The sequence below is a fragment of the Equus asinus genome, chromosome 4 (assembly GCF_041296235.1).
Source record: "Equus asinus isolate D_3611 breed Donkey chromosome 4, EquAss-T2T_v2, whole genome shotgun sequence".
NCBI classification, from domain to species: domain Eukaryota; kingdom Metazoa; phylum Chordata; class Mammalia; order Perissodactyla; family Equidae; genus Equus; species Equus asinus.
Window position 1 is genome coordinate 55,203,662 of NC_091793.1, and position 144,179 is coordinate 55,347,840.

General features: G+C 37.9%; 1 long non-coding RNA gene across 1 annotated transcript; it reads left to right on the forward strand.

Moving 5' to 3' along the window:
• The first annotated feature begins 1,719 nt into the window (after nt 1-1,719).
• LOC123283266 (uncharacterized) lies at nt 1,720-70,281 on the forward strand. Its single transcript, XR_006523877.2, has 3 exons — nt 1,720-1,857; nt 20,850-21,019; nt 70,026-70,281. It is a non-coding gene; the product is annotated as an uncharacterized lncRNA (long non-coding RNA).
• The last annotated feature ends 73,898 nt before the right edge of the window (nt 70,282-144,179 follow it).

The window sequence follows — 144,179 nt, forward strand, 5'->3', positions numbered from 1 at the left end:
TTTATAGCAAGGCTTATGATTCATCATTACAATTCCTTTCAGACTTTGTAAGAAAAATCATCTCTATGAGTACAAGTGTCTTATTCTGGCAGCTGTTCTTCACTAGCAGATATTTTCTGCAAGCTCTAAACTTAACATTAGCAGCTTTCAGCTTATTTTCCGTTGTTTACATTGGGAATATGTTCACCACATAAAAGCAGTCTCACCGAAGGAATGCAAGGAAGATATAAATGCATTTGTAACAGGGTCTGTTAGCAAACTCTAGTCTTCTTTGATCCCAGTGAGCGTAGTAGAGGAATCATTCCTTCCCCGCAGTGAGAATCTATAAAAAGAAACTGAACCAAATTATTATTTTTTAAAGGCTTATTGTGCCCGAAGGGGTTCTCTAGAAACATTTGCTTTGTGAAGATTTAGCTATTTCCCAAAGGTTCTAAAGAATGACATTTATTTTTTATTGTTTTCTCAAGTAATTGTAATCTCTAGTTGCTGGGGAAGGAATGGCTTGACATTATTGCAGTACTATAGTAGTATTTTTAACCAATTTCAATCTCTGTTTATTACTTTCATTCTATCTGTGTTCATTTTGTGACATATCCATCATATATCTATAAGGCAATTCAGGGGCTGGGGAATACCTAGATAATGTCCGACTCTCTGAAACTTTATAGCTGCGTACAAAATCACCTGGGCGACAGCAAAAAGCCCTGGCATAAAAGAAGGAGATGGAAGAGGTGGCTGCTCAACTTGCTCCCTCTTCTTGCAAAATTATTTGGCTAATATGATGTTCACTGTATTCAGGTCATATTAATTCCAACATCACTTTGTTTTAACATTAATTATTTCCATACATACACACATTCAAACTCATTTGTCTCATTTGTATTGAAATTAATTCCTATAAATGCTAAAGAGAACAGTCAGGACTTTCCTTGGGAGATGACTCAAGCAGTGTCAGACACTGTGTACACAGGGCAATATGGAGAACGGCAGAATCAACTCTGAGAAGAGGCATTCTCAACTAAAGATTTAGAGGCCAGAGTTTCAGTCTCAGATAAAAACAATCAAACAAACATGTAAACATGCAAACATGAGACGTGTAACCATCACATTTTGCATGAGTGCATGTCTGTCAGACCATAAACAAAAGATAAAGGTACCTTATCCCTTGAGATAATGCCCTTGGTAGATGGACAACCTAGAGTAGTGGGAATCAAACGTACTTTGGAGTTGGACCAAATTTCCCACTGCAGATACACTACTTCCTAGTGTTGACAAGTCACATTACTCTGAACCTCAGTTTCTTCTTTTGTTAAATAGAGTTAATAAAACCTATATCATAAACTTATGAGAGAATTACAGCCATGCATCACTTAAAGATGGGGACATGTTCTGAGAAATGCATTGTTTGGTGATTTTGTCATTGTGCTAACATTACAGAGTGTACTGAAGGGGAAGAAAATTTGCCACCCCAAAATGTGTCTCTTTAATTTAAGGATTATTTCAGCCTGATTATTTTTAAGAAAAACAGACTCAGAGTTTTCCTTGTTACCTCCCCCTTAACTGCCTAAAAGAATTCACATAAAAATAATCTGTTTCAAGAAGCGAGCTCTCACCTTGGCATAACATGAACTAGGTGGCAGACAGGGAGGAACCTAGAAAAGCCTGTTTGATGGGCTTCCTTCTGTGTTCTTCTGTTTCTGTGGCCAAACAAACACTTGTCTTGCAAACGTTTACTCCTTTTTACCTACCAGTGAATTGCCTTCCTTCTCTTTGAAGTCTCTGACTCTCCCCATGTCCAAGGTCCTCTTTTGTCTTTAACTAAGGATGGTATTTAAGGTGAAGGCTTCTGCCATTTTGGTGAGTTACTCTGTTTTCCTGGGTTTCTCCCATGTATGCATGTTATTAAACTTTTGTTTGTTTTTCTCCTGTTAATCTGTCTTATGTCAATGTAATTGTTAGGTCAGCCAGAAGAACCTAGAAGGCTAGAGGAAAATTTCTTCCTCCTCTACAGTACTTACAGAAACCTACATGGTATAGCCTACTACATACTTATGCTATATGCTACTAATATTATGGCATAACTATCATGTATGCAGTCTGTCATTGACTGAATGTCATCATGTGATGCATGACTGTAATGGAAATGACATGTAGTGGTTGGCATATAGTAATATTCAGTAATATTGGCATTCAATAATATTAGTCCCATCTCCTAATCGTAATTGTTTGATTTCTCATTAGAAAATATAGAACTCTACTGCATTGAGGAATGCTTGAATATAGGATGGTTTCAGTTCTCAATATGGACTATCTTGAACTGATAAGTTTCAGGACCTTACCACCCAATCATTGTACTATAGTCCTACACAAGAAGCATTCTGATCTGTTTCTTGTTGACGTCTTTAGTTTTAATGATCTACCGCCTCCTTAAAACCTGGTTTCATTATTTGCCTTCACCTCCTCGGCCCTGCGTTCAAAGTTCAGGTTTACATTAGGTTCTGAATTTCAATCTGATAATGGTGCTTTCACTTTCTCACTGCTCCTGGTTGATATGCATCTGTTTCTACTTTCCTCTCTGCCAGTCCTTAGGGACCCCTGGATTTCTTGATTTCTACAGCTTAAGACATATTTCCTCAATCAGATATGGCAAATTTGAATACCCTTCATGGTAGGCAGTGAACTCACATTCAATTTGGAGAATATAATTTTCTGTATCATTAAATTCATGATTAGATTAAACATAATTAAAAGTCAAGGAATTGATGGGTATTATGGAGGATATGGAGGAAGTAAAAGACAGATGATGCTTTTGTTACCAGCACATTGGTTTCTTGTTGTCCCCCAGGATGGAAGTCAAGAGAGACAACAAACGGGAGTAGAAAAGTAAAAGTCGATTAGCTTGTGCACAGAAGAGGCACAACACAGGCAGTGTGGAAAGGAAAAGGCAGGTGGCCAGCTTGTTAGGGAGGGGGATTGAGGGGCTTTTATTAGGCAAAGGCCAGGGAGGAGTGCCTTGTCATAGCGTGTAGAGGCAGGGTTTTGCTTATGCATCCGTTGTCACGTAGCATGCTGCTACACCCAATGCATGGATCATTAGCATGCTAGCTCTCCACCCCTGGGTGTGATGTTTACTATGCTAAATGGGCTAGGGTCACCTTTAGTGGACTCCTGGGTGCTAGGGCACATGTATAAGCCCAGACAAGTTCAAAGGCTGTGGAATGTGGATCTTCTTGGCGTCTCTCTGATTCTCCTAGCTTGCCAGTTGGTTAGGGGCCTTATCTTGGTTGGCCGGGGGCCTTGCAGATCACCCTGTCTTCTTAAGCTGCTTTCTGTCTCACTTTCATGGAATTAATGTTCTAGTCAGGTAGAACTTTCAAAGACTTTTGAGATAAAGTGAATGTTCCTAAATATCAAGGCAATTTGTGGCCAAAGTCATTTAGAGAGGCGAGAGCCTGAGTGGGCCCTAGAAAAAAGGCAAGCATCAACAGTCATGAAAGAGACGTACATAGGAATTTGGAGCAATTCTGAGAAGAAAACACATCATGATGCTAAGCATCAAAGTAGGAATTACTATTGCATGTACTGGGGAGACAAGAACTCACCTCTGGGTGGATTTTCTTCTGAGAGCAGTACATACAAGGTCATAATTCTTTAAGATTGTCTTTTTGACATCTACATTTTGCAGGAATATTTGGCAATGGACTAACACTCCAAATTATTAAATTTTCAGCTTAATAATTACCAAATAAATTTTCAAAACATTTCATACCACTCTTTCTGGGGTTAAAAATTAAGATGGTATAAAGATGATTTAAGAGGTAAGCGTCATTGAAGTCTATATAAATTAAAGTAACTTTACTTTTTGAAATGATCAATAATGCAGCATGAAACAGGTTATAGTTAAATAATTTTACATGTGGATGTCTAGTCTTCCAACATCATTTGTTGAAAAAGACTCTCATTTCTCCATTGTGTATTCTTGGCACCATTGTCAAAGATCAGTTGACATCATAGGTTTATTTCTGGATTGTCGATTGTCTATTCTGTTTCATTGGTCTAGGCATCTGTTTTTATGGTAGTACCATACTGTTCTAATTACTGCAGCTTTGTGATATATTTTGAAATCAGGAAATGTGATGCCTCCAGCTTTCTTCATTCTCAAGATTGCTCAGGCTACTCAGAGTCTTTTGTGATTCCACATGAATTTCAGGATATTTTTATTTTCATAAAAAATGTCATTGAGATTTTAATAGGATTATATTGAATCTATAGATGGCTTTGGGTAGTATGGACATTTTCACAATATTAAGTCCTCCAACCTATGAACACAGGATGTCTTTCCATTTATCTGTGTCTTCTTTAATTTCTTTTATCAATGTTTTGTAGTTTTCAGTGTATAGTGTTTGACCTCTTTGGTTAAGTTTATTCCTCAGTATTTTATTTTCTTTTGATACTGTTGTAAATGGGATTGTTTTCTTAATTTTCTTTTTGTATATTTCATTGTTAGTGTATAGAAATGCAACTAATTTTTGCACATTGATTTTGTATCCTTCAAGTTTACTGAATTTGTTTATGAATTCTCAAAGTTTCAGGGGGAGTTTTTAGGGTTTTCTATGTATAAGATCATGTCATCTGCAAATGTAGATAATTTTACTTCTTCCTTTCCAGTTTGGATACCTCTTATTTATTTTTCTTGCCTAATTGCTCTGACTAGGACTCTCAGTACTATGTTGAATGTAAGTCATGAGAGTTGGCATCTTTGCCTTGTTCCTGATCTTAGAGGAAAGATTTCAACTTTTCCCCACTGATTATGATGTTAGCTGTGGGCTTGTCATATATGGCCTTTGTCATGTTGAGATAAATTCCTTCTATTCCTGTTTTGTTGAGAGACTTTATCATCAAAGGGTGTTGTATTTTGTCAAGCTCTTTTTCTGTATATATTGAGATTATCATGTGATTGTATCTTTCATTCCATTAATATGATGTATCACTTTAATTGATTTTTTATCTGTTGCAACATCCTTGCATCCCAGGGATAAATCCCATGTGGTTGTGGTTTATGATCCTCTCCTCAACAAATGGTGTTAGGAAAACTGGATATCCATATGCAAAAGGTTGAAATGGTACCCTTACCTTATGCCATACACAAAAGTCAACTCAAAATTGATTAAATATTTAAATGTAAGATCTAAAAATGTAAAACTCCTAGAAGAAAGCATAGGAGTAAATCTTCATGGCGTTAGTTTTGGCAGTGATTTCTTGGATATGACACCAGAAGCACAAGTAACAAAGGCAAAAATAGACAAGTGGGACTCTATTGAACTAAAAAGCTTATGTACAGCTAAGAAATCAGTTAACAGGGTGAAAAGACAACCTACAGAATGGAAGAAAATACTTGCAAACCCTATATATTATTATTGTTATAATAATCAAAGTCAATCTCTCAACATTTATTTATTATTTATATTATATATATAATTTATATATATAATATATATTTATTATTTATATTATATATTATATATATTATATATTAGTAAATTATTTTTAGCCTTCTCTTTTTCATATCTCTCCCTCCCACCCATTTATCAATAGCACTTCTAACAAGATGAATGGCAAAATATAGAAGAGAAGAAGAAACCTATTGTTTTCTCAAATACGATTTTTGGTTAAAACAATTGTTTATGATGCAGCTCTGTATTTTACATGTCAATTTAATGTATTTATCAGCTCATCTTTATCATTGTCACTGATAACTGAGAGTTGTCAATAAAAAGAAGATTAGGGCTCAGATGTATAAAGTAGTTGGAGGCAGGGGAATGGTTTCATGATCAGAAAGGCAGGGACCCATGGAATACATGGGACAGGAATGGAAAAAAGATGGCACTGGGGATTGAACTTTACTGAAGTGGACAGGAAAAATGAGATGGCAATGACTATTAAAAGAAAATAATCTTTTCTACCACTCAGGGAAACAAAGATTTCCTTGGAAAATTTGAGGCTCAGATAAGAACAGGATAAACAGTCATTAATTCATTTGTCACTTACTTAGTGAGTTCTTGCTATGTACTGGGCAATATGATAAGCACTGAGGATATAATGATGAGCAATATAAGCATGGACCTTCATGGAGCTTAGGAACAGGCAGTGATTATTGTACATCCACCCTAGATCTCTGAAGGCAATTCCCTCATTGTTTGCTTGATGGTGACCTATTTGCACACACTTCAGGTCATAATATAATAGGAATCGTGAAAAAGGACAATATTCTCTGCAATTAATAACATGAGACATTCCTTGGGAAAAAATTGAATTTACCTATGGGTCACATCTGTAACATTTTGAAGGGGTTTTAAGTTTGCCTATAGTCATTTATTCACTTTATAAAAAAGATTTATTAGAAGAGATTTAAAGGAAGATTTAAGAAAAATCTGTAAAATATTACATTTTATCTACATATATGCTATCCAATTGGTGACCATGTGAATTTATATCGAGTCGAACGGATTCCTCAATGCTGATTTAGCACAACAAAAATGATACATGTTGGTGGAGGAGTTAATGTAGATAATTGCCCAGTTTGGCTACTGCTGCTGAATCCCTATGAGGAAATGATTACAGTCAAGAGCATAGTCACTGTGCCCCGGGGACCTCTAAAGTCTTCATCAAAATTGTTTTTAAGTCATTTTTAACAATTACCTTCACTATGTGAAAAGTAGTGACTGTGATCTATTGAGGAGATATTTTATTTTGTTTTAATCTTTCAAGCATATTATGACACTGTCTGTGTGCCAGCTGCTCTTCATCCATTTTTCAGATATGACCTCCTTTGGTTTACACAAAACTGTCTGTGATGGGTGCTGTTTTTTCCCCACTTTGCAGAAGAGGATACTGAGAAACCAGTGTGGTTAAGTAATTTGTCCAAAATAACTCAGAGAAGTTGCAGAGCCAGATTTCCTGTAGGGCACTCTGATTCCTTAGTTTGTGTCCCCAAATGCTGCCTGCCCCAAAGCCAAGTTAAATTGTATTATTTGCCTGTTTGTTTGTACATATTTTTTTGTTATTATGTTGTAATAAAATCATTAATTTTGGTCATTTTGAAGCCCAATTTTTAATAATTGAAAGGGCCATGCCCTTGGCCTGCTTTAGCATTTAGGCAGATGAAATCCCAGCAGCAGTTTTCAAGCTGCTTACTGATAAAGTGTGTTCGTCTATCTTGTGTTCCATCTTCTAACTCTAGGGCTGTAATAACTTGCAGTGGTTCACAGGAAATTTGTCTTTCCTTAGGAATAGAGAGCACAGTTAATGGCTCAGGATTTCGTGAAGGTAAAGATCCCTTTGTTTTCCTGCCAGTTCTTGCAGGGTCTGCTCTTGTTCATGGCCCCAGCAGCTCTGGGACTATTAAGTCACGTAGAGATGGGGAAATAATTGATGCCATGGAATTCTAGAACCATGTGAAAATTGGAGCTAGCAGATATAAAACCTCAAAACATTTCAGAGCAAGCAAATCTGCAGAAAGGAAACAGTTACATTTATGAGGAAAACCCTAGTTTCTGAGGAAGTGAGAGACTCCTCTGTCCACAGAAACAAGTCAAAGACAATCTAGATTTATTTCCAAAATTCTAAGGTTAGACAAATATGTGGTACTGGCTTCATTCCAAGGTGCTAGCATCCACTGATTTGTAAATGACCTGGAAATATATATATACACACACACTCACACAAATGAGCATGCAAGGTGGCCATAAATCTGCAAAGGATGGTGTCACAGGATCCAAGGGAAGAGAATGTTTCAAAGAGGGATAGTCCATAGCATAAAATGTCCCTCAGGATAAAGAAAAGACTTCAAATTGTCCACTGGATTTTATACAATTTTGTTGTGAATTTTTTATTTCTCATACTTTTCTTTCATTAAAAAACTGTTTCAACAACATTAACAGATTTTATAATTAGGGCAAATATGAAAATTCTCTATTTATAGGAAAATTGTCTAAGATTATTATACCTTAATTTGAAAGTTTGCTTATGAGAATAAGCAGGGGTACTAGGACTGCTAATGGCACTCAGTCTCTACAAACACTTTGAGGTTTGCATGGGGAAGTAATTTGAGTATTGCCAATTCCTCTGGGAGCCTCAGTTTGGATAATGTTAGGTTTTGAGCAACAGGTTCTAGAGAGCAGCTCTCTAGAAATATCTCGTAAGGAGCACTGGTGCTCTCCATGAGCCAAGCGAGAGTGAGCAGGAGAGAACTAATAATACCTAGTATTGATTTACTGTAGAACACTTTGCACATATCTGGAAAGAATGTGTTATGTTGCAACACCTTCTAATGGGTTCAGCATGGACACTATTATGAACATGTACAGTAATGAACTGTGCTGTGTCATGCCCTCCTTTAGCTCAATTTCCTCCATGTATTTATTATGTTATGTACCTTAGTAACTATTGTTTAACTGCACTAACCTGAAGTTGGGTTAAGAGTATATCACTGGGAGTACAGAGAAAGATGGCGCCGTGAGTAGTCCTCTTTGTCTCTCGCCCTTCGAGTCTACAATTGTTTGGACACTTATCGCTTGACAAAGGATATCCAGACAGCATCTCAGGACGTCTGAGACACCCACGCGACTATACATCGGAAGGCGGATGGACTTTCCTCCGGGAGGATGTGGAAATAGGTGAAAACTCTCCGACCCCGACGGGCAGCCTAGTACCCGCAAGCGGCTTTCTTCCAACGGACGCCCCCAGAGGATCCACACACATCTAGGGCAGGAGCGAGAACACAACAGAGGAGCGACGGTGGAAACAGGTGACCAGAACCCTACCTAAACCCCCTGCAATTACTCCTAAATGCAGAGGGAAACTTTGGAGTTGCACACCTGAGCCCGCGGGGAGAGTCTCTCCCCGCCATTGGCGGGGAGACCCAGCCTGGTGCTCGGGGCGCCCGGAGGGTCCCAGAGAGAGACACGGAGGACACGGAGATCTCCCAGCTGCCGTTGCCCGCCCCGTGGGACTAGGGATTGCCGGAGATCTCGGAGAGGACAGGGGCTGGGCGAATTTTCAAAGGCCGGTTCTGCGACCCGGAGGGGAAGCGCCGGAGCTCCGCCCGGGCAGCAGACAAAACTCTCTGTCTGCCGTTAGCAGAGGGGCCACGCTGAGCATTCACGGCTCCGGCAGAGGCCCGGAGAGAATCCCAGAGGGCGGGGCGACCCCCAGCTGCCGTTGCCCGCCCCGTGGGGCTAGGGATTGCCGGAGATCTCGGAGAGGACCGGGGCGGGGGGAACTTTCAAAGGCCGGTCCGGCGACCCGGAGGGGAAGCGCCGGACCTCCGCCAGGCAGCAGACAAAACTCTCTGTCTGCCATTAGCAGAGGGGCCACGCCCAGCATTCAGGGCTCCCGGCAGAGGCCCGGAGAGAATCCCAGAGGGCGGGGTGACCCCCAGCTGCCGTTGCCCGCCCCGTGGGGCTAGGGATTGCCGGAGATCTCGGAGAGGACCGGGGCGGGGGGAACTTTCAAAGGCCGGTCCGGCGACCCGGAGGGGAAGCGCCGGACCTCCGCCAGGCAGCAGACAAAACTCTCTGTCTGCCATTAGCAGAGGGGCCACGCCCAGCATTCAGGGCTCCCGGCAGAGGCCCGGAGAGAATCCCAGAGGGCGGGGTGACCCCCAGCTGCCGTTGCCCGCCCCGTGGGGCTAGGGATTGCCAGAGATCTCGGAGAGGACCGGGGCGGGGGGAACTTTCTAAGGCCGGTCCGGCGACCCGGAGGGGAAGCGCCGGACCTCCGCCAGGCAGCAGACAAAACTCTCTGTCTGCCATTAGCAGAGGGGCCACGCCCAGCATTCAGGGCTCCCGGCAGAGGCCCGGAGAGAAACCCTGAGGGCGGGGCGACCCCCAGCTGCCGTTGCCCGCCCCGTGGGACTAGGGATTGCCAGAGATCTCAGAGAGGACCGGGGCGGGGGGAACTTTCAAAGGCCGGTTTTGCGACCCGGAGGGGAAGCGCCGGAGCTCCGCCCGGGCAGCAGACAAAACTCTCTGTCTGCCATTAGCAGAGGGGCCACGCTGAGCATTCACGGCTCCGGGAGAGGCCCGGAGAGAATCCCAGAGGGCGGGGCGACCCCCAGCTTCCGTTGCCCACCCCGTGAGGCTAGGGATTGCTGGAGATCTCAGAGAGGACTGGGGCTGGAGAGAGTTCCAGAGACCCAGCTTAGTAGCCTAGGGGGAAACCCTACAGGCTCACAGCAGCCTTAGGGAAAGCCTCTGCACAGCACCAGTAGAAGGCACCCAGCCGCCAGCCACAAGGCTGGAAGACCCCAGGGCAAAAGCAGCATAGCTAGGTGTACCAACCACAGACTGTAGAAGATGCCAATAGCTCTCCTGCGACTCATAGAGGACAAGTGAGATTTGGTGGGTGCCGACAGCAACGGAGTGACAAATATAAGTGATCCCACCCCTGGCCGCTGGAAAAGCCCGTAACACCGTTGCAGACCCCAAGGAGAGAGCACATCTAGGTGGGCTGCAACAGTAGGCACCTGCAGCCTGAAGCCACCCTGTGACGGCCCCCACGGCAGAGGAGGGAATCCAAAGGGCCACTGTGGCTACGAAGAGGGGCCCAGGCCCAGGTAGCAACTACAGACAGGGTTCCTGGTTGGTGAAATATAAACAGCTGCTCCTCCCACCGCAGCAGCTGAAACAAGTGAAAGGAGCAACTAAACTCTATCTCCATGCGGAGGCACAAATCAACAACATCAAGCAATATGAAAAAATACATTAAATCTCCAGAACAGAAAGAAAGCAACAAATACACAGAAAACAATCCCAAAGAAAATGAGATATATAACCTAAATGACGATGACTTCAAAACAGCCATCATTAAGATTCTCAATGAGTTAAGAGAGAATTCTGACCGACAACTCAACGAGTTCAGGAGCTATGTCACAAAAGAGTTTGATACGATAAAGAAGAACCAAACAGAAATATTGGAAATGAAGAACACAATAGAGGAGATTAAGAAAAATCTAGATGCTCTGAACAGTAGGGCCGATAATATGGAGGAAAGAATTAGCAATTTGGAAGATGGCAATATAGAATTGTTGCAGGCAGAGGAGGAGAGAGAAGCAAGACTTAAAAGAAATGAAGAAACTCTCCGAGAATTATCAGACACAATTAGGAGATGCAACGTAAGGATTATAGGTATACCAGAGGGAGAAGAGAAGGAGAAAGGGGCAGAAAACCTATTCAAAGAAATAATGGCTGACAACTTCCCAAATCTGGTGAGGGAAATGGATCTTCAGGTGACAGAAGCCAATAGATCTCCAAACTTTATCAACGCAAGAAGACCAACTCCACGGCATATAGTAGTGAAGCTAGCAAAAGTCAACGACAAGGAGAAAATATTAAGGACAGCCAGGCAAAAGAAACTAACCTACAAAGGAACCCCCATCAGGCTATCAGCAGATTTCTCAGCAGAAACTTTACAGGCTAGAAGAGAGTGGAATGATATATTCAAAAATTTGAAGGACAAAAATCTACAGCCGAGAATTCTCTACCCAGCGAAAATATCCTTCAAATACGATGGAGAAATAAAAACCTTCCCAGATAAACAAAAATTAAGGGAGTTCATTGCCACAAAACCTCCTCTTCAGGAAATCCTCAGGAAAACCCTCATTCCTGAAAAATCCAAAAAAGGAAAGGGGCTACAAAACCAAGAGCAGAGGAGATAAGTAGAAGGACAACAACAGAGAGTAGCAGCTCTACATCAGACCAGATTAAACCATGGGACGAGAAACAAAGGAAACTGAAGAAAACCGGAAAACAAGACACAAAATGGGAGTGGTAGGCCCCCACGTCTCAATAATCACTCTAAATGTAAATGGATTGAACTCCCCAATCAAAAGACACAGAGTGGCAGGATGGATAAAAGAACAAGATCCAACAATATGCTGCCTCCAGGAAACACACCTCAGCCCCAAAGACAAACACAGACTCAGAGTGAAGGGATGGAGAACAATACTCCAAGCTAATAATGAACAAAAGAAAGCAGGTGTCGCTATACTAATATCAGACAAGGTAGATTTCAAAGCAAAACAGATAAAGAAAGATAAAGAGGGACAGTATATAATGATAAAAGGGACTCTCCACCAAGAAGACATAACACTTATAAATATATACGCACCCAACACAGGAGCACCAAAATTTGTAAAGCAACTCTTAATAGAACTAAAAGAAGACATCAACAACAATACAATAATAGTAGGGGACCTCAACACACCATTAACACCAATGGACAGAACATCCAGACAGAAAATCAACAAGGAAATAATAGAATTAAATGAAAAATTAGACCAGATGGACTTAATAGATATATATAGAACACTTCATCCAAAAACAGCAGGTTACACATTCTTCTCAAGTGCACATGGAACATTCTCAAGGATTGACCATATTTTGGGAACCAAAGCAAACATCAATAAATACAAGAGAGTTGAAATAATATCAAGCATCTTTTCTGATCATAATGCTATGAAACTAGAAATCAACTACAAGAAAAAAGCAGAGAAAGGTGCAAAAATGTGGAGACTAAACAACACGCTTCTCAACAAACAATGGATCATTGAAGAAATTAAAGAAGAAATCAAATATTATCTGGAGACAAATGAAAATGAGAACACGACATACCAAATCATTTGGGATGCAGCAAAAGCAGTCCTAAGAGGGAAATTCATCGCAATACAGGCTCACCTCACTGAACAAGAAAAAGCTCACGTAAGCAACCTTAAACGACACCTAACGGAACTAGAAAAAGAAGAACAAACAAAGCCCAGAGTCAGTAGAAGGAGGGAAATAATAAAAATAAGAGCAGAAATAAACGATATTGAAACAAAAAAGACAATAGAAAGGATCAATGAAACAAAGAGTTGGTTCTTCGAAAGAATTAACAAAATTGACAAACCCCTAGCCAGACTCACCAAGAAAAGAAGAGAGAAAGCGCAAATTAATAAAATCAGGAATGACAGAGGAGAAATCACAACAGATACCAATGAAATACAAGAGATCATAAGAGAATACTATGAAAAACTATATGCCAACAAATTGAACAACTTGGAAGAAATGGACAAATTCCTAGACTCCTACAATCTCCCCAAACTGAATCAGGAAGAAATGGAGAATCTGAATAGACCAATCACAAGTAAGGAAATAGAAACGGTAATCAAAAACCTCCCCAAAAACAAGAGTCCAGGACCAGACGGCTTCTCTGGAGAATTCTACCAAACATTTAAAGAAGACTTAATACCTATTCTCCTCAAACTGTTCCAGAAAATTGAGAAAGATGGAGAACTCCCTAACACATTCTATGAAGCCAACATCACTCTGATCCCCAAACCTGACAAGGACAACACAAAGAAGGAGAACTACAGGCCGATATCACTGATGAACATAGATGCAAAAATCCTCAACAAAATTTTGGCAAACCGATTACAGCAATACATCAAAAAGATTATACACCATGATCAAGTGGGATTTATACCAGGGACACAGGGATGGTTCAACATCCGCAAGTCAATCAACGTGATACACTACATCAACAAAATGAAAAACAAAAACCACATGATCATCTCAATAGATGCAGAGAAAGCATTCGACAAGATCCAACACCCATTTATGATAAAAACCCTCAGTAAAATGGGTATAGAAGGAAAGTACCTCAACATAATAAAGGCCATATATGATAGACCCACAGCCAACATCATACTCAATGGACAAAAGCTTAAAGCCATCCCTCTGAGGACAGGAACAAGACAAGGGTGCCCACTTTCACCACTCCTATTCAACATAGTACTGGAGGTGCTGGCCAGAGCAATTCGGCAGGAAAAAAAAATAAAAGGAATCCAAATAGGTAACGAAGAAGTAAAACTCGCGTTGTTTGCAGACGACATGATCTTACACATAGAAAACCCCAAAGAATCCATAGAAAAACTATTAGAAATAATCAACAACTACAGCAAAGTAGCAGGGTATAAAATTAACGTGCATAAATCAGTAGCATTTCTATACACTAACAATAAACTAACAGAAAAAGAACTCAAGAACTCTATCCCATTCACAATCGCAACGAAAAGAATAAAATACCTTGGGATAAACTTAACCAAGGAAGTGAAGGATCTATACAATGAAAACTACAAGACTTTCTTGAAAGAAATAGGCGATGACATAAAGAGATGGAAAAACATTCCATGCACATGGATTGGAAGAATAAACATAGTTAAAATGTCCATACTACCTAAAGCAATATACAGATTCAATGCTATCCCAATCAGAATCCCAAGAACATTCTTCACAGAAATTGAACAAACAATCCTAAAATTCATATGGGGGAACAGAAGACCACGAATTGCTAAAGCAATCCTGAGCAAGAAAAACAAAGCCGGCGGAATCACAATCCCCGATTTCAAAACATACTACAAAGCTACAGTGATCAAAACAGCATGGTACTGGTACAAAAACAGGTCCACAGATCAATGGAACAGAATTGAAAGCCCAGAGATAAAACCACACATCTATGGACAGCTAATCTTCGACAAAGGAGCAGAGGGCCTACAATGGAGAAAAGAAAGTCTCTTCAACAAATGGTGCTGGGAAAACTGGACAGCCACATGCAAAAGACTGAAAATCGACCATTCTTTTTCACCACACACCAAAATAAACTCAAAATGGATCAAAGACCTAAAGATTAGGCCTGAGACAATAAGTCTTTTGGAAGAGAATATAGGCAGTACACTCTTTGACATCAGTTTCAAAAGAATCTTTTCGGACACTGTAACTCCTCAGTTGAGGGAAACAATAGAAAGAATAAACAAATGGGACTTCATCAGACTAAAGAGCTTCTTCAAGGCAAGGGAAAACAGAATTGAAACAAAAAAACAGCTCACTAATTGGGAAAAAATATTTACAAGCCACTTATCCGACAAAGGGTTAATCTCCATAATATACAAAGAACTCACACGGCTTAACAACAAAAAAACAAACAACCCGATCAAAAAATGGGCAGTGGACATGAACAGACATTTCTCAAAAGAAGATATGAATATAGCCAATAGACACATGAAAAGATGTTCATCATCGCTAATCATCAGGGAAATGCAAATCAAAACTACACTAAGATATCACCTTACCCCCGTTAGATTGGCAAAAACATCCAAAACCAAGAACGACAAATGTTGGAGAGGTTGTGGAGAAAGAGGAACCCTCATACACTGTTGGTGGGAATGCAAACTGGTACAGCCACTATGGAAAACAGTATGGAGATTTCTCAAAAAGTTAAAAATAGAAATACCCTATGACCCAGCCATCCCATTACTGGGTATCTATCCTAAGAACCTGATATCAGATATCTCAAGAGTCCGTTGCACCCCTATGTTCATCGCAGCATTATTTACAATAGCCAAGACGTGGAACCAGCCTACATGCCCAGAAACTGATGATTGGATAAAGAAGATGTGGTATATATACACAATGGAATACTACTCAGCCATAAAAAAAGACGAAATTGGCCCATTCACAACAATGTGGATGGACCTCGAGGGCATTATGTTAAGCGAAATAAGTCAGTCAGAGAAAGACGAACTCTATATGACTCCACTCATAGGTGGAAATTAGTATATTGAGAAGGAGATCTGATCGGTGGTTACCAGGGAAAAGGGGGGGTGGGGGGAGGGCACGGAGGGGGAAGTGGTGTACCCACAACATGACTAACAAAAATGTACAACTGAAATTTCACAAGCTTGTAATCCATCATAACATTAATAAAAAAAATAAAAAAAAATAAAAAAAGAGTATATCACTGTTGCAGGCAGCTACTGAAATAGTTCTCAGTGACTCCCACCTTCTCAGATTCATACCCTTGTGTGGACTGGACCAAGTGACTTGCTCTACAAAATAGAATATGGCAAAATAAATGAGATGCCACTTCTGATACTGGCTTTCAAAGGACTTTGAGTTCTATATTGTGCATACATTCTCTTTTGCCCTCTTGCTTGCAAGCTCTGACGAAGTAAGCTCTGATGCTGTGATCTCCCGTATGGAAGGGGCCACATGGCAAGATGCTGAGGGTAGTCTCTGGTCATCAGCCAGAGAGGAACTGAGACCCTCAGTCTACTGGCTCATGAGGATATGAATCCTGTCAACAACTCACAAACGATCTTGAAGAGTATGCACCCCCATGCAAGTCTTAAGACACCGCAGCACAGGCTGACACCTTGACAACAGCCTTGTGAAAGACCTATAGCCAGAGCTCCCACAGATAATAAATGCTGTTGTTTGCAGCCGCTAAGTTTTGGAGTCTTTGTTAGATAGCAATAGCTAACATGCAATCGTTAAGCCAAAAGTTTAAGATATATCCCACAATTATTTATTTGATTGGATAGGAGATAGCAATCACCTAGATGTGCTATGTGCAAGACCTGGAAAGTGAAACTCCAGAGAAAAGGAGACTTCACAGGCACCCAGATACCATAGTGAACTGCAGGTCTATGTCCCTGTAGAAACAAAATGTGTCTTAGCATTTGCATTTTATGTCCTTGAGAATTGATTATAGGAAGTGCCACAAGAGTGAAGATCAATAACTTCTTCCCAGATAGGATCAAAATTTGAAATGTCTTTCACAATAATATATTAAGTGAGGCATGGAGAGTCTGAGTAGTTCTTCTGAGGTTACATGACGAAAGAGTTACCTATCAAGAAATATAACATACCTCTCAGTGATTCCTAAATTTAGGTCCTTTCCTCTGTACTATGCTGTCCAGCCCCACAACAATTACCGGTCCTCCAAGACAGAAAAAGTAATATATGCTTATAGCCTAAGTTTAACTACAAATGATTCAACTAGAACTCTGTGGAGCTGGCATTAATATCTGAGATTCTACTTATTCTAGACTTGAGTAAGGAAAAGACTGAACAATAAGTCTTGATTGTAGAGATGGAAACAACATGACGTGCAGAGGAAATCGCTCTGTTAGTTTTGATGTAGCTGGATGCAGCCATGAGTTTCAGCTTGATGCCCTTTTGGATTGTATTTCCTCAGTGAATGTAGAGAGAGAAGAAGAACAAAGTTCAAAACAGAACCAGACATCTTAAAGATAGGGAGCACAAAATTGGACATGGAAAGTGATAGTGATGTATCATGGAACACATTCCATGAAAAACATACTGAAAACACAGCAAATATTCATTAGCTTATATTACATTTACTGAAATAGGACATATACTCAAAAATATAAAGGATACAAGGTTAATGTTATGACAAAAAATAACATTGACATAGAACTTACAATATTTATACATCTATACAAGCTTTTTTCATTTTCCCTAGAACCCCTATTATTTCCATTTTACAAACGAGAAAAATAAAGCTTAAAGAGTTCTCATAAATTACAAAATTATCTATACAAAACCCAATTAAATTTTATAATGAAAAGAGGTACAGGATTTTGTAACTAGGGTAATCGATAAAAACTTAGAAGAATTGGAGCTTGGGTTGAAATTTGAAATGCAGGATTTAAAGGAACAAGAAGTGTTTGGCCTGAAGAGAAAGAACACTAGTGATTTCTCAGTGGCAAAAATGTATGTGGCTCATTTAGAGAGCAATGAGGAAGCTGTGTCAAGTGAGAGAATAATGTGCCTAGAACGGCAGATGCAGACATTGATTTTTTCCATTTTTTTAAATTAATAGAAGAGACAAAAATTGAGGGATGAAAGGATTCTGCAAAATAGTGGTTTCCTTATCAAATTCATCCCTTTTTACTTATCACTTATAATGCTTCATAGTTTATTTCACCCTTATCATTTTTTCAAACTTCTTGTCTGGATTTTTTCATCTTTCTTATTTTATCAGTGAACTTTGCATCATTTGATTTTTCCTACTAAAAATATTTTTAATTTTTAATACTATCTCCTTCAGATTCCACTTTCTTGTAAGTCCATAAACCCTAATTCAATATTTAACTGTTTTCTTTGCAGAGAAACTGGTTAAAGACAAATGTAATAAGAAGGAAAAAAGAGAAAATAAATGCTCAACCTTTTTTTTTATTCTTTTTCAAGTTCCTTTCATCTGTTGGTCCCTCATGAATTATAGTTGGTAATGGATGCATTGTAAGGCTAACTAAGCCAAGCCAGTTAATTTATGAGTAACTTCTATTCATTCTTCACTTATACTGCTGTATGTAAGGTCATGTTTTTATGCCAAACTAAATTCAACTGTAAAAAGCAGGAAGACATTTATTAGCAAAACACTCATAAAACTCTTTGACTTATAATGGTCAGAGACTATACAATTCTAGGAGCAGAGCCACAGAATAAACTAAATCCTAAACTATTATACATTTCACAAATCAAGATGATGGAGGAACTAGAAAAAGAGTCAAAGTAATTTTTTTGTTGTTGTTGTTTTTTTTGATGAGGAAGATTGGCCCTGAGCTAACATCTCTTGCCAATCTTCCACTATTTTATGTGGGATGCTGCCACAGTGTGGCTTGGCAAGTGATGCTAGATCCACACCCAGGATCCGAACCTGTGAACTGTGGGACACCAAAGCAGAGCACACGAACGTAACCACTATACCACTGGGCCGGCCCCTTACATAGTGTTTTTAATTGATATTTTTACCTTGTTACACCCAAGTCTGGAGTAAGTAATATATTTGAATTCTGAGTTTATTTTCTATGGCTACTTTTGAATATATATTAAAGGGTAAGGAAAACAAAGACTTTTATAACTAAAAAGTTACATATACACTATTTTTATTTTTATTTCTCCTTCATAAATGTCAATTTAAAGAATATTCTTTAGTAATGAATGTGGTTTTAGCTCTTGACAATAAAATAAAATTTCTCTTTATTTCTTGAAATAATATGCCTGTTTCTATATATTTAGTTTAAATGAACTTCTCATTTGAAAGGGACCAAGTATTAAAAATGTAAAAGTTATATAGATGGTTATTTTTTCAATAATCTCGTAGAAAATGTAAAACTTTTAATGCTTAATTTAAGCACATCTGGTCTAACTAGTCCCCCTCTCTTCAGAATTGTGTAAATCTAATTTTGAGGTACTTCTGATACAAGTTGGAAAGTATGTTATAAGATGACACTTGGTATTTCAGGCAGAAGACGTTTCAGTGGAATATATAATGAAAAGTTTGAATTGTTTCATTTCTTGAAACTAATTGTCACGTGCTGGATTATGGCTAAGTAACAAATCACTTTATGGGAGTATTTTAAAACTTTATCATTGATTTTGCTTGCAAATCTGTGGATTGACTGGACTGCAGGCATTTCTCGCGTGGTTGCTGTCAGACAGTGGTTGGAGCTGGGGTCATTTCAAAAATTTCTTCACTCCCAAGTCCAACATTTAGATTGGATGTCAGAAAAACATCTAAAGCTCCTCAGGCCATTCTCTCTCTCTCTGTCTCTTCCCGTGTATCCACACTTCTAATGTGGAGGGTAAAGGCTCCCAGAGCAAATGTCCCAAGAGAAATTGATTGAAACTGCATGACTTCTTCAGCTCATCCTTGGAAGTCGCAGAGCATCTCTTCAGCCCCATTCTATTTCTTGAGGCAGTCACAAAGGCCAGCCCAAGTTCAAGGGGAAGGGAGATTGACTCCATCTGTTAATGGAGGAGGAACCAAAGAGCATGAAAACATGTTTGAAAATTACCACATCATGTATGCAAACTATTACCTAAGTTTCTTTCTTCTCTTTGTACAGAAAGAGCCCATTTTTATTTAATAATGACTTTAATTTATGGAGTACTGAAAACCAACAACTCACTAAATTTCATCTGTTATTATTACCACAGATGGCTGAAAGCATTTTTCACTCTGTAGGCCAATATTTCTACAAAACAATAGGAAAAAGGTTAAATTCGATTAAATACAACCTTCAGTTAACTGATGTAACCAGGAAGTAGGATGGCTCATTTCCAATGTTTGTTCAACAAATACTTGTCAGCACATACTCTATGCTCACTGATCCCGTGGCTCAGCCATCCTAGACCAACAGGGGGAGAAAGGGCACCTAAAGCAACTGCTTTTTTTCTGGGAAAACAACTAAAAACTCCATGAATTGTTAACCCAAGGTTAAATTTTAGTTGCAATTTATTGTAACTAAACCAAAAAAATCAAGAACTATAGAAGTAAACTAAGTAAATACATTCATTTATTAAATAAATCCACAAGGAAAAGACAAGTACGTTCTTCCAAAAATATGTGAAAAACATGAAAAAGCCTTTTACAAAGGGGAGCTATAAATAATTCCTATAAAATTCACAAGGATTAACCATGGATCATACTCACAGTTGGCAAATGTTTGACAAATGGTAAACGAAGTGATCACTGGGTGGTAGAAGTACGAGGGGACACAGACTTCCTGGAGGGCAACTTAGTAAAATGTATAGCAATTCTTACACATGTGAATATCCAGAAATTTCACTTCCAGGGAATTTTCAAGGATAACATCAAGGAGATATATAATGGAATTTCCATGCAAGGAATAAACATATATAGGATAAAAGTACTAAAATGGTTAATAAAACATGAGCTCAGATAAGAGAAGTGGGAAGATCTAATCAATATTGTTTTCAAATACAGTGGAGTTGATTTTACAATGAAGAGCGGATCAAATGTGAATAGGCTGAAGAGATAAGAAAAGTCAAAATCAGGGTAGTGTTTTTCTAACACCATCTCCATTGTTGCCCTTTGTTGATTCATAATTCCATTCCACATCAATCTTTCTCTATTTTGAATTGTTAGTGCCAAATCCTTGAGCACGTGTTTTCTCATTACTTTTTGTTTCTTTGCTTCCCCAGCTAGATGGTTATCTCTCCATGGACAAAAACAATGTCTTCTTTGATATCCTTCATTGCATAGTACTGAGTTCATGGGACCTGTTTAATATATATTATTTAAGAGATTGTTGATTGAGCAAACACCAAGCGAAGTACAAAAGATGAATTATTCAATTCTGAATAGAGACAAGGTATGTACACAAAGTTTTTAAAAAATTTTCCTCAACGCAAAGTTGCCTACTCTTCTGCTCTTATTTTTTATTTTGCTCTTAATACAGTAATCAATGTATATCATAAAAAAGTGTTTAATGAAAATACATGTTATTTTAATTTTATAGCCTAAAACTGTGTGTATGTTCCAAATTTCAGTATGAAATTGGGAAGACATAGTCTTAATACAATCATGCGTTGCTTAATAATGGGGATACATTCTGAGAAATGTTTCCTTAGGTGATTTTGTCTTTGTGTGAACATCACAGAGTTCACTTACACAGACCTAGATGGTGGAGCTACTACACACCGAGGCTCAATGGTATAGCTTGCTGCTCCTAGGCCACAAAACTGTGCAACATGTTACCATACAATTGTAGGCAATTGTAACACAATGATAAGCATTTCTGCATTTAAATATATCTAAACATAGAAAAGGTATAGTAAAAGTATGGTATAAAAGATAAAAAATGACGCACCTGTATAGGGCACTGACCATGAATGGAGCTTGCAGCCCTGGCAGTTGCCCTGGGTGAGTCAGTGAGTGAGCGGTGAGTGATGGAAGGCCTGGGGCATCACCGTACACTGCTGTAGACTCTACAGACACTGCTCACAGGCTACACTAAATTGATAAAAAAATGTGTCTGTGTTTTAATCTGTGTTATTACAAAAGATTCAAAAAGTTAAATATAAAAGTTTATAAAGTAAAAAAGTTACAGCAAGCTAAGGTTAATTTATTATTGAAGAAAGAAAAATATTTTTTAATAAACAATAGTCTAAGTGAGCAGTGTCTGTAGAGTCTACAGCTGTATATGGTGAGGCCCTAGGCCTTCCATCACTCACCACTCACTCGCTGACTCACCCAGAGAAAAAATTGTACAACAGTATAAAAATGTTTTCTTTCTTTATATTCTTATTCTATAAGCTTTTTTCTATTTTTAAATTTAATTTTTTTTTTTACTTTGTAAGTTTTTTTGTTTGAAATTAAGACACAGAGACATGTATGAGCCTAGGCCTACCACAGGATCAGGATCAACAATATTACAATCTTCTACCTCCACCTCTTGTCCCCCCTGGAAGGTCTTCAGGGACAATAACACATGGAGCTGTCATCTCCTATGCTAGCAATGCCTTCTTCTGGAACCCCTCCTGAGGGACCTGCCTGAGGCTCTTCTTGATGAGGAGTCACTCTTTCAGAAATACGTCTATGGTGGTTTGCATTTTTTTCATCATAGATTTGCTTGTAAGCAGATAATGCACCATGAACATTCCTCTCTATTAATGAAAACCTTTTGGGGTTGGGGGTCCATGTTTTAAACCTTTTAAGGAAACACAATACCCTTTGTGGTTTCAATTCTAACATCGGTAAGGACTTTTTCCTACCACTTTGTATAAGGAAAGATGATTAACTCAATTGAAAGCTGCTATAAAGTTAAAGTTAAAATTGTGTTTCTGAATAGGAAATAGGCATATGATACACATGTTCTTCCTGTTCTTTGTAATGAAATATGAAAACACTAAAATGAGATGTAAGATAAATTAGAAACTTGTTTTGGGGAACAAATCCTGTCACAATTTCACTGTGTTGCCCAATAATTAAACATTCATGATAGTTTGTTGGAAACACGTCAAGTAAAATAATCCAAAATATTAAACTCCATCTCATGAAAAATCTTTTCAACTTGAAGGAATAATCAGGCTTTCTTCTTGTACGCTAACATAAAAATAGTTTTCTCTACTGGACTCATATCTGCGGACTAAATGAGCACAGAGAAAATAATAAAGCTGGAATGCTGGAATCATATGAAAATCAATAACTTTTAAAGCTATTCATTCTAACAGACGTAAGGTGATATCTCTTTGTGGCTTTGATTTGTATTTCCCTAAAGATTAGTAATATTGAGTCTCTTTTCATAAGGCAGTTGGCCATTTGTATGTCTTCTTTGGAGAAATGTCTGTTCAAGTCCTTACCTATTACCTACTGGAAAAGAAGTGTGGGATTTATCAGGGCCACAAAATATTTGTTTAAAAAAATGAATAATTAAAAATAATTATTTTTTTAAATGTCTAAAACATCCTAATATGTTCTATGGGTATAATGATAAGAAAAATATAAACTGATTGTAAAATTACATGCATATTCAAATTATTCTCACAGCTTTCAAATAAAAATAATAGTGAATTAAAAAGTGAATAATTGATTGCTGCAGGAAGTTTTCAAAAAGGTATATTTAATAATATAATATTTTTATTATTGTTTATATTATAATTGAAAGATATATTGAAAATCACAGATATCCAAATAACTATTCAATGATCAAACAAAATTTATGCACAAGCGTAAGTATATGGCATTTATAGGGAGGAATAGGAGAATTGTAATACAGAGGTAGAATATTAGAAAAATCCTTTACTATTTCAATACAGTGATTTGCTCCTAGATCATTCCTTGAAAAATATAGCTCATACATTTAGTGATTTTCAGGCATTTGGGGAAATGTAGCTGGAAACAATAGATTCTACAGCTTTCTGAATGCTAGGGGGCAAAAACAATATAAACAAAAGCAAAACAGAGAAGTATGTTTGACATATACTCTTATAAAAATCTCTTAGGCATATTTGCAATATTTGCTGATGTGATAGTTAAATGTATATGCTAAAATAAACCAATCCTTTATTCTTTCATTCATTCTGATGAACTTATATCTGGTAGTTACTATGTGTCAGCTAATATGGGAGCCACTGATGTTACAGAGATTAAGATAAAAAGGGAGAGTACGATTTAAGCAGATTATGGAAATACAGCACTGAATATTCCAATAGTGTTGATGGACAGAGCAGTGAAAACACAGAAGAGACTTTGATCTTACGTGAGGATGCTGGAAGAGGCTTCACAAAAAAGAGAGCTCCAAGGTGCTTCGTGAAGAAGGAGGAGAAGATTTTCAGCTCTAGGCAGAGGGAAGAATGGGCAAAATAGACATTAGCCTGAGACCATTGTTACTTTGGGCATGAAAAAGTCCAGAAAAACTATGGCATGAGGACCAAGAGGTGATAGGACAGGAAAGGTAGACCTAAGAGTGCTTTATATGTGATGGGATAGAAGTTTGTGTTGAATCTGTAGGTAATTAGGAGTCAGAAAAGTTATTTAAATAAATTATATTTCTGATTTTGAAAGAATTCTGTCAGCTGTGTGTTCTGCAATGAGTGGGTTAACTGGTGGCCAGAGTGGGTTAGAGAGAGTTATAGAGGGTGTGTTTTTTATGCGGGGTTTCAGCAGTTAAAAAGATAGCATTTATAGTGGGAGGGAGAGAGTGAGTCATCCACCAGAAGATTAAAACAGTCCTTGCAAGGGTAAGTGGCCCAGCTCATTTCTCCGTGTGCCGGGAGTATGAATGATGATTGCTTACAGCTTTCCAGTGACAAGAAGAGTTCCTACAGTGGAAGCTTTGCACCCTCAGTGGGGGTAGACTAGGCAGCCCACATCCAATGACTGGTCAATTCAGGGTTATGAAGACCCAGTCATCTCAGCTCAATTCAGATCTAGATCTGACCCAGCTTTAGACCTCCCTGTGGAACTGTCTGAAACCTCTTAAACCTACACTGTAGTTCAATTCCTGCCTCCAGCCTTCTTCTTATGGTTGCTAATCTTAATAGCATCCTTCAATAAACCACCTACATAAAAATAACTGGCTCCTGAAGAAGTAAATCTAAGACACTATGTTAGATGACAGAAATACAGGAATATAGGGTGGAGATAAAATGTATAGGGAGAATAACCCATAGGAACATTATTAAAAGTCAGATTGGCTAATGACAAACAAGGTCTCATGTTTGTCCCTTCCCTTGAAATATAAGAGATTCCCTTGGTCTGTATTCTTTATGTGTGTGTCTCTTGTTCACTCTTGTATTCTTTTGGGAAATATTGATTAAGTTTTCTGTGTACAAGAGACTGTGCTTGGCCCTGATAATATACGTATTGAATAGAATATGGCCTTCTCCCATCAGAAACTGTGATTTATTCAGAATGGCTAAGGATCAGGGAAATGATGAGGCCAAATGGTCGATAGCAGTTCATAAGCAAACTTCGTGTGATTGAAAAAATGATTGGAGCCATGGAAGGATTTGGAATGCTATATAGCGTGGTCAGATTTGTATTTGCAAAAAATTTGCTTTGGGAAAAGTATGGAGAATTTATTGGAGGAAAATGAGATTAGAGGTAGAGAGCCCAAGTAGAAGGCAAATTTAATATTCCAGGTGCTCTATGTAGGGCAGAAGCAAGGTTATGAGTATAGGGATTCAGGTGGGAGGACATATTTAAGTTATAATTAGGAGCACAGAAGATATAGAACTTTGAAGAACTTATGTAAGAAGTGATGGATAGGATTGATTGATTATGAATCTCAGTATCATATCTTGACCTTTAGCTTGCCTCTCATTATCACTTAAAGAAAGATGAAACTAGGGAATACAGTGTGGTGGAGGAGAGGAAAGGCAACTGGTTCAAATTTGGAGAATTGAAGCCATTAGAGTGTATGAGATCCCCAAAGAGGAGAATACATAATGAAAGAAGGAATGACTGATGAGAGAGTAGGGCAGAGAAGGATAAAAAAGATTTGTGAATGAGATTGCAAAGAAGCCAAAGGAAGAACCAGGAGAGGAAGGGAAGATGCTACTATGGATTCCAAAGAATGAGACAGATTTAAAAGAGGATAATAACCAGTATTGAAACCTGCATTCAAGAAGAGGATGTAAAAATGACTTTGGATTTAGCAATCAGAGCATTATAGCAAGACTCAATTAGTGCAGTTTTAGTGTAATGATGAGGCAATAGTAAGAATTCAAGCATTGTGGACTGACAAATGAGAGGAGGTTACATAGAGAATATAAAGAGTTTAGACTATTTTTTTGGTCATCTTAAAGGTGAAAGAAAGAAGAAATAATAGGTAGACAAAAATTCAAAGTTAAAGTTTTAAAAATGTATTTTATTATAATTTTTAGGATTAAAAAGCATGCATATTTATAAGCAGAAGGAAGAAACTAGCAGTAGAGAAGACTGTCAATATACAACAAAAAAATTTATGGTTGGAGAAAATTCCCAACGTGAATAAAGTGGTGGTGAACATGGTATCCAGAGTAGGAGTGTCTGGATGTAGATAGGTTCATTTGTAGGTTGATAATTAGGCTGGATAATTGAAAGCAGCTGGTGATGGACATCATACCTGATGACGTCCACTTCTCATGTGAAATAGAAAAGAAGTTTTTATGCTAAAGGAGAAGGGTTAGAAAGCTAGAGGGGGATATGGAAGAGTTTGAATATTTGCCCTGAGTAATGCTAAAGAAAGTGAATGGCTATAAATGCATGAAATACTAAGAATCACTGAGATGTTGTACGTATTTATGAACCATAATTTTGTAGAGTTACCAAACTGCACAGCTGAATTTTTTTGACTAGTAATTTTGTGCAAAAAATAAATGAGGTATTCAGACAATGAGCAGGATTATTCGAACATCTGAAATGGCCATGGCTGCCTTTGCCTTTTAGGTCAGTATGTTGACCAAACATTGGTTTCCACAGACTCTGACCATTACTTTGGAAGATTCAAAGGAAAAATCCAATGTGTGTGTATGTTTGTGTTTTGGCAACATGTGTACACAAAACACAAATTCCGAATGGCAAACAGTAGCCATGATCATAGAAGTAAGAAAAAAGTCACTGAGAAGAAATTTTGCAATCTGATTGTAACTAATAATTCTCAAACATGATACCAAAATTTCTGAACATAAAATGTTGTGAATATACAGTGAACATAATCTGAATGAAACTCTGTCTTTAAGATTTGATTAGAAAGACTGAAACAAGGTATTATTCTTTAGGATGCAACCAATCCGATATTTTGGTAAATGACCTAATGTTACTTTCTCTTAAGTTTTTAAAATCCTTTCCCATGAATCCTTGGAGAGTCATTTTCTTGACTGCCCCCATATGAATACTTCCATGCTTATAATAAAAGGTCTGTCAAGGATTCAATTCAGTTGTTCTTGCTCCTTTAACTGTGTGTCTGTGTGTGTGTGTGTGTATATGTGTGTGTTTTGGGGGAGAATCTCTTATCGTTGGAACAGCTGGGCATTTTTCTCTCCAGAGGATGAAGTAGCCCCATAGAAAAGTATAAATGGGACACCTGAGGTCGACACAGCTCACAGGAAGCCAGGAGACTTAGCTGGTTAGGGAAGAGTGATTAAAAGACGGTGCTTCAGCACACGGAAGTTGTGCAGTCTTGTCGATTCATGAGACTGTCGTTACACAGCAATAGCCAGGATGACCCCTGGTGTGTGTGTGGAATGGCATGTGGAAGACCATCGGTGGCTCAGGAGAAACCCTAATTACTCCAGCGTAGTTGTGTGTGAAGGGGAGTTTCCTCAAAACTTGAATCAGATTTGTTGTTTTCATAGATGAATTGTCAAATCTTGACCTTTTTTTAAAGAACTGGTCTTATATAAAATATAGCTGAATATCCAATTGCTCATGAGTATGCTTTTATTTTCTCCCAATTTGTACTTCAAAAATTACCCCTATGTAAAATTGTCATTGAATTTTCAAATGCAGGAAAGAAACCGCAGGAACAGGCTTATATACCCAATAAAACTTATAAATGCTTCATCAAAGACCAGCAAGCCTCACTGTGCCCTTGTGGGTTAGGACCACAGGAAAAGACTAACTATGCTTGAGGAGCTAAATTGTGGTTGCTGTGGAAACAGAGCTTAACTTTTAGGTTTTACACTGTGGTGCACTGAAAATTTCAAGCCGACTGTGCAGTAATGTCAGCTTTTTCAGTGAATGTACAGCATTGGTTACAGGAAATAGCATGAATGGAGGATAATGAGTTCCTAAGACTGACAACAACATTAAACACACACACACACACACACACACACGCATCTAACTTTTTAGAAGCATAATTAGAAATTATGTTTTTTCAATGGCAAACAAACACATAGCAACGGTGATTGGACTGGTGGTTACCATGGGGTGGGGGGAGGGCAAAAGAGGTGATTAGGCTCACATGTGACGGGATGGACTATAATTAGATTTTGGGTGGCGAACATGATGTAATCTACACAGAATTCGAAATATATTACAATGTACATCCGAAAGCTATATAATGTTATAATCCAATGTTACTGCAATTAAAAAAAAGAAATTATGTTTTTTAAAAAAATACTTCATTTTTCCTTGTCTTAGTCCACTTGGGCTGCCATAACAGAATAACTTAGACTGAGTGGCTTATAAACAGCAAACATTTATTTCTCACAGTTTTCGAGGCTGGGAGGTCCAAGATCAAGGTGTCAGCAGATTCTGCATCTGGTAAGAATCTGCTTCCTGGTTCACAGACCATCATCTTTTTGCTGTGCCCTCACTTGGCAGAAGGGGTGAGGTAGTCTCTGAGGTCTCTTTTATAAGGGCACAAATCCCATGCATGAAGCCTCCACCCTTATGACGTAATCACCTCCGAGGGCCCATCTCCTAATAACATCACACTGGGGGTTAGGATGTCAGCATATAAATTCTGGGAGGACACAAACATTCAGTCCATTGCATTCCCCATCTCTGTTTCTCTAAATCATTTCCAATGGCAAATTCTCACTCTCATGACATTTGTAATATTATTCTAAAGGTTTCCTCTTTTCTTATTCTGACATTAGTAGTAATTTCCCTGTCATTAATGATTCCACTGATGCATTGTAAATAAATCATGGAGGCCTTAATCCATGAGCATTTTAGAATTATTCTGTGTCATGGGCAATACTGAGCATGTATAAATTTGAATATATATAGATCTATAGATATAATTTAGCTAAAGAGAAAGTAATATCTCTTATAGACCAAATCTTAAACAAAGTATAGATACATCTTTATGTTGTTGTCAAGCGTTTTCTGACTCCTGGGCACCCTGTGTACGGCAGAGTGGAACCCTGCCTGGTCTTTTCACTCCACCCTCTCACTTTCTGGCGTTACATCAGACGATGCTTCACAGCTATTCATAGGGTTTTCATGGGCAGCTTTTTTGGAAGTGGGTGGCCAAGTCCTTCCTCCTTGTTTGTCCTGGTCTGGATGCTCTGCTGAAACCTGTCCACTATGGGTGACCCTGCTGGTATTTGAAATGCCAGTGGCACAGCTTTCAGCATCACAGCAGCATGCAGCTGCCACAGTATGTCAATCAACGGACTGGTGGTGTGGTTCCCTGACCTGGGAAATGAACCCAGACCGCAGCTGTGAGAGTGCGGAATCATAACCACCAGACCATCAGGGCTGGCTAACCTCAGAGAGAAGAGTGCTGCTGTAAAGACAGGATATACTTCATGCAAATAATTTACCTGATATCTTTGACATTTCTCTGTAATCATTGTGTCATCCACATTTCCCAATGTGACCCAACTAGGAAAAGGAAAAGCTAGGGAGTATGGCTATAGTAAAAGTTCTCTAAAAGCAGCTTCTGGCTCAGATGCCCCCCACTCCCAGCACTTTCTTATTGGCGTCATACTACTAGTCCAGCTCCATGTTTCTCCTTTCTCTGATTGGAGTCCCCAACTAACTAAAACATTGTCACTACGGCCAGTGATGTTCTCCTCTGATTCCACTGGTGCTGGCCTTCCCTCCTCACTTCCTGTGGTCTTGGCGTCATCCCCGCAGGTTCACTTTTATGCTAACTTCGAGGTGGCAATTGCTTTCTGGTCAATCACCTCACCCACACAGGGCTGAGGCAGTAACTACTGTGGAAGCATTTTTTTACCATGTTGTCTCTCCTATTAACTTCCCAGTCTCTCATTTCTTGAATCACTGCACTGATGTCAGCTAAGGAAAGATCTATCCACATAGTGAACAAGTTTTTAAACACTCAAACAGGGATCAAGATTTTTTTCTATGAGTAATCTACATTTTTTTGTGATTTATTGTTTTTATTTCATACTTAATCATCCCTCTCTATCACTTTTTGAAACTTTTCACAAATTCCACCAGGACATGAATTGAAAGGTAATATAAACAGCAATTCACAGTACAATATTTAAAATTATTTGGCCTTACTATGACCAATGGGCCACTTTTTATGTCCAGTTTCCACTCCAAGCAAGAAGCAGTTCTCATAACTAGGCACTGCTCTGAGCACTTTACTACATTAACATTTGATCTTCACAAAAATATTAATCCCTATTTTACAGAGGAATAAACTGAGGCACAAAGAGCTAACTAAGTAACTTGCCAAATTCTCACAGCAAATAAGGGGTGGAGCTGTGATTTTATACAAGGCAATCTGGCTCCTGAGTCTGTGATCTTTTACTGTTCTACCGCTTTATGTCTGAGATAAGAACAATTGAATTTCCCATTAGGTACAATTTCCTGAAAGTTAAGGACAAGCCCTTGCAAATTATCTAATTCCAAGATCTCAACTGGAAGATTGGCCATCAGATCCAACTGCCCCTTCCAAATTACCTATAAAGGCTTGATGCAAAAGTTTTCCGGATGCCCAGGCTGAGAAGCATGCAGTTCTAAAAGGAGTAGGAAAATGCAATGTCTTTCTCTGGAGACTTCACTACAGTGGAATTTGATTTGAGTACTCTTACAGTTCTGATTAAAATGGCACCATTAAACGCAGTGATACACAGAATCTTTTGTGGTATGAATTTTTTCTGCAAGCTCAAACATCAGCAAATGTTAAATAATTTTGAGGCCATGATTGCCTTTATTTGGCCATTTAAAAGGGTTTCCTCCTTACACTCAATTTTGAACTCAAGTCTTCCTGAAATTTGTATGAAATGATAAGATTAATGTAACCACAGTTAACTGGGGAATTATTATGAAAAAATTATAAACTAAAATAATTATAGATTTTAAGAAGGTATTTGACATTAGAAACTAAAAGCAAATGTCTAAATATTATGTGTGGTCCTTGAGCAAGGTGATAACTGAGATAAAGAAAAGTCATCAAAAAAATATTCTTTTTTTCTTTAATCAATCATCATGACTGAGCTTTTGAAATCTTCACATTATCTTTGAAAATTCTCTTTTGCTATTCTCCAAATTCATCTATTCATTTTAATGTTTCTATTTATAGATATTTCAATTTTCATCTTTATGAAAATACATCCTACGTACGGTATATATCATATATTTTATACATATAATCAAAATAATAGTATTCACAGTTTAAACAGGCATGATGCACCATTAAGAACATCGTTCTTTAGTCCCTTTCTTTCCTGATTCTCTCCTTGGAGGTAATCACTTTCAAGTCTTCTATTTTCAAGTGTTCAAGTTTTCTTTACACATTGACCTACATGTTTATAAACAGCATGATTAGACTGCCTTTTTTTATATTTCAGTTTTAGGCATCCTTTGATATTACAATAAGAGATGAACTTTTGACTTTTCCCTCACCCATATCTGCATCCTTTTCCCTCATCCCTCCATCAGAGTTACACGTATCGATGTCACCAGCTTTGGTTCCTTCAGAAGCCAGGGTTGCATTATTATGGCTGTGCAATGTCGTTCACAAGAAAGCCATGTGGTGTACTATGCTTACTTTTCCTTTCTTTAAAAGTGCTTTTTTCTTATTTGCATTAACTATCTCTTTTTTTCTATGTATTGTTTAATTTCATTTAAAGCTTTCTGACAGAATTGTAAAGTTTTTCTCATGGCCCTCATGTACATTGTGTATTTTATCAGTTAGCTTCATAATCCCTGGTTTGCTTCTGCAACCTTTCTATGATAGCTGTGCGGAGCTCATCATGGGACTGCCCTTCGTCAACTTCTTGGGGATTCTCTTTACCTCTCTCTTGTTGGAAGCCCTATTTCCTCATTCCCATGTTTTCTTTTTTCTTGGTTTTCTCCTTCTTTCATCTAGAATACATCCTCCAATAGTTTCCTGAAAACCAGGATACAGAAAACAAATGTTAAGAGACTCACATATCTGAAAACATCTTTGTTTCACTTTCACAGTCTATTTGATATGGGTTGGGTATAATTACAAATGATTCTCACTTATAATACTGAAAGTTTTCCCCATTCCTTGTTTCCTTTGGAAAACCACTTCTCATCCAGTCCGTTGGTTCTTTGGGACTGAAGTCACAGGAGCACCTGTTTGGCTGTAGGAGGAGCCAGGCTGTGCGGGCTTGTGATTTAGAGTACCGTACATCCCTGGCCATGCAGCTCGATTCAGGAATAGGCATACAACTCCAAAAGCTCAACTGAGAGCTTTAGTTGGTCTTTGGCAAATAGGACCCAGGAGAGAGGAGCTTTATCCTCTTGTGGGATCATGAACTGTGAGGACTACGTAAGCCTAGAGCTGCTGGAGGCACTCTCCCCTGGCCACACGGAGGATTGGATGCATCTTGCATTATATTGCATAAGGATGCAAGCACAGAGGGGAAAGCATACAGGGTTAGGGGAGAGAGATGAGAAAACAGTGTTTTCTCCTCCAGAACCAGTCATACTGAAGCAAATATTTTCTATTTTTATCGAATTATTTTGAACTATAGCTCTATACTTACAAACAAAAGGATATTTAACAAAGCTACCCTTTTTTAACTTGATGAAACTGAAACTGTATAAACCAATTGCCTCTCTCTGATCACACGTGGTGAACGACAGAGGCGGGTTTTCAGTCCAAGCATCTTCTTCCAATGCACTATAGCTTCTCGTGTGTCACATCTCAAAGAAGAAACCCTAAATCGCTGTGGAGTTAGGTGCTTGAGGCTTATTGTCATTTATTATTTGCACTCGTCAAATAAACAAACAAAACCAAAACGCGTAGTTTGCATCGATTACGTATCAGTCTCTGTGTCTGGCACTTTTTCTCTGGTTAGTTGTTAGGTTCAAATACAAAATAATGATGAAGATATATGTATACACATACATATACAAGTATACATATACGTGCATATATACATACACATATATAGATATGTGCACCTAATGACCTCATGATGTGAGCTACTATACATACATCTAATTAGTCCTGATGAGAATACTGTCCAGAGAACATATGACAAACTTCAGCCTCCTGGATTTCTGCATAGTCCCACTTCACTATCACTGTGCAAGTCATTCTGCAAATTTGTAACATGCTTTTAACTTCCCCATGACATCTTTCTTCAGTTCAGATTGAGATAAGTAATTTAAAAGTTATTCTTTCTTTTTCTGTGTGTGTGTGTGTTTTTTTTTCTGGTGAGGAAGATTGGACCTGAGCTAACGTCTGTTGCCAATCTTCCTCTTTTTGCTTGAGGAAGATTGGCCCTGAGCTAATATCTGTGCCAATCTTCCTCTATTTTATATATGGGTCAGCACTACAGCATGGCTTGATGAGCAGTGCAGGTACCCGCCTTGGATCTGAACCTGCGAATCTGAGCCACTGAAGCAGAGTGTGCCCAACTTAACCACTATACCACCAGGCCAACCCCAAGTTTATTCCATTTTTACATAAACATAAACATAAAAATAAATAATAGCGTTTTGCCATTTGAACTACACGTAGTTCCCTAAACTAAAATCCCAGTGGTGGTTTCTTTATAGAATTGTATTGATTTTTTGTAAAATATTTATTTTATAAGATTATTAAATATTTTAATAAATTTTCTTTAATAAAAATGGCAATAGAAAACTTAAAATATTGACTAACAATACTTACTACTTGCCCATATATTTTTATATGCTCTTCAGAGATTTTCTACTTTAAGATCTTGCCAAAAGAGAGAAAATAAGACTGGGCAGAGAAAAATCTGCTAAAGCTTGGCAAAGGGGATAATTTAGTAATAATGGTGTCAAAGAATGTTTATTCTTATTTTCTTTGATGGATATTTCTTCATCATCATTATGATTTCAACCTAAAGTCACATTAAAGCTACATAAAAATACCTTCCTTTGAATTATCCAATGCCTGACCATAGTTTTCCATTCTCAAATTGGAGATATTCTCATTAAATATGTAATAGTTTTTCTTATGAAGTATTTTTAAGCTCTGGACTTGAAAGTCCGTGAAGTATATTTTGTTTTATGGCTTAATATTGTGAATACTTGTAGTATCTGCAAGAACTGGCCTAAATTTTAGGCAGTGCTAATTGGTCCGTTTTAGACATAAGTTTATTTGCAGATGGAACGCTTTCAGGCTATAGTGGATGTACGCATTACTTGACTTGAAATTTGTATAATCTTTCTCCACAATCTGCTTTTCAGTTTCAAAAATAATTATCTGTATAATGTAGTAAAGATAGAGACAGAGCTGGGGTTCCTTCTTTTTTTCTCCGTGTCTGTGGGTGATGTGTAATGTAGTTCATTTACTTTCCCACCACCAGTGCTCTGGAATAATGGGGCGTCAACAGTATATGCACCCCATATGATGAAAAAGAGCTTGGAGAAGGTGTAAATTTGTACTGGTACATCTGCATTCCTCTGGTCTGGGCTACCCTAGTTTAGAACTGCTGTTTTGTTATGAACTGAATGTTTATTCCCCTGCAAATTCATATGTTGAAGCCCAGCCACCAATGTGATGGTCTTAGGAGGTGGGCCCTTTGTTGAGTTATTAGGTTTAAATGAGGTCATGAGTGTGGTGTCCTCATGATGGGATTGGTGCCCTTATACAAAGAGACCAGAGAGCTCATTCACTTTCTCAGTCTCTCTCTCCCAAGTGAGAACACAGTAAGACGACCATCTGACAGCCAGGAAGAGAGTCCTCACCAGACACTGGTTCTGCCAGCACCTTGTTCTTAGCTCTCCCACCCTCCAGAACTGTGAGAAATAAATGAATGTTGTTTCAGCCACACTGTCTATGCTATTCTGTTATAGCAGCCTGAGCCAAGACAGTAATTGGTACCGATCTTGTAGGACCTCGTGACCAATGATGCATTATCTGTGTGGCCTTGGGAAAGTTATCTAACCCAGGACTCAATTTCTTCATCTATAAAATGAATATTATGATAATTGAGTTGTGAGAATTGAATGACTTGATATTTGTAACGTGCTTTAAGCAGTGCTTGACACATAGTAAGTGTCAACTATGTAATTGTTAAAGTTGTAGGAACAGTGTTGTCATTAAAAATACTGAGTCTTATGAGCCCCTTTATGTAAAATTACTGCTTTAAAAATATGAATCTTAGTTTTAAGTTCAGAAAATAGGGGCATTGTTGTAATCAAGACATTTTTGGCCGGAAGTGATGATAATTAACTCAACAGATTCATCAGTTAAATAAGTTATGATCTCACATAACTGAGCACATCTGAATCCAGGGTCTAAAGATTCCTTGGTTCCAGGATATCATCAGTTTCTATCAGTTCTCTCTCTCTGTTTCTCTTGTTCTCAATTTTCCTTCTTTTATATTGACTTTATTCCAAGCAATTATGGTCTATTAACCTCTTCAAGACTGCACTGTCTTTTCAGTTTTATATCTTAATAAAAAGGAGAAAGACAACCCCTTTCTCCCAGCACTCCCCCAAAGCAGTCTTGCGCCTGCCCCAGTACTGTCCCCAGAGAGTAGCAAGTATTCCTTGGTCATAGTCCACCTCTGGAGGTAGGCAAGTGGGTCTGCTTAGTTGCAGCCTTGCCAGAATCCTATGGAACAGGAGAAGAGTATATTCTTAAAAAAGAAAGAAAACATCTTTAAGACAGAAAAATGTACAGATGTGTGCATAGCCACTGTGTCTCTTCACTTCCCATCTCTTCTGTAACACAGTTGGCAGTTACCCAAAAGTCTGGGGCAAATCTCAAAGCCTGTCCAGTTGTTTGGTGTAGTTGATCTTGTGGCTACTGCCACCACCCCTGCTTTACCTCTGGAAATACTGGGAATCCTGCTGCTTCTTCCTCAGAAGTCAGTCAGCTCACCCCCTGAAGCAGGAGCTCTGGATTCAGGAGTTCAAACTCCTCACAGTACCACCTACTCTGTCCCCTGGTCAAATAAATTAGCTTTCACGTCTACATCTAGAAAATGGGGATAATTATATGACTATCTCAAAAATTCGTGAGGCTTAAATAAGATATATGAAATGATTATTTGCTAATTTGGATCAAATTATCATTGCTCCCTGGAGACAAATGTGGATAATTGTACTACATGAGATTCCTTATAACAAAGAAAATGTTGAGAGAGTAGAATTTGGAAGGCGTTAGTGGAAGCAATTAATTGTACTACACCCCTTCAGTTCCATCTTAGGACACAGGGTGATCATTGCCTCTGCTTTCCTTCTTTTTATTTCTTCCTCTCCCTGGCAAATTCTAATATTTGATGTATTCAGAACATGTAATTCTTGTTTGATTCCAGAGACTGTCAAATGAATAAATAATATGTTCGTACTTCAGGCTTCATCTGGTTTTATTCAGCATTGTTATTTTTGCTCACTTGCTGCCCTTCTTCGTGTCCTACTTCCTCCTCTACCTTCTTACAGATAAAATCTTAGATGATTTACTTTAATCTTAAAAAGCTTTTCATAATGATTAAAAAAATATATAACTCTGCAGCTCAGAGGCCAGGTACACTTTTTAGATCTCAATAGTGACAAAAATGCCTCCTCCAAATGCTTTCATTGTGTTGAGGTCCCTTCAGCAGCCACGCTCCTGCTTTGACAAACCTGTGGAGAGGTCATTCCTTTCCTTCCAGTTCTATGGTTCTGTGGATTTCCAACGTGTGCCCGAAAAAGGCTATTCAGCCAATAGCCCTTTACTCTCCCTAGCTCTACTCTCTCGGCATAAAGGCATTTCATCAAAACCTTTCATGGGCTTTTTTACTATTCACCTCCTATCTTTATCAATGCCTTCATTGATTTTGATTTTTCATCTTGTCATGAGGTAAAAAAAGATTTATAATAGTCATTTAAATAACCCATAGTCAAATATTGTAAACTTTTTTGAAACCACTTTCCTCTTCATTTTTATTAATATTTTTTTCTTTGAAATTGTGCTTTTAGAGTAGGAGGGAAGGGTATCCACAGCAGCTGGTCATTTATTATCTGTGTTTGCAACAGCTGAGAGACAAGATCAGTTAATTCTCCTGGAGAGGCAACTGCAGGGGAAATTATCAGGCCAATCTGTCTATTTCAGATGGGCAGCGAATAGTCTTCTCTACTATATGACCTTGAGGTTCACCTTAGAAGCAGATGATAGTTGACCAAGGAAATATGGGCCCAGTGTAAATCTAAATTACAGGTTTTTCAAACTAGAAACACTGGCCTTAAAAAGGAGAGATGGACTCTTTGAGGGTCTATAAAGTTTTCTGTATTCTACATTTTGCAAATGAAGAAAGATAAGAGAGGTCTGTCTCAAGCTACAGGACCTGAAACCCATTCCCAGAATGGCTTAGATAGTCCTCCAACTGAGGATATTGAAGTTTCAAGGAGGTGACTCATTCCTCCATTGATTAAGATGAGTTTTAGCAAGAGATCCTTGTCTGTAGTGTTGTGAAGATGAAAGATAGATTATGTATTTTGAAGATATCTAGTAAATAATGTTGCATATCTATGCATTTTCATTTTTCATGTTGTCTAGACATTTTTCAACTTAATATATATACAAACTATTTGTCAGGCGACATGCTTTCCATGCCATGTCTTTATCTACAGAAAAAAACCCTATAAGGTACCCACTTTATAACTGTAAAACTGGAAGGTTCTAGAGAAGTTTCTAATGTATTTTCATGCAATGATCGTGTTACCATTATCTTTAGGGAAGATTACTGCAGAATTGGAAAAATCACTAGCCTATGGATTTTGATGGTGACTAAATGAGGTCATTTGTCCCATATTCATAATCTAATATTCTAGTACAGTGGTTCTCAAGCTGTGATACTGGTCCAGCAGTATCAGCAGCACTGGGAACTTGTTAGAAATGCAAATTTTTAAAACTTGTGCTAAATCTTTTGAGTCAGAAAATCTGTTGGTGGAGCCTGGCAATGAGTTTAACACACTCTCCTCATACACTCATTTGAGGATCTGTTCTAGTGGACCAGAAGTTCATTAGATTTAGTATCCTTAAGGTACTGTGCAGACTGTTAAAAATGAAGATTTTAGCAACTCTCAAAATAAAATAATTCTGATTCAAGCTACATCATATGGTTCTCAGATAACCACATAGAAACGAGCAGCCCAGTAAACCTGATCCACATGGTTCTTGTTATTATCTGGGTTAGATGGAATTGCTTTATGTTAAAGTTTCTCAGCTTTCTATATATGCAAAATGAAGGCTTATTGTTTATATTGTGCTTAAGCTCCATATTAGCTTTGTGCAAACCAATTTACCTAGTCCCCAAAAGTTTAGTTTTCAAATTATCAAATGAATTTTTGCAGTGTGACTATAGCAATCCATACTGAACATTCAATGTTCCTTATGATGTTCCTTACAATGTATTTGCTCTTGGAATGTTATTTTGCTATATAGAATCAACTTTGCATTTATATTGTATTACATCAGTCTAGCTTTTTTTGCATTTGTTAAAGATTCCTCTTCTTTTAAGGTTTGAAATCATATTTTTTAGTGAAAGACAAAAAATCTTTGATAATTCTGCCTTCAAAATCAGAGGTTAGTTAGTGTAACTAAGTTAAAATTCTCATTCCATAGACTGATGCTGAAACAAAATGAAGAGGACTGCTGCACGATGGTATCACAAGTGTTTCTTTAGGATGGTAGCTGCCAGCAGAAATGCCAGTTTTAATGAAACTTTGCACAAGCTCTTATCTCTTGCTGGGACTGACTCTGTTATAAATAGCTTGGCCATTGACTCATCACTAGACTCATATCAGGAATCAGCCTGAGCTCCTCTAGTTAACTCAGAGAACTGCCTTGCTTTATGGCTCATAATTTTGTATTCATATGTAGTGGATAACACTCAATGGTTTTATTTTTCTAGGCTATTTTATTATACTAAATGGAGGTATGATCATTTTGTAATTTCTAGGTGGCTGAATTTTTGAGATATGCTCTTGCTGTGTGAGCAACTTGTCAAGCATAAACAATGTTATTCTACTCCTTTACCATCAGACAAGAATACCTCAGAGAATGAAAAGCTCTGTGCATGCGTGTTGTGTGCATGTGTGTCTGTGTTTTTAGGAAGGGAGAGAAGAAGAGAGGATAACTTGAATTTATTGGAATTTCCCACTGGGAAAAGGGAAATCCTAAGGTCTTATCACTGTAGATTCTAGAAGGTGACTCTATCTCACCTGCCACTTGCTTTGTATGAGTCTGACACTTTTCCCTGTAGTAAATTAAGGAGTTGTCGTTACTCAATAACCATGAGCAAATAAGCAAGATTTGGGTAAGACATATGGATGTATGAGTCACATATTAGACAGAGTAACACTGCTAGCTGGCATCACAAACTTCCCTAAAATCAGGTTTTTACTACTTTCAAATATATTTTTCCTCATGTCATAGTCTATTGTGAGTAGCAAGGGTCTCCTGGGAGTCTGTTTTCGAAGAGATGACAAGGATCTGGGCTCCGTCTGTACTGTGGCTCCACTCTCCTGAACTCATTTGCTTGTGGCTATAGAAATAGGTTGAGAGAGAAAGAGAGGAAAATCTAGAACTTTAGGGTTTACCTTTGGAAGTGGGAGTGCCTCTTTTCTTTCTGTATTTTATTGGGCAAAACTAATCACAAAGTGATAACCTCACTGTGAAGAACACTGACATATGTTCTAATGTGTGCTCCAAAACAATCAACAGAATTGGAGAGTATCCAGCCATTCCCTTCTGGTCCTTTTCACTATTTTTCCCTTATAGAACATATTCAGCCTTTCCCAAAAGCTGTCAGCCTCCAAATTCCATCCATCATGGCATCTATCTCAAAATCTAGGATCTTTAAATGACATTCATTCCTCCCAATTGTCTTCAAATATTACTTTTTCTGGTCTAGAGACTTGTTGTCAAAAGGATATATTATTTGCATGTCATCCTACCATCACCCACTCAATTATTTAATGGTGAAACAAGGAGAGCATAAACACAAGATATTCTCATTCTGGAAGTAAAAGAAAAACCAAAAGTTACTAGTCTGTTAGTAATTCAAAATCCTGCCAGTCAGACTATGTGAAAGTCACTCTCCTGGGTTGGGGAATTTCCTTGACTGGATACCAAGTCAACTATCTGGTAGGAACTCCCTTGTTAACCTTTCTCCATATTCTCCTTGATCGGATCTCTGGGATGCTTCAGATCAAGTGGATGCCTTGTCCACTATTATTCTTAGCCATATGGGAAATGTACTTTGGGAGCCTTATTTTTTTTTCATAGAAGGTTATGGGCCCAAGAATTACTTTAAGTATTTATCAAAGCTTCTCCCCTACAAACTTTATCTTTTTATTGAGCCGGCATTTATTTATAACATTATATAAATTTCAGGTGTATGTCATTATATTTCTACTTTTCTATAGACTGCATTGTGTTCACCACCAAAAGTCTAGTTGCCATCCATTGCCATACATATATACCCTTTTACCTCTTTTGCCCTCCCCCAACCCTTTTCCCCTCTGGTAACCACCAGTCTAATCTCTGTATCTATGTGCTTGTTTGTTGTTGTTTTTGTTTTTATCTTACACACGTGAGTGAAATCATATGGTATTTGGCTTTCTCATTCTGACTCATTTCATTTAGCATCATACCCTCAAGCTGTATCCATGTTGTCATAAATTAGTTTTTGCTTATCTAGAAAATTCTTTATCTCTTCTTTCATTTTGAATGATAACCTTGCCAGGTAGAGTATTCTTGGTTATAGGTTTTTTTCCTTTCAGTGCTTTAAATATATTGTGTCACTCCCTTCTAGCCTGTAAGGTTTCTACTGAAGAGAGCTGATAGCCTTATGGGGTTTTCTTTGTATGTAACTTGTTGCTTTTCTCTTGCAGCTTTTAGGCTTCTCTCTTTATCTTTAATTTTTGATATTTTAATTGTATTATTTCTTGGTGTGCACCTCTTTGAGTTCATCTTGTTAGATACTCTCTGTGCTTCCTGTACCTGAATGTGTGTTTCCTTCCCAAGGTTAGGGAAGTTTTCAGCTATTATTTCTTCAGATAAGTCTCTGCCCCTTTCTCTCTTTATTCTTCTTCTTAAACACCTATAATGTGAATGTTAGTAAGCTTGATGTTGTCCCAGAGGTCCCTTTGACTGTCCTCATTCTTTTTAATTCTTTTTTCTGTTTAGCCTGTGTGATTTCCTCTAGTCTTTCATCCAGATTGCTGATCCATTCTTCTGTGTCATCTACTCTGCTGTTGATTCCCTCTAGTGAATTTTTCATTTCCATTATTTTATTCTTCAGCTCTGATTGATTCTTTTCTCTATTTTCTAATTTTTCATTGAAGTTCTCACTGTGTTCATCTGTTCTTTTCTCCAGTTCAGAGAGCATCATTATGTCCATTGGTTTGTAATTTTTGTCATATAGATTGTTTCTCTTTGTTTTGTTTAGTTGTTTTTCTGAAGATTTGTCCTGTTCCCTTATTTGGAACATACTCCTTTTTCTCCTCATTTTGCCCAATTCTTTGTCCTTATTTCTATGTATTAGGTAGATTAGGTATGTCTCCCAATCTTGTAAATGTGGCCTTATATAGGAGATGTCTTATGGGGCCAAGCTGCCTGCTCCCCTCTCATCACTTGTGCCAAATGCGATATGGTGTTGCATGTGTGGGCCACATGTGCCCATCTGTTGTGATGGGGGTGCTATTGATGTGGGGATGTGGGTAAGCTGGGCTGGTCCTTGGGCTGGCTGGTTGCAACTCCTTGCCATGTGCAGCTGCTACAGGTGTGCTATTGGGCGGAGCATACCCTGGCATGACTGGCTGTGAAGTCTGGTAGCATACAACTAGTGTAGGTTTGCTGGTGAGTGAGTCAGGCCCCCAGTGTGGCTGGGCCTGGGGGTGCAGAGGCTGGTTATAAAGCCTGGTGGCACTCAGCTGCCTCGGATGTGCTGGTGTGTAAGGTAGGCTTCCCATGAGGCTAGCTGCCTAGCTCATAGCTGTTGCTAGCTCACTCTTGGGTGGGCCAGGCCTTCAGAACATAGACTGGCTATGCTGCCAAGCAATGCCCAGCTTTCTCAGGTGCACTGATGGTTGAGGCATACCCCTGGTGCAGCAGCATGTAACCATTTCAAATTTGTTGGTAGGAGGGCCATATCCCCTGTGTGGCTGTTTTTGAGGCCCAGTAGCACAAGTCTTCTGTGGGCCTGCTGGTGAGTGGCGCCAGTCCCTGGTGCTACCTGCACTGCCCGGCTGCACTAGATTGCGTCAAATGGTCTAGTAGGCAGGGCAGCCCCCTGCACTTAAAGCTAGAGGAAAGATTCCAATGGCTTGGCAGTGTCTTTGTCAGCACAGCTGAACTAGGTCATAATTATGGCTGCTGCCAGTATCTCAATCCTGGAGGGTGGGCCTAACTGCCTCCTGCCTCTCCAGGATGGACTCTAAGTTTAGTAGGTAAGTCTCTTCTACCAATGGACTATGCACTTTTCTATCTAGTGTTGTTGCGCTGGTTTCCAGGTCAAGTGAGTCTGTGCTTGGGCCCTTTAAGAGCAGGTTTTTCTTTCCCTAAAGTTCCATAGTTTTCTTGGGGGTATTCCCCATTGGTTTCAAAGTCAGGAATTTTAGGATCTTGTTTCTCTTGTGCTAGATCTAAGGGCTGGAGTGCCTAATGTGGAGCTCAGATCCCCTGCTCCTCTGGGTAAAGCTCCATACCTTTGAGATGGCTCCTGGCTGTGAAGTGCTGTGCCTGGGGTGTGAGTTTTTCCTCAGCAGGGCTGTATCTCTGCCTCTTCCACGCCTTTCTGTGTTGTCCCTTGCTGTGGAGCCTCTTTTCATCCAGTTCCAGATCTCTCTCAGAAGAAATTGTTCCACAGGTAATTGTAGATTTGCTGTGTTCATGGAAGGAGGCGAGCTCTGGATCCTCCTGTGCTGCCATCTTCCAAACTCTCTCCTCCAAATTCAGCTCTTCCTGAAGTTGGAAAATGAGTTTATCCCTCTCTTTCAGCTGCAGCTTCAACATTGAGCATTCATCTTACATTATACCCTGACAAATCCTCTACTAGCTAAAGAAGGAGCTCCAGCATCAAGATTGCCTGTAGAGGAATCCCCTCACCACTTTTTTTAAAGCCAACTTCTTTCATGCTACATTTCCTTCAAAACCTTCATAGGTTTCTAATCTGTTCTCTTTGAGTAAGTTCCATGCATCAGAAAACATGCCCGACGTTCTCCCCTAGACATTGTTCACCAATCTGTTCCATTTCTTTTCTTTGTGGTCTCCATATCTTTCTGGACCTATTTCTGGTCAAGCTCTGCCACAGAAAAGGTAAAAGTAAATCCAGAATATATGGACAATATCACTAAAAATTGAAGAGAATACTTTTTTCAGCTATAAATAATTGACCAAAATGCTGGCTTTCACTTGCTATTCTCTTCTCATTAGAGAACAAAACAAAACAAAAAGCCCATAAGGACATTGCTCATTAATTTTAATCCAGTATTTTATCCAAGAATTCCGGATGAGACCCTGAGCATTATTCTTATGCCTAGTGACAGTTAGTTTAGCCACCCTTATTTCCGGTAGTCACCACCACTTCCTGTCTCTTGGACATATTACTCAGTCCCTCTAAATAGCATCTCTAACATGAGGATAATAATGACATCCTTTCTCTAATGTCAATTGGAAAATTAAATGAAAAATATTACATTTCTTAGTACAGTGTCTAAGCCCTAGGAATATGATAATTATTGTTGTTGCTTTTATAATAATTGTCATCCATATTTTGGGTTTTACATATATATGGTATCTATTGTGTGTTCCATACAACCAGTGTTTATTGAAATGGATATAAACCAATGATTAAGACATAGCTTCAAAAATCTCTGAGTTTTGTGACTGCTTTATGAATAATCTATATCAATTTGAGGAAATTTAATTCTTATGTTCAGCATTGCTTTCTCTCACCTGATCAACCCACTGATTAAATCAATAATTATCTTTTCAATAAACAGCATTTGGAATAGCAGATGGCCTTGAGTTGTATACATATTACTTCTTTGGGCCTTAGTAATATATTGAGCAATCATTGGCTATGCTATGTAACGATTGCTTCAGGAAGTAGAGCAATTAATTCCAAAAGTACAGGGCAGACACATGGTGCATGGGCACAATGGCATAAACAGACATATGCAGGTTGCAATGACATCAATATAGCCAGTGTAAGTAATAGTAACAGATTTTAAGCACTAATCTGCCTTTAGGCTACAAAAACCACTACCCATATTACCATTCTTGATTGGTTTTAAGAAGATAACCAACTTTTATTGTTAACTTCTCGTTTTAGACTTAGTAGGCTGAATCAAGGTGCTGAATAATGCACTATAGTTAGTCTAGTTCTTCAGGTTCTATTCTACATAATGCTGGGTTCATCAGACAATTCAAATAAGAAAAATCCCTGCTTATTTACTCATTACTATGTATACAAAATATATTTCTTTCCTAGATAAGACAAATCTATTTAAAATATATTTCCTGGAATGTATTTCTGGCTTCCATATAGAAATATAGTGCCCACCACAGTACTTTCAACTGCCAAATTTGCTGAGATTTTGGGGTAGATGTTTTGGTATTGTGAGAATCTGACAGATCATACAACTGTGATGTTACGGGAACTATAGGTGACCACCCCTCTCCCACCCCAAAGCCCTTTTCCCACAGTTGCTATTGTTTGCTAAATAAAGCAGGTCTGTTTCTCCGACTTTCAAGGGATCTGGGATTGTACAATTAAGTCACAAATGCTGACGAGATAAGAATAAGAATAAGGTGTTCTCTTCTTCCATCACTCTTTTGGTTTCTGTGATTCTGGTGAGTCAAGACACAATATTTTTGTGCTCTAGAAAATAAACAAAAGCAACTCCAGCTTGAAAGGCATATCTTGAATAGTCCATGGGACCAGGGCTGGAAATCACAATCTTGCATTCATTTCTGCGCTGCCTCTCCTGTTTAATATTTAATCCTTACAACTTGCCATAACCTGGAGAGAAGAATTGAATGAGACCGGCAGTCGCTTTTTTCAAGTACCCACAAGCTATTTTTTTGATTAAATCTTTCTACCCAGAGGCCAGGATGTGTTTGGGGTCTGCTACAGACCTGTGCAGGGTCAAGATGAACCTGTAAAGTTAGAACACGGACTTGATTAATAATGTGATATTTTCCTAGGTTTGTTATTTGATCTCAAGGAACTCCTAGTATTATGACCTCAGTGTTATCATTTATCAGCATGAAAAATACTATACATTTTATGTTAAAAAATTCTCCTGACCCACTCATTTTCATCTCATAAATCACACTCACATTATGGCAAAACATTCCTGGAAGAAGATCTTATTCTTGGCTTCTCCACTTTCTGCTCTCACCTTATGCTCACCTGGTTTTCACATGCTCCCCCCCACCAGAGATGGCTTCCATGGGGGTCACCATTCACCTCCTTTACTTTAAAAATCCAGTGGACCTTTTCCTATTCTCTTTTCATGCTCTCAGAAACATGTCACAAACAAGCTCTTTCTTCTTCTGAAAGAATCCTCTCCTCTCAGTTTCTGAGAAGACACATCCTCTGGTTTTGTTTCTACCTAATTTTCCTCTCAGGTTTAGCCTCCTTGATATTCCTCTACTATTCATCCTCTAATATTAGAACAATCCCAGGCTCATGCCTGACCTCACTTCTCCTTATCCACTGTCACCGTGATTATATAAACTAATCTCAATAAAATGTAAAATAGTATGTGACCCATTAATGTGTGTGTGTGTGCACGCGCACACACATATATGTGATGTGTTAATTATTGTGATTGTTGTTGTTATTTGGGTGGCACAGTAAAGCTTGGACTTCTGTTTCTATAATTCTACCCCTGAGTTTACCATTGAGATCCAGGGTTGGTGACTACCTGACAACTTGATACTTCCACCTGAATGTGTAATAGCAATATGAAGCTTAAGATGAGTCAATCAAAATTCTTGATTTCTTGGACTGGCCCCGTGGTGTAGTGGTTAAGTCCAGTGCGCTCTGCTTCAGCAGCCCAGGTTTGTGGGTTTGGATCCTGGGCACAGACTTACACCACTCATCAATCCATGCAGTGACAGCGACCCACATACAAAATAGAGGAGAATTGGCACAGATCTTAGCTCAGGGCTAGTCTTCCTCAAGCAAAAAAAAAGAGGAAGATTGGCAAGAGATGTTAGCTGTTAGATGTTAGAGTGAAACTTTCTCACCAAAAAAAAAAAAAATAAATGAATAAAAAATTATTGATTTCTTATCCACTCATAACTTTTTTTCTCTTTCAGTCTTCAGTCTCCTTAAATGACACTAATTTCATCCATTGACATAAGTCAGAAATCTGGGAATCATCCTGAGTCCTCTCTCTTCCTTGTCATTCAACCATGTATTCACTTCTTATTCATCCACTTATTCAGCAAGCAGTTGTTGAGCAGTAACTGTGAACTATTCTTCTGAGTCCTAGAGATACTGTAGTAGACACAACAGTTAAGTTCCCTGCAAGGCTGGAACTTACATTTGAGAAGGGAAAGACCAGTAATAAGCAAATGGATAAAATATTTGCAGTAATAAGTTCTATGAGCAGCATAACAGGGTTATGTGAAAGGGCCAGGGTGACTCCATGAAAGTGTGGAGTCTGAAGAGTTCTCTTTAAGAGAGAACATTTAATCTTGAACTTAAATGACAAAGGAAGAAAGATGAGGAGGAAGGAGAAAGTTAGGATGCAGCTTGACTTATCTGAGGAAAATAAAATGGCTGGTATGGCTTTCTAGAGGATAATGATGGCAGTCATTTGAAATGAGGCCAAACAGGTAGACAGGGGTCAGGTGGGGTGAGCATACATAAACCAGCTTCAGGAGTTCGTAAATCTTTCTAAGTGCAATGATAATCTGTTAAAGGATTCTAAGCAGGATGATGGTATAGAATGATTTACCTTTCAAAAAGATTAGTGCTCCCATATCTGCTCCAAATTCTGTTTCTATTTTGCTTAAAATCCTTTAGTGAAACTCATCATTAATTGAATAAATGAATGCTTTTGATATAGAAAATGCATGATAAATATCAATTGAATGAATGATTAAATAAGCAAAATAAATTTTACATAACTTTATATATTTGTGAAATAAAAAAATCAATATTTTAAAATAAAACTGTAATTTGCAGTTTTCCATTTATCAAAATTAGTACATTTTGGATGAATTTAACGAAATAGTTCAGTAAATATGGATTGCATGTTTTACCTCTTTATAAAATGCTATGACAAAATAAGTAAGGCATAGTCTCTGCCCTCAAGGAAGCCAACTCTAGTAAGGCATGTAGGGGCTAACAGAAGAGTGGATCACAGCACTTTCTCAAGACGAAAGCAAACATGCGCTTTATGGTTTTCTTTCTTCCTTCTTTCCTCAGTGTCTCTCTCTATAGGAAAGCTACATTAGACCAGGCATAGACGCTGGGTGGAAATATGGAAGGAAAGTGTTCAAGGAGAGTGTGAAGGACTTTGATAATTTGCAGGCATCAGGCAACTTCAGTTCTATGGCGTCTGAGACTAACGCATAACTTCATATGGTTTTAAATTACTCTAAGCTTGATTATAGAACTGTTCTTTATTAGTCAGCTTGGGTCACCATAACAAGATACCACAGACTGAGCCAATTAAACAACAAAAATTATTTTCTTATAGTTACAGAGGTTGGAAGTTCCAGATCAAGTGCCAGCAGAACTGGTTTCTGGTGAGACCTCTCTCTCTTTGGCTTGCAGATGGCCATCTTCTTGCTGTGTCCTCACAGGGCCTTTTCTCTGTCACATGCAGAGAAAGAGATAATTTTGGTATTTTTTCCTCTTCCGAAAAGGGCGCCACTCTATCAGATCAGAGCCCCACTCTTGTGATCTCACCCTTAATCACCTCCTTTAAGGCCCTCTCTCCAGAACAGTCACATTGGATGTTAGGGCTTCAATATACAGTTTTTGTTGGTGACACAATCTGGTTCATAACATGTTCTACACACTCACGATTGGCTACTACATTGATTATTTATGAAATGCCCCCTAAATCTAGTGGTTTAAAACAACAAAACCTTTCTTACCTTGAAATTTCCATGGTACAGGAATTGGGAAGAGGCTTAGCCAGGTGATTGTGGCTCAGGGTATCATGCATTTGCAGCCAAAACATCAGTTTGTACTGCAGTGTTCTGAAGGTTAGACTGGGCCTGGAGGACCCACGTAAAAGATGGCTCCCTCACATGGTCATAATTTAAAACCATCACACCCCCTAAAATAATTCTTAGCTTTATAAATCTTTATGTTGTTAAATAATTTTAACATGGAAATGTTTGTTGTGATGTCAACAGATACTCAGAGGCCAGGAAGACCCTAACCTTGCAATAGTGAAGTCAGGATCATAATTGCTCTTAAAACAGTAGTGTGGTTGACCCTGAACTTTCAGAAAGTGTAGCACTGTAAAGTATGGCCTTGTTTCAGAACTGCAAGGAATCTCTGATCTTGCAGCTGAATCCTAGTGGCAAGTACCCAAGCAGAGACAACTAGAGATTTGGGTTCCAGCAGCTCCAGCAGACCTATTAGACCTGTGACCTCCACTTGCTTCACTACAAAATGAGAAGTTCCGGCTCATTGCTTTCTGAGGCCCCCCAAAGTGCTACAGTTCTGTGATTATTATTTTGAAGTAGAAAATATAGAGTATCATTAACTTGATTGCTAGGAAAATACAGATGAAAACAATGAGCTGTAATAGATGCAAGTTTACTTCCTACGTGGCCAAACCAATTTAACATTTAATATTTATAAGAAATTTTTAACGAAATGAAGCCATGCAGGATATAATTTACATCAATATTAAAATTCCATGATAATAGCAAGGATGACTTCTAAACTAAAGACAGCTTTACAGACACTATGATGACCAAAGAAGTAATCTATTAGACATCTACTGAAAAATTTAGGAATTGTATAATACAAACACACTTTCTATAACATCTAGTATTAGCATATTAGATAAGCCCAGGTATATGATCTTGTAATAAATGTTTCCACGTATTGATTTCCGGTGAGGTGATGACAGATAGTATCTTTCTAAACATATTATCACCAAAGGGATTAGTGCAGGGAGGGAACTAAAATTTTTTTAGCAAGTTATGTTTATGTGATAGTGTTGAGATATTTTTATATGTCATCTTATTTAATAAAATTGATTTTTTAAATGACTAATTACTAATGATTGAATGTCATTAGCTTGGGTAAATTTTTGCTGTAGACAGAATGTCAGGATGTTGAGAGTAAGTACTTGATATGTGACCCTAAGCTGATCATCTAACCTGGGTTGACCATAATGCTCTCATCTTTGAAATCAAGGGTTTGGAGTGATGGATCTCCTTGTGTAGTTGACAGCTATAGGATTTAATGTTAAACCTGCGTTTGATTATTGGCTCTTTCACTTACTGATTAGAAAACATTAAGCAACTTAACTAAACATGTTAAGCTTTAATTTCATTAGCTGAAAAATGGGGAAAATATGATGCATCTTTCATTCATCGTTGTTTTAAGGATTAAATGAGACACTGTGCAACTGTCTCACACAGGTCCAGCACATAGTAGGTCTTTATATATGAGACTACATCCTTATGCTCTCTTTGGTCTCAATGTCCTCTTTTTTTTTTTTAACGATTTCATCTAAGTTTTCCATTAATAGGACTACAAGAATGGAATAATCATATATTTTAAGATTAATTTGCTCAAATCAACCTAGATGGAATCAAATGATTCCTTCATCAGTGTACACTGTTAATACTGGTAAAGGAGTTTTATATTTGTATTTTTATAATAGTATTAAAAGTTCATGAATGTACATGTATAAGTAGAACTATTTATATCATGTGACCCCGTAACCCTGAAATCTCAGTACTTGGACAAGATTCAAGATTATAGGCATAGAGTGTCATTTAAGATGCAGAACTGATAGTTTGATTAAGTAAATGCAAAATAATTTTCACTAAAATTGAAAAACTACTAAAATTGAATTCAACTACATTGAAAGAATCTGTTTTGCCAGTGGTACCTCCCCTCCGGAGGGCTACACCCTTCTTGTCTTGGATCTTAGTCTTGCTTCTCGGTGACTGATGTAACGGAACTGGGGACACTGAGGCAAACTCTTAAAACTCCATCAGAGGGATGTTGTGCCTGAATATATGCTATATAAGCTTTTGCCAGAGAGATCAAATACACAGAATGAAATGTTATACTTTTCCTAGTCTGTTGCTCCACTCTGAAATCTCTCTGGTAATGGAGAGCCTAGTACATTTCAGAATAAAAGACATTCAATAAGTGATGAAATGTAAAAAGGTTTATTAATAGCAAACACAAAATGGCATGAAAGTTAAGGCAAATTAAATATAATCCTAGTCGTTCACTTAGGTGATAAGATGCTCCAATTTCTGAAGGATGTTGAAGTTCTTTCAAGGACCTGCAGTTCAGGTCCTTGCTGGTTTGTTTTATGGGCTCTAATTGTCAAGAGGCCCATCTGGCTCCACGGCTCACTTTCTGCTGGCAAAGCTGCCCGGCTGGCCATTCATATCATCTGGAGCCCAGGTGCTACATTCTGGATCAGTGAAGTGCTCACAGTACCACCTGCTATATTCACAGTAGTGGGTATAGCATTTTAATTTTAATATTAAAAAGTAAAACGTGTGAAGGCTTTTGGATAGCTTTACTCTCAATATGTTTCTCCTGTCCATGTAATGCTATTTAGGCACAATTCATCATCTCACGGGAACTCTGACATGTCAGTTTAAGTCATCGGGAGAAATAAAAACGTACTTCCAGGTACTTGACTTGAAAACGCGCTCCTGAAATGGTGAGTTATCTAGTAACCATATGTCCCGGTTGGTCTTGGAGGCACTTAGTTTAGGTCTATTGTCACAGCATAACTATTGAAAACTCCCTCTTTCATCCTCCTAATTTCCTGGTTTGGACAAGAAATTATATGGTTACTCTGTAATCTCCTTAACAATGATGTTAAGCATCCAAGATTCTTCTTAAGATTTTACTCTTTTCTACTGTTAAGCACTGAATTTAGAGCTGGATAAGTAAACTTCTTGGGGCCGGCCCAGTGGCACAGTGGTTAAGTTCATGACTCTTCTTCTGTGGCCCAAAGTTGATCCCAGGTGTGGACCCTGCTCACTGCTTAACAAGCCATGCTGTGGTGGCATCCCACATATAAAATAGAAGAAGATGGGCACAGGTGTTAGCTCAGGGCCAAGATTGGCCTCCAAATGAATAAATAAATAAATAAACTTCTTGACTATGGCTAAAAAATGGGTGATGCTCCTAAAGCAATTTTCCACAATAAGTTAGTATAGGCTGGTACAGGCAGGTACTGAAAGAAATTGGCCACCGGTTATGGCCAATGTGATAAGTGTTAAAGTAAGTGGAGGTAAGGGATTGAAATTACAACATGAGGAGCCCCTAGGATTAGTAGGCTTGTTGCCAAAAAATTCTATTGAGTGATGTAAAACAGAGAGCTTAAACAGCAAGTTAGGTCAGAAGAATGTGGACCCTAACAAATGAGACTGAATGGGTGACAAAGTAATAGGAGAATTTGCGAGATGCTATTCTTTAAGAATTATTTTGGTGAGGAAAATTGTATTAACAGTTCTTGTCAGTAACAGAAGCAATGAATATGAGTTTTAGGAAGAGGCTTTTAGTAAGACCATTAGCTCCTTGTCAAAGGGATCTTCTCACTAAGCAACTTTCCTTGTTTCCCTATGAGTAGAAACACATCATTTATATTTCTCAGTACAAATTAGTAAACTAGCATTCTGGTAAAAATATATGAAACATCAGGCCAATTCAGTTCCTTTTAGATGTAATCAGTGTGAAGGCTTCCCTAATTTCAAGCCACACTGAGGCATGGGAACTACCCAATAAGCAAAGGTCGTCACTGTTTCCTCTTTGTGATCAAACATTTGATGTTATCTGGGGAACGTTTCACTTCATGATTTTCTCTATCATTTTAAAAACAAGAAAGTCTTCGGTTATCCACTATAGTGAAGTCAATAGATGCTAAGTACAGTAAGTATACTTCCAAATTTTTGTATTAAAATTCTAAACCTTGGAAAATACTACATTTGGTGTTCAAAGCCATAGAGTGAATAAGTATAATGTTGAGGAGGGTAGAACATAGGTTTTCCAGATTCTCGTCTGTTGCTCAGTTTGTTAGCATACACAATTTAAAGTTGGGGACTAAATCATGGGGAAAGTGCATGTTTATATCTTTTTAGAAGAGACATAATGTACTTAAGCCTACTAGTCATGATTTCATTCAAAGAAATACTTACCTTGACTCTGTCTTGGCATTTACAAGGCAGGCACAGCCATTAACCTAAGACGACATTATTTCCAGTTGACATTAAACATCTTAGGCCTATTTTAGATAGCATTTAAATCCTAGACTTGGTTTAACAATTGGCCATATCTTTCCATCTGCATTCATCACTGATTGATGCTTTTTCCCATCTTTGAGCTCTCTTAAAGTGTGACCTGCTTTTATTTTTTTTTTGAAAAGGTAATACATTCATACAATAAAAAATTCAAAAAGAGTGAAAGAAAATAGAATTAAAACTGTCTTCTTCTCTTGTTCCCATAGAGCCTGGTTTTCTTCCCCAGAAGCATCGACTGTTAGCGTTTCTTGTATATTCCTCCCTCCAACTTGCTTGTGAAACACACATGGACACACACACTATTTTATTATTTTTACACAGAAATGTTTCTAGGCAATATTTATTACTCTAAGCCTTGTTTTTCTTTTAAAATTCCCTTTATGGCATAGCATTCTTTTTTATGTCGGCTTCAACAGAACTATAGTATTCTTTTCAATGGTGCATAGTGTTCCCCTGAATGTATGAGCATAATTGATTTGAACCAGCTTCAGTTAATAAACATGCATACATACTTCCAATGCTGCCCTGAATTTCCTAACACATCTGTTACTTTGCTCAGATGTGAGGAAGCTAAATAGCGAGGAGAAGAATATCTGGGTAAAAGGATATTTGAATTTAAAATGTTTGAGGATGTTGTCAAATTGCAATAGAGAGTATTTTGGTTTACATTTCCTCCAAGTGGACACAGGAGTACAGGAGAAGGCCTCTTTCCTCCACCTTTGTCCAAAATGTGTGGAATCAAGCCTTCAGTTCTTTGTCTACATGCTAGGAGGAAAATAGGATCTATTTGTAGTTAAAATCTATAACTGTCCTTTTTTTTTTTGAAGATTGGCCCTGAGCTATCTTCCATTCCAATCTACCTCTATGTTGTATGTGGGTCACTGCCATAGCATGCATGGCTTGATGAGCGGTATGTAGGTCTGTGCCCAGGATCCAAACTGGTGAACCCTGGGCTGCCGAAGTGGAGTGCACAAACTTAACCACTCAGCCGTGTGGCTGACCCCTATAACTTTCTTATTATAAATTAATTTTGGCATCTTACTGTGTTTAAGACTCAATTTCTGTGTGAAATGTGTGTATCTCTTTCCCTGGAGGAAGAGAATGCTAATGGCTTCAATATCCATATTTTCCTTTGTGATTTATTAAGGAACCGTTTTTCAACCTTCCCTATAGATAGATGTCTAAATTCTTACTGAATGGACGTGAACAGAAATATGTGTGTGATTTCTAGGTTGTATTATCTCATTGGTTTTTCTCTTTAGTAAAGTAATGACTGACATTTGTATAAGATGAGGAGATAGACCAGACATTTTAGATCAAGGATAGAAGTTACTTTTTAGGGAGGCCAGGCAACAATATAATACCTGAACTATTTACACACAGTATTGTAGGAGACAGAAAAAAAAAAAAGGCAAACTACTTTTAAAGCTATCTTGTTTTAGCTGTTGTTATTTTGGCATCTTTTACAGAAGCTTCATCTGTATCTTGACTAACATGGGTAAATTATGTGAGGTAGTCATATTTTTCTTGTTGATTTGTTGATGCTTTCATAAACAAACAAAAATTCTGAATAATTCATAGAAAATCTCCCTCTCTAATTGGTGTTTGTTCTTTGACTTTCTTTATGATTCTTTTCTAAAGTACAACTTTTTGTTTTTGTTGTCAAATTTAGCATAAAAATTTCCTTTTATGGAATGTAGATTTCCTCCATAGAGTGTTTACTTTTTTAATTGCTTTGTAAGCACATATTTTTTTAAAAAGTCATCTTGGTACCCTGCACTGTACCCAAAGATCAGTGCAAGATTGATTTCAGACATAAAAGTAATAGGTAAAACATAAAGGTTTTAGAAGAAAACATAGAAAAATAACTTTTGACAGTAGTGTGATACTTTTCAATGAGAAATTAAAAGTGCTAACCTAAAGTAAAAAAATCCAAACAGATAAATTAGATATTATTAATATTAAGAACTTCTGTTCATTAGATAAAGTGAGCAAAAAAGGCAAGCACAGATCCAAAGATATTTGCATAGTTTTTGGAAAGATATTTGTATCCAGAATATCTGAAGTATTAAAAGTTAAGGTAAAGATAGACAAGCCAACAGATAAATGGACAGAAGACACGCCACTTCACAAAAGAGGAAAATCAAATGTGCAATGTGTATAAAAACATGCTCACCATCATTACTCATCAAGGAAATACAAATTAAAGCCACAGGGAGATACAACCATAGAACCACCAAAATAACTTTTAAAGCACTGACAATGTGAAAGTCTTGATGAGGATGTGGAGCAACTGAAATCCTCATAAACTTATGGGAATGTGCATTGGAAAACTATTTGGCAGAATCTACTATAGCTGAACATATAATATCCAAGAATACTATTCCCAACAGAATTGTATACATACGTTACCAAAAAAGGTACAAGAATATAGGTAATATCCAAAAATTGGAAAGATTACATTTTTATCAATAGTAGAATGGATAAATAAATGTGGATTGTTCACACAAAGAAATACTATAGAATAGTTAGTATAAATGCCATTACAGGCAACAACTGTATTAAATGATATGGATGAATCTTACAAACGTATTAAGCCATGCACCTTTACCAAAGGTGATATTGCCCCCAACAGGGTGGAAATTGGTTCTTGGAGGTGAAAAAACTGATGTACCATCTTACCACTCAAATGAATCACTGCTGCTTCTAAGGAGTAGAGTAAATGAGGGCTAGCGAGAAAGGAGGAAACTTTCTCCTTAACTTTCCCTAAAGCCAAAGATCCTGTATGATACAGAGAAAGGAAACGAATGGTTGGTTGGCTTTCCATTCTCTTAACTTGAGGCCACGCAGTAATGTAGCTTGTCCTGTCAGACAAGAGACTAAGAGATCACCAGATAAATACTTCTCCCACCTTTGCAGGTTACTTTTTGGATAGTAACTACTGCTCTTTTCTGCATCTTTCTTGGAACCATGTGAGCAGTTAATGTTTTGCTCTCTGCAGCCTCAGAGATAGGCTGGAATAGAATCTAATTATATTAAATTCAATCATAGAATGCACTCTTGGCTGATAATTCTCTGTCTATTCTTCCAAATTCAAATTATACTCAGCAACGTTGTCCAAAATATTTTAGCTCACAAAAGGTTATGCAATAAGCTCTCAGATCACAGTGTAAAAATGGCTAAATAATGTAACCTCAGAAGCATAAAAATGCCCTAAATGTGAGCATCAAGTCTCTGCTTTCTAAAGAAAGGACTAAATGAAATTTACAAGGTTTCTTCAGTTTGGAAAACACTATCTTCAGCAAACAAGCGCATACCCACTACCTCAAGTGAAAAAATATTAACGTTTTGCATATTTATTCTGATCTTTTATACTAAATGGTAAAGTTGGAGTCTCTTTCATATACTCCTACAATTCTATTACTTTATTTCTGTCCCCAGAGAAAACCATTGCCTAGAATTTGGTATGTGCTTTTCCAGTACATATTTAATAATTTAAAAAATATATATTTATCCATAAACATAATATAGCAATATACCTTATGCTTTAATTTATGTAATTTGTATAATGTTGTTGACATCTTTCAGATACTTGTGGTTTTTTTTCCATGTCAGATTAAGTTTTTAAGATGTATGTATATTGAAACATTTTGATCTACTTCATTTATATTATTTATCCATTTCTCAGGCAAAATTGAAGTCCAAAATAAAATCCTTTTCAAAGTACTAAGGGATTCAAGCCCTAAATTCTCCCCAAATCTGTTTCTTATTATTTCAATCTGCAAAACTGTCCATTGCTTTTTATCGCTTTTGTTACTATCATTGGCAGTATCATATATAATTACAAATATCATGCGTTTAGTATTTCCTATTCTCTCTCTCTCTCATTTATCCTTTCACTTTAACCTCTGAAGCAAGACAGCTAACCATCAATCTTGCTATAATCTTTTCTAGGTAGGATAGAGCTGTTACTGGGAAAAGTGGCATGTGGAGCCATGTGACACTTCTGACCAGTGGAGGACAAGTGGAAGTCATATATGTTATTTCCAGAACAATTAAGTAGAAGGGCTTTTTTTTTTGACCCTACCTAACCCCATGTTTCAGCTGAAAGCAGAGAACTCAAGGAGGCTTAGGGGATAAGAAGAGCGTTGGTCCCTGAATTACCAAGCACAGATAAGTTACATACTGTTGAGGAGGGGGACATTTCCCTCCCACCCCTCTTGAGTTCTTTTGACAGTCGAATAATGAAATTGACACAAGAGAAACAGGAGAAAAAGAAATTTTATTCTTACACATGGAGGCCCCAGTAGATTTTGGGACCTGAAGAAATGACCAAAGCAAGCAGCTTTTATACTTATTAGACAAAGAAACAATAAATTTGTGAGGAATTGACAGGACAAAAGAGAATTAGGCTTGGGGGCTTAATTAGCAGGGAATCTAAGCAGAGTTTGGGCTTGAGGTGGTCAATTAGTTTAAAAATCAGGAAGTTTGTTTACACAGGATTCTCAGCCCTGAATTCCCCAGCTCTGGAGATAGAATGTCTCAGTCATCAGCTGTGTGGAAAGCCTTTCACAGTGGGGATTTATTTCCTGCTTTGGGGGGGCAGAGAGGGGAGGGTCAGGGTGACATTTTTGCATGGACTGCTTCTCAAGTAATTTAATTCAAAATAATCAATATGCCATTGTGCAATATTTTGGGCCTGCCTGCCATGGGCCCCAACAATTCTGCCACACAGCACCCACAGTTGACTACTATATGAGTGAGAAATAAACTTTTATTGTATTAAAGCACAGAAATGTGAGTATGCGTTTGTTACAAAGGATAGCATTATGTTAACCACAATACTCGTCTATACAAAGCACCCAAGGATAAGTAAATCACTTTACCCTGCTGATTATTTCAACCATCTTAACATAGCCCACACACTCCCACAATATTTCCTACTTGAAACTCCCGGTTATAAGATAAATAAGTTCTGGAGATGAATGTACAGCATGGTGACTGTGGTTAACAATACTGTACTGTAGACCTGAATGTTGCTAAGAGAGTAGATCTGAAAAGTTCTCACTACAAGAAAAAAATTTGTAACTATGTGAGGTGATGGACGTTAACTAAACTTGTGGTAATCACTTTGCAATATATACATATATCAAATCATTATGTTGTACACCTGTGATATTGCAATTTACGAGAAATAAATATTTGGTCATTCTGATGACCAAAATATATTTCTCATATGTATTTGATCTTCATCCATAGTCCTGGCTCACAGCTCCCCAAACCCTCGGAATTTCCAGAGACATAAGAGCAATGCGAGCAGCTTTTGTTATAATATTTGTTGTCTTGTTTTTGCTTCCTGAAAACACTTCAGAGCCATAAAGATGAAATGAGTATCTTCTTATTCGTAACAAGCCCTTTCCACCATGACTGAGTTTACGTTAATGAGGTGACTTTTGGAAAGCACCTAAGGATGGGGGCTAGTCGCCAGGGAACAAAACATGAATAGAGGATTGGAAATTTCAGTCCCACCCTCTGATTTCTGGGGAGAGAAAAGGGGCTGGTGGTTGAATCAATCACCAATGGCCAATGATTTAATCAATTATGCTTACGTAATGAAGCCTTCATAAAAATCCAAAAGGATTGGGTTCAGAGGGTTTCCAGGCTGGGGAAACAGAACGCTTCCACATGCAACTGTGCTGGGCCCCAAGCTCCATGAGAGCAGAAGCTACTTTGTTCAAGATCTCGTCCTATCTCTCTCTTCTTCTGGCTGTTCATTCGTATCCTTTAATATTGTTTGTAATAAATTGGTAATCTAGTGAGTAAACAGGTTTCCTGAGTTCTGTGATCCATTCTAGCAAATTAATTGAACCCAAGGAGGGGGTCACGGGAACCTCTGATTTATAGCCTGTCCATTAGAAGTACAGGTAACAACCTGGACTTGCAGCTGGCATCTGAAGCAGAGGGCAGTCTTGAGGGGCGGAGCCCTTAACATGTGGGATCAGACACTATCTCCAGGTAGCTAGTGTCAGAATTGAGTTAATTATAGGACCCCCAACCAAACAAGCCCAAGAACTGCTTGTTGAAATTGGGTCACATAACCCTTTTAACACCTTAAACTTACACAATGTCAATTATATCTTAACACAACTGGGAAAAAAATCTAGTACTACAGCCTACCCTATTTGACAGTAGTCACCAGATTCTCTTAGACAGATTTAAGTGTTCCTTCTAGATACTTCTCAAAGCATCGTTTTGTTGAAAATGCCCCTACTTTCTCCCATATAGACTTTGAGCTTCATAAGTATTAGCACTGTTTACTGGTATCTTCCCAGGGCCCGGGTTGCTTCATAAGTATCTGCACAAAAATGAATAAATGTGTGGTCCTAAGACAGATAGTAGAACTCTATTTTATTTTTTTACAGAGACAGTTAAATAATGTGTGGAGAGATATTTTTAACAGACTTTATTAAAAAATAAGACAGTATTGCTAGAAAATAAGTGCCTTAGATATTTTTATAGACACTGATTAGGATCAAAATGATACATTTAGCCTAATTAGAATGAATCTCTCTAATTATTTTAAGGGTAAAGCCAAATATACAAGTTTACTAGCCATTTGAGATCCACACAAATTCTTTCAGTGGCAAGGAGAGAAATGTTATTACACTAACTTATGAAAAGTGTCAGACAGTGCAATTCTAAAGGAAACATAGCTGAAAAGACAAAAGCACGTGTCAGTTAATTTATTTTTCATCCTCTATTCTTTATGTTTATTTTTATAGTTTCAAAATATTTCTAACTGAAATTTCTTAAAATTATTAGAAATAATGGATGGTTTGTTTAGAATCAGTTACAAATAGCATCCAGTATTTGGAAACTTTGGCAAGAAATCTAATTTATTCAGATTTTCTCTGCAATAAGCCCTTAAAACCCTATTGTGTAGTAAACATTTGTGATTGTAGTTGTTATTTGAGCTACTCAGTGTCTGCTCTCACTTCTAGAGGCAGCCGCCGGAAAGACAATTTCTTCTTCCTTCTTGCTTGCATCCTTGGCTAGAGTATCATTAACATTCATGATCTGTCCCGAGACAAGATGTAGGCATTCAAACCCAGCGACACCTGCTCCACTCTATCAGGACTTTGGATCGTAAGCTGAGTGACATAGATCTGGGGGGGGAGGGGAGCTGATTGACCAAGGCAGCAGCAGAAGACTGTCGACTTGTTCTTGCTCCCTCAACATTTAGGGCTGCATTTGTTCCTGCCTTGTCTCAGCCAAGGTCTTAGTTCTTCCTTCAATGGGTTCTGCTTTCTCTCAAGTTAGCTGGAATAGGGCTCTGTAAATTGCAATTAAAGCATCATGAAAGCGTGTTACAATGATTTGGTTTCTGCATTACTCCAACACCTTTGGATCATTTTCTTAGTCCAACTTGAATAACATGACTAACATGTCAGACTCTTTTCAAACAGGAAACAAGCAAACCACATGGCAGCTGATTCCAGATCTCGTGTGCATGGATTTTAGAAGTGATTTACTACATATGGCAAATAAAATCATTATAAGAATGCTCAGGGACCGGCCTGTGGCACAGCAGTTGAGTTCACACGTTCCGCTTTGGCGGCCCGGGGTTCGCCAGTTTGGATGCCCCGTGTGGACATGGCACTGCTTGGCAAGCCATGCTGTGGTAGGCATCCCACATATAAAGTGGAGGAAGATGGGCATGGATGTTAGCTCAGGGCCAGTCTTCCTCAGCAAAAAAAAAGAGGAGGATTTGTGGCAGATGTTAGCTCAGGGCTAATCTTCCTCAAAAAAAAAAAAAAGAATGCTGAATGAATGTTTCTAGAAGTTCATACTTTTTAAAGACTTTTCATTTTTATTATCTTATTGAATCCTCATAAGAACTCTCTGAAGTAGATAGGAAAGGAAAGATTACTCCCATCTTTAAGGGAGGAAATTAAGTTTGAAGAAGAAAAAGGGACACCAAAGAGACATTGAGTTAAAGGAAGATGTCATTTAAATAAAATCATTTTGCATATCAAGTCTAAAAGTACATTGAGAAACCACATCTAGGGAAGTCTTTTATTGTAATGTAATTATCTCATGTGTAAGAAGTCATCCTGCTTAAAAAAAGGCTGGTCTTTCAGTTCAATATCTGATCCCTCATTCCTTCATTCTTCAATAAGCCCTATTCTTACTACTCTAGCTACCAATCTTTCCTGTATAAGATCTGATAGTAACTTTCTATTCAATTAACGTATAGGGATGTATGGTATCATTCTGACTCAAAGATATCATTTCACCCTCTTTGGGGTCATGAACTTCTGCACTAAAGAGATCGGGCATGGGAAATAGGAACCCTTATTTTCTGAAGTCCATAATACCTACGTAACCAGAAAAAATTATAGAATACAATCCAAGGATTGAAAAATAATCTTTCAAGATTTATCTACTTTTAAAACTCTTTTACAAATTTCTGTATATCCACACACATCTATATATGTATATATATATGTATATGCATACATTCTTATATCTTAGAAATAGATTCAATCTTTATTACTAAAACGTCTGGAAAATAATATTTCATAACAATTACAGGTTAAAATACTCCCCTTTTTATGGCTTAAGACCATTCTTAAATTATTCCTCAATTTCCTTTTCTCCAGGCTAAATTACCCTTTCTAGTTTAAATTTTTATCTCATAGATCTTGTTTTTAAACCTTTAATCATCTCCTTTGTTCAACTCCTGCCACGCTAACTACACCTATTAGATTTCCATCAATTTCTTCATTTGGGTGCCCAGTGAATGCAAAGAACTCTACAAAGTGTCTTTCATCCATATTCTTGTGACTTCAGCCAAGTACAGAAATTCTGATACAAATTTAAATAGCATTCATATTCTGTATTAGAGGTTAAAAGATGAGTCCAGTGAAGGATTGACTTCATCTGATAAAATCCTGCCCCCACTATGGATTTTTATGTTAATGATTTGATCATTCAGAAAATATCTTCTTGTCAGATTGTGCATGCTCATAGCATCTATGACTTCTAGGTTTACATGACAATACTTTAAACATCTTCCTTTCACAAGCATAAAAATAAGAGAAGAAAAAGTTCTACAATTTACACTGGATCTCTATTTAATTTGTCTGTTTTCACTTCTAAACTAACAACAACAACAAAAAGTTAAACCATCAAACTGTTGTTTTGCTTTCACTGACAACTATTTTTTTAACAGACTCACGCATTTTGACTTAAACATTAGTCTAAGTAGTCAAGTTTGTGTCATTAGACTTATACTTTAATTCCATTTGTTTGAAGCAAGAAATTCAAGGGTCCATGTTTCAGCTTTCGAGATCATCTGTCCTCCCTCCAGTCTATTTCCCTTTCCCATTCTCAATCTGAGATAACCAACTAATGCTACCGGGCAAGTAGTTGCTAGTAAAATCACCTTCCACATATTTCAAAGGAAGGACTGTTCAACACCTTGTCTACTATACCTACCTTGGTGGTACCTCATCCAGAACTATAACTACTCACCCTCTGGAACCTGGGGTGATGAATCTACTCCCCACAGCTGTGTAACGTGTCTAAGTCACATCACCACTTGGATCCTCAGTTTTCTCATCATGTATATTTAGCTTCCAAGTTGGACTAGTGTGCAGATTAAACACAAAATTTTGTACATAACATCATTTGCACACTGCCTAGCATACAGTAAGTACTGCCAAAATGGATGCTATTAAAATATAAGGTATCTATTAATGCTATTAATTCATAAAATCAAGACATACAAGCATAGTTGGGCAACACTAATTACTATATATGATAATCCCCAAGTCAGTGGATTAAATAATAGAAGTTTATTTATCACATTTAAAACTTATTTGAATATTAAGCTAAATGAACTTTTTTATTCTATGAAAGTAAAACCATAGTGGAAAATACAGAAATATCAAAGAGCACATGGATCCCTTCTTATGAAAATAATTTAAAATTTAAAATCTTATTTGGCTATTAGATGTGAAATTGACCATTGCATATTTAAAAGGAACTGCTTCAAAGAAAGGAGCATGAAAATAGAAGTAAAAAATTTCAAAATCCTAAATCTAATAATAAACTTATCTACCCTGAAGCTGACCTAACACTCATGATTATTTAAGTTCTTAATACATTACAATATTAAACTGCATTTTCAGAGTTTGAGGACACACATAGGAAACTAGTAGAAAACATACTGTAATTTGCTTCAGATGTTAGAAGAGTACTGTATGCCTTCTCTAATTGCAATCCTCTCCCTTGTAACAGCATTAACTTAAAAATCATTTCTAAATTGTTCTTATTCTACAAAAATACCCATGAAAAGGATGAAGATGATTAAATCTTGAAATGCCTTTCTCCTACTAAGATAATCTCCTGTTTAAGATAGTTAATTACAGATGTATTTTCAGCTGTAAACTAAGGATTCAGGCAAGTGGTTTTGCCCAGTTCTTTGAAAAGCCAACATTCTTGTTTTCGGTTTTTGGGAAGCAATCATGTATTTTTATTCTTAAAAATTAAGACATGAGATGTACAAAACCCAAAACTATATGTTTATTATTGAAAGAGTCATTCATATATTGGTAGGTCAACTAAGATTTAGTGACTAAATGATAAAAATTTGGGTATAGATGTCACATAACTGATGAAATACAAGATTTTATAACATTTATGAATAATATGCTAAGAACACATCTTATTTTACATCAAGGACTGAACTCTTGCTATAGGGGAGAGTACTATATGTTTGGTTGAACACCAGGAGGTCTGAGTTCTAGCCCAGGTTTTTGTAGACAGCTTCTGGAATCTCAGATAGTGTGATTCTAAGCTTCAGTTTTCTAAGAAAGCTTGAGCATTTAAATGTGGAAAATAATGTAATGTGCAGTAGTTTGGTGACAGGTAAGTGAGAAAACACATATGAAAACATCAAGCACAAAATCAAGCCCATGGTAAACATTCAGCATGTATAAATTGCCCATTGCCTATTTTAATTCCCTTCCTTCTCTCTCTTTCCTTCCCTACTCCAAACCCCTTTTCAAACCTCTAGCAACTCACAACTCTATATAGTCTACGGAGACTATATAGCATCAACAGAGCATATCAGCAGAGCATAACTTTGAACAAGTTTCTGGTCTCCCTTTAAACTGAGCCTGTAGAAGGCCAATGCGTGCAGTTGCCTCCTTATATTCTGGATATTTTTGTACGTTGTCTTGTTTTCTGCTTGTATAACTGCAAAAAGTGACTTCAGTAGGAAGTGGATGTACAAATTGTGTGGAGCATAAATGATTTTCAATACAAGAACAAATGGTAATGGAACACTGGGACCTCGATGTTGGTGAAGCAAGGTGAGACAAGGATCAGTTTGAGGAATTCCTAAATATTTTAGAAATATAAACATTATTTTTCAAAAAAGAATAATTACAATTTTGTTTGACTCCTTGAATAATTAAAAAACAGTTAAAATGCAAATAACTTCAAATATTCCTGGTTTTTTATAAAATATAGGTCTTTAAAATATAAAGTATTTACAATTTGATGAAATGTTTTCACATTTTGCGCCTGCAAACAATGTTTAAAAAGCAATTAATGTTGGCTGAGCCTAAACATTTTATTAGTGCAATAAAACTTTAAATCCCCAAATTAAAAGTAGGTTTTTAAAATAATATTTAATACTAATTTTCAAACTCAAAATCAACAATGTCCTTCTTGTAATAAACATAAAATTAATGAGATAATGGGATAATAACCTAAGAGAACGTTATATTAATTTGAATATTAAAAGTAGTATGCTTAAATTTTGACTTATAATGTAAATTTGACATATAATAGAAGGAATGTTAAGTGTATATACAGTCCCTCCTCTTTATATGTCTCACTCTGCCCTATAACCATTTAGTTTCTTATATTTTACGTCCTTCTTATAAAATACATGCATTTAGTATAATTTCACACAACCACAAATGGTAATTTATTTCAGCTTACTCAACTTCATACACATAATTTCTACATGCTGTTTCTTTCATTTATTCATTATTCATTTATTCATATGTATTGATTGTCTACCATATGATTGACCATGGGCTAGTTGCTAGGAAGTCAGCATGATGATATTTGATTTCAAACCTTAGGAGCTCTTATTCTATTGGGTAAATAACTCAATACACTCTATTATAAATAAATGATAAAGGAAGATGTGAAATTAGAGTAATGAAACCAGTGTGGTGACGTCACAAGACTAGACCAAGTTAAAAGGAGCAAAGACACCAGTCCATATATATGTGAGCACTTAATAAATGTTATAGGATGCATTGCTGTGTAAATAGTGTTACAAAAACTGTATCCTAATATGTAGAGAAATAAAATTAAATACCTACCTAATTACACCGAAATAGTTGAACTTCAGATAAACTAAAGACCTAAAGATGAAAGGAAAAACTGTAAGGTAATTATATTAATATATGAGGGAACAAACCTCACCGTTATCAAAATTAATAGATTGTGAGAATTTTCAACTAAATCTGATACAGGCATATATCTAGATGTATAAAGATAATGTATCATCAACTCTTTCATATCAACAATGAAAAGATAAAAACCCAGGGTCACTACATATTCCAGGAGAATGACATAATCCACACACAAATTCAGGTGTATCATTCATTTTCTTTAAAAATCTTTATTGAGATACAGTTCACATGTCATACAATTCATCTATTTAAGGTGTACAGTTCAGTAGTTTTTAGTAAATTCACAGAGTTGTGCAACTATTTTAGATCTAATACAATCTAATTACAATCTAATTTTAGAAAATTTTTATCACCCCAAGAAGAAACCCATAACCATTAGCAGTCACTCTACATACCTCTCTCTAGCTCTGGGCTACATTTTCTGTCTCCACAGATTTGCCTATTCCATACATTTTGTAAAAATGAAATTGTACAATATGTGGTATTTTGTGACTGATTCCTTTTGACTAGCATAATATTTTCAAGTCTCATCCATGTCGTAGCAGGCATCATTTACTGCTTTCATTCCTTTTGATTGCCAGATAATAGTCCTTTGTATGGGTAAACCACATTTAGTTTACCAGTTGGTAGAACTTTAAGTTGTGTAGTGAGTTGAATAGTGTTCCCCCCAAATTCATATCCACCTGGAAACTCAGAATTTGATTTTATTTGGAAGTAGACTTTGCAAATGTAAGATAAGGTCATACTAGATTAGGGTGGGCCTCAAGAATCCACTGACTGGTGTCATTATAAGAAGAGAGGGCACAAAATATACGCAAAGGGAAGAAGTACACGTGAAGACAGAGGTGGATGGATGTGGTTTTAAGCCAATTAATGCCAAGAAATGCTGGAAACTACCAGAAGTTGGAAGATGCAAAGGATTCTTTCCTAGAACTTTCCGAGGGAGCATGACCCTGAAGACTCTTTGATTTCAGGCTTCCAGCTTCGAGAGCTGTGAGAGAATACATTTCTGCTGTTTTCAGCCACCCAGTTAGCAGGACTTCGTTACAGCAGCTCCAGGAAACTGACACATGTTGTTCACTTATTAGCCCTTATGAATAGAAAAATCGTGTGCAAAGAATAAAGGTGGACAATTCACAGAAAAAGTAAACGAAACTGCTGACAAGTTTATAACACGTTTAGCAATGAAAGAAAGAGAGCTTCACTCCACAGCTAATAGACCTGAAACGTGAAAAATGCTCAATGTTAGTGTGGACGTGTATATAAATGAACCATCAATCACTGTAGACTAGTGTAGTCATTCTGGAAAGAAATATGGCTGTACTTAGTCAAATTAGGCAAAAACAGTCCATGACCCAGAAACTCCACTCCTGAGTATACATCTCACGAAAACGTCCACACACAAAGGGACGTGTGTGAACCCAGACAGTGAGGTGCTGCTTTTAGAGATGAAGAATGGTAAGCAGTTGTTAAGTCTACTACTAGAGAATTGTGAAGTTCCATGGCTTATACAACATGTAATCCAAGGCTTACTTTGTCAGATGGTAAAACTGAGAAGCAGAACTGTAAAGTGATTTTCTCAAAGCTACCTAGCAAATGATCGGTAGAATCTAGACCCTTCTAAATCTAAATGCTCTTCAAGGGATTAGTACAGACGTGCTAAAGCATAGGTAAATCATCTTGTTTCTTTTTAAATATCTTGTTCATCATTTTGCTTATGAATAATTGATTCTGAGCATAAAAATAATATTGCTTTGAAAAATACGTATGTGGAGAAACATAAAAATGCTCTATGTGGTGATTGATTCCAACAGTAACTATTATTTAGTCCAGTTGACTGGAGGTTGAGAAAGCTACAGCTTTTTTAGAGAAAAAATTTGTGTTAGGGCGCAGACTGTCGAGAATAGTTATGTCTCCTAACCAAGGTGTAATACTCTCATAGGATAATTATTTTCTATTACGGGGTAGATTTGGTTGTGAAGGGCTATCATCAGCCTGGTTAACATTTCTGAGAGTTCTTCATATTTCTTCTGACTTCTCACTAGAGGCCGAGAATGATGACAGCGTTAACTTTTGTCATACTATTGTGATGCTTTCAGGTATATGGTGTTCTTGCTCAAAAGGACATTACAGCAATAGTTATAGAGATGAAATACACAGGAACTGCTGATAAAAAGATAAGTGATAGTGCATTGCAAGCACTTTACAATAGCACTAGCAAAATAATGGTTTGATATGAGACTGGAATTGTTGCCAAAGTGCTCCTGAATCGTAGTACACAGGAGAAAGTGTGGAATTTCAATTGGGGAAAACAATCTAAATGGAAAGAAAATTACATATTATGGAACAGTGTTAAACAAAACATCTGTAGGGAGAAAATATGAACAATGATGGGTAATGGTGTGGAAATCGATGAGTTAATGAGAATGAGAGATCAGGTGTTTTAAATAAAGTTTGAAATGGCGACTTCCCTAAACCTCTGAGAAGGACAAACTGGCAAGGTCTCAGGGTGATGAATATAAAAAGTTTAAAAGACCAGTCTAATTTCTGTAGATTTGTTACCAGGAGGAATGGACAACAATGGAGAATTTATAAGGAGGAGTTTGGGGAATGATACTACGCAAATTTCAAGTTTGGTGGAAATGCCATATGCTTGCCAGGCATTGTTCTATGTACATACATTTACACTTGTTATATTTGAAATCTGAACTTTTATCATCCAAAATATTATATCTCTTTTCATGGTATGAGTGCATGACAGTGCTGAAACAGACAACCCCAAAATCTCTTTGCCTTAAAATTAAAAAATTTATTTCTCACTCGGAGGTCAGTCCAATCAAATGTTGGCGGCCAGATTCCCCGTGGTGATTCAGGAATCCACACTCCTTCCGTCAAGTCTTCCCACTGGATTCTCTGTATCTGACTGTGACATGAATGAGGATCAGAGGCTGCCACAGGAGATTTGGCAGGTTCTATCTGGGAGGGGACAGCATTTCATCAGGAGTCCATTGACCATAGTCACATAACCTCATATAGATAGAACGTGGCTGGGAAGTGTAGAAGCACTCGTTGGTCTTTCCATAGCCAGATAAAACAGTGACCAACACAGTAATAAGTCAACTGAAAATGAGAGAAACAAATAAGAACTTGGAAAATTGCCTCAATCTGTGGCTAGGTCTTCTAGTAGAAAGATGAAATGACGCAAGTCCAAATCATTCAGACATCAACTGGGCTATAAAATTGATCACAGTCATTTGAATGGTATCATCCTCAAGAATATAGTCATGGCCATGCATATCCTTAAATTTATTGTCTTTAGTAATGGAATCTTGTTGAAAAAAATAGTTTTTTTTTTTTAAACCAAGTACTGGGGAAACAGTCAAGATTTCTCTTTCTATTTGGGTTTTTTGAGATTGCAATGACATAAATAATCCAAACTTAGCCTGATTTGATTTTTTAGTGATTCTCAAAGGATTAATTAGTGTTTGGCTTCCTTTTGAACTAAATGACCAGTAGCTTTTTATCTTTCTTCCTATTTTGGGGATATCTTACATTAATGATAACAGTCTTTCTCATAATAAGCACTCATTTCAAATTTCAAATTGGAAAATCTGTTCATTTATTATTTAAATTCATTTGCCTCTACATATTCACAAATTCTTTTCATAGTATATACATGCATTCAGTGATACCTGATAGACTATTTGTCATAGCAATAAAATCAGTTTTAAAAACTATGACATTTGACTCCTCTAGGGTTTCTAGGCTCCTGCAAAAATGACTGTTGTGGTCTTGACTCTTCCGTGCTATTGATCTGACCTTGATTCCTACATATTGTGTGCTGATCACTTAAAATGAATGACAAAGGATTATAATTCTTGCTTGGAATATTTCTTTTCATTTTATCTGTGGTATCCTTAATTTGGTTTTACTAAATTAGTTATTTGAATTCACTAAATTAGAGTGTACTTGAATTAGTTCCACTAACATATTTTGAAAAAAGATCTGCATCAACACTATAAAATCATTAAGAAGCCGCATAGCATTAACATTTTAAGTTAAAGTCTGAGAGTTTAAGTTTCTCCTTAATGATATGCCACAACTAGATACCTCAAGATGATTTATTGCCATTTAGGGGTTATGCTTTTTAACTTGCTTTCAAAAAAGTTACACTATCTTCCAGTATTCTAATAAAACATTATTTTAATAGTATTATATGGTATTAATATTGGTATTATTAGTCTTATTTTTATGACCTTTTCCAGGCTGGACCCTAAAGTTCTTTACTTGTGTCTAATTTTGTCATATTATCTGTCCATTCTAGGGTAACAGAGCTATTAAAGTGTGCATTTTAACACCACCGTTAACGTTGTCTCCTCTTTCATGTGATATTGTCTGTTTTTCCAAAGCTCTATTGTTCGAGGTTCAGCGTTGCATCTCTGTCACTCTGAAGTCTTCTCCATCTCCCCATTTGAGTTGACTATACATTCTCTGCTCTCCCAGAGAGATTATGTCTATTTTTATCATTGCACTTATTTAATTCCATCCTGTATTATAATTAGAGTTTACATGAGCATGCATTGTTACTCTCCTCTGTACCCTCTTAAACACCCATTCTATTATAAGTGGGTAGGGGCTGGCACAGTGGTGTAGCGGTTAAGTTTGCACGTTCTGCTTTGATGGCCCGGGGTTGGCCAGTCTGGATCCCGGGTGCGGACATGGCACTGTTTGGCAAGCCATGCTGTGGTAGGCATCCCATGTATAAAGTAGAGGAAGATGGGCATGGATGTTAGCTCAGGGCCAGTCTTCCTCAGCAAAAAGAGGAGGATTGGCAGCAGATGTTAGCTCAGGGCTGATCTATCCCCCGCAAAAAAAATAATAAAAATAAATTTAAAAAATTAAAAAAAAAATTGGGCAGTAAACATTAGAGCTAAAATCCTGAGTGGAACGATGGTGAAGCTCAGCAAAGAATCATTTCTGCTGTTCATAATTCTTAATGTATCTCTTTCTGTCTTTCATAGGACCTAGCATACAATTTCTGTGCATTTGGAAGTTTCTCTAATAAGAAAAACAAATTCTTGGGGCTGGCCCCGTGGCTGAGTGGTTAAGTTCACGTGCTCCGCTGCAGGCGGCCCAGTGTTTCGTTGGTTCAAATCCTGGGCACAGACATGGCACTGCTCATCAAACCATGCTGAGGCAGCGTCCCACATACCACAACTAGAAGGACCCACAATGAAGAATATACAACTATGTAGCGGGGGGCTTTGGGGAGAAAAAGGAAAATAAAATAAAATAAAATCTTAAGAAGTGTGATCTTTAAATGTCTATTTCAAAAAAAAAGAAAAACAAATTCTTATTAAATAAATGCAATAGTGAAAGGTAAAAATAAGCTTGAATATGGTTATTTTAAAGAGAATACTGACAAAAGCATCCAATAAAATCCCACGTCAATGTCTATTATCACATATTTTTGTTTGCATAGCTCCAATTGTGACATATGTGAATTGTGTAAGTCATATACGAAGTTTAAAACAAAATAATAGTGAAAAACAGAAGTAATCTTGGGCATTATTTGAATTCAAACATACCTAGAATTTAAAAGGCATGCCTTACTTTCTTTGACGAGTTTTTCCCTGACAAAGTTTTAATGTAAACTCAGTGAAAGAATGACATCAATTTACTATATACATGTTTACAATTACTGTGACATGGGGCAGAGAAATCCTCGCAGAATCCAGGTGACTCACTGAATTTCCTCAGTAAGACGAGAACAGAGATGGGGAGTCAGAAAAACTGAGACAGATAAATTTTAAGGCTGAATATTTATGAAAAGGGATCCATGCAGAGAAATAACCTCAGAAATCTGCACAGTGGTAGTAGGGTCTTTGACTGAATACCTGTCTGCACAGGTATATGGTGAGACTCTATAAGGCTAGGTACAAAAAGACAAACTGCAGAGGAACTTATAAGGTGAACAATTCCAAGGGCTCACATAGGCCTGGGAAATGTTTGAGTTTCTACCAGCCAGAGTGGGAATATCTTGTTGATACCTGGCATTCAATAGAAAGACCAGAAAGGTAACATCTCAGTAGAAGTTCCAAACTAACTTTAAAGGCTCCTCTAGACCATGGCAAGGAAGCCGAAAAACAGGCTCCTGTTTCAATTTAAAGGATTAAACAGCTTATCCAAATAAATTTAAACACTCTTTAGAAGAAGATAACAAATCCAAACATTCAAAACTGTAATATATAATATGGAGCATCCAATGAAAAGTTATTAAACTTGCAAAGAGGTAGCAACATGTGACATCTAATCAGGTGGAAACTCAGTAATTAGGAGCAGCCTCAGAAATGACAGAGGGGTGTCATTAGCAGATAAGATCTTCAACAAGCTATTATTAAAAATGTGCATCAATTTACAATTAAATATAAACATAATGAGAAAGAAAGTGGATATAGAAAACAACCAAATTGAATTTCTAGAGATAAAGAATATACAATATCTAAAAAATAATGTCACTTGGATAGATTTAAGATTATTGGTAAAAATGGAAAATGGAAAAACCACATGGGAAAGCAGGTCATGAGTTTATTATAAAATTAAACTTTCACCTCCTACAGACATTACAAAGATGTATGAAATCAATAAATTCTTTTACATGCACAAACTTTCAAAGCACTTAAGAAGAAATGAAAAAGCTAAATAGTTGTATATCTATTTAATTAACTGAATTTCCAAAAAGCTTACAGAGAAAATTACAGACACAACTGGCATCACTGGAAAATTCTCTCAAACATATAAAGAAGAAATAATACCAATTTTAAATAAATTCTACCAAAAATTAAGGAATAAAAAATACTACCCAACACATCTTATCATGTTAACATTATCTTGGTACCAGACCAGACAAAGATATTACAAAGAAAAAAAGTAAGGATAAATATCTTTCATGAAGATACATGCAATAATCAATAATGAAACATTAATACTTCGAATCAGCAATCTACTAAAAGATATTATACCATGATCAAGTAAGTTTATCCAAAAAATGCAAGGTTGATCAAACATTGTTTTAGAAATTAAGCACTGTAATTCACCACATCCGCAAGCTAAAGAAGAAAAAAATTACAATCATCTCAATAGATAGAGAAAAAGCATTAGATAAATTTCCACATCTCTCCATGATAAGAACTCCCAGCAAAAAAAAAAGGAATATAAAGGAACTTCCTCAATTTAATAAAGGGCATCTATGAAAATCCTACAGTTAGCATCATATGTAATATTAAAAGGCAGAATGATTTTTCCCTGAGATTGGAAACAAGTAAAGGGTGTCCACTATTGTCACTCCAATTCAACATTATACTGGAGATCCCAGTCAATCAAATAAGACAAGAAAAATACATAAAATGCATGAGTATTGGAAAGGAGGAAATACAGTTTTCTCTATTTGTTCATGACATGATTATCTACATAGAAAACACTAAAGAATCTAAAAAGAGCTACTAAAACTGATAAGTACGTTGGAAACATCACAATATACAAAGTCAATTTTAAAAAATCATTTGTATTTTTAATCACTAGCAAAGAAGAATTGGAAATTAAAATTTTAAAAAGTATCATCTATAATAGCAACAAATAACATGAACTATCTAGGTATAAAGCTAAAAATATGTGTAAGATTTTGCTCAAAACTATAAAACATTAATGACAGAAATAAAAGAAGTGTAAATAAGTCAAAAGACAAACTATGTTCATGAATTGGAAGATCAAATATTGTTAAGCTGTCAATTCTCCCCTAGTTGATATGTAGATTCATTGCAATCTCAATCAAAATCTCAGCAGGGTCTTCTTTTTTTTTTTTTGGTAAAAGTTAATTTTAAAATTAAAAGGAAATTGAAAAGGACTAAGAATACTCTTCCTCTCCAAAAACAAAAACCTTTGAAAAACAAGGACAAATTTCAAAAACATACCCTACCTGACTTTAAGTCTTGTTACAGTAACCAAGACAATGTAGGATTGGTGTAAAGACAGACAAACCAATGGAACAGAACAGAGGATGCAGGAATAGACCAAATATATACAGTCTAATGATTGTCTACTAAGATGTAAGATTCAAAGAGTTGCATATTATATGATTTCGTTTATGTGACATTCTGGAAAAAGCAAAACTAGGAACTTCAAACTCATCAGTGGTTGCCAGAGGTTAGAGGATAATGGAAGGGATCGATTTCAAAGAGAGAACTTTTTGGTGTGACTCAAATATTTCACATTTTGCTTGTTTTATATCTTGATTGAGTTGTGATAATTTAAGAACTGTGAACAATGATTAGATATTTGATGATGTTAACAAACGAATTATTTTTGGTTTGGGGTTGAGAGTGTGATGTGAAATTGTAGTTGTCTATAAAGGGATGCGCTTATCTTTTCTGTGTATACGTGGGTTAATTACACAAGGACTGTTAGTGTTTGGGATTTCCTTCTAAATAATCTTTTATGATTATTGGGAGGAGGAAGTGGGAGAGCTGTAGAGAAAACACATTTTTGAAACTGATGACAGATAAATGAGGGATAATTGCACCAACTATTATTGTATTTTATTGAAAATTTCCTAACTCAAATATAAGGCATAGATAGTCATTTGTTGAAAACTATTGGCCGTTCTTCCTAAATTTAAAAAGAGAATTTATCTGACTTTCATGTTCCAATAAAATTCGTAAAAATACTACCTGAGAATTAAGTTTGGTGTGGAAAAAAGGAACCCACAATATCTTATTTATTTTATAAAGACATTAGGAAGTTTCCATTATTAATGATGTGAATATGTATGTTCCTTCTCTGAAAGTGAGTGACTTTCCATCATAATGTCCTGTGATTTACCATCTGAATAAAATCAATAATGTAAGGAGACAAAAAAAGGTAATATAGAGCAAAGCCACACAGGAGTCATTTTGTCAGTGGAACAAATTGCTATTTCATACTAGGTGCCCTGTGGAAGGTGTTAAAAGGGCCCTGCCGAGCCCTGTCCCAGCAGTTCAATGCGCCTGCAGATGATGGTCCCATTCAAAGGCTATCATTAAAAAGAAAGAAGAAAAAAGGACATCCAGACTTTTAAAGAAAAAGAAATATAAAACAGAGAAGGAAAGGTCAATGATTTCCTGCAATGTTCAGTGTTAATCTTTTCTACTTTGTTATAAACAAATACGTTAATAAGGCAAGCACAGCAACAACACTCTGTTTGTGATTGCGATGGTGTCTGTGCAATGTACTTGTGGTCTCCCAAAAAATTAAGAGCTGAAAAAATTTACCATTAGTTTTATAGTTAAGAGACTCGGAAAACCTTACAGATAAATATTATTATCTATTAAAGAGACTATGACTTTTCTACTTTTAGGAGAAAAAGATTTTACATATTTAATCTAATCAATAGGAAAATGTTCTATTTTTGTAATGCTTTACTCTAAATTACAACAGATCAGATTTACCAACCACAAGGGAGCGCTGTTACAGGTCTTTGCAATGTCTATGTATATGTAGCAATAGAATAGATTAATGTTGCCCACTGTCATTAATAGTTATTTAGCATGGACCCTGAGGAAATGAAAACCTCTAGGATGTTAACAATTATAATTTTGGAGGTATTTTATTTCTTGCAAAAGTATCTTGAAAAGTCAATTGACTATTCACTATTTTTAAAAAGATGAATGTTTAAATGATGGTGCTATTATAGAAAAGTTTATTACTTGTGGTCATACACAGAGGTCCTTATCGATGACTAATACTTTGTGTGCTGCGTGGCAGTGACTTTGTAAGTCCTAGCTTTTCCATACATCTATTTATTTCTATAAATAGCTGAATTACAGACTGACTTGTATAGGTTTAACTGCGTGGTTCTAGTTTGCACAAGATGACTTGCTGGCTTCAGGCTGTCTCCAGCAAAGCAAGAAACCAACCAACAAGCAAACATAGCCAACATCACAGCCGAGTAAGAATGGTAGGTGATGTATACTGAGTGCTTATTATGTACCAGACACAGTTCTAAGCCTCTAACAAACAATATCCTCAATAATCCTGGCAACTATCCTATGAGAAAGGGTCTATGGTTATCTCCACTTTTCAAATGAGGAATATAGGTTCAGAGAGGTTAAGTAGTTTGTCCAGGTAACACAGCTGCCAAGTGAGATCTCAGCCCAAGAAGTTTGACTCTAGGGCCTATGCTTTTAACCAGCTCATTAATTTTCACCAGGATTCCAGAGGTAATGTATGGGAAGTGTCTTAGCAGTGCTTGACACATAATAATGACTCAAAAGTTTTAACAGAAATAATATTTTTCTGAAAAGACCTAAGGTATACGGCATTCATTTTAAGTGCAAATTGTAATAGTGCAGAAGGAGGAGAGGCTAGCCAGAGCGAATAAGGGCTCTACAAATCCCCACGCCTGGGCCTTGCGTTGCTGCCAGGGCAGCTGAAGCCGGAAGATGAAAGTGAAGACTCAAAACCAAGGTTGATGGAGGCTGCTGTCAACAAATCTGAGCAAGTCTTAGCCCGGGGTCTCGACCCACCGCTAGGAATGCACATCAGCTGGAAGGCCAGATACTTCCCTCAGGTTACAGACATTCAAAGTTCTAGGCCAGTTGTGAAAAAAAAGAGCCAAAACAACAAAACAAGCAAATGTCTGTCCCCTTAGGCAAAATGGAGTGTCTCAGTTGATTAACCTTAAGGCTCAAATGTTCTACTGAGGGGTGAAATGCGACTTAAGTACTCAAGAGATATCAATGATAAAAGGCTAAAGATTTCTAAACTTCTTTGTGAAAGAAATGGTTCCACCAGTTTTATCACTTTCCTTATCAAGAAGCTAAGTTCATGCTCTGATCTCATGGTCTTTTCCTTCTGGACTTGAAGCCCACTTACATAAACACAAGTCGTGCTATCACAATTCTGACTGATGAAATGTCTACTCCCAACAGTGCCTACAATCTAGGAAGAGAAATAACATGGATTAAGCAGCCCTGCTTTTAGAATTTGCTAGGCCTACAGCAGGAGTACAAATAGAGCTCACATATCTTATGTCTAAATATATTAACTTAGATATCAAAATTATTTGATTTAGGTGAAACTTTGAAGATATATATTTTTGAAAATTAAATTTTATATGTACTTTTACAAAACTAAAGTGATTCATAATTTTAGTGTTCAATACCCATTAGTTGCACATGTAAATAATCAGTATTGTCCTTTGTGCATGCAATGTCTATACCTACATATATACAAATGTAAGAGAAACACTGAAGTGTAAGATGTTGCTCAGCTGTCAAACAGCTTTGGGAATGCCTTACTTATATATGAGCAGCCCCAGAGCCACAAATTGCAATACAAAGAAAGGGCAAAAATTGGATATTGGACAATACTGGGAAAAAGTACTTTGTTATGCAAGAATACATTCCATTCATGCCACCAAAAAGGAAAGATTGACAAGTCTATTTCTGTCTTTTACTTACAGAAGGACTTCCACTGCTCAGATTCTGACTACAGTTCAGCACAGCGTCTGTCTCTAACCTATAAAACTTCATGGCATCTGGATGCAGTGCTTTTTGTTTTCACGACATAGGGGAAGGATGCATGTAAGCAACTTACATGGTTCTGAATGGTGTTTATCCTGAGAGCAAAAGTTTAGGATTGCAGGTCATCCTTAGCACATTTTCACATCCTTATATTTGAACTTCAAAAAATAGTAAGCCAAGGCAAAATATAAATGACCAACTGGAGAAAAATATTGCAACAGGCAAGACAAAAACCTCGTGGCTTTATCTTTAAAAAAAAAAAAAACTAACAACTTTTAAATCAATAGCGAAAAAATGAACGATCTTTCTCTTACTAAATACATTTTATTTGTTCCAGTAACAAAAGACACAAGTAAAAACATAAAAACAAATATGAAACCAAAATAGTATTAGGTTAAACAGTTATTCAAACAATAAAGATGTGCTGAACAAAAATACTACATTTTTATATAAAACCCCAAGAAAATGAATTATCCATCTGTTGCTATGTCTCTTACTCTGTCTCCGGCTCTCTGTCTCTGTCTCTTTCTTCTGTTTCTGTCTCTCTGTTTCTCTGTCCCCCATGTTTTTATGAGCTATTGCACAAAAATTCTCATATAAGTGTTCATATATATTTACATGTACATATATACATATATAGATATATAGTTATATATTGTATATACATAATCTACATACACACATATAGTATACACATGTGTGAAAAAACATATTCATAGAAATTTCTGAGATATATATATAGAATTAAATGCCATGTGAAGAAGTTGGTTTTGAGTGGGTGATGGAGTTGGTTCTGGAATAGTTAGTGTATTCTTGGTATGATGAGTATATCAGTCAAGGTTCACCAGAGAAACAGAACCAATAGGATATATTATATGCATATATCCTATATATAATACAGGATATTGCCTTGCTTAATTATAGAGGCTGGGAAGTCACAAGATCTTCAGTCGGCAATCTGGAGACACAGGAGAGTCGATGGGGTGGCTGCAGTCTGAGTTCAAAGGCCTGAGAATCAGAACAGCTGATGGTGTGCGTTCTAGTCCTAGTCTGAGTCCTGTAGTGAGGCAGCCGTCCACTTTCCAGCGGGGCCTGCACATCCTGCAGAACTCATCCTGCAGAAGTTTCTGTAAACCAGGCTTGAGTCTTTTCTTCTTCTGTCAATTGAGCATAAGGAGCTCCTCCTGAGGCCATAGGGTGCAGACTGGAAGGGAGGAGGCAGTGTTAGTAGGACTTGGGACCATGGGCATTAGGGCCACTTCTCCGTGTAATTTACTTGTGTCTTCAGAACCTGCTCAAGCTTCATCAAATATTTACATGACTTCCATTTGATAATGGAGTGCTGCTGTACATGTCCAGCTTTATGGTTTGGTGGGTCAAATAACACCTAGCTCATTATGGGAAGCTCAGGTCACATGGTAACTTGGCGGCCCATAGTTAAGCATTCGTTCTCTACAAAGGCCCAGTAGCAGGCCAAGAGCTATTTCTCAAAAAGAGAATAGTTGTCTGTAGAGTGGGCAAGGCCTTGCTCCAAAATCCTAAGGGCAGTCACTATAATTCACTTATGGGGCCTGCCAAAGGTTCCAAAGAGCATTCCTATCTGACACTGGCACTTCCAGCACACCGCATTGCTGGATCGCATGGCCTATGGTGGTACAGCAGTTTGCACAGCAGCCTGGACCTGCTGCAGGGCAGTCTCTTCTGAGTCTCACTCAAAACTCGAATTCAGGTCACTCTGTAAATGGGCTAGAATAACACACTCAAATGAGGACTATGTTACCTCCAAAATCCGAAGAGGCCTGCTAGGCATTGTACCTCTTATTTGGTTGAAAAAGCAGCTGGATGAAACAACTTATCCTTCACTTTAGAAGGGACTTTTTGGGATGCTCCACACCACTAGACCCCTAGAAGTTTCACTGAGGTAGAAGACCCCTGATTTTTTGTCAGATTTATTTCCCACCCTCTGACATGCAATTGTCTTCTCAATAAGTCTAGAGTAGTTGCTACTTCTTGCTCACTAGGTCCAATCAGCAAATCATCAATGCAGTGGGCTAGTGTGATATTTTCTCCAAGGGAAAGGTGATTATGATACCTCAGAACTAAATTATGACACAGGGCTGGAGGGTTGATACACCTCTGAGGTAGGACAGTGAAGGTATATTGCTGGTCTTGCCACCTGAAAGCAAACTGCTTCTGGTAGGTCTTCTTAACAGAGATGGAGAAAAAAGGCATACTAGGTACCAGGGGATGTGTTAATTTGCTCAAACAATAAAACACATCCGGTAGTGCAGCTGCGATTAGAGTCACCACCTGGTTAAGCTTATAATAATCCCCTGTCATTCTCCAAGATTCATCTGCCTTCTGCACAGGCCAAATAGTAAGTTGAATGGGGTGTGGTGAGAATCATCACTCTCAGATCCTTTCAAGTCCTTGATGGTGGCACTAATCTGAAATCCCTCTATGAACGCAGTATTGCTTTTGGTTTACTATTTTCCTAGGTAGAGGCAGTTCTAACAACTTCCTTTTGGCTTTTCCCATCATGATAGCCCTTGCTCCATATGTCAGGGAATTGTAGGGGAGGCGGACATTTCCTCTTCCCAAATGGGGGTTCGTCAGGCTGGAGAAGAATTAAATTCAAATGAGACAGAATAGCAAGAGAAAATTAAACAAAGCTTTATGAGGAACCATGGCCTGGGGCCTTTCTTCCCGAAGGAAGAAAGGGCACCGAAGAAGTGGGGTGCACATAGTGGTTATATACCCTGAAACAGGGTGTTTCACACGTGATTGAAATGTCCCTCCCACGATAGTCACAAGATTGCCCTGTCCGCACAGCTCTTGATGGACACAGCAGGTAGTGGTCTGCTATCTCGGTGGGTGTAGCAGGGAGGCAAGTCGATTGTCTGAAGCTGGGCGGTCACAGGTGAGCGCAGCAATCAGTTCCTAGCCTAAGGAAAGATGCTTAATCCTTAAAGAAATGCCAACGTTGGGAGAGGGAGGGAAGTTAGTTACAGGAGGTTACCAGACAAGCACAATAAAATGCAGATTTAAGTCCTTGCCTTTCGTATTGATTAAGAGTTTCTAGAGAGAAGCTCATCTCCTTTCTTCTTCCTGGTACAGAGAGAGAGGGGCGTTTTACAGATAGAGATTTACCTTACAAATGTAAAGCTGTTCTAACAAAGGGCAAGTTCCATTCCTCAGAGCCTCCTTCCCTGTCCCAGTTTATCAAAAGCAATCAGCCTCAAATAATCTTGATGCCAAGGAGACATATCTTGGGGTGGCCAATTTCAGGTCCCTACAGAATTAATGTGCGAATTCTGCTAGCTGCTGAGTACATCTACTCCAATTATGCATTTGGGAACTGGGGAAATAACTCAGGAGGAGGTCAGGGACTCACCTGGCCCACTGTGAGATGAAACTGAGCCAAAACTTCATGGATCATCTGACCTCCACAAGCCCTATTCTGACTGGCAGACCACAGTGACATTTTGGGTCAGCTGGAATTAGCATCAGTTCAGAGACAGTGTCAAGTAGTCCCTAAAAGATCTGATTATTTCCTTTTCCCAAGTGCATGTATGCTGATAAAAGGCCACAGGCCCTTTTGGGGAAGGCTGGGAGAAAGATTAACAGAAATTTTTGACAGTGTATCAGAGTCCTTCCTCAAGTGAACCCAGACTCCTCTTCATTCAAGGGGTTCTGGGTTTATAAACTGCCTCAGTCAGAATTGATTGAGGGGCCATGACCTGTTTTTATGATTCAGGTTACACTTTGGTTCATTTGACCTAGAACTTTTGTGCTTATACAGATCCAGTAAGAACTGTAGACTTATCCATGTCACTTTAGGAAGACCATGAGCAACTAGCCAACACTGTAGGCCCATGTGAGTCAGCCTGTTTTGATTGTTGCTTTGACTTACTGTCCACTTGGTAATTATGCTCACCTTACCTTTGGCAGTTTGCTGATGCAATTTGGCCCCTGCCACACCTAAACCCAATTAATCTAAATGTATTTAGGTTTCCCAATCAGTGACTGCAGTTCCCACTATAAGGTCTGGCCTACAGAGTGATCACAGAGATTTTCAGAGATGCCAGGCTACCCTCAGGAATTTATTTCCCATAATAGTGGTGAAAGATGTGTCTCCTGGATCCTTCCAGTGTGGGTAAGTAGGTCCTAAATGACAAATCCACCCTAACAGTCCAATCTCCATAAGCTTCTGAATCCCTTCCCCTACATTAAACCAAGGGATATTGGGCATTTCCCTTTCACTCACTGTTGGCCATCTTTTGGTCCATGTTTCAGCCAAGCAACCAAACAAACCATCAGAGCCCTTTCTAATTCCCTGAGCTGCAATGTTAGATGCAGAATCTCTACTTAGTGAGCCCATTTCAACAAATTTGGCCCGATTCAACTTCATTTTCCCCCCGCCATTATCCCACACCCTTAGCACTAGTCCCACACATATTCCCCAGATTTCTGTCTGAATAAATTAGAAAACTCAAGTAGCTCTTTTGGAGTGTAGCATACTTTCTCATGGGTCACACTTTGTACCTCACCTCTAGGGTCCTGCTGGGACTTGAGTCTACTATAGGTCTAGAAGTAGAAGGGAGGCAAGGATGGGTCCTGAGGAGAATCAGCCTTGTCTTGCATGGCAGCTGCCTCTGGAGAGGTCATTACAGTTTCCTCAGGCAATGCAGGATTAATCCTATCAGACAGAATGGAGAGGCACTTGAGGGTGGGGAAAGTGCTACCACTGGAGGTAGGAAGGCCACTTGCATTGGGAGTGGGGAGGTCTCTTTACTAGCAGAGAAGAATTGTCAGAGTTTAGAGGCTCAATGTCTCCAGCTTCATCCCACTCATTCCTATTCCAACTCAGGATCCCATTCTCTCCCAATCAATGCCCTCATATGAACAGTAAACACTCTGCAAGGCTGAGAGTTCAATTTGGCTGTAATTCAGCCAGTGGCAGGTTGATATTCTATGTTTGGTTTCTAGCAATTGCAGTCCTGAGGCGGTAGGAGATAAGGGTCTCCTTCAGGGCACATACAGAGCTGGGAATTTGAATCCCTAGCTCATCCTTGTCTTTTACTACTTTGTCCATGGACATTAGGAGAAGCTAGTCAATCTCAACATATTTGTTAATCTTCCAAAAATATCCAGAAGGATCATATATGTAGTCACCCAGCTCCTTGTTTCTTATGAGTGGTTAGTTAGGAGTATGCAATGGAGAAGTCTTGATAGATAGAAGTCTCTATCACCAGAGCATGCCACGGACTATCAGTGCTCTCTTGCTTCTGAAAATATAGCCATTAGCATCTTCAAATCTCATCATATTAGAGAGTCAATTCCAGAAACTTCAGAAAAAATTCAGAAAACTCATTCTTAAAATTCTGCTCCTCTACAGCCACTCTTGGTAATGACAAGCAATTTTCACATATTGAGGTATATGGGGTAACTATTCGGGTTCAAAACTGATTTGGCTTGAACTAAAAAGCCTGACTCATGGCCTGGAAAACAAACATACATTGTACATCTGCGTAAGCATTAAAGTAAAGAATGCACTCTCTTAAGATAAGAATGCATACTTCCCCTCCTATGCCCTATTGGCAATGCCCTGTTTGTAACGCCCAATTAGTCCCTTTCCTGACATCAGGGTCATGTTGACCCGCTAATTTGCAACTGAATACCTCTGAAATTTTGATGAAAATCTATCCTGGGTGTGTTTAATGTACATTCTTTGTTCTATAAAGACATAAGACTATACTGAAACCCATGCTTCCTCTGAATGCCTTCTAAGGCCTTCCCGGGTTATAATCCTCACTCTGGCTCAGCATAAACTAACCCCAATTTTGATTCATAGGTTGGTTATAGATTATTTGTGCTGACAGTACCAAAATTTATATTAATCTGAGTCCTCCAGAAAGAGATAACTAATAGGATACATCCTATCCTTATATATATATAAAGAGGCCTATTATAAGAAACAGGATATATATATATATATACATATATATATATATATGCTGTAAGAGTAATTGTGAGAAATTGGAGAGATATATATATATATGGTATTTTATAATATTTATTATAAGAAATTGGCTCACATAGTTATGGAGATTGAGAAGTCCCAAGATCTACAGGGGGCAAACTGGAGACCCAGGAGCCAATGGTATAGTTCTAGTCTGAGTCCAGTGGCCTAAGAACCAGGAGACCTAAGAGTGTAAGTTCCAGTCTGAGTCTGAGGCCAACGGCAAGAGAAGACCCAGGTCCCAGCTCCAAGACCACCAGGCAGAGAGAGTTCTCCCTTACTCAGTCTTTTGTTCTACTCAGGCCTTCTGTGGATGGACGTGGTCCACTGATTTTGGGAAAGTTAATCCCATTTACTCAGTCTACTGATTCAAATGTAAATCTCATCCAGCAGCCCCATTGCAGATACACCCAGGACAATGTTTAACTGAACATCTGGGCATTCGATGGCCCAGTCAAGCTGACACAAAAAATTAACCATCACAATGAGTGATGAGTGTTGCAACTTAGTATTCAGAGTTAAGGCTTGTTTTTTCTTACATTTCTAAGAAAGGTGAATAATCATGTTAAACGCACAAAAAATAACTCCTAAGTGCTGTATTGAAATAAAGGCAATATATTATGAATGCTAAGTATGGAATTATTTTATGTCACTCTAAGCCACACACAAAAAAATCACTAAATACAAATGGCCCAAAAACAATAAAAAATAATGCTCAAATCACTCAGTTAAATAAATCTCAATTAAAATAATAAATTCCATTCCTACCTACCAAATTGGCAAGAGTAACAAGTTTGAAAATAATTTTTTTTTGAAATGTGTGTGAAAGAGCATTGCTGTAAAAATTAGGAATCAATACAACATTTGAAGGACATTTTTCAAAACCTAAAATATTATATCCTTTTACCTAGACGTTCTATTTCTAAAAATTTACCTAAAAGAGATACTCACTCAGGAATGCAAAGGCATACACAAGTGTATTCCTTGCAGCACTGCTGGTATACAAGAAATATTTTAAGCATTTATATGTCCATTAATATTACATTTGTTTTTGAATGGTAAATCTCTAGGTATTACCATGAACTTGTATCCTAATATTTTCCTTGTTATGTTTTTGAGGAAATCAAGTTAAGAGCAATAGGTTATACAGGATCATATCTGTGCCAAAAAGGAAAAGGTGCATCCTTATCTTTTGCTCTTTGTGCTTTCATTTTCACACTGGGTTGTGGACATGGTAACTGAAGTGGAACTGATTTGAAACCATAACAATGAAAACAACATGTTATGGATGGCAGAGTGTACAAGCAGAAGGGGCCTCCAGCCCTGACGGCCTTGTGGAGAGACACTCTATTGGTCCTGGATTTCTCTAGTCTCCTTGTAAAGTGAGAAAATCATATCCCTATTGGTCTTCTATGTTACATGCAGCCAAACCTAACGCTAAACCATGCAATATCAGTACTCTAATTTTCACACTACAAACAACTAAGCTGAACCACTTTTTTATATTTGCTTAGATTTGATCAAATTAGCAAAAGTAACCGTGAAACTAATAAAAGTCAACTGTTACCAACAATGATTTCTGTCAGAGAATGTAGAGAGAATATGTGAACTTTGCAAAATAAAGGATATAAAATGCTGTCAGAGAAGTCTTCTTGTTTATTAGAATTAAAACTCACTATTTTTTTCCCCCTGCTTTTTCTCACCCAGTCCCCCCGGTACATAGTTGTATATTTTTAGTTGTGGTTCCTCCTAGTTGTGGCATCTGGGACGCCACTTCAACATGGCCTGATGAGCGGTGCCATGTCCATGCTTAGGATCCAAACTGGTGAAACCCAGGGCCGCCAAAGGTGGAGCGAGTGAACTTAACCACTAGGCCAGGGGGCTGGCCTTTTTTTTTTTTTTTAAACTCGCTACTAAAATCCATTTTGCTTTGTTTATTTTCCTTACTGGTTTTGAAAGATCAGTGATTTTTATAATTTATTTTGGAATTCTAATGCTTTTTTCTGGTTATTTCAACTTGTGGTCAACATACTGAGAGACAAGTGCCTATTAATTTGTCATGGTGCTGAGTATCAATATTACTTATTATATAGATTTTCCATTATATGGTGGCAATTATTCTAAAATGCTGAACGCCTGAAAAGATTTAGTGATTTAAATCACTTTTATGAGCAATTCATTATAAAATTAGTAACAAAATCTAACCCAAGCAACTTATGTCCGGAGTCCACTGTTCTAAGCATCTTCCCAACCATTAAAAAAAATCATTCATTAAACATAGCAAATTACAATAAAAATGCATCTTGTTTGTTAGAATGTGTTGTTTCAATTACATTTTGTACCAAATTTCAATTTCTTAAATGTCTTATCTCCTTTAACCTCAGCTGAAACAATCAAATCTCATTTCTTCTTCCTAGGAGACAAACCAGAAAACATGTTTTTAGTTTAAAATTGTATCAGGGATAGAAAAATCTCATTTAAACCTTCTTGTGGAAAAAGATCGATGCTTTGGCAATGTTTGCTGATACAAACCAAGGTGTGTCTGTGCTACTTTATGTCTTTAAATCCATTACACTGTACACTTCAGGAAAGTAAGAGACATACTCCACATTCCCACTGTCTAGCATGAATGAATGAATAAACAATGACATAAAAATTTTCAGAACTCTCTGCTTTTAAACATTCATCTCTTATTTTTCAGACTAGTGTGGGAATTTTACTTTTAACTCTTTCCTCAAAAATGTAAATGTTTCTCATAGACCTATAAAATAAAGTGAAAATAAAAATGTGAGGAGTATACACATTGGAGACTACAGATAAGAAAGATGCTCTGGGATTAGACTGTCTATGTTTCATCCTAATCTTGACTCTGCGAGGTTTATTTTTAGATGAGTCACTAAATCTCCCAGACTCAGCATTATTTTTGATTCTTTCTGGATATAAAAATAGTACATCATCTTTTGGGGTCATTGTAAGAGCATGGTATGTAGCAATTACGCAATTAATGTTAGATATTATTTTTATTCTCCTCTACCTTAGAATCCAAATACTCCCTGAGCTGGCATCAAACTGCTTTCCCAGCTTCAGCTTCCAGGGGGTTCTCACCATTTTTTAGAAACTCTTAGTTACTTAGTTACTGATCATTTTTCAAATGTCATTCTGCATGTTTTACATCTTTAGGCCTGTTTGTACTAGTTTAAACTCTTTCTCAAGGTACAATTTAAACATACAAATTAAACATCTTCTAGGATGGATTACTGACTTCCAAGTCAACTGGAGCCAAGTACATGGAGTTTCTGTGATATGAACAGTAACTGGAATTTCATAACAACAAGGGAAGAGTAAGCAGGCACATGCAACACTTTTTAAAGCCTCGTTAAAATGCAACTCATAAGATAGATGTTCTTTGGATCTTGCTTCACTTTCCTTTGCTCTTCTTTAGAGAAAAAATTTCACTCAACCTCCAGCAGCCACCTTGAATCATGAGGGAAACTTGAGGATGGGATCCTTGCACTGAGGATGGAAAGATAGAAGGAACCCAGGTTCCTGATGATCTCTGAGCTTCTTTTATTTTTTTTTTTTTGAGGAAGATTAGCCCTGAGCTAACATCTGCTGCCCGTCCTCCTCTTTTTGCTGAGGAAGACTGGCCCTGAGTTAACATCCATACTCATCTTCCTCCATTTTATATGTGGGACACCTACCACAGCATGGCATGCCAAATGGTGCCATGTCTGCACCTGGGATCTGAATTGGAGAACCCCGGGCCTCCGAAGCAGAACATGGACACTTAACCACTGCACCACCAGGCTGGCCCCTCTGAGCTTCTTTTATCTAAATGAAAAATAAATCGGTTTTCTGGTTTAAGTAACCATTGTTTGAGTTTTACCTTACATTTAACTAAGGTATTCTTACCTTGGTTAAGGTGCTAATTAAAATGATAATTCATTTAACAATAGACGATTGAATTGTATAGCAAGAATGCATCCAGGATTGGACATCAACAACATGGTAGAGTGAGCTGTTCCCTTTGTCTCTCCCCTTTTTGAACTGCAACTAAATGGACATTCACTGACCAACAGAGGAAGCCCATATAGCACAACAGGATTCCTGAGAGACACATGCAGCTATACATCTGAAGGTGGATGGACTAGCCTCCCAGGAAGTGAGAGAGATTGGTGAGCATGCCCTGCTCTCCCCCTGTAACCCTGTGCATGCACACAAATGCTTTCCAGCCTAGCACAAGTGCCCTAAAAGTGGGGACATGCAGAAGGACAACCATAGGAGGAGGCAGTGGTAACCCTTGCCTGCACTAGCAATCATTCTTGCCATCCCAGTGAGGAGGGGGAGCCCACTGTGTCCCTTGCCACCAAAGAGCAGCCCTAGCCTGGGTCCTGGTGAAGAACCCCTGCCCACCGAGCTCAGCAGCCCCACAAACTGTAAATAGAGACCACAGCAGATCTATGTGCTGGGGCAAACACCGCCTAGGCCTGAGCAGCACTCGTAGGGCTGCTGAGCCCTAAAAGAGGAACTGTGTCCAGGTGGCTATGGGAAAAGGTGCAGGATCTTTGAGCTCTCTCAGGTTCACCTTCCTGGTGGGGAGGGGGAGTCCGTATGGCCTCTGCAAAGCCAAGGAGTGGTCCTAGCCTGGATCTCAGTGAGGAAGTCCTGCCCTCCAAGCATAGCAGTCCCATGGACCTCAAGCAGAGGCTTCAGTAGATCTATACACTGAGGCAAACACAGCCCAGGCCCTGCACACCTGAGCACTCATAGTGCTGCTGAGTCCCAAAGAGGGAACATGTACTGTTGGCTGTGGGAAGAGGCAATGGCAGCTATTAGCCCACTGGTGATCACTTTCCTGGTGGGGAGGGGGAATTTATAGTGCCCCTAAGTGCCAAAGAGTGGAAGCCCCGCCTACCAAGCACAGTCCATCAAATGCCTGAACACATCCCAGACTGGGTCAGGCACCCATAATACCCCCACAGCTTCCAGAAGACAGGGTGGGGCCAGAAACTCTGCTCCTGCTTCTCCCTAGAGGTAACAGGTGGAATATGTATCTTAAGAATACCACAAATGCCCTGACAAAAGCTTAGGTCATCAAGCACCATGAGAAACTCCAGAAAAAATTCAGGTCAGAAGGAAAGTGGCTATTCTTTAGAAACCAATGCTGAAGACACAGAAATTTACAACCAAAATGGCAGAGAATTCAAAATAGCCTTCATAAGGAAACTCAATGCCTTACAAGAAAATGCAGAAAGATGATTTAAGGAGCTCAGCAATAAAATGGATCTCTTCACCAAAGAGATTGAAACTATAAAAAAAAAATCAACCAGAAATTCTGGATATAAAAAACACAATTAATGAAATAAAAAATAATCTAGAATCATTAAGAAATAGAACACATCTTATGGAGCAAAGAATTAGTCTTCTAAAGGATAAAAATGTAGAAATTCTACAGGTGGAGGAGGAGACAGAACTAAGATTTAAAAAAAATGAAGAAATTCTTCAAGAAATATCAGACTCAATTAGAAAAAGCAACATAAGGATTATAGGTATTACAGATGGACAAGAGAGAGAGAAAGGAGAGAAAGGAGAACTTGTTCAAAGAAATAATTTCTGAGAACTTCCCAAACCTGATGATAGTTCAGGATTTACAAATAAATGAAGCTAATAGAATGCCCAACTTTGTCAATTCTAAAAGACCTTCTCAAAGGCATACAAAAGTAAAAATGGCAAAAGTTAATGATGAAAAATATTAACAGTAGCAAGGCAGAAGAAAATAATCTACAAAGGAAATTCTATCAGGCTTTCAGTGGATGTCTCAGCAGAAACCCTACAGGCTAGGAGAGAATGAAATGATATACTCAAACCACTGAAAGACAAAACTTTCAGCCAAGAAGACTCTATCCAGAAAAACTTTGTTTCAGATACCATGGGGAAATAAAAGCTTTCTAAGATAAACAAAAGCTGAGAGAGTTCATCGCAACTAGACTTCCCCTACACGAAATAATTAAAGATGCCCTCACACTGGCAACAAAAAGGCAAAAGTCTACAAAGCTCTGAGAAAGGAGATAAATACAGACATGATCAGAAACCAGCAGCCCTCTACCAGAATAGGGAGGCAAAGACTCAATTACAACTTAAAAGAGAAAGGGGAAAAAAGCATCAAAAGTAATGATAAACACTTCAACTTAGCCAGAAACTCAGAAATTAAAAACAGAACAATTTGTAGCAGCAATTACTCAGAAGAGGAGAGGAAAGTAAAGAAACCTGCTTAGGTTAATGGAGATAATAAGCTATAAGAAAATGGGCTATCTCATCTCCAATATCTTTCATACAATTGTCATGGAAACCACTAAACAAAAAATCAGAGCAGAGCTACAATTCACAAAAAGAGAAAAAACTGAGAAATCTCCATCAGAAAACCACCAAATGAAATGGCAGTCAGAAATACAAAGCAAGAGAAACAAAGGAAACATAGAACAACGAGGAAACCAGAGATACAATGGAAATATTAAGCCCTTATATATCAATAATCACTCAATGTAAATGGATTGAATTCGCTAATCAAAAGACAGTAGCTGGATGGGCTAAAAAACAAGACCCAACAATATGCTGCCTCCAGGTAAAGCATGTCAGCTCCAAAGACAAATATAGGCTTAGAATGAAAAGATGAAAGGCAATACTCCAAGCTAATGGCCAACAAAAGAAATCAGGTATTGCCACACTTTTATCAGACAAAGCAGACTTCAGGTTAAAAAAGACAATGAGAAACAAAGAGTGGCTGTATATAATGATAAAAGAGACATTCCACCAATAGGACATAACACTTATTAATATATATGCATGTAATACAGGGGCACCAAAGTACATAAAGTAATTATTAACAGACCTAAAGGGAGAAATTAGCAGCAACACAATAATAGTATGGGACCTCGACACCCCACTTACATCAATAGACAGATCATCCAGACAAACAATCAATAAGGAAAGAGTAAATATAAAAGAAACACTCAATCAGAAGGACTTAATAGATATATAGAGAAAATTCCATCTGAAAACTGTAGAATATACATTCTTCTCAAGTGCACATGGATCATTCTCAAAGATAGACCATATGGTGGGAAACAAGGCAAGGCTCAATAAATTTAATAAGATTGAAATCATTCCAATTATCTTTTTTTGACCACAATGCTATGAAGGTAGAAATCAACCGTAAGAAAAAAACTGAGAAAGTCAGAAATATGTGGAGACTAAACAACATGTTATTGAACAACAATTGGATCATTAAAGAAATCAAAGAGGAAATGAAAAGATACCTGGAGACAAACAAAAATGAAAATACAACATACCAACTCTTACGGGATGCAGCAAAAATGGTCATAAGAGGGAAATTCATAGCAATACAGGCCCACCTCAACAAGCAAGAAAAATCTCAAGTAAGTAATTTAAAATGCACCTAAGAGAGCTAGAAAAAGAAGAATAAACAAAGCCCCAAATCAGGAGAAGGAGGGAAATAATAAAAATCAGGGCAGAAATAAATGAAATAGAGACTAAAAAAACAGCAAAAAGGGTTAATGAAACTAAGAGCTGGTTCTTTGAGAAGATAAACAAAATTGAAAAGCCCTTAGCCAGATTCACCAAGAAAAAAGGAGAGAAGGCTCAAATAAATAAAATCAGAAATGGAATAGGAGAAATTACAACAAATACAACAGAAATACAAAGGATTATAAGAGAATACTATGAAAAACCCTATGTGCACAAATTCAATAACCTAGAAGAAATGGATGAATTCCTAGACTCATACAACCTCCCAACACCAAATCAAGAAGAAATAGATAGTCTGAACAGACCAATCACAAGTGCAGATATTAAAACAGTAATCAAAAACCAGCCAAAAAACAAAACTCCAGGACCAGATGGTGTCTCTGAAGAATTCTACCAAACTTTCAAAGATTTAGTACCTATCCTTCTCAAACTATTCCAAAAAATTGAGGAAGATGGAATGCTTCCTAACACATTCTATGAGGCCAACATTACCCTGATATCAAAATCAGGCAACACAAAAAAGGAAAACTACAGGCCAATATCACTGGTAAACTTAGATGCAAAAATCCTCAACAAAATATTGGCAAACTGAATACAACAATACATTAAAGGATCATACACCATGATCAAGTGGGATTTATTCCAGAGATGCATGGCTGGTTCAATATCCACAAATCAATCAATGTGATACACCACATTGACAAAATGAGGAATAAGAATCACATGATCATCTCAATAGACGCAGAGAAAGCACTTGACAAGATCCAACATCCATTTATGATAAAACCTCTCAATAAAATAGACATAGAAGGAAAGTACCTCAACATAATAAAGGCCATGTATGACAAACCTTCAGCCAACATCATACTTAATGGTGAAAAACTGAAAGCCATCCCTCTGAGAACAGAAACAAGACAAATGTTCCTACTCTTAGCATTCTTATTCAACATAGTACTGGAAGTGTTGGCCAGAGCAATTAGGCAAGGAAAAGAAATAAAAGGAATCCAAATTGGAAAGGAAGAAGTGAAACTTTCAGTATTTGCAGATGACATGATTCTGTATATAGAAAACCCTAGAGATCCAGCAGGAAACTGTTAGAAATAATCAACAACTACAGCAAAGTCTCAGGGTACAAAATCTATTTAAAAAATCAATTGCATTCCTATACACTACCAATGAACTAGCAGAAAGAGAAATCAAGAACACAATCCCATTTACAATCACAACAAAAAGAATAAAATACCTGCGAATAAACTTAACCAAAGAGGTTAAAGACCTGTACACTGAAAACTATAAGACATTATTGAAAGAAATTGAATAAGACATAAAGCAATGGAAAGATATTCTATGTTCATAGGTCGGAAGAATAAACATAATTAAAATGTCCATAATATCCAAAGCAATCTACAGATTCAATGCAATCCCAATCAGAATCTCAATGATGTTCTTCACAGAAATAGAACAAAGAATCCAAAAATTTATATGGAAAAACAAAAGACCCCGAATGGCGAAAGTAATCCTGAGAAAAAAGAACAAAGCTGGAGGCATCACAATCCCTGACTTCAAAACATACTACAAAGCTATGGTAATCAAAACAGCATGGTTCTGGCACAAAAGCAGACAAATATATCGATGGATCAGAAGTGAAAGCCCAGAAATAACACCACATATCTATGGACAGTTGATCTTTGACATTGGAGCCAAGAACATACAGTGGAGGAAGGAAACTCTCTTCAATAAGTAGTATTGGGAAAACAGGACAGCCACATGAGAAAGGATGAAAGTAGAACATATTTCTTGCACCATACACAAAAAGTAACTCTAAATCGCTTAAACATTTGAACGTAAGACTTGGAACCATAAAACTCCTAGAAGAAAATATAGGCAGTATACTCTTTGATATTGGTCTTAGCAACATCTTTTTGAATACCCTGTTTACATGGGGAAGAGAAACAAAAGAAAAAGTTAACAAATGAGACTACAATAGACTAAAAAGCTTCTGCAAAGCAAAGGAAACCATGAACAAAATGGAAAGATAACATACCAACTGGGAGAAAATATTTGCAAATCATTTCTCAGACAGGGGGTTGATCTCCAAAATATATAAAGAACTCATACAACTCAACAAAAAACCCCAAAAAACTCGATCAAAAAACGGGCAGAGGACATGAACATACATTTTTCCAAGGAAGACATGCAGACAAATAAAACAATGCTCAACATCACTAATTATTAGGGAAATGCAAATAAAAATTACAATGAGATATAACCTTTCACTGGTCAGAATGGCTATAATTACCAATACAAAAAACAACAAAAGTTAGAGAGGTTGTGCAGAAAAGAGAATGGTAGGAATGCAAACTAGTGCAGCCACTATGGAAAACAGTATGGCGATTTCTCAAAAAATTAGAAATAGAAATACCATATGATCCAGCTATCCCACTACTGGGTATTTATCCAAAGAACTTGAAATCAATGATCCAAAGAGATTTATGCACCCCTATGTTCTTCACAGCATTATTCACAATAGTCAAGATGTGGAAGCAACACAAGTGCTCGTCTATAGATGAATGGATAAAGAAGATACCACATCTTCTTCATCTTCAGTGATTATACTACCTCCCCAAATGCCAAAGATGCTCCCAGAAATAATTGAAAAATAAGTATGTCAATGATTACACCGCTGAACTTTGAGTATTTCTTTAGAGATCTTAATGAAGTTGAAGTACAGGCATTCCAGACCAGAGAAAAGACTGGAGGTATAAGAAGTGTTTGGCTGGAAGCAGTACTTAAGATTTCAGAAGTGGTTCAAATTCAGGTGACTTCAAGGTCCAACGTCCAGGTAGGCTTTCTGGTGCTGAGTGGACATAAATATGGTTAAAGTAAAAGAAGAAAATACATTTTGGATTAAATTATGAGTTCAAGTTAAATCTCTCTCTTGAAAGCTTTTTATGACTATGCAGATCTTGGTAAGTACTTTCTTTTTAAATAATAATGTTGACTTTAAATACCTTTAAGGACAGAAACGATGTCACCTCCTTTGTATCATAAGTTTAAACAACCAGTGCCCCAACTATGGTTGAATTTACACATGATAAAAGTGTCTCTCAGTTTGCCTCTTGTTATGTTAAAAATTTGAAAGGTTGTTTTTGCTCTTAAAAAATTTATTTTATCTAGTCTTCTCTCTCTCAAAATACATCTAAACATACATTGAAATATATTAGTGACAAAGACTTTTTACTCTTTTATTATCTCATGAAAAAAATGATTAAATCATTAAAATGAAAATTTTGAATTCATGTGAAAAAAATATTGGCCTATTTATATGAATCACTGTATTCATCATCAGTTTAGAATAACAGTTTATTAATGGCAGTCTATAAACAAAAATAAAATATACTAATAGGAAATTGATCCAAGAAGAAGACAAGAATGTGATAAGTTAATTTCAAATAAATTCTTTTCAGGTAAGTAATGACTAGTATGTTAGAGCTTCAATTCATGTAATAAACACCAGGCATGTCTAAGAAAGGTTAATTCTCCTTTATAATGGATGTAATTTCCTCTGTTCTTATTGATTGAAAGTATGTTGGTGATAGACAAAACTGACTTAAATTGTTCCTTTCTTCAGTCTGACACTGACAGAATTTGTTTTTTATTTTACTCTGATGAAACTTAGAATATATATTTACTTATGTAATATTACTATGATATTAATTCAACCAATCTATTTTGCATCATTTATGTATTAGAGAATAAATTGTAATTCTGAATATAGTCCTGTTTTGTAAATGAAAGAACTATGTTCTGACCATGTATCTGTCTATTTATAGACAACTTTAGATAACATGAAGAGAATTGTAGATCCTATGTAGGTTAGACAATTTATTAAGAGTTTTGGAGGCAACTGAACAAGTACAAGTATAGGAATATCAAACTATTATGCAAAAATAATAAAAATACTTTGTGTAATATACTTTAAATATTATATAAGCAATTGGATTTAAAATAAATTAAAAGAAGTGAAAATGCAACTTAATAGGCAGATATTTCTTGACTATCTTAAAGATAGAAATATTTTATTGACATACATGTAATTGAATTATCTATTATTTTCACATTTATTTTAATTTATTCATTATAGAGATGCCAATTTTTGAAAAAGACTTTTTCTGATTTTCTACATTTCATTTATAAAATTTTACATTATTCACTGTTGACAACTTTCTGAAGTACACTGTTTAATCAGTTTTACTTTCCTCCTATTGTCATCTCAGCCATTTCTTACTGCTGCCTGTCAGACTTCATAATCCCTACGTCTCTTAATATTTGCTATGCTCTTGATTCAATTATCTTTTGCTTTTGCTAGATCTTTGACTGATATTTAACTCCTCATGCTTGCATGTTTATTTCTCCACTACACTTAATTTTTTTATATCTTCATCTTTTATTGAATTTCAATAACTGTTTAAAATAAAGGTTTAAAGCAATGATTCTCAAACTTAAGTGAGCATCAGAACCATATGGAAAGCTGGTTAAAATACAGAATTCTGGGCCTCACCCTTAAAGTTTCTGATTCAGTAGAGCTGAGGTAGGATCTGAGAATTTGCATTTCTAACAAATTCCCAGGTGATACTGCTAGTCAACGCACTACACTTTAAGAAGTACTGATCTAAAGAATAGCTTTGTTCTGCAAACACACATAAAAGTGGTAACCATAAAATTAACCATGAGTCAACCATAGATGACTATAGAATAAGATAAGCTTACAGATGCATTTGTCTCTCTCTGTTCGCTTCACTGTCAATTTTTATTACTTTTTTTCTGGGTGTTTTAGTAGTTTTTCTCTGTTCCTTTCTTTTTCTCTTGCTCTCTTCCCTTGTGGTTTGATGGCTGTCTAGTAATATGTTCGATTTCTTTTGTCTTACTTTGTTGCTTACTTATTATAGGTTTCTGATTTGTGATTATCATGAGGATCTTATTTAATAATCTATGTATATAATAGTCTATATCGAGTTGATAGAATCTTTAGCTTGATCTCTTTCTAAAATCTCTACTTTTTCACTCTCCTCCTCCCACATTTTATAATTTTGTAATCTTATATAGTCTCGTCTTTAAGTGTGTGTCTATCCATTACCCTCTTATCATTGAAATAGGTGACTTTAGTACATTTGTTTTTTAATCTTCATATTATCTTCACAGGTAGTTGATCTGCTACCTTTACTATAATTTTACCTTTACAAGTGATTTTATTACTGGTTTTTATTTTGAAAATTTTTTAAATCTCTATTTGTGGTCATCTGTTTCCCACTTAAATAAGTCCCTTCAGCATTTCTTGTAGAACTGGTTTCTTGGTGATAAACTCCTTCAATTTTTGCTTGTCTGGGAAGCTCTTTCTCTCTTCTCCATTCTGAATGGCAACCTTGATGGACAGAGTATTCTTGGCTGTAGGTTTTTTTCCTTTTAGCACTTTAAATATGTCATGCCATTCTCTTCGCACCTGGAGGGTCTCGACTGAGAAGTCCACTGATAGCCTGGTGGGCTTCCCTTTATATGTCACTTGTGGCCTTTCTCTCACTGCTTTTAGGATTCTCTATTTATATTTTATTTTGGACACTTTGATTATAATATGTCTTGGAGTGGGCCTCTTTGGACTTATCTTATTTGGAGCTCTCTGTGTTTCATGTACTTGGATGTCTGTTTCCTTCCTCAGGTAAGGAAAATTTTCATCTATTATTTCTTCAAATAAATTTTCTGCCCCTTTGTCTCTCTCTTCTCCTTCTGGGACACCTATAATATGAATGTTAGCACACTTGATGTTGTCCCAGTGTTCCCTTAGACTGTTCTCATTCTGTCTAGTTCTTTTTTCTGTTCAGCTTGGGTGATTCCCACTAGTCCTTCATCTAACTCACTGATCCATTCTTCTGCAGCCTCTACTCTGCTATTGAGTCCCTCTAGTGAATTTTTCATTTCCACTATTGTATTCTTCATTTCTGACTGGTTCTTTGTTATATTTTCCAGTTCGTTGCTGATGAGCTCACTGTGTTCACCCAGTCTTTCCCCAATATCTGTGAGCATCATTATGATATTTTGTTTGTACTGTTTGTTGAGTAGGTCACTTATTTCTGTTTCATTTAGTCCTTTTTCTGGGGTTTTGTCCTGTTCCCTTGATTGGAAATCATTCCTTTGTCTTCTCATTATGCCTCTTTCTCTGTGCTTATTTCTATGTCTTAGGTGAGTTGGCTATGTGTCCTCATCTTGGAGAAGTGGGCTTATATGAGATGCCTTATGAGGCCTAGCAGTGTGCTTCCTTCTTGTCAATAGTCCAAAAGATCCAGGAGTGACCCCTTTGTGGGTTACTTGTGTCTTTCTGCTGTGGAAGGGTTTCTCTTACTGCAGGTACCGAGGGAGTCTGGTCTTTCCTTCCCTGGCCAGCTGTTTGTAAATCTGGTTTGGGGAGCCCCAGCACCATTGGCTACAAGGTCTAATAGCACACTCCTGTTTCAGTTATCCTCTTAATTGGGTTAGTACCCAATGTAGCTAATTGCTAGTCTCAAGGGCTTACAGTTGCTATGGTCCTCAGGCCTACAAGGCTGTTGCCAGTTCTCTTTGGAATGCAGCTGAGTGGGGCTGGCCCTAGGCAGGGAACACTCAATTGTTTCAGGCTTTGGAAGGTGGGGCTGATCCTTTTTATGGCTATTTATGAAGCACAGGTCTTCTGTGTTGATAAGCCTCACCCCTCACAAGACCACACACACCATCAACACGGTCCCGGTCCGTGCACTCTTCCCAACCTACTGGAGCATACCTCAACACCACACTGCAGAGATCCCCATCTCTCCACCAATGCCCTGCACAGTTCACCTGGTCCTCACACAGTCCCTGCCCCACAGAGGCTGACACACTCACCTGCCTGTAGAGGATCAAGGCATCCAGTCAATGCAGGCTGAAAAGTAGCCAAAGGGCTTGCTGTTGGGTGGGGCCAGTCCATGGGTGGGCTGCCTGCCCTGACTGAACTGGATTAAATCTGTGCTCTAGTGGGTGTGGCAGACCCCTGGGCTAACAGGCCAAGGGATGAATCTCAATGGCACCTACTAGGGTCGGTGTCAGCAGGCCTGGACCAGGTCAGAAAAATGGCCCCTACCAACGTCTCAGACTCTGGAGAGGTCCCTCCTCTCATAAAGATGCTCCCAGAGACCATCAGGTCAGTCTCATTTCACCAAAGGACTGTCAGCCTTCTCTCTGGTGATTTTAGGTTGTTGCAATTAGTGAGTTTGTGTGAGGGCCCTTTAAGACCTGGGTCTTTTTTGCTTTCAGCCCATAGCTCTTCAGGGGGTATCTTTACTGCAGTTAATAGCCAGTGAAGCCAGACAGTAAGACCCCCATCTCAGTTGGGTTGAGTCTGAAGGATGCTTATAGCAGTATTAGCCCTGCTCCAGACCTCACTCCTCCAGGGAGGGCTTTGTATCTTAGAGTGGCTCCTTCCTGGCCAGCTGAGAAGCTTGCTGCTCCCAAAGGTGACATTTTTCCTCTACAGCAGGAATTTCTGCGTCTTCTGCCTTAGTCAGGACTGTCCCTTGTTGTGGGGGTTCTTTTTATCCAGTTTTCAGTTTTCTATCCAGGGTAATTGTCCAAAAATAATTTTAACCTGGTTGTATTTATGGAAGGAGATGAGTTCAGAGTCTGCTTTACACTGCCATCTTGAAGAGATCTCTCCACTACACTGACTTTTATACCTTTGTCTACAAATTTATTCATATAACTCATTAAAAAATGCATTATTTATTTAACATTAGATAATTAGATATGGATATATTTTATTCCATTATATACATGGTCATTACCATTACAGAAAGTGTAAAATGTTCCAAATCCTCATCTTATAACATTATGCCATTGATGTCTAATGCGAGATCAACCCCTAGGCATGTCACATTCTGGGCATTTATTCAACATTTGGGTTATATCAGGACAAGTTGCTGGTTTGCCTTGTTTGACCGTTTCTCTCAAGAGTCATTGGTTATTAGTTACCATTGAGTCCTAAAAATGGTCTTGTATGTTACTGTATATGGTCACCTTCTCTGTCTGAATTTTCATCCATTTTCTTCTGAATCCTTGCTTTAACAGGTTATCTATTCTCCTGTATTGACTATCAATTTTATCCAGTCCTACATCCCAAAGTGTTACATCTTTTCTTAATTTTTCTCCTGCTCAAGTTTTATGAAATATTTTACACAGTTAATTTTACTTCTGCAGTGGTCTCAATGTGGTGTCCCCCCCAAATTCATAAGTTGAAGTCCTAAGCTCCAAAGTTGATGGTATGAGAAGGTGGGGTTTTGGGGAGGGGGTTAAGTCACGAGGGAAGTGTTCTTATAAATAGGATTAGTATCTTATACAAAAGAGGCTCAGAGAGCTCCCTTGGCCCTTCCACCATGTGAGGATGCAGCAAGAAGTCAGCAGTCTGCAACCCAGAAGAAGGAGTTCACCAGAATCCTATCATGCTGTCATCCTGACCAAGGACTTCAGCCTCCAAAAACTGTGAAAAATGAATTTATCTTGTTTATAAGCCACACAGTTTGTGGTATTTTGTTATAGCAGCTTGAATGGACTAAGACAACTCTCCTTCTTGAAACTTTTCTTACTTAAATGTTACGACACTGGAATACATTAGTCCTTGTGTTGGGGAGGAAGCTCTCCATATGTGTACTTTCCTAAAGATTTGGGCTTTAACTTTTTCCATGCTCTTATTACTCTCTACTTAGTATTATCATATTCTCATTCGTTACTATCACTTCAACCATGTAGGGGAAAAAAGCTATCAAATTGAGAATCAGGAGACCTAAGAACTAATCTTGCTTTGACACAAACTAGTTTGTGACTTTGGAATTGCCATTCCATTTATTTGTACCTCATAGTGAATAATAATTCTCCACATTAGAGATTCACAGCGTTCATTAGTGAAGTAAGGCTTTGAGAAGTCCTGTGACTTAAAGAAAAGGAAACAGAAAGAAAAACAAAGCTGAGTTATTTAACTTCAAGATTCCAAAAGATTACATACTATTATATAACTCTGAGCTAATAACTCACTCTGCTTCACCCACTTTTCTTCTACAACCAAGAAAAAGTTAGTCCAAACTATCAGAATAGTAGTAATATTTGATTCTACCCACAATGTTACTAGCCCCATAGGATTGTTTAACAGATTCTTTTGTCTGCTTTCTTTTTTTTTTTATTAATGTTATGATAGATTACAACCTTATGAGATTTCAGTTGTACATTTTTGTTAGTCATGTTGTGGGTACACCACTTTCCCCTTTGTGCCCTCCCCCACCCCCGCTTTTCCCTGGTAACCACCGATCAGATCTCCTTGTCAATATACAAACTTCCACCTATGAGTGGAGTCATATAGAGTTCGTCTTTCTCTGACTGGCTTATTTTGCTTAAGATAATACCCTCGAGGTCCATCCACCTTGCTGTGAATGGGCCAATTTTGTCTTTTTTTATGACTGAGTAGTATTCCATTGTGTATATATACCATATCTTCTTTATCCAATCATCTGTTTCTGGGCGTGTAGGTTGGTTCCACGTCTTGGCTATTGTAAATAATGCTGCGATGAACATAGGGATGCAAGGGACTCTTGGGATTTCTGATTTCAGGTTCTTAGGATAGATACCCAGTAATGGGATGGCTGGGTCATAGGGTATTTCTATTTTTAACTTTTTGAGAAATCTCCATACTGTTTTCCATAGTGGCTGTACCAGTTTGCATTCCCACCAACAGTGTATGAGGGTTCCTTTTTCTCCACAACCTCTCCAACATCTGTTGCTCTTGGTTTTGGATGTTTTTGACAACCTAACGGGTGTAAGGTGATATCTTAGTGTAGTTTTGATTTGCATTTCCCTGATGATTAGCGATGATGAACATCTTTTCATGTGTCTATTGGCCATCCTTATATCTTCTTTTGAGAAATGTCTGTTCATGTCCCCTGCCCATTTTTTGATCGGGTTCTTTGTTTTTTTATTGTTAAGCAGTGTGAGTTCTTTGTATATTATGGAGATTAACCCTTTGTTGGATAAGTGGATTGTAAATATTTTTTCCCAAATAGTGAGCTGTTTTTTTGTTTCAATCCTGTTTTCCCTTGCCTTAAAGAAGCTCTTTAGTCTGATGAAGTCCCATTTGTTTATTCTTTCTATTGTTTCCCTCAACTGAGGAGTTACAGTGTCCGAAAAGATTCTTTTGAAACTGATGTCAAAGAGTGTAGTGCCTATATTCTCTTCCAGAAGACTTATTGTTTCAGGCCTAATCTTTAGGTCTTTGATCCATTTTGAGTTTATTTTTGTGTGTGGTGAAAAAGAATGGTCGATTTTCAATCTTTTGCATGTGGCTGTCCAGTTTTCCCAGCACCATTTGTTGAAGAGACTTTCTTTTCTCCATTGTAGGCCCTCTGCTCCTTTGTCGAAGATTAGCTGTCCATAGATGTGTGGTTTTATCTCTGGGCTTTCAATTGTGTTCCATTGATCTGTGGCCCTGTTTTGTTACCAGTACCATGCTGTTTTGATCACTGTAGCTTTGTAGTATGTTTTGAAATCAGGGATTGTGATTCCGCCGGCTTTGTTTTTCTTGCTCAGGATTGCTTTAGCAATTCGTGGTCTTTTGTTGCCCCATATGAATTTTAGGATTCTTTGTTCAATATCTGTGAAGAATGTTCTTGGGATTCTGATTGGGATAGCATTGAATCTGTAGATTGCTTTAGGTAGTATGGACATTTTAACTATGTTTATTCTTCCAATCCATGTGCATGGAATGTCTTTCCAACTCTTTATGTTGTCGTCAATTTCTTTCAAGAAAGTCTTGTAGTTTTCATTGTATAGATCCTTCACTTCCTTGGTTAAGTTTATCCCAAGGTATTTTATTCTTTTCGTTGCGATTGTGAATGGGATTGAGTTCTTGAGTTCTTTTTCTGTTAGTTCATTGTTAGTGTATAGAAATGCTACTGATTTATGCATGTTGATTTTATACCCTGCTACTTTGCTGTAGTTGTTGATTATTTCTAATAGTTTTTCTATGGATTCTTTGGGGTTTTCTATATATAAGATCATGTCATCTGCAAACAGCGAGAGTTTTACTTCTTCATTGCCTATTTGGATTCCTTTTATTTCTTTTTCCTGCCGAATTGCTCTGGCCAACACCTCCAGTACTATGTTGAATAGGAGTGGTGAAAGTGGGCACCCTTGTCTTGTTCCTGTCCTCAGAGGGATGGCTTTCAGTTTTTGTCCATTGAGTATGATGTTGGCTGTGGGTCTGTCATATATGGCCTTTATTATGTTGAGGTAATTTCCTTCTATACCCTTTTTATTGAGGGTTTTTTAAAATCATAAATGGGTGTTGGATCTTGTCGAATGCTTTCTCTGCATCTATTGAGATGATCTTGTGGTTTTTGTCTTTCATTTTGTTGATGTAGTGTATCACGTTGATTGACTTGTGGATGTTGAACCATCCCTGTGTCCCTGGTATAAATCCCACTTGATCATGGTGTATAATCTCTTTGATGTATTGCTGTATTCAGTTTGCCAAAATTATGTTGAGGATTTTTGCATCTATGTTCATCAGTGATATCGGCCTGTAGTTTTCCTTCTTTGTGTTGTCCTTGTCAGGTTTGGGGATCAGAGTGATGTTGGCTTCATAGAATGTGTTGGGAGTACTCCATCTTCCTCAATTTTCTGGAACAGTTTGAGAAGAATAGGTATTAATTCTTCTTTGAATGTTTGGTAGCATTCTCCAGAGAAGCCGTCTGGTCCTGGACTCTTGTTTTTGGGGAGGTTTTTGATTACCGTTTCTATTTCCTTACTTGTGATTGGCCTATTCAGATTCTCCATTTCTTCCTGATTCAGTTTGGGGAGATTGTAGGAGTCTAGGAATTTGTCCATTTCTTCCAGGTTGTTCAATTTGTTGGCATATAGTTTTTCATAGTATTCTCTTATGATCCCTTGTATTTCACTGGTATCTGTTGTGATTTCTCCTCTCTCATTCCGAATTTTATTTATTTGTGATTTCTCTCTTCTTTTCTTGGTGAGTCTGGCTAAAGGTTTGTCGATTTTGTTAATTTTTTTGAAGAACCAACTCTTTGTTTCATTGATCCTTTCTATTGTCTTTTTTGTTTCAATATCGTTTATTTCTGCTCTTATTTTTATTATTTCTCTCCTTCTACTGACTCTGGGCTTTGTTTGTTCTTCTTTTTCTAGTTCTGTTAGGTGTCGTTTGAGGTTGCTTGTGTGAGCTTTTTCTTGTTTAGTGAGGTGAGCCTGTATTGCGATGAATTTCCCTCTTAGGACTGCTTTTGCTGCATCCCAAATGATTTGGTATGTCGTGTTCTCATTTTCATTTGTCTCCAGATAATATTTGATTTCTTCTTTAATTTCTTCAATGATCCATTGTTTGTTGAGAAGCGTGTTGTTTAGTCTCCACATTTTTGCACCTTTCTCTGCTTTTTTCTTGTAGTTGATTTCTAGTTTCATAGCATTATGATCAGAAAAGATGCTTGATATTATTTCAACTCTCTTGTATTTATTGATGTTTGCTTTGGTTCCCAAAATATGGTCAATCCTTGAGAATGTTCCATGTGCACTTGAGAAGAATGTGTAACCTGCTGTTTTTGGATGAAGTGTTCTATATATATCTATTAAGTTCATCTGGTCTAATTTTTCATTTAATTCTATTATTTCCTTGTTGATTTTCTGTCTGGATGTTCTGTCCATTGGTGTTAATGGTGTGTTGAGGTCCCCTACTATTATTGTATCTTTGTTGATGTCTTCTTTTAGTTCTATTAAGAGTTGCTTTACAAATTTTGGTGCTCCTGTGTTGGGTGCGTATATATTTATGTGTTATGTCTTCTTGGTGGAGCATCCCTTTTATCATTATATACTGTCCCTCTTTGTCTTTCTTTATCTGTTTTGCTTTGAAGTCTACCTTGTCTGATATTAGTATAGCGACACCTGCTTTCTTTTGTTCATTATTATCTTGGAGTATTGTCGTCCATCCCTTCACTCTGAGTGTTTGTCTTTGGGGCTGAGGTGTGTTTCCTGGAGGCAGCATATTGTTGGGTCTTGTTCTTTGATCCATCCTGCCACTCTGTGTCTTTTGATTGGGGAGTTCAATCCATTTACATTTAGAGTGATTATTGAGATGTGGGGGCCTACCACCACCATTTTATGTCTTGTTTTCTGGTTTTCTTCAATTTCCTTTGTTTCTCGTCCCATGGTTTAATCTGTTCTGATGAAGAGCTGCTACTCTCTGTTGTTGTCCTTCTACTTATCTCCTCTGCTCTTGGTTTTGTAGCCCCTTTCCTTTTTTGGATTTTTCAGGAATGAGGGTTTTCCTGAGAATTTCCTGAAGAGGAGATTTTGTGGCAATGAACTCCCTTAATTTTGTTTATCTGTGAAAGTTTTTATTTCTCCATCATATTTGAAGGATATTTTCGCTGGGTAGAGAATTCTCAGCTGTAGGCTTTTGTCCTTCAGATTTTTGAATATATCATTCCACTCTCTTCTAGCCTGTAAAGTTTCTGCTGAGAAATCTGCTGATAGCCTGATGGGGGTTCCTTTGTAGGTTAGTTTCTTTTGCCTGGCTGTCCTCAGTATTTTCTCCTTGTCATTGACTTTTGCTAGCTTCACTACTATATGCCGTGGGGTTGGTCTTCTTGCATTGATAAAGTTTGGAGATCTATTGGCTTCTGTCACCTGAAGATCCATCTCCCTCACCAGATTTGGGAAGTTCTGAGCCATTATTTGTTTGAATAGGCTTTCTGCCCCTTTCTCCTTCTCTTCTCCCTCTGGTATACCTATAATCCTTACGTTGCATCTCCTAATTGTGTCTGATAATTCTCAGAGAGTTTCTTCATTTCTTTTTAGTCTTACTTCTCTCTCCTCCTCTGCCTGCAGCATTTCTATATTGCCATCTTCCAAATGCTAATTCTTTCCTCCATATTATCGGCCCTACTGTTCAGTGCATCTAGATTTTTCTTAATCTCCTCTATTGTGTTCTTCATTTCCAGTATTTCTGCTTGGTTCTTCTTTATTGTATCAAACTCTTTTGTGACATAGCTCCTGAACTCGTTGAGTTGTCTAAGTCAATTCTCTCATAACTCATTGAGTATTTTAATTATGGCTGTTTTGAAGTCATCATCATTTAGGTTATATATCTCATTTTCTTTGGGATTGTTTTCTGTGTATTTGTTACTTTCTGTTCTGGAGAGTTAATGTATTTTTTCATATTGCTTGATGTTGTTGATTTGTGCCTCCGCATAGAGATAGAGTTTAGCTGCTCCTTCCACTTGTTTCTGCTGCTGTGGTGGGGGAGCAGCTGTTTATACTGCACCAACCAGGAACCCTATCTGCAGTTGCTAACTGGGCCTGGGCCCCTCCTCATAGTCACAGTGGTCCTTTGGTTTCCCTCTTCTGCCATGGGGGCCGTCACAGGGGGGCTTCAGGCTGCTGGTGCCTACTGTTGCAGCCCACCTAGACGTGCTCCCTCCTTGGGGTCTGCAATGGTGTTATGGGCTTTTCCAGCGGCCAGGGGTAGGATCAGTTATATTTGTCGCTCCGTCACTGTCGGCACCCACAAAATCTCACTTGTCCATTATGGGTTGCAGCAGAGCTATTGGCATCTTCTACAGTCTGTGGTTAGCTCACCTAGCTATGCTACTTTTGTCCCGGGGTCTTCCAGCCTTGTGGCTGCCGGATGGGTGCTCTCTACTAGTGCTGTGCAGAGGCTTTCCCTGAGGCTGCTGTGAGCCTGTAGGGTTTCCTCTTAGGCTACAGAGCTGGGTGGCTAGAACTCCACCCATCCCCAGTCCTGTTCCCCAGGAACTTGGGGAGCCCTGTGCCCTGTCTGGGGGATAGCCGGAGATCCTGATTTCAGGGGTAGCTGCTCAGCTGCTGCCCTGCCTGATATTGTCCTCTCTGGGAACCTCCCGGTGTTGTGGATGCTGGGCGTAGCCCCTCCACTAATAGCAGACAGAGAGTTTTGTCTGCTGCCCGGGCAGAACTCTGGAGCTTCCCCTCCGGGCCGCAGGACCAGCCTCTGGAGCTCTCCCCAGCCCCAGTCCTCTCCGAGATCTCCGGCAATCCCTATCCCCACGGGGCGGGCAACAGCAGCTGGGGGTTGCTTCGCCCTCTGGGATTCTCTCTGGGACTTTCCTGGCATGGCCCCTCCACTAATGGTGAGCAGAGAGTTTTGTCTGCTGCCCGGGTGGAGCTCTGGAGCTTCCCCTCCGGGGCGTGGAGCCAGCCTCTGGAGCTTCACCCAGCCCCAGTCCTCTCTGAGATCTCCGGCAATCCCTTTCCCCACCGTGCAGGCAGTGGCAGCCGGGGGGCCTCCGTACCCTCAGTGATTCTCTCTGGGACCCTCCGGGTGCCGTGAACACTAGGTGGGATCTCCCCGCCAACAGCAGGGAGAGACTCTCCCCGTGGGCTCAGGTGTGTAACTCTAGAGTTTCCCTCTGCATTTAGGAGTAATTGCGGGGGGTTTAGGTAGGGTTCTGGTCACCTGTTTTCACTGTCGCTCCTCTGTTGTGTGCTCACTCCTGCCCTAAGTGTGTGTTGATCTTCTGGGGGCGTCCGTTGGAAGAAAGCCGCTTGCAGGTACTAGGCTGTTAGGTCAGGGTCGGAGAGTTTTCACCTATCTCCACATCCTCCCCGAGGGAAGTCTGTCCGCCTTCCGATGTATAGTCGTGTGGGTCTCTCAGATGTTCTGAGATGCTGTCTGAATATCCTTTGTTAAGCGATGAGTGTCCAAATAATTGTAGACTCAAAGGGGGAGAGACAAAGAGGACTACTCACGGCGCCATCTTGGATCCTCCCATCCTTGGCAATTGATTCTGTCTGCTTTCTTAACTGCACTCTTCTTTTCTTGACTTCTCATTGTCATCACTATTATTCAGGGCTTTTTGTCCTTATAGATTTCAATGGAGGATCCTTAATTGGTTTCCTTATGTCCTTAACGTCTCATAAACCATTAAGGTTAGTGAGGTGCTGTTTTGATAGAAAACTCTTCAGTGGTTCCTTATTGCTTGAAGTGCAAACTCAACAGCCAAATTTAGGGTCTCTTATAGTCTTTCTTTAATAATTTTGCTTGCTTCCTATATGTAGGTGACCCTACATTCAGCTTTCTGAGGGTAGGTGTGATTTACACCTATTTCCTCAGCATAATTACTAATTTCCCCTTTTCATTCTCAAAGTGTGTCATTTTGGACAATAAATTATATTTTCGTCATACCTATATGCCTTCCATTTTCTGGTAAATTGGATCTGTGACTCGCCCCAAATCAAACTTCATTATTTCCTGTTTCCCTTTATCTGCTTTAAATTTATTTCTACCTATGAAAATTCTACTAGTATCCAAAGCCTAGATTAACTAACAGCTACTCTGGAAAGTCTCATATCATATGGTTTCTAATTCATCATTTTTCTTTTTTGAATAAGCTGGATGAGATCTATTTCGTTAATGCACCTCTCAAAATATATTTCCTAAATTTTAATTTGGATTCCCACTGTTGATTGATTAAAACAAATTTATCAGGCACTCAATATTTTCAAAGTGAAAAACTAATCACATTATTTTCATGCTTAACACCTTTCAGGAGATCTCCACCACAAAATACAACCCGAATTCTCAAGATGGAATACAAAGCTCTGACTAGCTTTCTAGTTGAATTTCTCAGCATTTCCCAGCAAAGCCTCTGATTTCTAGTCATTCCAAACTATTTACTGTCTTTGGAATATGCTATGCTCTTTTATACCTGTGGCTTTTTGCATATGTAAACCATCCATTTTTGGAGTCATTTCAGTTCATTTATACTCATTTCAGAGTATAAATCTGAAAAGTTTATATTTCTTCCAGTTATTGACCTGAACTAAAATAGGTCAGATACCACCTTCTCATCTCAACTGGGAAACTTACATAAACATACAGTCACTTTCTGCCTTTAAAATTAGTTCATTCCAATTTAAAGTCGAATCTTTTATTCTATTCTAAATTGGTCCCCAAACTCAATGAAAACTGGACTTGTGCTTGGGGAAGAGGGAGATTCAGCTCTTTGTCTGCCTCCCCATCTTCTCTCTTCTCAATTCTGCATCTTCCATGTTTGCAGACAGGAAGGAAGCATGTGGAGTAGTGGGGGCATTTCTTTTTACTTAATTAGGTTTGAGTTTGCAGTTCTCCCTGTAGCCGTCAAAGTCCTTTTTCTTTCTTTCTTTCTTTTTTTTTAAGATTGGCCCTGAGCTAACATCTGTTGCCAATCTTTTTATTTTCTTCTTCTTCTCCCCGAAGTCCCCCAGTATATAGTTGTATATTCTAGTCGTAGGTCCTTCTGGCTCTGCTGTGTGGGCTTCACTAGTGGTGCTAAGTCTGCACCCAGGATCCCAGTTGGCAAAACTCTGAAGTGGAGCACACAAACTTAATCACTTGGCTAGGCTGGCCCCCTAACTCCTTTTTCTATCTGGAGCATGTTGGTGGGTTCTTTCTACAGCATTTACTCTATCCCTGGAGAATTTCTCACATCCTTGCCTCTCCAAGAGGGAAAATGCAAGCTGCCTCATTGCCACCCATCTAAAAATCGGGTGACTTTCACTACCACAGCCACCTCCAACACAGTCCTCTCCAAATTTAATTGGACATGCTCAAAGGGAAGCAGATTCTAGCAGGTCTCTTATTCTGGCTATCAGTGAGCCCTGGTAATGGAGAAGGAGAGCACTGTTCATTAATTCTGGAGGATCAGGAAAAGTCCCATTCAATACCCCATCACTCATTTGCTCTTCCCTTTCTTGGCATGCCCCTCTTCCTTCTGTTGCCAATGAATTCCTACTCATTCTTTAAGATTCAACTGGCATATTATGTTCCTTGTGACTTTTTCTTCTCATTCTTCTAGATAGATTTAAGGGATTCCATGTCAAAGCTCCCCTTCATGCCCTTCCTACAATTCCACTACAACATGCATCATATCTGTCTATGTTGTCTGTACTTTCCTGGATCCTAAATGGAAACCTAGTATCATCAAAAAGCCCAATACTGAACCACATTAAAAACACAACAAAAATCCAGTTATGGATACCCAGATTCCATTTCCAACATGATCGTATGCCGTATTCAAATTCCCTGATCTTAATACCGAACCTGAAGTGAGTTTGCTCACCCGTTGTGCAGCAAGCCAATCTCTGACACTGGGTGTGGTGGAAGAAAGTAGGAATTTTATTTTTGTACAGCGCTGAGCAAGGAGAGAGGGTAGCTAATGTTGAAATCCAAAACTTCCTGAAAAGCTAAAAGGAAGGGTTTTAGGTAGGGGAGGGGGAGCATATGGCCTTGCTGGTTGGAGCTTTCCCACCAGCCTGTCTTTGGCCTTGAGACAACTTGCAGAGAGGAGGGAGCCTGTGACCTTGCTGGTCAGCAGCTTTCCCACCTGCCTGTTTCTCTTTGCGGGGAGGAGATAATGAATGCAGGTGCTTGTCCTTGATGGTGCCTGTCTCCATGGAGGATAGTGGATTCTGGAGCCAGGAGGTCAGAGAGTAACCAGGGCATGAGTGTTTTTGTTTTAACCCCATATATGCTGGGTTTAATGTGGGGAAACTGATATCAGGGTCGGTATCAATCTGAAACTCCTTGGCTTTTACTCTTTTGATTTTTTCCTACCATACATCAAGAACATCTGAAGTACTGGGAATATGCCATTAATAAAATAAAGTCTCTATTCTCATGAAGCTTGCATTCTACTAGATATTCATTATTCAAAGTATTAACTATTTTTATTGAATTTATATTACATGAAAACTTCAAATTTGATCAGCATGACACTAAAGTCTTAACCAAGTGTGGAAAACAGATCAAAAAGATCCAAGGGCAGAGGTTTCATCAGAAGGCAGGAGGTTTTCCCTCAGATAAAGCAGCAAATATTCACAAAAATGAAGTAGAGGAAGAAAGGATGAACATTTTTTTAAAAATGAAGAGTGAGAGGATATAAGGAGAGTAAAAACTGGTAAAGAAAGATTAGAGGAGGGGCTGGCGCAGTGGTGTGGTGATTATGTTTGTGTGCTCCGCTTTGGTGGCCCGGGGTTCGTGGGTTTGGATCCCAGGCATGGACCTACACCACACATCAAGCCATACTGTGGTGGCATTCCATATATAAAATAGAGGAAGATTGGCACAGATGTTAGCTCAGGGCCAGTCTTCCTTACTAAAAAGAAAAAAGGTTAGAGGATAGGTAGAGAAGGAAAGAAAGAAGAGCAGAAGGGTAAAGAATCGCTTCATCTCTCCCTCCTACCTATCCCTCCCAATAGTCAGGTGTGCCCAAGGGATACAGATTTATATTAGGAGCAGCCTAACTACGTAAGATAATATATCTGCTAGGGGAGAATGGAATCTGTAGTGCCTTTCAAAACCATTTCGGTTCTTAGACAATGGCAAGTTTTCTTTGCTGCATTTCTTTGGAGTATTCCTACTTGAAGTACATATCTGATAGTCATAAATCAACTTTTAACTCATTTTTATAAATTTAGGATGTGGTTTTTGTTGTGATATTTTAAAGATTTTTAAATCAGCTCATTGAGCTATTGTAGGACTATGTTACAAAAATAGCAGTACTTTATCTCTTTGGAATGACACAGTGGAGAATAGACTCTGGGACTGTGGTGTGTTTGTGATTGATGAAGTAAAGTTTATCAATTATGAGCCTTAAGTGATCCCAGGAATTCCCACCTTTCTTAGCTATGAAGCCTTTTTCATTCTAAAATCTAATCAGATCTGCTGATTACCAACATATGAGCTTGATTAGATTCGGAATAAAAAATTAGGGAAATAAAACTTTACAAATGCAATCCTCTTATAAAACAAACAAAGTGTTAATAACAATCCATGTAAATATATATATATTATGTATATATATACACAAACACATATGTTTAGAAAATAGAGAAGCTGCGTTTTTGGTTATAGTATCTCAAGTTTTAGAGGAAAGCAAAATATTTAGGGATTTTATTTATCTAACACGTTTTGTGTTTTATTCCAAATTGTCTCTAAAGCTGGAGCCAGTAACCAACACTCTAGTCAGAAGGGCCAGGATAGAAGAGTGCAGTCAGAACTAGCCCTTCTAACTCACTATGGAACAGCCTTATCAAATCCCAGTGCTGACAGTCTGTCGTCTTGCTACTCCAAATAACAATAAATAACACATGGGGGGATTTTTGTTACACAATAATTATCGTTTCCGCACAAATTGAAAGCCAAACATTTCAAGTTATTTCCAAGAACTGTACTACCTTCCTGAAAGATAAAGCCCGACCAGAGTTGGAGGTACACAGCCCTTTTCTACTCTTTCACAATTTGTTTGATTCAGCCCTCCTCCTTCTTACTTGCTTTGTGAATTCCCTGCTGTGAGTTAACTTTCCTTCTTTATACTTCTTAGCCCCTTAGAGTTTTATCAAGCCCATATATGTATATATAACTTTGATTTCTTTAACACTAATCTCTATAAATATGCAAAGACATACTTTAATTTATGCAAGACTTGAGACCCATATAATTTGAATTTTGACAATGGATGATATTTTTATATATTGTATTAAAGCATCCACTATGTTTTAGTAATTGATTTCCATTTCAAATGATCAGTTTTCAATTTGTCTTCCAAATTTTTTAAAGTCATTAACACCAAAAACTAAACAGCGACAGGATCCTTTCTTCATACAGGAAAGCAAGCTGAATTCCTTTTTATTTATTTATTTATTTATTTATTTTTATTTTTTTCGGATGTACATCATATTTCAAATTCTGGATACATTACATCATGTTCACCACCTGAACACTAATTATAGTGCATCCCCTCACATGTGACCCTAATCACCCCTTTTGTCCTCCCCCCTCCCCCCTTCCCCAATGGTGACCACCAGTCCAATCTCCAATGCTATGTGGTTTTTTTTTTTGTCGTTTTTATCTTCTACTTATGAGTGAGATCATATGGTATTTGACTTTCTCCCTCTGACTTATTTCACTCAGCATAATACCCTCAAGGTCCATCCATGTTGTCACAAATGGCTGGATTTCGTCATTTCTTATGGCTGAGTAGTAGTCCATCGTGTATAAATACCACATCTTCTTTATCCATTCGTCCCTTCATGGGCACCTAGGTTGCTTCCAAGTCTTGGCTATTGTGTATAATGCCGCAATGAACATAGGGGTGCAAGTATCTTTATGCCTTTGTGTTTTTAAGTTCTTTGGATAAATCCCAGCAGTGGAATAGCTGGATCATATGGTAGATCTATCCTTAATTTTCTGAGGATACTCCAAACTGCTTTCCAGTTTGCACTGCCACCAGCAGTGAACAAGGGTTCCCTTCTCTCCACACCCTCTCCAACATTTGTTGTTTCCTGTCTTGTTAATTATAGCCAATCTGACTGGAGTGAGGTGATACCTCATTGTAGTTTTGATTTGCATTTCTCTGATAGCTAATAATGTTGAGCATCTTTCCATATGCCTGTTGGCCATCTATATTTCTTCTTTGGAGAAATCTCTGTTCAGATCTTTTGCCCATTTTCTAATTGGATTGTTGGTGTTTTTGTTGTTGAGCTGTATGAGTTCTTTGTATATTTTGGATATTAACCCCTTATCTGATATGTGGTTTGCAAATATCTTCTCCCAATTGTTAGGTTGTCTTTTCATTTTGTTGATGGTTTCCTTTGCTGTGCAGAAGGTTTTTAGTTTGATGTAGTCCCATTTGTTCATTTTTTCTTTTGTTTCCCTTGCCTGGTCAGACATGGGACTTGAAAATATGCTGCTCAGACCAACGTCATACAGCATACTGCCTATGTTTTCTTCTAGAAGTCTCATGGTTTCGGGTCTTACATTCAGTCTTTAATCCATTTTGAGTTGATTTTTGTGCATGGTGTAAGGGAATGGTCTACTTTCATTCTTTTGCATGTGGCTGTCCAGTTTTCCCAACACCATTTATAGGAGAGACTCTCCTTTCTCCATCATACCCTCTTGGCCCCCTTGTCGAATATTAGCTGTCCATAAACGTGTGGGTTTACTTCTGGGCTCTAAATTTTAGGATTCTTTGTTCTATTTCTGTTAAAAATGTTGTTGGAACTTTAATAGGGATTGCGTTGAATCTATAGATTGCTTTAGGAAGTATGGACATTTTAACAATGTTAATTCTTCCAATCCAAGAGCACGGAATATCTTTCCATTTCTTTGTGTCTTCTTCGATTTCTTTCAACAATGTTTTTAGTTTTCGATGTACAGATCTTTCACCTCTTTTGTTAAGTTTATTCCTAGGTATTTTATTCTTTTTGTTGCAATTGTAAGTGGGATTGTATTCTTAATTTCTCTTTCTGCTACTTCGTTGTTAGTGTGTAGAAACGCAACTGATTTTTGTACATTGATTTTGTGTCCCACAACTTGACTGTATTCCTTTATTATTTCTAAAGGTCTTTTAGTGGACTCTTTAGGGTTTTCTAGATATAAAATCATGTCATCTGCAAAAAGCGACAGTTTCACTTCTTTTCCAGTGTGGATCCCTTTTATTTCTTTTTCTTGCCTGATTGCTCTGGCTAGGACTTCCAATACTATGTTAAATAAGAATGGTGAAAGTGGGCATCCTTGTCTGGTTCCTGTTCTTAGAGGGATAGCTTTCAGTTTTTCTCAATTGAGAATGATATTTGCTGTGGATTTGTCATATATGGCCTTTATTATGTTGAGGTATTTTCCTTCTATATCCAATTTTTTTAGAGTTTTTATCATAAATGGATGCTGTGTCTTGTCAAATGCTTTCTCTGTATCTATTGAGATGATCATGTGATTTTTATTCTTCATTTTGTTAATGTAGTGTATCACGTTGATAGATTTGCAGGTGTCAAACCATCCCTGCATCCCCGGAATGAAACCCACTTGATCATGTTGTATGATCTTTTTAATGTATTGTTGTATTCAATCTCCTAGTATTTTATTGAAGATTTTTCCATCGATGTTCATCAGTGGTATTGGCCTGTAATTTTCTTTTTTTGTGTTGTCCTTGTCTGGTTTTGGTATCAGGATAATGTTGGCTTCGTAGAAGGAGTTAGGAAGCCTCCCCTCCTCTTCAATTTTTTGGAAGAGTTTGAGAAGGATAGGTATTAAGTCTTCTTTGAATGTTTGGTAGAATTCACCAGGGAAGCCATCTGGTCCTGGACTTTTATTTTTTGGGAGGTTTTTAATTGCTGTTTCTATCTCTTTACTGGTGATAGGTCTATTCAAATTTTCTACATCTTCTTGGTCCAGTTTTGGAAGGTTGTATGTTTCTAAGAAGTTATCCATTTCTTCTAGATTATCCAATTTGTTGGCGTGTAGCTTTTCATAGTATTCTCTTATTATCTTTTGTATTTCTGAGGTGTCCGTTGTAATCTCTCCTCTTTCGTTTCTGATTTTATTTATTTGAGCCTTCTCTCTTTTTTTCTTGGTGAGTCTAGCTAAGGGTTTGTCAATTTTGTTTATCTTTTCGAGGAACCAGCTCTTGGTTTCATTAATTTTTTCTATTGTTTTTTCAGTCTCTATTTTGTTTATTTCTGCTCTGATTTTTATTATTTCCTTCTTTCTGCTGAGTTTGGGCTTTGTTTGTTGTTCTTTTTCCAGTACCTTTAGGTGCACTTTTAGATTGTCTATTTGGGATTTTTCTTCTTTGTTCAGGTAGGTCTGAATTGCTATAAACTTCCCTCATAGAACCGCTTTTGTTGTATCCCACAGATTTTGGCATGTCATGTTTTCATTTTCATTTGTCTCCCTGAATTTTTTTATTTCTTCTTTGATTTCATCATTGACCCAATCATTGTTCAGTAGCATTTTGTTCAATCTCCACATTTTTGTGGCTTTTCTGGTTTTCTTTCTGTAGTTGATTTCCAGTTTCATACCTTTGTGGTCAGAAAAGATGCATGGTATTATTTCAATCTTCTTAAATTTATTGAGACTTGTTTTGTGGCCTAATATATGATCAGTCCTGGAGAATGTTCCATGGGCATTTGAAAAGAATGTGTATTCTGTGGTTTCCGAATGGAATGTTCTGTATATATCTACTAAGTCCATCTGGTCTAATGTGTCCTTTAAGGCGAGTGTTTCCTTATTGATCTGTTTGGATGATCTATCCATTGGTGTAAGTGGAGTGTTAAAGTCCCCTACTATTATTGTGTTACTGTCTATTTCTCCTCTTATGTCTGTTAATAATTGCTTTATATATTTAGGTGCTCCTATGTTGGGTGTGTAGATATTTACAAGTGTTATATTTTCTTGTTGGATTGTTCTCTTTATCATTATGTAGTGCCCATCTTTGTCTCTTATTACAGTTTTTGATTTAAAGTCTATTTTGTCTGATATAAAGATTGCTACCCCCACTTTCTTTTCTTTGCCATTTGCATGGAATATCTTTTTCCATCCTTTCACTTTCAGTTTGTGAGTGTCTGTAGGTCTGAAGTGTGTCTCTTGTATGCCGCATATACATGGATCTTGTTTTTTTATCCAGCTGGCCACCCTATGGCATTTGATTGAAGCATTTAATCCATTGACATTTAAAGTAGCTATTGATAAATATGTATTTATTGCCATTTTGTCACTTTTTCTTTTTTGGGGGGGGTGTTTTAGTAGTTCTTCTCAGTTCCTTTCTTTTTCTCTTGCTCTCTTCACTTGTGGTTTGATGCCTATCTTTAGTAATATGTTTGATTTCTTTTGTCTTACTTTTTTCCCTGCTTGTTATAGGTTTCTGGTTTGTGGTTACCATGAGGATCCTATTTAATATACTATGCATATAATAGTCTATATTGAGTAGATAGACTCTTTAGCTTGACCTCTTTCTAAAAGCTCTACGTTTTCACTCCCCTCCTCCCACAGTATATGTTTTTCACATCATATATAGTCTTTTTTTAGTGTGTCTATGTCCATTACCCTCTTATCCTTGAAATAGGTAATTTTAGTACATTTGTCTTTTAACCTTCATATTACCTTCACAGGTAGTTGATCTGCTGCCTTTACTATACTTTTACCTTACAAGTGATTTTATTGCCTGTTTTTTCTTGTTGTTGTTTTGGGTTTTTTTGATAATTTTTTTCTTTTATCTCTATTTGTGGTCATTACTTTCCCACTTAAATAAGTCTCTTCAGCATTTCTTGTAGAACTGGATTATTAGTGATAAACTCCTTTAATTTTTGCTTGTTGGGGAAGCTCTTTATCTCTCCTTCCATTCTGAATGACAGCCTTGATGGACAGAGTATTCTTGGTTGTAGGTTTTCTCCTTTTAGCACTTCAAATATGTCGTGCCATTCTCTTCTTGCCTGTAGAGTCTTGGCTGAGAAGTCTGCTGACAGCCTGATGGGCTTCCCTTTATATGTCATTTGTAGCCTTTCTCTTGCTGCTTTTAGGATTCTCTCTTTGTCTTTAATTTTAGACATTTTGATTATAATGTGTCTTGGTGTGGGCCTCTTTGGGTTTCTCTTGTTTGGAGCTCTCTGTGCTTCCTGAACTTGGATGTCTGTTTCCTTCCTCAGGTGAGGAAAATTTTCATCTATTATTTCTTCAAATAAATTTTCTGCCCCTTTGTCTCTCTTCTCCTTCTGGGACACCTATAATCCGAATGTTAGCACACTTGATATTGTCCCAGAGTTGCCTTACACTGTTCTCATTCTGTCTAATTCTTTTTTCTCTTTTCTGTTCTGCTTGGGTGATTTCCTCTAATCTTTTGTCTAGCTCACTGATCCGGTCTTCTGCTTCCTCTACTCTGCTATTGAGTCCCTCTAGTGAATTTCTCATTTCAAGTATTGTATTCTTCATTTCTGATTGGTTCTTTTTTATATCTTCCAATTCTTTGCTGATGTGCTCACTGTGTTCATCCATTCTTCTCTGCATATCTGTGAGCATCCTCATTATATTTTGTTTGAATTCCTTGTCAAGGAGGTCACTAGTTTCTGTTTCACTTAGTTATTTTTCTGGTGTTTTGTAGTGGTCCCTTGCTTGGAAAGTATTCCTTTGCCTCCTCATTATGGCTCTTTCTCTGTGCTATTTTCTTTGTACTAGGTGAGTCAGCTATGTCTCCTGATCTTGGAGAAGTGGCCTTATGTATGAGATGCCTTATGAGGCCCAACAGTGTGCTTCCCTCTTGTCACCAGACCATAAGAACCAGGAGTGACCCCTTTGTGGGTTACTTGTGTTCTTCTTCTGTGGCAGGGTTGCTCCCACTGCAGGTACCCAGGGAGTCTGATCTTTCCTTCCCTGGCTAGCTGTTTGTAAATCCAGTTTGGAGGGGCCTCAGCACTGTTGGCTACAAAGTCTATTGGCACACTCTTATTGCAAGTGTCATCTTAATTGGGTTGGTATCCAGTGTAGCTGGTTGCTAGGCTCAGGGGCATACAGTTGTGATAGGCCTGAGGCCAACAAGGCTGATGTCAGTTCTCTTGGGAGTGCAGCTGAGTAGGGCTAGCTCTTGGCATGGAGGCACTCAGTTGTTTCAGGCTTTGGAAGGGGGGGCTGATCCTTTTTATGGCTATTTGTGAAACACAAGTTTTCTGCCGCTGATAAGCCTCAACACCCTCTGGACCACATACACTGACAACACAGTCCTGGTCCATGCACACTTCTCAACCCCCTTGAGCGTACCCCACCGCCACACTGCAGAGGCCCCCACCTCTGCCCCAATGCCCCACACAGTTCACCAGGTCCTCACACAAGCCCTGCCCCACAGAGGTACACACCCTTGCCTGCCTGTAGAGGATCAAGGCACTCAGTCAATGCAGGCTGAAAAGTAGCCTGAGGGCTTGCTGTTAGGTGGGGCCAGTCCCTAGGGCAGGTTGCCTGCCCTGACTGAACTGGATTAAATCTGTGCTCTAGTGGGTGTGGCAGACCCCTGGGCTAACAGTCCAAGGGACGCACCTCAATGGCCCCCACCTGTGTCCGTATCAGCACACCTGGACCAGCTCAGAACAATGGCCCACACCAATGTCTCAGTCTCAGGAGAGGATCCTCCTCTCACCAAGATGCCCCCAGAGCCCACCAGGTGAGTCTTGTTTCACCAAAGGACAGTCAGCCTTCCCTCTGGTGATTTTAGGTTGCTGCAATGAATGAGTTTGTGCATGGGCCCTTTAAGACCCAGATCTTTTTGGCTTTCGGCCGATAGCTGTTCTGGGGTATCCTCGCTGCAGCTAATAGCCAGCAAAGCCAGATAGTAAGACCCCTCTCTCAGTTGGGCTGAGTCCGAAGGATGGTTATAGCAGTATTGCCTCCACTCCGGACATCACTCCTCCAGGGAGGGCTGAGTAGCTTAGGTTGGCTCCTGCCTGGCCAGCTGAGAAGCTCTGCTGCTCCCAAAGGTGGCTTTTTTCCTCTCTGGCCAGAGTTACTGCCTCTTCTGCTTTTGTCAGGACTGTCTCTTGTTGTGGGGGTTCTTTTTATCCAGTTTTCAGTTTTCAATCCAGGGTGATTCTTCCCAAAATTGTTGTAACCTGGTTGTGTTCGTGGGAGGAGGCGAGTTCAACGTCTGCTCACAGCGCCATCTTGACGAGAACTCCCTTTGAATTCCATTTTAAATAGTAATTTTTTTCTTAATTATAAAAGTAAAATGCTTTTGGCAGAAAAATGTGTAAAGGTAGAAAAGCTTATGAGGAAAAATAATACTCACTTCTAATATTATTAATATTACAAATTAATATAATGATAAAATATAAATTAAAACAAAACATAATGTTAATATAAATATATTTTATATGATATATATCATAGTAATATAAAATATTTAAATATAAATTAATATCTTTTAATATAACTATCTCTCCATGTTTTAACATTCTCCTTATTATTGAAATACTAAAGCAATAGAAATCAAGTAATATTAGTTATTTAGAGAATATAGTTGTAAGTTATTAGTTAATTAAAGAGTATAAAATTAAAAGATTATAACTAATATGTATGTTAAATATTAAACATAACTAGTAATTGAGATAATGTAAAGTGCTATGATCTGAATGCTTGTGTCTCCCCGAAATTTATATGTTGGAATCCTAATGCCCAATGTGATGATAATAGAAGCCTTTGGGAGGTGATTAGGTCATGAGAGTGGAGGCTTCACACACAAGATTGGTGCTCTTATAAAAGAGATTCCACAGAGCTCCCTAACCATTTCCAACATATGAAAATATAATGAGATGTCTGCAATCCAGAAGAGAACCCTCACCCAACCATGCTGGCACACTCATCTCAGACTTCCAGTCTCCAGACTTGTGAGGAATTAAATTTGTATTCTTTATAAGCCACCCAGCTTGTGGTATTTTGTTATTGCAGCCCAATTGGAACAAGATATAAAGCAACTTGAGATAACAGCATTTTTAAAAATCTATAAATTAGAAAGTCATCAAAAAGTAATATAAGAACTCTTACTGACCTTTATGGAATATCATGAAACTTTGAAATATATATAAGAAGCTCTAAAACTTTTATATACCTGGTCACATATTTCTAATTTTAAGGATTTTTGATAAAGTAATACTTAGAGATGCATGATTGTTCATTACATCCCTTTTATAGTAGTCCAACTGTGGAATCAAAATATATGACTAAGACAGTAGATTTATTTATTGCTTTATAGTGCTCCATAGATCCATATACTAAAATTTATCAACTTAAATAACTGTAATACATTGTTAATTTAAAAACAGGCTGCATAATAATATATACCGTTGAATGATCATTTATTGTGAGTGATAATGAACACGAGCTATATCCATCCTGATGCGTGTGGATATAGCATTTCTCAGCTGCTCAATTGAAGACTTATAATTGCTTGGATTTTCTAAGGTTATTGTTGTGCCAAGGAATTAAAATGGGAAGAAGAAAAAAGCTAGAGAATTGAGGACATTTGCGAGGTAACAATTGTAATAAATGGAGCATGCTTTCTTAGCTTGATAAATAGCAAAATGATGAGGGAAATAGAGTGAATAGAAAAAAACAATGGGCAGATCAATAGACTGAAGGTGTCATTCAAGGGAAGGAACTATTACAATGGGAGATTGAACAAGTTGAAAATTATTTCTATAACTAGGGATATTAACATTTCACTATAAATATTGCAGATATTTTCAAAAGTTTGACATTTGCCTCAGTTTTCAATATTTTTGATTTACAGAAGTGTTAAATTTCTCTGTGCTGTTTCCTTTACCATTGACTCTATTCTTAGAAAGTCTCTCTGCAACCCCAAATTAGTTATGAATGCACTCATTTTCTTTGCTGGTTCTTAGAACTTGTGTTTTATATTTTAATCTTTAGTCTATCTATAATTTGCTTTGGTTTAAATTTTATCCTCTCTCAAGATAGCGAATATCTCAATATCCCAATCTTAACATTTTGACTAAATTACTTCTTTCCTACTAGTTTGATTGTTATTTTCTGTGAGAAATATCTCCAAAATATATAGGAATATGCCTACCTCTCACAATCTTCATGGCCATCATCCACTTCCAAGCCACATCATCTCTTGTCTAGAACACTGTAACTGCCTCCCAAAGAGCTCCCTGTTTTCCCCTGTACCTCAACAAAATATTCTCTGCACCGTGGCAAAGTGCTTATTGAAAACAGATTTTAGATCCAGAGTCTGCTCCACTCAAAATACCTGAGTGCATTTTCATCACATGATACATAACTTTAAAAAGCTTTGTTATGACTCACAGTTCTCACGTGGTCTGCCCTATTGGTCTGATTTATTTCCTAGTACACTCCAGCCACACAGTGTTCCATGTTCCTAAACCTAACATGCATGCTTCCCGCCACCTCTGCTCCCTTTCTCTCACTGTTTCTTCTCCTGGAATGTTCTACATTTGTTCTAACACTTCATTCTGGTCTTGCTCTCATATTACACTGGGCATAAACACTATGCAGCTTAATAAATAAAGCATGCATCAATACAGTCAAAGATGCTATTTACCACTTTCTTATCACATTTCTCTTCTTCAACTCCTAAAAGTAGCCTGTATTCAAAGGTTGGTTATTATTATGCCCATATATTTCTTCATACTTTTGTTACATATGACTAAGCAACCTGTAATGTCTAATATAGGGCTTATAAAGTGTAAGGTATCTCCTAGCATTTTTTGGAGGTGCAGAAAAAGAATTCTTGAAAATACCAGTCAGCAGAAATAACTACCTACAGTATGGAATTGTTCCCACAATTCTTTTCTGCCAATTAATGAAACTAGAAATCAGCAGTACTTCCCAACTGCCACAGAAGGACCAATATCCTTGCCACCTGGATTTTGAAGACAACTGTGTGAACTTTACCTGCAAGCTTTGTTTGGATTGTCTTGCAGAAACTTCTGCTTGAAGCAAACTAGGGCACATGTGAAATTCTGCCAACAAAGAAATCTAAGAAATAAGTATTTATCTCTTCTGGGGTTCAAGTATTTAGTGAGCCAATTTTCAGTATATTCTATTAGTCTACACCTTTGACTCCTCAATATTCATATACACACTTCCTCTAACCTGATTTATAGATAGTAAAATAGCAAAAGCATCATGCCCTAGCCTCACATAGTGCAATGATACATGAAGAACATAAGACAGGCCCTCTCCCCAAGAGAGGAGACCACGTCTTATCAAGCCAATGTTTTCATCTCTGGTTGTTCTTTACCCTTCCTCCATTTCATTCACTATCCTGTCTTGAAAATATAAGATCCATGGATTAAGTTAAACTGATGATCAATAAGCCAGCTTATATTTCAGAGAAATGAAATTTGAGAGGGGGTAGAGTTAAGTATATATGCATAGAAAAACTATGTATATGATGCACTCCAATAGTTATTGTTTCTACAACTCTTTACTTGGATGTATGTTGCATTTATAACTTTCTTTCTCTACCATATATTTCTCAACCAGCATCAAAGTTGAAGATGTGACTAAATCTGGTAGGCTTGAGCCCTCAGAGTTTCTTCTTATAAGGGTTTGGTGGACATGGGAGTACTAAGAAGTGGTCTAGAGTATTCCTTGGTTTCCAGACACATGCCTCCCTGTCTACTGTGTGTAGCAGTAATTCTCTTTCCTCTTGATAATTAAGATCAACTACTGCAGCTACAACATCTCCCTGTTTCACCTATTCAGTGGCATTAAGAGACCCTAATGGCAGAATGGTATCATAATTTGGAATTGAATGGAAATATTGTTGTGATTCCTGGTGTAAGCTTTTCACCCTTTGATGCGAAGACCTCTAAAATATATGAGTCCAGTAGTAGACCTTTATGAGTGGTTCAATAGATATAATAGTGATAAAGTCTAACTATCATATAAATAGCACCATTTATTGGTAACTGCTTTAAAGTATATATTACATCCTGTTGCATCACACCCGAAGATTTTTTTTTTTAATACATGATACTATGAATTGTTCTTCAGTCAACCATTCTATTTAATCTATAAGGATACCTATTTCTGGATTATAGAAAATGTGGTAAGACTAATAAAACTGTTAAGAATCAATACATTGCCTTAATTAATTTGTCCTAAAAGGATTTCCTTCTTGAGAAGCAACGTTACATTGGATACTATGATTATGAGTAGGGAATTTAGAAAGTTAATGGATAGTGATGCAGGTATAACTTCGATAATGAAGAAAGGTAAATCTTTATCATCGATGTGTATATTCCAGTGAATAATTATTCCTGTCCCATCCATTCATTAGAGAAGGGGTCCAGGCTCTTTTGTCAAATTGAGAGGAAGTCCATGTTATTGAAACTTGTGTAAACTTCATCCCTGCTGTCTTGGCAACTTTGTTCATCAGAAGACAGAACAAGCATTGTCATGGCTGGTGGAAAGCACTGACTGTAATCTACTTGGTGGAAGGCATTGTAGGTCATCTATTAAATAACTGCCTCAGGGAACAGCAGCTTTTGGCAAGAATTCACACCAGACACTCATATCTCACACTGTGGGCCATTCTTAGAGATCTAAACATGTATTTCTTCCAGAAAGCCTTTTTTGCAAAGTCTCCACCCTTTTTTCTCCCAGTTCTCCATTTACTGAGTTAAATTCTTTGTCCCTTTTCATATGCCCCACACGTTATCTTTCATTCCATGCAAAGAAGAGATGTATCACCCGCAACTTCTTTCCACTAATAGAATGTCACTTCTGTATCCCTGAGGGCCATGCTGAATAACACAGCGCTCCACTTCTGGCCACTGCTGCCATGAAATTCAGAGATATCTATGGATGAGACTCAAGTAATTTTGTTTTTGTTTTTGCTTTTGCTCTTTTTCTTCTGTATTCCCCCTTCTTAGGCAACTGTTCATAGGAAAATGTGGCAGAGCCCACTAATTAATCACAAAACCCACATTGTCCCCCTCCTAGATATATATTTATACCATATTTTTCAGCCTTCCTAGTAGTTAGGTATGGGCATGTGAGTGAATTCTGGTCAATAGGATGTAGATCAACTGATGTGAGCTGCATAGTCCATAAAAAAACTCTTGCGCCATTCTACAAATTGAATTCTGGACATATTTTAAATGCAGAGCTGAAACAGTTTATAGTTGGGCTGGATATGGGGTTATGAGAAAGAGCCATCATAAGATCACTCCAAGGTTTTTGGCCTGATCAATGGAGAGAATGATATAGCTCTTAGCTGATATGAGGAAGACTAAAAGAATCAGATGAAAGGGGACTTCAGGACCTCATGCTTGTAACATTTTGTTTCATTTTCATCCAAGATATAGCTTTTATTATAGCTTTTATTACCTTTAATTTGTATTTTAAAATTTATTTTATGTTTTATATGTATACATTGTAACCCCTGACTGTATTTTAAGCCAGTACCAGTGGGGCATTTACATAGATTTACAAGGAGAATGAGAGAGACAGAGACAGAGAGAGAATGAAAGATGTTTCTCCATTAACACCTAGAACTGGCTCATAGTAGTTATTCAGTAAGTATTCATTGAATGGATGAATCAATGAATAGATTGACTGACAATATAATAGATTATTCACCAGAATGCTTTCTAAGCATGAGTAACTACTTCTAGTCTTTCTTAAATTAAATGAAACTTGATTGTTGCCTACTACCAAAACAGTGAGTTAAAGTAAAAGCAACATTTACTTTAAATGTCTTTTCTGGGTCCTTGGTTAAAATAATGAAAGAACTGATCTAAGAACATTAGTAAAGCATAATGAAAATAATCAAAAGAATTATTGGAAATGTCTTAGCTATATGAGTTTAAAAAATTACATAGTTTTGAAGAACTGGCACTTTGTAGGTAAATTCATTGGGACATTTAAGTTCAATTATGCATTTCTTCTTACAGTGAAATACAAAGCCATTTTGAGAAAGAGTAACATTTTGGAGAGAAAAATGAAGAAACCTTAATGTTGTTTTTATTTTATCATCATTAATAGTATTGATATACAAAAGAACCAATGTATTTAAATAAGCAGATGACAATGCAGATGAGTGCATTGCTCTCTTTGCTTATATCCAAAATCTCAAAGAGGACAAATGCCTTCCCCTTTCCCACCGGCAGTAAGTTTCTTCCCAGTCTCTACTCATGGGGCCCATAGTTATCAAGACTTGTTTGTGGGGACCCTCCCCTCCTTTCTGTCCCCATTCTCATTCTGCCTCTTTCCTCTCCTTGCAGCTTCTTCTCCATCCGCCTCCCCAGATCATCTCCTGCCCTCCTCTGCCCTGACTCTGCTCCTGAAGGTTGGCGTCTGCAGAGAGGTCACCTAGGCTCTTCTGTTCTGACTTCTGGATAGATTTTGCCAGTAGGAGGCATGGACAGAAGACCAGAGTTTGGGAAGGGAAAGACACTGGGTGGTTATTCTCCATCGCCCAGCTCCCTCCCCACACTTTGGTGGCTGCATCCCAGAGCTCCAGCTCCCAGTCTGCAGACCCTGTCCCATGGCTCCAGCTTTTAAAAACACAGACAAAGTCTACATTTAAAACCTCTGTGCCTCTCTATTTATTATTTTTTATTGAGATATAATTGACATATAACATTAGTTTCAAGAGTATAATGTAATGATTCAATATTTATTGAACTCTCCATGTCCTGCTGGATAAGATGCATACTCATCTGCATGGTGTTTAATGTGCTTTAATCTCTGGGCCCTACTCTCAAGAGTCCATGATTTTATCCATGTTTTCCCCTCAACTGATTTTTGTTAGCTTACTTTTAGTTTTGTTTTCTTCTAATTCCTTTACTAATGAACTTTTCCCTATGTTTCAAATCTAAACCCACAGGTTTTCTTTTTATCTATTTATTTATTTGGTGAGGAAAATTGGCCCTGAGCTTACATCTATGCCAGTCTTCCTCTATTTTGTATGTAGGATGCCACCACAGCATGGTTTGATGAGACTGTGTAGGTCTGTACCCAGGATCTGAACCTGTGAACATCTGCCACTGAAGCAGAGTGTGTGAACTTAACCACTGTGCCCCTAGGCTGACGCCCACAGAAGTTCCCTTTTCTGTGAAACTTTCCCTGATTCTGGTATGAAAAAAAAACCCTAATAATTTCATCTACTGTAACTCAAAAATATTTAGCACATATAAATATTGTGAAACATAGGATGTCCTATAGTAATAAGTTTAACAAGCTTATATTTGAGTATATCCTTTGACTTTTTAAGGACAGACACTGTATACTGATTCTCACAATAATCTCAACAAATAGTTGAACTATTAACATTCAAATTCAATTAATAAATGCCAAATCAGTTAATTAGGTAAACAAAAAATTAGTTGATGTAAGGAAATAAGAACTTCTAGATTGTTACTAGAAAACAATTATTGATGTGTTTGCCTTTAGAATTAAAGTTGGGTAGGGAAGAAACTTAACAAAGATGATGGAAGGAGTAAATTAATGAAATGAAGACAAGATAATGGCAACTTAGAATGAGGTAATGGAAATTGTGTTTAAAGAAGAGATATTTAAGTAGAAAATCTAAGAGTGTTATATGATTTTTGAGTTATTAAGTATTACTGGATCACTGAAGGCCAAAACAAAACTCAAATGGATTGAAAGAATAAGCAGCATTTTTTCCATGGGATGAGAAAAGATATTTTTGGAACATGGCCAAGTTAAGCATCCATAGACACTTTATGCAGCTGGGAAATTAATCAAGCGGTCAGAGTGGGTATCAATTGAAATAAATTAGGGTTTAGAAGTGAAGTGGACGTAGGAAAGAAAGAGTAGGTGTGAGGAACGGAAAAGCATGGATTAACTTCATTGATCACAGGTGAAAACTTGGCAGCAGCTCCTCTTTGAATTATACTTTCTTCTGACTATGTTTGAATGGTTTTCTGCATTTGTCTTTTTCTTTACATGATAAATTTAACACTCCTTATTGCACACATTATGTATCAAAATGGTGTTTTGCTTTGAAACGAATACAGTTTTCCCTGCAAACTATTGAAGGATTTTGACTCAGCTTGGCCTAAATTTTTAAAGTTTACTTTAGGGATTATAAGGACATGAACTTAGAAGTATGAGTAAATCATGTATTAAAGTAGGCCTATAGGGTGGGATGAAATGTACATTTTTCATCACAATGAAAATGATACTTTTTACTAAAAATCTCAAAGTTTCATGAGGATTAAATGAGTGACTATATAGAAAGCACTTGTAGCAATGCCTGATACCTAGGAATCCTTAAATAAATACTAGTGTGTGCTTTTTCTCCTTATTAATATCATTTTCATGACGAATCAAAGATTTCCAGGGTAAGTGTTATCCTAAGAGGAGGAATGGTTGTTCTGAGTACAACCTGTTGGTTGTTGGACAACATTTCCCAGTTCACTCACATGGGCTCATGTTTGAAATTCAGAGAAAGAAAAGGTTGTAGGTAAATCTTTGTAAAACATCAGAACGTAAAAGTTTGGTATTCATTCTAGAAGAAGGTAACATAAAAGAGAAAATAAGCATTTTCCTCACTTAAAGCCCAGAACATAGCATAAAAGTAGCACTAAGGGCTCCAGATATCAAAGCACCACCTTGGGGATTCCAGGAGTTTCCCAGGATCAGCGAAGGGAGTGGTGGTGCCCAGTATCAGGGCCGGCTATGGCAGTGGGCAGCTGAGTGCAGGACTGGCAGATCAGGGAACATGTCTAACCTTCTAACAGGGAACAGCAGCAGCAGTCATCTCCAAATGGGTCCCACATAAGGCCTTGGAGGAAACCACACCAAGGGTGCCAGGGGTGGGCAGGAGTGTGAAGAGTGATGAATCGGCAGAGCTGAGAGGAATTTCAGGACAGTGAAATACTCTATATGGTATTATGATGATGGGTGTATGTCATTATACTTTTCCCCAAATCCATAGACCAAATGAGTTTTCCCAAAGGCATACAACACCAAGAGTGAATCCTAAGTCAAACTAGGGTAAATTGATGTGTCAATGTAGATTTATCAATTCTAACAAATGTACCATCATGGTGAGGAAAATTGATAATGGGCAAAGCTATGCATGTGTGGGGTCAAGAGGTATTTGGGAAATCTCTGTAACTTCCTCTCAACTTTGTTGTAAAGTTAAAACTGCTCTAAAAAATAAAAAGTCTAATTTAAAACAAAAGGATGTCCTCATGTAAAATGCACATATTAGCTTCTAGTCTAGAGCTCTTCAATTCTGATGATAAACTAATGAGAAATTTTCAAATCATGGCACTACAGCTCTTTTTCTGGGTGGTGAAACTGGTGGAGCACCCGACACAAAGCAGTGAGGAAATAACATTGAACAGTGGCACGTAGTAATCAGACTGTAGAACTGTTTTAAAAGAAGAAAGAAAAGGTAGTACTTATTTACAGAGTGATGGGGACATTTATATTTTTAAATAAAAGCTATTGTATAAACGCCATATATTCATTCAAAACTTTAAAGTAAAAGCTCCAGAGTATTCTTATGATGATGATAATAAAGATATTAGGCAAGTAAATCCTCAAAGGAAAATGCCAAAATTGTCTTTTGCAAGGGGTGCAAGGCCTGGTTTTTATGTCCCACAAGATAAGTTCAGTCTCTTGATGTGCTTCATTATCGTTCCCTGTAAACAGAGAGAACACTCCACTGTGCAAACAGGAGGAATGCTTTTCTTCTGTGGGTCCCATGCTTCGCATTGAAGGGAGAACTTCAGTCTCACCTAAATATCTACCTTAAGTAAGACATTTTTCTAAGACTGAAATAATTATCACCATATAATAAGTTGTCTCCCGCCTACAGAAGCTACCTCCTTGTTGTAATTATTTCATTGCTAACAGCTCCTCCTCTGAACACCCCGCATGTGTGGCTTCTGAGGAGGCAACACACAAACCTGGTATTTTTGAAAGGAATCTAGTAATAGTAACATCATATTTTTCTTCCTCCCGATGCCCATGTATCATCATTTACTTTTATTTTTTCATTCTTTTACTGACTTTTCCGTCTAAATGTTCAGTATGTCTATTATCACTTATTCTGAACTAAATCTATATGTGTGGAATTTATTTTTCACTTTTGCCATTTATTCAAACTCCTAGGAGAAAATTCTAAAACATATAAGGCCTGGATAACCTTACATAGATTTAAAAATTTATTGTAAACTTGATTCTTATTTACATCGGCAAAAATCTTCTCAAGTTCTATGAGTTTCTGCATTTCTGTGAAATACAAGGGTGTTAATGGTGATAACTAGGATCTATTGAGTGCTTACCATTTAGGGCCAGGTGCAGTTCTAAGAGCACAGCATTTGTAAGTCATCTGGAATCAACCCAATGAGATGGGTACAGTATCTGTCCCATTTTACAGATGAAAATTGTGCTATCAAGTGTTTTAGTAATCTGATGGCAAAAGTTTAAACGAATCTCGATATATTCTTAATTTCCTCAAAAGTTTAAGAACTCCAGTTATATTTCTCTACTGCTCCATTTAGGCAAAATGAGAGGCCCTGGAAAGACATTAAATTCTCTTATACAGGTGCCAGCCCCAGTGTCCCAGTGGTTAAGTTCACCGTGCTCTGCTTTGGCAGCCTGGGTTTGGTTCCCGGGTGTGGACCTACACTGCTCTGTTAGCAGCCATACTGTGCTGGTGGCCCACATACTAAGAAATAGAGGAAGATTGCCACAGATGTTAGCTCAGGGCAAATCTTCCTGAGTAAAAAAAACTCCCAAAAAACAAAAAAAGCTGCCTATACAGAAAAATCAGAAGACAAAATATTTTTAAAAGAGATTTTGAACTCAGGGATCCACTTTGGGGGTTCTGTTATCCACAAACCCCCCCATTTAAGGCAAACTACTGTGTTGTCCCATGTCACACAGCTGGTAAGCTGTCGAACACAGATTTGAATCTAGGCTATCTGATTATATAACTTACAACATTATACTGTATGCATTGGAATTACATTTTCTGTTTTGATAGCACTTGAATGGCAAAAATCACAAATTGCCTGGAGGTAATTTTGGTTAGTAAATTATCGACCTCAGGAACAGTGGAACAAATTCTGTCATTTTGCTGATTTAAAAGGAAATATTGTACTCATATCCTGGCATTGACAATAGAAAAATAAATTCTATTTGAAAGATTGAAGATTCTAGCCATTTCATTTTGCTCATACGGGATTTTTGAGATCATGCAAAATTTTCAGTGACAATTTATAAAAATACATACTGGCGGCATATTTGTAAAAATGGTTGTACATATTAGCTTTCATAGTTTGTTTCCTTCTTCTCATGGAACTCACCATTAGTTGAAATGTTTAAGGTTAAAATGATTGTACCAGGGTCAAATTTTAAGGAAAATAAGAGGTTAGCAAGTAACAAATATAATGATGGGGATGTTAACCTAAAAGAGCACTTCTATATTTTACTAGGCTTTTATTTTCATCACTTTGCAAAGAAAGTGAATTTGAGAAAAATATGTGCAGGCCAACGTATACAGTCATGCGAGTTGTGTCCTGCACAGGGGACCTCAGCCAAAGGAGCCTGTTGGGCTCAAACCCTTCTCAATATGCTACATGATGTGAGGTTGCATTAGCCCTGAGAGAACCATGCCTTTTTCTAGTTCATCTTTCCAGAGGGGCACCTGTTTCTAATTCAGGAAATGGGCCTTACATAATAGCAGCAGCCCTGAATATGTGGGCTGACCAAAATATTTTGCAGAGAATTTTTTTATCAAAGTTGTTACTGAATGAGTATTTTGCAGGAAGAAGCAAATATTGCCAGGCCCAGGATTCAAAAGCACATAACTAAGTCCAAGCCTTGCAATAACTCTATAATTCTGGCAAAGTGCCTAGTTTACATTTACTAGGGGAGATGTTTGTTCAAAATTATCTCTATGTCATTTTGTTCTTTAAATTCTGAGATTCATGAATTTATTATCAATGTTGGCATTCAAATGATCTTGGAAGGTATAGAATCTAAGTATATTTCCTGTAACGTTTGATATTCCTGATGTATTTTGCCACTGACATCGGAGTTAACTTTCATCGTTGAATCATCTCATGCACAGGACTCACCAACTTTTATTTTATAAAAGAAAACTATACTCTTGAGACGTACTGAAGAAATGACTAGACAATGAGCACTATAACTATCAAAAATTATAATAAAGATAGATGCACTTTCAATAAAATACATTAAATAATTCAGGAGTCAAGAGGAAGAATATTTCCTAGTTTGAAATAGGCATTTTGAATAGTCAGTGGCATCACTGGAGGTAAATCAACTCAGAATTATGATGTTCAGTTTATTATAATCCTTGCTGGTGGTATAATAATAAGTAAATTTAAAAAGTGAATAAGAAAATCCTAACACTGGTTATTAAAACGATGACAGAGTTCATTCCCAGCTTTGGTTCCCATCACAAGAAAGCCAACTAGTAACTATTCACAGACAAGATACCATTGTGTTTATATACACTAATAATGAACTATCTGAAAAAAAATAAAGGAAACATTTACAATACCATCAAAACGAACAAAAGTACTTAGGAATAAATATAACCAAGGAGCTAAAAGATCTGCACACTGAAAACTATTAGACATTGATGAAAGATATTGAGGAAGCCATAAATAAATGGAAAGATATTCTGTGTTCATGAATGGGAATAATTAATATTGATAAAATGTCCATAGTACCCATAGCCATCAATAGATTCAATGCAATCTCTATTAATATTCCATGGCATTTTTTACAGAAATAGAAAAACAATCCTAAAATTTGTATGGAACTGTGAAAGAACCTGAATAGCCAAAACAATCTCAAGAAAGAAGAACAAAGCAGGAGACATCGCACTTCCTGATTTCAAACTATGCTACAAAGCTATAGTAACCAAAACAGTATAGTAATGCCACACACATAGACCAATGGAACAACTCTAAGACCCCAGAAATAAACCCATGAGTGTATGGTCAATTACTATTTGAGTAGAGAGACAAGAATACTCAATAGGGGAAAAGATAGTCTCTTCAATAAATTGTGTTGGGAAAACTGGATATTCACATGCAAAAGAATGAAACTAGATTCCGTAATTACACTATTCATAAAAATTAACTCAAAATGGATTAAAAGACTTAAATGTAAGGCCTTAAGTCATAGCATAAAACTCCTAAAAGGAAACTTAGGTAAAAGCTCCTTGACATTCGTCTTGGCAATGATTTTTGGATATGACCCCAAAAGCAAAATCAACAAAAGCAAAAATAAACACATAGGACTACATAAAACTAAAAAGCTTCTGCATAGCCAAAGAAGCAATCAAAAAAATGAAAAGGCGATGGGAGAAAATATTTGCAAACTGTCAATCTGATAAGGGGTTAATACCCAAAATATATAAAGAACTCATACAACTTAATAGCAAAGAAACAAATATTATGATTAAAAGATAGACAAAAGACCTGAATGATTTCTTTTCCAAAGAAGATATACAAATGGCCAACAGGTACATGAAATGGCTCTCAGCATCACTCACTAATCATCGGGGAAATGCAAATCAAAACCACAATGAAATATCACCTCTCTCCTGTTAGAATGGGTAATTTAACAGATATAGGCCTATTCAAACTAACTTTTTTGTATGAGATTTGGCTGATTGCATTTTTCAAGGATTTCATCTAGATTGTCAAATTTGTAGGCATAGAGTTATTCACAGTATTCCTTTATTATCCTTTCGATGCCTATGGGATCTCTAGTGATGTTCCCTCTTTCATTTCTGATATTACTAATTGTAATATCCTCTCTCTTCTTTTTCTTAGGCTGGCTAGGGGCTTATCAATCTTATTGATCTTTTCAGAGAGCCAGCTTTGGGTTTCATTGATTTTCTCTATTCCTATTTTCAATTTCATTGATTTCTGCTCTAATTCTTATTCTTTCTTTTCTTCTGCTTACTTTGGGTTTAATTTACTCTTCTTCCCTAGTTTCCTAAGGTGGAATCTTAGATTATTGATTTTAGATTTTTCTTCTTTTCTAATACAGGTGTTCAATGTTATAACTTTTCATCTAAACACTTCCTTCACCCCAGCCCACAAATGTTGATAAGTTGTGTGTACATTTTCATTTATTTCAAAATATTTTTTCTTTATCATTTGAGATTTCTTCTTTGACTCATGTTATTTAGGAGTGTGCTGCTTAATATCCAAGCATTTTATTATTTTCTAGCTACCTTTCTGTTATTGATTTCTAGGTTAATTCCACTATTATTTGAGAGTAGACATTGTATGATTTCTATTTTTAAAAATTTGCTGTTTGTTTTATGGCCAAGAATGTGGTTATTTTGGTTAATATTCTGTGTGAGCTGGAGAAGAATGTGTGTTTTTCTGTTGTTGGATTAAGCAATCTTTAGATGTCCATAATATCCAATTGATGGATGGTGTAGTTGAATTCTACTGTATCCCTCCTGATTTTCTGTCTCCTGCATTTTTCATTTCTGGTAGAGAGACGCTGAAGTCTCCAACTATAATAGTGGAGACTTTTATTTCTCCTTGAAGTTCTATCAGGTTTTGCCTTACAGAGTTTGACACTATATTGTTAGGCACAAACACATTAGGATTGATATGTCTTCTTAGAGAACTAACCTTTGTTAATTATGTAGTGCCCTTCTTTATCCTTGATAACTTTCCTTGCTCTAAAGCCGGCTCTGTCTCAAAGTAACATAGCTATTCCCACTTTCTTTGGATTGGTGTTAGTCTAGTATGTCTTTCTCCGTCCATTTAACTTTAATCTGCATGTGTCTTTATTAAGTGTGCATTTTGTAAACAACATAGACTTGGGTCTTGTTTTTTGATTCACTCTGACAATCTCTGTTCTTTAGTTGGTGTATTTAGACCAATGATTCAAAGTGAATATTAACATAGTTGGATTAATATCTACCACATTTGTTACTGTTTGTTGCCCTTATTCTTTGTTTCTATTTTTGTCTTCCTTCTTTCTCTGTATTTTGTGATTTTCATTGAGCATTTTATGATTCTTTTTTCTCTCCTTTCTTAACATATCAACTATCCTTCTTTTTTTATTCTATTAGTTGTTGCCCTAGAACTTGCAATATATACTTACAACTAATCCAAGTCTTCTTTCAAATAACACTATGCTGCTTTATGGCTACTGTCATCACCTTATAATAACAAAATAATCCTAATTCTCCCTTCCTGTCCCTTGGTCAGGACAATGAATTGCTGTCATTCATTTCACTTATACACAAGCATACAAAAGCATATATATAAATAGTTATAAAATCAAATACTTGGGTGCTATTATTGTTTTGAGCCAATTTTTTATCTGTTATATCAACTAAGATTGAGAAAAATGTTTTATTTTACCTTCACTTACTCCTTTTTAAATGTAAATCCGTTTCTGACCTATATAATTTTCCTTCTTTCTAAAGATCTTCTTTTAACATTTCTGGTAAGGCAGGCATACTGGTAATAAATTACCTCAATTAATGTTTATCTGAGCAAGACTTTATTTTCCTTTACTTTTGAAGATAATCTTACAAGGTGCAGAATTCCAGGTTGGTGTTTTTTTCTCTAGACACAAAATTTTTCACTCTACTCTCTTCTTACTTGTATGATTTCTGAGAAGTCAGATGTAATTCTTGTCTTTGCTCCTTTATAGGTAAAGTGTTTATCCTCCTCTCTCTGACTTTTCTCAGAATTTTTTTTTTATCTTAGATTTTCTGTAGTTTGAAAATTATATGTCTAGGTGTATTTTTTTGGCAAAGGGGCATTTATCTTGCATGGTGTTCTCTGAGCCTCCTGGATGTGTGGTTTGGTGTCGATATTGATTTGGGAAAAGTCTCAGTTTCAAATATTTCTTCTGTCCCTTTCTCTCTTTTTTCTTCTCTGATATTCCCACTACATTTATGTTAAACCTTCTGTCGTTGACCCACTGTTCTTGGATATTCTGTTCTGGGGTTTGTCTTCTTTTCAGTCTGTTTTTCTCTTTGCAGTTTGAGAGTTTTCTATTGAGATCTCCTCAAGTGCAAGGACTTTTTCCTCAGTTGTGTCCCGTCTACTAATTAGCCCATCAAAACCATTCTTCATTTCTGTTAACAGTGTTTTTGACCTCTAGCATTTCTTTCTGGTTCCTTTTAGATTTTCCATCTCTCTACTTACATTGCACATCTGTTCTTGCATACTGTCTACTTTATCCATTAAACCCCTTAGCATAGTAATCATAGCTGTTTTAAATTCCTGGTCCGATAATCTCAACATCCCTGACATGTCTGGTTCTGATGTTTGCTTCAAACTGTACATTTTTTTATTAAGGTTATGAAAGTTAACATCCTTGTGAAATTACAGTTGTACATCATTATTAGTCATGTTGTAGGTACACCACTTCACCCCTAGTGCCCTCCCCTCAACCCCCTTTCCCCTGGCAACCACCGATCGGTTCTCTTTGTCCATATGTTAACTACCACCTATGAGTGGAGTCATACAGAGTTCGTCTTTCTCTGTCTGGCTTATTTCACTCAACATAATACCCTCAAGGTCTATCCATGTTGTTGTGAATGGGACGACTTTGTCCTTTTTTATGGTTGAGTAGTATTCCATTGTATATATATACCACAACTTCTTTATCCAATCATCGGTTTCTGGGCACTTAGGTTGGTTCCATGACTTGGCTATTGTGAATAATGCTGTGATGAACATAGGGGTGCATGGAACTTTTGGAATTGCTGATTTCAGGTTCTTAGGATAGATACCCAGTAGTGGGATGGCTGGGTCATAAGGTATTTCTAGTCTTAACTTTTTGAGGAATCTCCATACTGTTTTCCATAGTGGCTGCACCAGTTTGCATTCCCACCAACAGTGTATGAGGGTTCCCTTTTCTCCACAGCCTCTCCAACATTTGTCACTCTTGGTTTTGGATATTTTTGCCATTCTAACAGGTGTAAGGTGATATCCTAGTGTAGTTTTGATTTGCATTTCCCTGATGATTAGTGATGATGAGCATCTTTTCATGTGTCTATTGGCCATCCGTATACCTTCTTTGGAGAAATTTCTGTTCATGTCCCATGCCCATTTTGTAATTGGGTTGTTTGATTTTTTATTGTTGAGTTGTGTGAGTTCTTTGTATATTATGGAGATTAACCCTTTGTTGGATAAATAACTTGTGAATATTTTTTCCCAATTAGTGGGCTGTTTTTTTGTTTCCATTCTGTTTTCCCTTTCCTTGAAGAAGCTCTTTAGCCTGATGAAGTCCCTTTTGTTTATTCTTTCTATTGTTTCCCTCATGTGAGGGGTTATGGTGTCCGAAAAGATTCTTTTGAAGCTGATGTCAAAGAGTGTACTGCCAATATTCTCTTCTAGAAGACTTATTGTTTCAGGCCTAATCTTTAGGTCTTTGATCCATTTTGAGTTTATTTTTGTAAATGGTGAAAAATAATGGTTGATTTTCCTTCTTTTACATGTGGCTGTCCAGTTTTCCCAGTACTATTTGTTGAAGAGACTTTCTTTCCTCCATTGAAGGCCCTCAGCTCCTTTGTCAAAGATTAGCTGTCCAAAGATGTGTGGTTTTATTTCTGGGCTTTCAATTCTGTTCCATTGATCTGTGCATCTGTTTTTGTACCACTACCATGCTGTTTTGATTCCTGTAGCTTTGTAGTATGTTTTGAAGTCAGGGATTGTGATGCCTCCAGCTTTGTTCTTCTTTCTCAGGATTGCTTTAGCAATTCGGGGTCTTTTGTTGCCCCATATGAATTTTAGGATTCTTTCTTCAATTTCTGTAAAGAATGACATTGGAATTCTGATTGGGATAATGTCGAATCTGTAGATTGCTTTAGGTAGTATTGACATTTTAACTATGTTTATTCTTCCAATCCATGTGCATGGAATGTCTTTCCATCTCTTTATGTTGTCATCAATTTCTTTCAAGAAGGTCTTGTAGTTTTCGTTGTATAGATCTTTCACTTCCTTGGTTAAATTTATCCCAAGGTATTTTATTCTTTTTGTTGAGATTGTGAATGGGATTGAGTTCTTGAGATCTTTTTCTGTTAGTTCATTGTTAGCATATAGAAATGCTACTGATTTATGTATGTTGATTTTATACCCTGCAACTTTGCTGTAGTTGTTGATTGTTTCTAATAGTTTTTCTATGGATTCTTTGGGGTTTTCTATATATAAGATCATGTCGTCTGCAAACAGCGAGAGTTTTACTTCTTCATTGCCTATTTGGATTCCTTTTATTTCCTTTTCCTGCCAAATAGCTCTGGCCAAAACCTCCAGTACTATGTTGAATAAGAGTGGTGAAAGTGGGCACACTTGTCTTGTTCCTGTTCTGAGTGGGATGGGTTTCAGTTTTTGTCCGTTGAGTATGATATTGGCTGTGGGTTTGTCATGTATGGCCTTTATTATGTTGAGGTACTTTCCTTATATACCTATTTTATTGAGGGTTTTTATCATAAATGGATGTTGGATCTTGTCGAATGCTTTCTCTGCATCTATTGAGATGATCATGTGGTTTTTGTTTCTCATTTTGTTAATGTAGTGAATCACGTTGATTGACTTGCGGATGTTGAACCATCCCTGTGTCCATGGTATAAATCCCACTTGATCATGGTGTATAATCTTTTTGATATATTGCTTTATTCGGTTTGCCAAAATTTTGTTGAGGATGTTTACATCTATGTTCATCAGTGATATTGGCCTGTAGTTTTCCTTCTTTGTGTTGTCCTTGTCAGGTTTGGGGATCAGGGTGATGTTGGCTTCATAGAATGTATTAGGGAGTGTTCCATCTTCCTCAATTTTCTGGAATAGTTTGAGAAGGATAGGTATTAAATCTTCTTTGAATGTTTGGTAGAATTCTCCAGAGAAGCTGTCTGGTCCTGGACTCTTATTTTGGGGGAGGTTTTTGATTACTGTTTCTATTTCTTTACTTGTGATTTGTGTATTCAGATTCTCTATTTCTTCCTGATTCACTTTGGGTAGGTTCTATGAGTCTAGGAATTTATCCATTTCTTCCAGGTTGTTCAATTTGTTGGCATATAGTTTTTCATAGTATTCTCTTATGATCTTTTGTATTTCTTCGGTATCTGTTGTGATTTCTCCTCTCTCGTTTCTAATTTTATTTATTTGAGACTTCTCTCTTTTTTTTTTTAGTGAGTCTGGCTAAGAGTTTGTCAATTTGGTTAATTTTTTCGAAGAACCAACTCTTTGTTTCATTGATCCTTTCTACTGTCTTTTTTGTTTCAATATCATTTATTTCTGCTCTAATTTTTATTATTTCCCTCCTTCTACTGACTTTGGGCTTTGTTTGTTCTTCTTTTTCTAATTCTGTTAGGTGTCGTTTGAGGTTGTTTATGTAAGATTTTTCTTGCTTATTGAGGTGAGCCTGTATTCCAATGAATTTCCCTCTTAGGACTGCCTTTGCTGCGTCCCAATTCGTTTGGTATGGTGTGTTTTCATTTTCATTTGTCTCCAGATAGTGTTGGATTTGTTCTTTAATTTCTTCAGTAATCCATTGTTTGTTCCATAGCATGTTGTTTAGTCTCCACATTTTTGGCACTTTCCCAGCTTTATTCTTGTAGTTATTTCTAGTTTCATAGCATTATGATCAGAAAAGATGCTTGATATTATTTCAACCCTCTTGAACTTATTGATGCTTGCTTTGTTTCCCAAGATATGGTCTATCCTTGAGAATATACCATGCGCACTTGAGAAGAATGTGTAACCTGCTGTTTTTGGATGAAGTGTCCTATATATATCTATTAAGTCCATCTGATCGAACTTTTCATTTAATTCTATAATTTCCTTGATGATTTTCTGTCTGGATGATCTGTCCATTGGTGTTAATGGGGTATTGAGGTCCCCTACTATTATTGTATTGCTGTTGATGTCTCCTTTTACTTTTGTTAATAGTTTCTTTATGAATTTTGGTGCTCCTGTGTTAAGTGCGTATATATTTATAAGTGTTATGTCATCTTGGTGGAGCATCCCTTTTATCATTATATCCTGTCCCTCTTTGTCTTTCTTCATCTGTTTTGCTTTGAAGTCTACTTTGTCTGATATAAGTATGGCAACACCTGCTTTCTTTTGTTCATTATTAGCTTGGAGTATTGTCTTCCATCCCTTCACTTTGAGTCTGTGTTTGTCTTTGGGGCTGAGGTGTGTTTCCTGGAGGCAGCATATTGTTGGATCTTGTTCTTTGATCCATCCTGCCACTCTGTGCCTTTTGATTGGAGATTTCAATCCCTTCACGTTTGGAGTGATTATTGAAACGTGGGGGCCTACTGTTGCCATTTTATCACCTGTTTTCCAGTTCTTTTGCATTTTGTCCTGATGGAGAGCTGTTACTTTGTGTTATTGTCCTTCTGCTTATCTCCTTTGTTCTGGATTTTGTAACCCCTTTCCTTTTTTTGATTTTCAGGAATGATTTTCTTCCTGAGCAATGCTTGAAGAGGAGATTTTGTGGCAATGAACTCCCTTAACTTTTGTTTATCTGGGAAAGTTTTTATTTCTCCATCGTATTTGAAGGATATTTTTGCTGGGTAGAGTATTCTTGGCTGCAGGTTTTTGTCCTTCAGAGTTTTGAATATTTCATTCTAATCTCTTCTAGCCTGTAAGGTCTCTCCTGAGAAATCTGCTGATAGCCTTATGGGGTTTCCTTTGTAAGTTATTTCCTTCTGCCTGGCTGCCCTTAGTATTTTCTCTTTGTCATTGACTTTTGCTAGTTTCACTACTATATGCCTTGGGGTTGGTCTTCTTGCGTTAATAAAGTTTGGAGATCTATTGGCTTCTGTCGCATGAAGTTCCATCTCTCTTCCCAAGTTTGGAAAGTTCTCAGCTATTATTTCTTTGAACAGGCCTTCTGCCCCCTTCTCCTTCTCTTCTCCCTCTCGTGTACCTATAATCCTTATGTTGCATCTCCTAATTGAGTCAGATAATTCTCAGAGAGTTTCTTCATTTCTTTTTAGTCTTAGTTCTCTCTCCTCCTCTGCCTGCAGCATTTCTATATTCCTATCCTCCAAATTGCTACTTCTGTCCTCCATATTATTGACCCTACTGTTCAGAGAGTCCAGATTTTTCTTAATCTCCTCCATTGTGTTCTTCATCTCCAGTATATCTAATTGGTTCTTTATAGTGTCAAGCTTTGTTGTGACATAGCTTCTGAACTCATTGAGTTGTCTAAAAAGAATTTTCTTTTAACTCATTGTGTTTTTTAATAACGGCAGTTTTGAAGTCATCGTCATTTAGGTTATAGATTTCATTGTCTTTGGGATTGTTTTCTGGGTGCTTATCATTTTCCTTCTGTTCTGGAGATTTAATATATTTTTTCCTACTGCTTGATGGCATGGATTTGTGCCTCCACATAGAGATAGAGTTTGGTGTTGCTTCCACTTGTTGCGACTGGTGTAGGGGTCAGCTGTTTAGACTGCACCAACCAGGAACCCTGTCAGCTGTTACTGACTGGACTTGGACCCCTCCTCGTAGTCACAATGGTCCTGTGTGGTCTCTTGTCTGTTGTGGGGGCAATCGCAAGGGGGCCTCAGGCTGCTGGTGCCTACTGTTGCAGCCCACTTTGACGGGCTCCCTCCTTGTGGTCTGCAGCAGTGTTGTGGGCTTTTCCAGCAGCCAGGAGCAGGATCACCTATAATCGCCACTTTGTCCCTAACAGAGCCCACAAGATCACACATGTCCACTATAGGTCCCAGCAGAGCTATGGGTATCTTCTGCAGTCTGTCATTAGCTCATCTAGCTGTGCTACTTTTGCCCCAGGGTCTTTCTGCCTTGCAATTGCCAGTCGGGACCTCTCCATTAGTGCTGTGCAGAGGCTTTCGCTGAGGCTGCTGTAGGAACCTGGAGTTCCCCTCTGGGCTACGTAGCCATTTCACTGGAGCTCCACTCTGCCCCACTGCACTCTCACAGGATCTCTGGGAGCCCCTTGCCTCATCTGGGACACGGCCAGAGTCCGTGGGCCTGGCGATGGCTTGTAAGTTGCTGCCTTGTGGTGAATTCTGCTCTAGGGAGCTTCCTGGTGTTCCGAATGCTGGGCGAGGTCTCCCTGCCAATGGCAAGCAGAGGCCCTCCCTGCTGGTGGGGTGCCGGACCCTGGAGCATTCCCCTGGGCCTCAGAGCTGGGTGGTGGAGCTCCACCCAGTCCCCAAGCACGTCCACAGGAAGTCCGGGCACCTCCTGCACTGACCCGTGCACCTGAGACTGTGGGCCCAGCAGCAGCTCGCGGTCTGGTGCAGTGCCAGGGAATCCACCCGCCTGGAGCTTCCCTTTGTTCTGGGTTCTGGGCGGCGCCTCCCAGCTAATGGGGAGCAGAGGCTTTCCCTGCGGGGGGGGTGTGGGACCCAGGAGCCCCCCCCCCCGAGCCACAGAGCTGGGTGCTGGAGCTCCAATCCTGTCCCCAAGCACGTCCACAGGAAGTCTGGGCGCCCTCTGCACTGACCCGTGTGCTGGAGAGTGTGGGCCCAGCAGCATTTTGAGGTCTGGTGCCGTGCCGGGGAATCTGCCCTCCAGGAGCTTCCCTTTGTTCTGGATTCTGGGCGGAGTCTCCCAGCTAATGGTTAGTGGAGGCCTTCCCTGCCGGTGGGTGCGGGACCCTGGGGATTCCCCCTGGGCTTAGGTGTAATCGCGGGGGGCTTGAGTAGGGCTGTTGTCACCTGTTTCCACTGTCACTCCACTGGTGAGTGCACACTCCTGCCCTTGGTGTGTGACGATGCTATGGGGGAGTCCGCTGGAAGAGAGCCTGCTGCAGGAACTAGGCTGTCTGGGGGTTGGGGGTCAGAGAGTTTTCACCTATTTCCACCTCCTCCCGGGGTGAAGTCCGTCCACCTTCCAATGTATAGTAGTAGGAGAGTCTTAGGCATCTTGAGATGCTATCTGGATATCCTTTGTTAATCGGTGAATGTCCAATTAGTTGTAGATTTGACGGGGGAAAGACAAAGAAGACCAGTCACTCCGCCATCTTGGTCCCGCATATTAGCACACTCTTATTGCAAGTGTCCTCTTAATTGGGTTGGTACCCAGTGTAGCTGGTTGCTAGGCTCAGGGGCATACAGTTGTGATAGGCCTGAGGCCAACAAGGCTGATGTCAGTTCTCTTGGGAGTGCAGCTGAGTAGGGCTAGCCCTTGGTATGGAGGCACTTAGTTGTTTTAGGCTTTGGAAGGTGGGGCTGATCCTTTTTATGGCTATTTGTGAAACAAGTTTTCCACCGCTGATAAGCCTCACCACCCTCTGGACCACATACACTGTCAACACAGTCCTGGTCCATGCACACTTCTCAACCCCCTTGAGCGTACCCCACCGCCACACTGCAGAGGCCCCCACCTCTGCCCCAATGCCCCACACAGTTCACCAGGTCCTCACACAAGCCCTGCTCCACAGAGGCAGACACCTTTGCCTGCCTGTAGAGGATCAAGGCACTCAGTCAATGCAGGCTGAAAAGTAGCCTGAGGGCTTGGTGATAGGTGGGCCCAGTCCCTAGGGCGGGTTGCCTGCCCTGGCTAAACTGGATTAAATCTGTGCTCTAGTGGGTGTGGCGGACCCCTGGGCTAACAGCCCAAGGGACGCACCTCAATGGCCCCCACCTGTGTCCGTATCAGCACACCTGGACCAGCTCAGAACAATGGCCCACACCAATGTCTCAGTCTCAGGAGAGGATCCTCCTCTCACCAAGATGCCCCCAGAGCCCACCAGGTGAGTCTTGTTTCACCAAAAGACAGTCAGCCTTCTCTCTGGTGATTTTAGGTTGCCGCAATGAGTGAGTTTGTGCGTGGGCCCTTTAAGACCCGGATCTTTTCGGCTTTCCACCAATAGCTTTCCTGGGGTGTCCTTGCTGCAGTTTATAGCCAGCAAAGCCAGACAGTAAGACCCCCTCTCAGTTGGGCTGAGTCCGAAGGATGGTTATAGCAGTATTGCCCAGGCTCCGGACCTCACTCCTCCAGGGAGGGCTGCGCAGCTTAGGTTGGCTCCTGCCTGGCCAGCTGAGAAGCTCCGCTGCTCCCAAAGGTGGCTTTTTTCCTCTCTGGCCAGAGTTACTGCCTCTTCTGCTTTTGTCAGGACTGTCTCTTGTTGTGGGGGTTCTTTTTATCCAGTTTTCAGTTTTCAATCCAGGGTGATTCTTCCCAAAATTGTTGTAACCTGGTTGTGTTCGTGGGAGGAGGCGAGTTCAACGTCTGCTCACAGCGCCATCATAATGAGAACCTTCTGGTCATGGGCCACCTTCAAACTATATTTTTTACCTTTTAATATTTCTAGTAATTTTTTCCTTGATGGTTAGGCATGAAGTACTGGGTAAAAGGAACTGCTGTAAATAGGCCTTTAGTAATGTGGTGAGGTGTGAGGTGAGGAGAAGTGTTCTACAATCCTACGATTAAGTGTCGGTCTTTCAGTGAGCCTGTTACTCTGGATTGTGAAAGCCTCACATGCTTCACAGTCCCACCCACTTAGGTGGAACAGGATGGCTAGAGTTGGCTGGAGTTGGGTAGTTTCCTTCTCTCAATTAGGCTCTGATAAAATCCTAGCAGGTGAGGCTCTGATTAAATATTTTTTCCTGAGAGTAAATCTTGTTAAGATGAACATAATGCTATGGTGTATTTCAAAATGGTTCCTTTTACCTTCTCGCTGCTGGAAGCATGAGGGGATGCTTCTCCAATACTCAATGTGAGAAGCTGGTAGAGCTCTGGGAAGCAAAACTCACAAAAGTGTGTAGCCCCCTAGTAACTGATCTCATTGGAGTCTTTAACTGTCAGAGTTCTCCACCTTGAACCTCCAGTGATTTGTCAGTTACAGTTCAGGTTTTCCTACCCCAGCACTTGTTACTGCACAGGTTGCTGCCCATGGATTTCTGCTTTAGTACGTTGTGATTCTTTGTATTGTCCTATTGGTCTCTCCATTTTGGGGATGTGGGTTGTCTTGTGACCTCACTACTGTTATGGATCTAAGAAGAATTGTTGATTTTTTTTTAGTTTTGTTCAGCTTTTTACTTGTTGTTAGGATGGAGTGGCAACCACCAAGTTTCTTACATGTTGGAGAATCCAGAATCCTGTTTGTTTGTTTTTTAGAAATGTGTGCATCTATCAGTACTGTAAATCACAAATGCGTGGAAAGAACTTATTGCTTTTATTAGAATTTATTCATTCTCTAGTTAACATTTCTCTTGGGAAACATGGATATATTAAATGTTAATTTTTTTCTTCCCGACTTCATGTTTCAATATATGAAATATACTAAATCACCTAATCTGTGAACATTTGGGGTTATCAGTTATTAAGGAGCAAATTTTTCTTGCTTAAAATGAAGTGAATCCCATCTCTTGTACTGGGAAAATAAACAATTACCCAGATGGAAACGTTTATGCATTTGAAGCATTTTTTTTAACTTACAGTTTATAAAACCAAAATGTATATACTAAGATAAATTCACACATTATCACAGCCTCTAAGTTTAAACCACTTCTTTTGTTACCTTAAAGTCAGGTCAACTCAACACAATTCACATATCAATGATTTAGTACTTACCTAATGACATTATAAGTAAAACTCTAATATAAATAAATTGAATCGCTACTTCTAATCCTTTGAAAATAGGACAAAGAAAATTGAAGAGCAAGCCAGTATTCAAATAAATAAATTATAAAGTGTACTGAATCATCACTAAAAGATCCCTTCTTCTGATATGAGGCACACCACAGCACATGTGTTTAAACAGGAAGCTCATACTACTCTTTGAGAGAGAGAATCCTTGAGACAGAGGCAACACAATGAAGACTGGGGGATGCTGAGAAAGTGGGAGATGTCACAGGATACCATCCTATGTACATATGGTCATGATCTCTTCATTGTTCTTTTCCATTGGGCAGAAAGTTCTCCTCTGAGAGTTTCTTGATCTCTAAAATCTATGTTAAAGTTAGGCCACAATTTGATGTCTCTCAGAAGATGGTTTGGGAATTGCATTTTAGGGAAAATGCTTATGATCCTTTAACTCATGTTTCAATCCTCCCTCTTCTTTCCCAAGAAAAACCCATGTTGGAAGAATACTCCTAGGATTCCCAATGGGATAAGGAGTGACCACTGATGCCGAGAGCCTGGAAGTCATTGATTTGGTGCTAATGTGGTCTGCCCTTCTTTGCCTTGGAGCTGCCTTCTGTCATCTGACAAGTGATCTATGTTCTCTTCAGTGATATTTTCATATCACAAGTACAAGGCTTCCTCAATCCTCATCCACCTGAGTAAAGACTTGATAGTATCTGGCTAACCTTTCTCCACCTGGGTTGAGAAATTTTACTCAGTGAAAAGGTAACATTAAAAAAAAATGCATTTTGGCTTTGAGTAAATGCCACAATCACTCATCCAACTTTACTAATAATAAAATAAATACTTAAAAAAAAATTCCTACTAGTACCCTCTGTCTATTCCAATTGGTTCAGGATCTGAAAAGGAAGACAGGTGGGTAATTAGGTACCCCTCCCAAAAATGTTAAAAATCTTAACAAGTCAGCAAATGAAACTTATTGGAAGAAGTCTACATGAAATTTATAGATATGTCATAATATTTTTATATTAAAAGAGTAAAAAGTACCACTCATTTCCATCTTTTAAAAACTATGCTAACGATAAGTGCTAAAT